Source organism: Chrysemys picta, chromosome 23 (assembly GCF_011386835.1).
Source record: "Chrysemys picta bellii isolate R12L10 chromosome 23, ASM1138683v2, whole genome shotgun sequence".
Taxonomy (NCBI): Eukaryota; Metazoa; Chordata; order Testudines; family Emydidae; genus Chrysemys; species Chrysemys picta.
Genome location: NC_088813.1, coordinates 10,570,133 through 10,710,739, shown reverse-complemented (window position 1 = coordinate 10,710,739; position 140,607 = coordinate 10,570,133). Strand labels below are relative to the sequence as shown.

The 140,607-nt window shown below is 54.1% G+C and overlaps 3 protein-coding genes and 1 long non-coding RNA gene across 7 annotated transcripts in view; 1 reads left to right on the top strand and 3 right to left on the bottom strand.

The window, feature by feature from the left end:
• The window catches only part of UBXN11 (UBX domain protein 11), a 20,495-nt gene extending 3,739 nt beyond the window's left edge, over positions 1 to 16,756 (bottom strand). The window contains exons 1-13 of one of the 3 annotated variants that reach the window (XM_024107649.3): positions 16,631 to 16,756; positions 15,243 to 15,334; positions 13,584 to 13,621; positions 12,747 to 12,857; positions 12,245 to 12,345; positions 11,309 to 11,363; positions 10,475 to 10,551; positions 8,865 to 8,970; positions 5,992 to 6,209; positions 5,617 to 5,694; positions 3,076 to 3,196; positions 1,935 to 2,038; positions 777 to 847 (exon numbers count right to left, since the gene is read on the bottom strand). In XM_024107649.3, coding sequence (XP_023963417.2) covers positions 777 to 847; positions 1,935 to 2,038; positions 3,076 to 3,196; positions 5,617 to 5,694; positions 5,992 to 6,209; positions 8,865 to 8,970; positions 10,475 to 10,551; positions 11,309 to 11,363; positions 12,245 to 12,345; positions 12,747 to 12,857; positions 13,584 to 13,621; positions 15,243 to 15,307 — 1,145 coding nt within the window. In that variant the 5' untranslated portion in view covers positions 15,308 to 15,334; positions 16,631 to 16,756. Of the gene's footprint in view, positions 1 to 776; positions 848 to 1,934; positions 2,039 to 3,075; positions 3,197 to 5,616; positions 5,695 to 5,991; positions 6,210 to 8,864; positions 8,971 to 10,474; positions 10,552 to 11,308; positions 11,364 to 12,244; positions 12,346 to 12,746; positions 12,858 to 13,583; positions 13,622 to 13,725; positions 13,744 to 15,242; positions 15,335 to 16,630 lie in introns of those variants that run through there. The other 2 variants (XM_024107651.3, XM_065576730.1) reach the window with 2 other exon arrangements.
• Positions 16,757 to 21,002: 4,246 nt separating this feature from the next.
• Positions 21,003 to 27,381, top strand: LOC101950522 (uncharacterized). The gene is made up of 2 exons (XR_256442.5): positions 21,003 to 21,142; positions 25,626 to 27,381. It is a non-coding gene; the product is annotated as an uncharacterized LOC101950522 (long non-coding RNA).
• A 5,669-nt stretch (positions 27,382 to 33,050) lies between these two features.
• On the bottom strand, positions 33,051 to 69,390 carry CRYBG2 (crystallin beta-gamma domain containing 2). 2 transcript variants are annotated; one of them, XM_065576862.1, is made up of 22 exons: positions 65,489 to 69,390; positions 64,185 to 64,272; positions 58,917 to 60,108; positions 49,492 to 51,848; positions 48,222 to 48,269; positions 48,008 to 48,126; positions 46,419 to 46,575; positions 45,673 to 45,812; positions 45,346 to 45,472; positions 44,127 to 44,162; positions 43,410 to 43,546; positions 43,025 to 43,151; positions 42,396 to 42,538; positions 41,950 to 42,076; positions 41,412 to 41,444; positions 40,985 to 41,097; positions 40,248 to 40,377; positions 39,944 to 40,083; positions 38,296 to 38,419; positions 37,331 to 37,489; positions 36,574 to 36,733; positions 33,051 to 36,115 (listed from the first exon to the last, which is right to left on the bottom strand). In XM_065576862.1, the coding sequence occupies exons 1-22, from the start codon at positions 65,719 to 65,721 to the stop codon at positions 36,027 to 36,029; spliced, it is 5,979 nt and encodes a 1,992-aa protein (XP_065432934.1). In that variant the 5' UTR covers positions 65,722 to 69,390; the 3' UTR covers positions 33,051 to 36,026. The 2 variants fall into 2 exon arrangements, with proteins under 2 accessions (XP_065432934.1, XP_023963415.3); XM_024107647.3 differs by lacking the exons at positions 58,917 to 60,108; positions 64,185 to 64,272; positions 65,489 to 69,390 and having other exon boundaries at positions 33,061 to 36,115; positions 49,519 to 51,853.
• Positions 69,391 to 76,470: 7,080 nt separating this feature from the next.
• Positions 76,471 to 98,473, bottom strand: ZNF683 (zinc finger protein 683). The gene is made up of 7 exons (XM_024107628.3): positions 98,233 to 98,473; positions 89,243 to 89,460; positions 85,529 to 85,648; positions 82,820 to 83,072; positions 80,751 to 81,763; positions 79,384 to 79,512; positions 76,471 to 78,921 (listed from the first exon to the last, which is right to left on the bottom strand). Exons 2-7 carry the CDS (start codon positions 89,411 to 89,413, stop codon positions 78,394 to 78,396), a joined length of 2,214 nt encoding a protein of 737 aa, XP_023963396.2. The 5' UTR covers positions 89,414 to 89,460; positions 98,233 to 98,473; the 3' UTR covers positions 76,471 to 78,393.
• Between the last annotated feature and the right edge of the window lie 42,134 nt (positions 98,474 to 140,607).

The window sequence follows — 140,607 nt, the reverse complement described above, 5'->3', positions numbered from 1 at the left end:
TGTGGCGTGTCCTCTTTTTTTATTTTTTAAATATGGTAACCCTAAAATAGCTGAATGTGGAAAGACAGCCTCAACCCGCCCCCTCCTTTGCGGGAGAGAGAAGTTGTGGCCTATCTGATCATGCAAGGCTGTGCTTTCACTTTCTGAGATAAGCTGGGGCCCTTTTTTGTTTCTTATTACGGATCAAGGCTGCCTGGTAGGGTTGTTTATTTGCTTTTTTAAATACAAAATTCTGCTTGATTTATGGTGACATTAGAAATTCAGGTCTTGTCTAGCCTGGAAGACTCTCTGACTACGGGAGAACTAGTGAAATGGTGACCCCATTTGCTCATCTCTTCTCTGGAGGCACTTTCCCATTCAGAGAGTGAAAATTGAAAGAAGAAGGAATTTATAGCCAGACTGGTTCAAACTCCTTGGGTTTGCTTGTTCTTGTGAACACCCCTTTAATACCAAGAACTAGCTAACATTTTGAATAAAGGAAGCCTTTGTTGAAGATGTCAGGATTCACCATAAACATCTCAGAGGCCTCCCAAAACTAGGAAAGATCAAACCTGGCCTTCCTGCTGTTTCTAAAGTAAAAACCAAGTGGAAAAAACTCTAGTGGTTTTGCTTTAAAACACACAAATGAACCCTCCCTTTCCAGGCCCTCTTTATCCATCAGAAAGCAGCAAAAATGGGCAAAACCATTAAACAAATCTTTGCAGGTTGCCTCTGATGGCTAGTGGACGGACAGGAGAGACTGACCGTGCATTGGCCAAGGGACCACTGCCCTTTACCTCTCCTTCATTGCTGCAAGGCTGGGCATCTCCACCAGGATCACTTCATTGCTACCTGTCCCATCAGAGCCCTGAAACCAAACAGGGAAACCTCAGATACCATCTGCCCAGCTTCCCTGGATTAATACCTGGGGGACAATCCCCCTGTTTTCTGGCCACAGGTGGAGAATGTGCCCTCCTCCTCAGCCCACCAGCTACAAGGCCAATGGCTTCTCCATCCTACCTCTCATTCCCATGCAGCATCACAAACCCTCTCATCTGCTGCTGCTCCCAGCAGGATGTGGCAGGCTTGGCACAGTGCCAGGCAGGCAGGTTTCTCCAGCAAATGGTAAATATGGCTTCTAAACTTTGTACTTAGTTAAACTATTTATTTAAAAAAAAAATCTGCCTACACTGGTCCTGGTGTTGGCTGTGGCTTCTTCTAATCTAACAACTGACTTCCACATTAATTGATTAGTTTGTTTTAAGCCAATAAAACTAGATTGGTCTATTTCCTTGTAAATGTTCTGTATGGGCACAAAGTTTAATTATCATAATTAAAACCTATCTGAGGAAAGTACTTGCTCCCCTTCAAGCAAAATGACAGGGTCTAGATCTAACACCCAAGACAGTAACTGAACTTAAATATTTACTCAATCATCAGATGGGTTAATAATGATTTTTTTCCCCCAGGGAGAAACCGTTCCAGAAAGGGGTGAAAGGGCCTGGTGAAAATACATCTGATGCTTTCTGCTGGAGTCTTTTCTGAATCCAGGAGGTTGAAGATTTTTGGAGTGAAAGGGCCCAATCTGATTTTATTTGCACCTACATAAGGTTGTTGGCTTCCATAGAGTTACTGCTGATTCACGCCAGTGTAGCTGCAGAGTCAGAAAATGTCTATACTACGAGCAACTCAACTACAGCACTGTAGGTATTCCGTTGTAGCATCATAGCGTAGACACTTCCTAGAGCGACGGAAAGAGTTTTTCACATCACTGTAGGTAATCCACCCCCCTGAGCTGTGTTCTTCCATCAACCAAACTGTGTCTACACCGGGGGTTAGATAAGCTTAACTACTGAGCTCAGAGGTGTTTTTCACACCCCTAAGAGATGTAGTTAGATTGACCGAAATTTTAAGCATAGCCTAGCCGTTAGGCTTGCTCCGGGGCTCTGTCATACCTGCAGAGTTTCTTTGATTGGTCCTCGGATATCAATCACTTGTCCCTCCCGGATCAAGGATTTAGGAAGTTTGTTGAGAAACTGCTCCAGTGAGAGCTTGAGACCTGCCACGAGAGGGGGGGCGGGGAGGAGAGACAGGAACAGGGAGAAGCAGGAAGGGGAATCCTAGATGTATCACATCACACCAAGCAATTATATGAATACTAGAATGTTCCGCTTCTTGGGCTCATCAGAATTATACTTTGGGCAGTTCCCTTTTAGGAACGGGTTATTAGAATCACCCATAAGGCATGTGATCCGAAGTCCATAGTATAGGAGAAGCTCTTCACAGCTAAATAACAGGGTGATATACAATTGCTGATGGGAAATGCATATGCCTAGATTATTATATATTGCCATATATGGCTGTCCAGGAACATACATAACCATATATGACTACTCCCACTATACAACTACATGTCAGAACATATGTGACCAGACCTTCCAAGATCTAGTCAGAGCAGTTTAATTTTCAATCTGTGCGAGTAATTTTTGGCAACTATTGGAGCAGATTTCTGGACTGCAGAAGGAAAACAAGGAACCTGTGAGCTGGTCCTATATAACGTGTCTTTCCCTCATGGCTTGGAGATGTGCTGTGACATATCGGAGATGGAGAAGATGAGGCTGGCATCTTGAGGGGAAGATGTCCACTTACACAAGTAACTTGCAATAGAACAATTGTTTGTTTGAAGGCCCGGTCCCTGAAGGCCGTCACCCACACCATTCTTCTGAATGTCTCAAGTGGGCGATGTTGGAAAGACCTCTGCTGAGAATGAGCTCTGGGTTTCATGTGGAAAGTGGGTGGGTTTCATGCACATGCTGGGAAAACTGCCCAAACTGTGGTATTTTATGAATGGCGAGTCTCAGGACTGTTTGCTTCTGTGATCACCGTGAAACTGACTAGTGTGGCAGCTGGCTCTCAGCTACTGCAGCAGCACATGAAGCATAACACTCCTCTCAGAAATGTCACCAGGCAACTCTCAGAATTAACTCCTTGGTAACTGGATGACTGTTGCCAGGCTTCACTGGGGCTTTATTTATCCTCTATTTTGGAGCTAAGTAGGGGATCGCCAGGGATTAGCGGGAATGGCAAAAGACTCACCTGGGATCTCACTGGTTTCCTTTACCTCACTTGACCTCGAATGGCCAACTACCTGCCCCTGGCCAGGAAAGTTCTCTGGTAGCTGCCTCTCCCGAAAGAAAACGTCTCTCCTGTCAGTGACCTGTTAAATTAAAGCTAGCTGCCATTAGCAAGCTTGTCTGCCTCCAGGACCCAGATCTCACTGCATCAGCGCACACTAAAGGGTAAGCAACAAGAACAAAACAAGAACAAACAACTAATAGAGACACCCTCCTGAGGGTGATTCTAATCTAGAAACACCTATAAAGGAAGCTGTCTGAAGATCCTTTTAGACCCTCCAGAAAAATAAACCCACGCCTGTGTCCCTTCAAGTCTAAAACCCTTCTAGTTAGCAGTTCAATGTCCCATCCAGATCCTAAGATAAGACAGATGATCACTCCAGCCTTGCACACATTAGTACAGTGCTTCGATCCTGCTTTGTGCCTCAGTTTCCCCATCTATGAAAACTGATCCTCAGATGAGAGGTGATGTGAAATTGCAAAGTATTATTTTGTAATCGATAGGCACACCTAGGGTTTGCCTTGATCTGTGCTAACAGAACAAGGGATGCGCAAGCAGCCAGGACCACCAGATGTCTCTCTGAAACCAAAGAAGCAAAAGCACCAGATTCAGCCCCCCACAGTCCCCAGTCCCACCCAGCTCAGCAAAACACAATTGTCAGAGAAGCACATGGCCACTGTGGTACGTCCACACTGCAATAAAACCCCTGTGGCTCATGGACCTCAGGCTGTGGGGCTATACAATTGCTGTGTAGATGTTTGGACTTGGGCCTGGGGCCCAGGGTCTAGGACCCTGTGAGGGGGGAGGGTCCCAGAGCCCAGGCTTCAGCCCGAGCCTGAACATCTGCACCATAACCTGAGGCCTGTGAGCCCAAGTGAGCGGACACAGACCAGCTGCAGGTGTTTTACGGCAGTGTAGATGTATTCTAAGTCCTGACTGGGTGTCTTCCATTCCCCCATGACTCTCTAACCCCCACAGCGATAGGCCCAACATTTTCAAATCGTGTGCCTACAGGCAGGCACCTACACGGAAGTGGCCTGATTTCCAAGGGGGGCTGAGGACATACAACTCCATGGGATTTGTGTGCCTAATTTTAGGCACCTATATTTGAAGATCTGGATTATAATAGCCTCTGCAGCTGCCTCCTGTGATGTATCATTCCATATTCTTTATGAAAATATGCTTATGATCTGAATATGACATAACAGAGATATACTTTATGCAAGACAGCTCATGTGAGGGATCACTGGAAAGGTTATGATTTACTGAATGCGATTATCCTATTTGTATGCCTGCCTCATTGCTGTATCTGAAATTAGGAATATTGACTATGTATCTGTATTTCAACTACGCTACTTTGGGTGACACCCGCTGCTAACACTCCAGGTACAACAATGGAAAAGGTAGACAGTGCTGATGGCCCATCAGCAAGGACAATGGACTGTAAAAGAGTTTAGTCTTCCTGTGAACCTGTGGGTCAGCCTGTGAAGAATGGCTACAAGGGCCCTATAGAGGCATGTGACCATGTCACCTGATACTGGAACCCATCTTGAATTCTGTGGTGGGGTGGGGGAGGAGTGTCAAACAAGGAAACAAAGGACTCCCGCCTTATGCAAATCCTATTTAAGGGTGGGGAGTGAGATAATCCAGGTCCTCAGTTCTCCCCTGCTATCCCACCCAAGATGACTGCTGGAAACAACTAAGATTGAACTGGGGGAAAAGAACTGGACCCAGGCTGGAAGGGCGTCTGGCCTGTGAAGAAGATTATTAGAACCACATTTAAGGTGAGAACTTACATGTAACCAGTTTCTTTAGCGTTTTAAGCTTAGTTTGCGTGCTCTGTTTTATTTTCTTGGTAATCTGCCTTATTCTGTCTGCTACCTCCTTAACTACTTAAAATACACCCGTTATAGTTAATACATTTATTTCTGGTTTATAATATAGCCCAGTTGATGTGATTTCTAATGGGAGGAGGGAGAAGTTGCACACACCCTCCTCCACCCACATGGAGGGAAGAGGTGAATTTCATAGAATTTGGGGTTTGTACTCAAGGGAGGGTGGACAGGTGGGTGCTGTGGCAAGCCCCTTAAGCTGACCAGGTAAAAAGAGGCCCAGGCTGGCAGAATAATCTGACTCAGTGGTGTCCCAGCCCACCAAGTGACACCCCAGGGGGTTCAACCCATCACACCCCCTTTGACTGCTTTCTAGTGACGCAGAAATTTTGCCCTCACTGTCTCTTTCTAACCCAAGATTCATTGAATCAGAGAAACCGTTCAGTTCTAGTGCACCAAAGACCAAGGCATTTCCTGTAACGGCTGTAGCAGGTGCGTGCCCCACCTCAAAAGTCTAGCTGCACATGGGCTGGGTTTAGAAACATCAAACCAGATTTCGCGTCGAGAAAGGCCTGCAGAGTGGTGACTGCAAACAATAAGACAGAAGCAGTTTGCATGGAGAGAGGGATTTCTCCTAAAAGGAAGATGGCAGGGGCTTTGCATTGCTTACCTGAAAAGGAACGCCATCCGGATAGCGCGTCTGTAGCTCTGAGGGAAAATAGCCATCCATGATATCCTGAAGACATTGCTGAAACAAAGCATGAATGCTTAAAAACCAGGCCTCGGGCTCCATAGTACCTCGCTGCTGATACATTCCATTCCACCCGCATCAGACCTGGAGACCTACAAAGGCACCACAGGATCTCTGACGGAGAGAGACTGGCAGATCCTCTAACAACCATCATTCCTCACGAAGCCCTGTGGGGGGCAGATGGGACTAGAGTCACCCCCCAAACCTCAGCCTTTCCCCATTCCCACCCTCGGCCTTTGCTGAGGGAATAGTTAGATGGCAATAACTTGACTTCCTCCAGGAATTGGTCCATACCTGCGTGGACGGCTCCTCGTACGACCGGAAAGGTCCATTGAACATGACTATCCCATTCTGATAAAAAGTGAGGGCTATCGATTGGGGCTGCCTCAGTCTAGCACCTCCTGCTGTGCGCTCGATTTGAGACACACCTTCCCCAGCCAACACGTTTAAATCTTTCAGGTTTTCCAAAATTAAATCAAAATCGATCAGATGCTTGGAAACAGTTGAGTCGCCTGCAGCAAGGAAAGCAGAGTTATCGAGGGGGAGGAGCCTGCAGCCAGGAGTGTTGAATCCACACATACGTCTCCCTGCATGGGCATGTTAAAGGTGCTGCCCAAACCCTACCATTTTGGGCCTGGCTCCCACCTGCCTCCACGTTGTGTCATTTACTCCTTTGGGAAGGGAGCGTGAAATGCTATCACGTCAGAATGGCAGTGCTTCGCTTCCGCACTGCAGAGGCATATATAACACCACAGTGGAGAACCCGTCCCCTTGTTACCAACTTATGAAACTGCATCATCAGCCAATGCCACAGCCTGCACTCCTTGGAGGCCCTGATTATTTTGATGGTTATAATGTACTTCGCATCGTTCCTTGCTTGGTACTGCACAATACAAAGAGGGAGGTGAGGTGCTGTCCCAAAAAGCTTACAACCTAGGTTAGACCAGCAGCTGACTTCAGGACAGGCTCCTGCAGGGAACTCAGATGGGACACCAGCTGACTGACTGATCTCAGAGCCAGGCAGATTGCTCTTTCTAAATAAGCCTTTCGCCTGCTGGGGGATTATTGGTGAGAGGGAGGTCTTTTGGGTGCTTGAGAAAGGGATGTCAGGTTTATGGGGTAGAGCAGGAGAGATGTGTAGATGACAGTGGGAGAAGTATATGAGGAGAGGAAGTGCGTGCAGAGATGTTGACCGGGATGAGGCCTTTGATATTTTCAATTCTGCTTTTGACAGATCCTTCAAAGGATAAAAATAGCATCAATAAGCAGAAATAATCTCTGTAAATGCATCAATCAGCAAATAAGGCCAAGTGAACTGACACTAACCTCTGTGCCTTACGCCCACTGCTATTCAGAGATCATCTCCCTTACCTACTTCAAGGGGCTGTGAAAGTTAATCAGCTGGTGTTTTTCACAGCACTTTGAAGGTGAGGCTGCTACAAGTCCCAAGTATATTCTTCTCTCTTACCACTTACCAGGAGGCCATCACTAAATACTATAGGATTCAACACAATGCAACTAGCTCCCAACTCACGTGGCTGCTGGAGGAAGGGAACAATAGTGTGTTTTGATGGGGTCAGGCAATAGGGGCAAATAAATGCACATGATACATACCGAAAGGGCCGGATTTTGATCTCACACACATTTTATGCCTGAGTTGGGAATCAGGCTCCAAACATTCAAAGTATGGGGACTGCTTCTGAAGATTTTCCTCCTGATAGCTGGCCCATCAGCTCCCCAAAAGAAATGGGCTTTATAAAATATATGCAGTTACTAAACTATGTTCCTGGTGCCACTTGTGTTACATTACAAGTCTCCTTTCTACTGAAATGGGTTAGGATGTAGACCCCAGGATCACCATGAGGAAATCATAACAGGGAAGGACCTTAACATTTGAAAGTCTGCAGGACCTATCATGCCCACCCCACATCCAAAGCTATCTGTAAAACATTCGACCCTTTCATCCCCGCATCAAGTAGTACTAATTTTCACTGGGTATCTTCACCCCTGCTGTAAGCTGCTTCCACACTGTGCTCTGGCCATACAAAATCCTCCCCCCCTCACTGCATTTTCTATAATTTAAAGATAGGGTTTTCAAGTCCCACTGATTTGCAATGATACCTGTGCATCTACGACACTTATGAGCTTTGGAAAATCCCACACTACAGTTTTTTGTCTTTCCCTAAAGCAAAGAGGTTGATGTAGGGGTTCAGATCCCAGAAGCCAACATCCCTAACAGCCCCCCTTCCATGGGCAGCGTGTGAACCGCTGGCTGGGGTAGGCTAGCCCCCAGCTCTGCCCCTTCCACCTGAAGCCCCACCCCTTCTGCCCCCCCACTGCAGCCTCCGGCCCAGGCTAGTGTCCCTAGCCCCAGAGCACTGTGCAGGCGGCACAGCCCCGCTCCCAGCCCCAACCTGAGCCGGGGCCACAGCACAGGGATGGGAAACTGGCAGGAGGGAGCCTGGGGGCAGAGCATGGGTGGGGACACGCCTGGCTGTTTGGGGAAGCCATGCCCCCTTCTCAGTCTCAGCAGAGAGGCCAAGGGCTTGATGTCATTGACACCAAACTCCTCTCTTAGCCCTAGGGGAGGTCTCGCCAGGTCAGAGTTGAAGCACATTGGGAGGGGAGTGCAGCATGGGGGAAGCCTGACGTGCTACTGCCCACGCAGTGCCTGTTCTACAGATAACAGCGGGGAGGTTTTCAAAGGGCAGTTAGGTGACTGAAGTCAAAGGGTGTTAGATGCCTATCTCCCATTAGCGCCTTTGAAAATCTCCTCCGTTACGTCCAGAGATGTCAATAAAGTTTATGTAAAGGGCACTAAAAATTCACCTCTAAACACAAACTAAAACAGCCAAACACGTGAACCAAACAGGTTTTTGGACCAGGCATTTCAGTTGGAAAGGTGCATCTTTCCAGGGTCACACCCAGCTAAGATGTTATGTAAATAATAAGAACTGAATGAATGACCTACGGGCTAGGAGCTCTCTGCACAAGTCCTGGCACGATGGAGCAGTTCAAGAAGAGTCACAAAGGCCTATCGTGCCATGAATCTGATTGATTAATAAATCCCTAATTATCTGTTTTTCCAATCTGGAGAATATTATGCCTTTTTTAAATACCCCTGAGGGGCAGGCTATCTGCCTCAGCAAAGGGCATTGCTGCTTTACCTGGTTTCCAGAGACCCCTTGATGGCTGATTTTCCTGCTTCTTCAATGATTTCAGCTGTTCATTGCTCTCTCCAACCCAAATCAATCCATAATCATTCAGAAACCGCTGCATGGGGAAGGGGAGAAGAGGATGAACTAGCTTGAGAAGCATGGGAGCATAAAAGGCCAGGAATGGGAGCTGTACAATGTGTGTTGCCTTGGACAAGTCTGACCTTGTTACAAGGTACGGGGGTGAGAAAACTCACTGAGCAGGAAGAGTAGCATGTCATGGACTCCAAAAGTTGTATGAACCTATCCACAGTGATCAATCATTCAGTACTCAGTCTATCATGTCTTTGATCACTGCAAAGACTTGAATTCTACTGAGTCAGCCAGTTAATTGGAACAGCAACAGGAGGGACTGAAACAAAACTAAAGCCATACAGATCAAAAGGAGGAGACATAAGTGTTTGTGTATAAGAGCTATTAAAAATGCATGCAATCTAGCCAGGTGTCAATAATAATGATATGCTATATTTACTTAGCACCTTTCTCCCACGAATCTCAAAATACATCACCAACATTAATTTATTAAGCCCCACAACTAAATGTGAGTTAAGTCAGGACAACTACCTGCATTTTACGCACTGGAAAACAGAATAACAGAGAGGTTAGAAAACTTGTTCAAGGCCACATTTTACCCAGCACTGGGAGGGGTAACCCAGAAGTCCTGACGCCCAGTTCCCTGCTCTAATTACCAGGTTAAAGTTTCAGTCAGACATCAATTTTGCATTATAGAGGAAAGTGGTGTGGTTTCATATCAAACAGCTGAGCATGTATCAAGAGCCACTGATTCTGGGCTTGGGCAGGTCACTTAACCTTTCTGTGACACAGCTTTCCCGACTGTAAAATGGGGATAGTAACAGAGCAGCTTTGGGATCCTTGGAGGAAATATCTTAAATTGCAAAGTAATAGTATTAATAAATGTTCCCCACACTGCAATTTGGATAAATAATTCTTCACTTCCTGTCCTACAATCTTGTGTAGTGTTGCTGTGAGCTGTTCAAAGGCTACCGTATTCCGCCCTAGAGATGACTGCATATCACAGGTGAGTGACGTGGTCCCCAGAGTGATGGATTCTCCAACACTTGAGGTCTTCAGATCAAGACTAGATATCTTTTGGGAAGATATGCTTTAGCCAAACAAATTATTGAGCTCCTTACAGGAATAGCTGGGTAAAATGTAATCGCTGATGGTATACAGGAGGTCAGAAAGACTAGATGATCTAATAGTCCCTTCTGGCCTTACAATCTAAGAATCTATGTACAATTCCCTGGCTTTCTTCAAAATGAGCAGTGATATGATTAGCAAGCTGCTAATTATAATTGAGTGTTACATCATATATCAAAACTGATTCAAAAGGGGAGAAAGGAAAAGGAGTGGGAAGGGGATTAGGGAATGTCCCTCATCTGCCATTTAACCTGTTCCTTCTGTACTGAAGCTGTAATAATAGGCAGCGATATTGAAACTGTCAGCTTAGTAAGAACCAAACATTTATGGACTGAATGAACAGGAAGCCAATCCCAGGAGAGCGTAGGGTGAGGCCAAGGGGGTCCATCCATGAATCTCACCTCCATTTCCCAGACCTGATTCTGCAGCTGAAGACACTTCACCTCCAGTTCCTCTATTCTGCTTGACTCTGGGGAATCTGCAGAGGAAAGACAGAGACATGAAGTGTTTTATTTTTGCTCTAAAAAGCTTCAGACAAGAGCTGAGATAACAGTGTCAGGGAGTACTGAGTGTGTCTGGGCTCAGCTTGAGGAAACTATTGCTCTCCTCCCAGTCTTGCTTCTTCTAACCACTCCTAAGAACCACGTGGTTATGTGGCCATCTTCTGCTCGGGTTTTCAGTCTTGTGGGAACACTTTAGCACAGTGAAAGCAGGTCAGAAGTGTGGCAGTTGAGTGCTGCACCAGAAACCAGCAGCTTAAAAGTCTGCATCTGCGGCAAGTGAAGCAGTGAGTGTGTAATTCACAGTTGTCCTTGGGGGAGTACTGGAACTGGGCTTCCCCAAGGAAAGGACTGTGCTGAAGTCCCCAGCAGCACCTCCCAGTACTGGAAAAGAGCACAGTCTGAGATTAAGGCTGTGTCTACACTGCCATTTTCAGCACTAAAACTTTAGTCGTTCAGGGGTGTGAAAAAACACCACCCTGAGCGACAAAAGTTTTAGCGTTGAAAAGTGTCAGTATAGACAGCGCTTTATCACCAGGAGCCGCACTCCCGGCGACAAAACTACCCCCCCTCATTTGGGGTGGGGGGGTTTAATCGCCGGGAGAGCTCTCCGCCGCGATAAAACGTGACTACACTGCCCACGCCACAGCGCTGCCACGGCCGCACTATAACGTGGGTAGTATAGACATACCCACACACAGGAAGCAGAAGGGTGCCAAGGACAGAACAACTTACCTTTTCCTTTCTGAAGGATCTGGACCTGCTTCTCAAGTTCAGCAACCTTTCTAGCCTGAAGATCCCAGAAAAAAGGCAAAATAATGATTCCACTTGGTTCCTTTCCTCCGAGGATCTCAAAGCACTTTCCACATACCGAAGATTTAGCCATTCTGCTCCCAGAAGCCAGGTAGGCTTCTACACACCCATTTTATGGATGGGCAAAGTAAGGTCTAGAAAGGGTGTGACCTGTCCCAAAATCACATAGGGCTAGACTGTGGAGTTACCACAGGCCCTGACATAACTGCGCAGTCCCAGGAGTAGGCCAGGACCAAGTCACCCTGCCTGCCCATCCATTTCCCACCTGCATGAGATGGGGAGTAGTGACCCCACGATGGCTGCTCCTCCTCTCGCACACAGTCCAGTTATGCAGGTTGCGCTCATGCTCTCCTACCCCGCTTTGAGGGTGCAGCTCAAAGTTAAGCCAATGGTGAGTACATGGCAAATCTGGGGTTAGAACTCAGGAGTCCTGATCTACTAGCCACTAGAAACACTATTTACCCTAAAGTGTCTATAACACCAACAGGGTACTATCCATCCCCATTTCTATCGGGTGTGTCTGCTTCAGAGAGACCTCTGGCCTTCTAATCAACTCAAACATTATAAAATGGAAGGAAGAAAAGAAACATGCAAAGCAGAAGAGTCAATGACATTAGATGTTAGGGCTCATCTTTCCCTAGGATCACTGCAGTCTCGGGACTGTCCCTTACTGCAGTGCGGTAACAGCAGCTGGGCCTCTACAGTGAGTGGTCTCTGTAATTAGTAAGATACAGGCCTAGTAGTTGCCTTGTCTAAAGAACAATTACACGGTTTTAGCCCAAACTAGGTGTGATCGTGGTTCTGGCTAACGTGGCCAGAACTGTTCAGAAAGGGCCCAAATGAGGCTGGCATTTTTACCTTCAGCTGGATTTCCTGTGCTTGGCTCTTTGCTTTTTGTTCCAACAAAGCAATTTTTTGCATCATGGAGGACATGAGCTCCATGTCAGTCGGAGCTGCCCCTATAAGCACAAGTACAACACATCACCCAAAAAAGCACCTTCAGCATTGCAAGCTTAATTTGACCAAAGGGAACGCTTATGATCATCCAGTGCCATATTACATGGGCGGAAGGCATCGTGCGGGAATCCTGGATTAGCCATCGCGGACAGCAGGAATGGATGCCCTGAGGGCAGCGTGTATAAATACTGCAGGTCCCGGGCCGAAGTAACTGGGGTCGATATGGACCTTGCAGCAGACGCGGTGTATGCATCCCTGGATCACCAACAGGCACACTGTGTAAGTGTTCAGGGATGTGAAATGAGCACCAGACTCTGTAGCTGGATTCACTAATCAAGCCCCATCTGTGGATCATTACGGTTATAGTCCCAGATGCCGGCACTGTGTCTGAGTGAGACATTACCATGGGTACTTGGTTTTGTTGCTGTTCCCTTTGAGCAGGAAGGGGAAATGTCTTGCACTGGAAGCTTTGTTCTAGGAGACAGGATGTCATTCAGCAGCGCAGCTTCATCCTCTGTGAATCCAAGAGGCAAAAAAGCATTAGAGGCGGGGCCAGGTCCACTTTTTAGATGATGCCTCACGAAAATCTTGTGACGAAGATGCTGGGTGTATCATTAGGGAAGGAGCGGGTTGGGGAAAGAGGTGTGACACAATCCCACTTGCCCACCCAAAGGCTTCCAAAGTGATGATTATTAAGCATCAAGAGTGTGCTCGGCACAATACGATACTCAAAGGACAATACAGTCCATACCCTGAGGAGCTTACACTTTAAACAGACAGACAAAGATTGGACACCAAACTGTACTGGGAGACAGAGAGCATGGTACTAATTTAGAGCATCTTTTTCTGGGGGTGAGAGAGGTGAGTGGTGGGATTGAGTTTGCTTTAGAAAAAGGTGACGACAGCATAATACTGTCTAGGATTAGTGTTTGTGAGCCTCACAGAAGAAGGGAGTTTCCAAGAGGGATTTGGAAGAAGCAGTTTGCTCTGCGATAGAGAGGGTGTTCTGAGCATAGGTGACAGCATGGAAGAATGAGGGAACCAGCTTGATTTGGAACTGTAAATCATTTTAGAGAGTCTAACATGTTCTAATGAACCCTGGGGATGGGAAAACGACTTCCTACTAATCTGATATCAGACACATGTGGAAAGGAGAGAGAAACCAAGGACAAGAAAATGAACTAAGCACATAACACTTCAACGCAAAAACACATAAAGGGAAGAGAAAGGCCTTACTCACCATCGTAGGCACTCAGTTTAAATGGCACTGTCCTTTTTCTGCACATAAGAATAGGGAATACAGAAAACAAACAGCAGAGAGATTAATTATCTGCTGGCTGGCCTGGGTAAATTTTTTTAGGGATAATAGACTTGTAAATTACATCAAAAATCTTCTTAAAATACAACCACCTCTACTTTCTTGCTAGTTCACCACACAGATATAAACCAAACAAGCCCCCTCTTGCTTTGTAAGCTGAGTGAGTTCACACACAAACAACAAATTTAGAACAGCCTAACAGCAATTAAGATCACAGGAAGCCACAACTAGTGTTAGCTGCTTCACACTAGGGAAAAGCAAAAGAAAGACAAACAACAAACCTGGCCAACTGTGCTATGCAGAATTGTACAATATTCCTCCTGGCCCCAGCTGGGGATCAGCTTGCACCGCAAGGCTATAGAACAGGGGTGGGCAAACTTTTTGGCCCGAGGGCCACATCTGGGTGGGAAATTGCATGCAGGGCCATGAATGTAAGGCTGGGTCAGAGGGTTGGGGTACGGGGGGGCGGTGCCGGGTGCAGGAGGGGCTCAGGACAGGGCATTGGGGTGCAGGAGGGGGTGCAGAGTGCAGGAGGGGGCTCAGGGCAGGGGATTGGGGTGCAGGGAGGGGTGCAGAGTGCGGGAGGGGGTTCAGGGCAGGGAGTTGGGGTGCAGAGTGTGAGAGAGGGCTCAGGGCAGGGGGTTGGGGTGCGGGAGGGAGTGCGGGGCGTGGGAGGGGTGCAGGGTGCTGGAGGGGTCTCAGGGCAGAGGGTTGGGGTGCGGGGTGCAGGAAGGGTTCTGAGTGCAGGCTCCAGCCCGGCGCCGCTTACCTTGAGCAGCTCCGGGGTGGCAGCGGTGCGCAGCAGGGCTAAGGCAGGCTCCCTGCCTGCCCTGGCCCCGCTCCTGGAAGCGGCCAGCACCACGTCCCATGCTGCCCTCCACCTGCAGGTACCTCCCCCGAAGCTCCCACTGGCCGTGGTTCCCCATTCCCGGTCAATGGGAGCTGCGGGGGACAGTGCCTGCAGGCGAGGGCAGTGTGGGGAGCCCTCTGCCCCCGACCAGGGGCCGCAGGGACATGATGCCCACCGCTTCCAGGTGCAGCGCAGGGAGCCTGCCTTAGTCCTGCTGGGCCACAGGGCTGGCAATCCCACTGGCCAGGTCCGGCCCTCAGGCTGTAGTTTGCCCACCCCTGCCAAAGAACCAAGAGCCCCAGCAAGGTTATTCTTGCTAGTATAACTGCACAGACTGTTCTGATTCATATAGGGCCCCACCATGGAATGGTGGCTCACAGCTGGATTTGGGATGGCACAATACTGGATTTTAGGGCCCAATTCTGCAAGGTGCTGAGTGACTGCAGAGTGTGGTTCTGACCACCCTTAAATCCTACTGACTTCAATGGGAGCTGAAGGGACCAAGCACCTTGAAAGATCAAGACCAAAGAAGGACCCTCCCAGTTTACATCAGGCAGCACACACAGCTGTGAAGTATATAGTGTGGGGTGAGAGTTTGCTGGTCTTGAGGCATTTGTCATTTATGCCTTGATTATAGTGTTCGGAAGGAGAAGCAGCTGGTATCAAAATTTCACAAATAAGCAAGGATGGCAACAAGACAAAGCAAGGAAGAGCCCTCATGGCTCATTTACCCTGGACTGCGTAGCTGCAGTGGGAGTCTGCGGTGCTTTCCCAGGGAGGAAAGAGGAGAACTCATGGTTTATACCTTAGACAGCTCTAGATCCTAGGGAACAAAGATAGCGTTACAATTCCAGGCTGCAGGATGAAAGTGCGTGAAATGCCTTGGAACACAAGATTGAGGCACACCGTGAAAAGCAGATGACCCAGGATGTATTTTATCATCACACACTGTAGAGGTTTCCCTCAGAGCAGGTTGGTCTTAGGGCAGACCACAAAGTTAAAAGCATGACCCTTCATCTTTCATACAGAGCAGGGAGCCTCGCAGGGAATTCGGGTCCAGCCATGCTGCTTGGAGCAAAGGGTGCATTTCATGCTGGAGTCTCTTTTGCCCATGGGGTCCCAGAGGATATGTTTATATAGCATATTAAAAAACACCGCTGGCCTGTACCAGTTGACTCGGGCTCATGAGGGTCAGGCTGTGGGGCTTTTTCATTGCTGTGTAGACTTCTGACCTCAGGCTGGAGCCCGAGCTCTGGGACCCTCCCACCCTGCAGGGTCCTACAGCCCAGGCTCCAGCCCAAGCCCAGAAATCTACACAGCAATGAAACAGCCCCGCAGCCCCAGCCCCGCAAGCCCAAGTTGGCTGGCACAGGCCAGCGGCAGGTTTTTCTTTGCTGCTTAGACAGACCCATAGAAATGACGTCAAGCACTTCATTGTGGGCCCTGTGGTCTCCACACAGGCTGCAGCCTCCAGGTGACAAACCACAATCTGCTCCATTTCATGCCAGTTGGGTGCAGCCCTCAGGCGAAGGCTGCCACGTTCCTTGGGTTGCTCTGGTGGGACAAACTCCTGCATCACGCGTGCCCTTCTGTCACTGCACCAGCGCAGCACAAAGGGACACGCTGATTTTGCCTCAAGAAGTCAGCTCACCGTGTCACGCCACCCTCATGTCATAACGGAAAGTGATGTCACGAGGCACCACTGTGCACCGCGATAACATCGCAAGTCACCACAGTGCAATGCAATGATGCCCGGAGGCATCCTCATGCAATGCTGGGACATCACAACACATCCTTGTGGAAGCACCATGACAGCACAAACGGCCAAGGTGCAATGCGATGACGTCAGGAGGCGTCCCCGTGCAACGGGGTGACCTCACAAGGTGCTACCGAATGACCCCAGTGACCTCATAAGGCGTCACCACGCAACCCAACGGCTTTGGGCGCCCTGGGCAAGGCGACACGTAACGAGGCAAGAGGCCCGACGTCGCGCCCCCGCCGTGGTGGGCCCAGCCCGGCCTTACGGGGGCCCCTCAGGCTCCCAGCCCCCGCGGGCGAGAGGGGTCAAGGGCCGGCCCCGCCTGCGGGAGAGGCCGCCTCGGGGTTGCAACGGACTCACCCGCCCCCCGTCGGGCTCGGCTCACGCGACGCCATCTTGTTTGGAGCGGTTGCCCCGGTTACGGCCGAGCGAGATGATTGGCTCCGCGAAGGTCCCGTGGCTCGACCCCTTCTAAAAAGACTACTAGTCCCAGCATGCAACGCTCGGGTGTTCTGCACCCTCCCCCCCTCCCCCCATCCTCATGGATCTGAGCAAGAGCTGGGGAGAGAGGCAGGGAATTGACCCCTCCCAACCTGAAAGGGCCCCTCGTGGGACAAGGCAGGGGCTGGGGACTTGCCCCCCTTAAAGGGCAATAGCTGAGGGATCCCCGCCCCAGGAGAGAGGTGGGGGGCTTACTCCACTAAATGGGAATGCACCCCCCCCGGGGGACAGAAGAGGAGCTAGGGGGCCTTAACCCCCCTTAAAGGAGCAACCCCTGAGAGACCCCCTGATGGAATATAGGGGAATGGGTGAGGCATTAGGGGGGAGGGATAGTTCAGTGGTTTGAGCATTGGCCTGCTAAACCCAGGGTTGTGAGCTCAATCCTTGAGGGTGTTGGGGTTACTAGGCCTGCCTGAGCCAAAGTTTTTCCATGTTTAAACTCTGTCCTTCCATGTTTAACTCTAATCGGCCTCAAAAAACCAAGGACAGGAATTGGAATGTGTAAACAGCCAGTTAGCAATTACGACTTTGCTCAAACCAGGTACCAAACAATAATGATGAGGTTTGCATGTCCCTAGCTGAGGAAGGGGTAATAAACTAAGAGTAAACAGAACCAAATAACTGTTTAGAGGAGAGTTACTAACAAGCTAGATTTATAGCCCTAGAATTATTTAATTGCTTAAATGTATAAACATGCCTTTGGTAGAGAGGGAGAGTAGAGAGGGGGAGAGAGCGGGGGCTTAGTTGTAAAATGTATAAAGAAGAGAGAAACTGTTTTTGCTGGTGTGCTTGATTTGAGACTTGCCTGTCTCCTTGCACCACTTTGAGATCTCAAATAAACTGTGATTGTTTCTCCACCCCGGTATGTTTTTTGACGCGAAGCACTCCGGGCAACGAACCCCACTGTTGCTGTCCTTGAGCCTCTGTGCCGGCAACAAGGGGACCACTTGGGGATCTGGGGCAAAATCAGTACTTGGTCCTGCTAGTGAAGGCAGGGGGCTGGACTCGATGACCTTTCAAGGTCCCTTCCAGTTCTAGGAGATGGGATATCTCCATTAATTTATTTTATTTATTTTATTTATTAACCCCCCATGTTAATGGGGCCAAGCCCAGGGATCCCCATCCCCAAGGACTGTGGCAGGGTCCCCCTCTGGAAGCCCTCAGAGAGGGCCCCCACTTCTGAGCCTGTTGTGACTCCCCACAGCCAGCCCCGGGCTCCTGGCTAATTCCCTCGTCACCCTGTGGACTGCAGCCTGCAGCATGTGCTAGCCCAGGACACGCATTGCCCCACCAGGCATTCCTTCCCACCCGCTACACTCACCCCGTGCCCACACAATGGCTCATGGGACAGCTGTATGCTGTTCTGTGGTGAGGCTTTCCCTTACCGCGTAGTATCTGAGCCTCATGTATGTCAGAGGGTTAATCTTCACAACCCACCCTGAGGCAGGGAAGCAATACTATCCCCACTGTGCAGATGATGAAACCGAGGCACTGAGAGGGAAAGAAGCTTGCCCAAGGTCACGCCGCATGTCAGAACCCAGCTCACCTCTGGCCTGGTCCTGTGCTTAAACCACAACATTCAGAATTGTTAACTCTAGCAGTGTTCTTGGGAGTCTCACAACTCAGGTCTTGGAGTAATGTTATTACATGAGAGTCTCAACGTTCATTTAAACAAAATACAGAAATTCCAGACCTCGTGATTGTGGAGAAAAGGTGAACCCTAAAAAGCTACAAAACCAGAATGCAAATAAAAAGGTTGCGAAATTTATTGTTCTAAAACTCCCATGCTTTTTAAGTCAGTCTCATGATTTTGGGTGGCTTGACTCATGATTTATGAACGTAGGGGTTGACAATGCTTTTTTGTTGCTATTTCATGGTTGCTATTTTTCCGTTTCCCCACATCTCCCACCAGTAAGAGTCAGATTTTATTCATGAGCTTTAACTAAGAAATTATTCTTTTTAGAATCTGTTAAAAAAAAACACTGCTGAGAGTTTTCAACTTTATGAACTGATCATTCAAGGTTTATGTCAATGGATTTGCACCCCACCCTTATCCAAAAACAGATCTGTGAGGGTCATGAAGATATCTTTTTAGTTGTATTTTCACAGTTTTTTCCCCCTCACTTTTTTTTCTTTTCTTTTTTTTGACTGTTTCTCTCTTCCTTTGTCCCTTCTCTGATCTCCGGTACCATGCAGCTTGTTTTGTCTGTGTAACATTGGAAAAACTCTTTAAACAAAATGTTTGAAATATCCAAGATGGCTGTTTGGTTGTCATGCCATTTCTGGGGAACCCTTATGTATTTTTTAGGAAAAGATCTTCCATTGAAGCTATGCCAACAATTGACAACAGCTAAGGATCTGGCCTTCTGAATTTGAAATATGTGCTGAAAATTACCACACGCTCCTTTCATGGTCTGGTAGCCTCCACCAGCAAACTTTCATTTCTACTCTTCTGCTTACTGAAACTGTCAAGAAAGATCTAAAACAGCTAAAGCAGAAGCTTCCGCATTTTCTGTTTCTTTCAGATATTGTATGTTAAATCTTTCCCTTTCCGGAATCTGATACATTTCATCCCTCAAAGAAATTCAATGGGTCCATTTTATCTGAAATATTTTGGTCAATTACTTTTTTCAAGCTGCCTTAAAAAGGCACAAAATAGTGAAAGAAGAATTAGACCCAGCTTGACACCAGTGTGAATCGGGAGTAAATCCACTTAAGTCAGTGCAGTTACCCTGGTGTGAAACTGGTGTAAACTCAGGATGAAGCTCATCCGCTTTGACTAGATGTTACTCAAGTTTAAAAGGAAATATTACTATCCTCTGTCTAATCTAATCTATCATCTTTCTAGGTATGCTGCCCCCTCCTGTGGTATCTGTTGCTCAGTACAACATCCAAATTCATGACGTAGGAAATGCTTTTCATCATGAGCAAGCTTCAAAATATATTTTTTAATGTTTTTAAGAGAGATGGGGCTGAACTATCCCTCACCCCAGATCAAAGCACCACTGAACTTTGTGGGCTCACAATCTACACCTGAATGTTCCAGTTGAAGCTATTTCTAGTTTTCAGTTGAAAAATAAGAGGGCTAGTTAACAAACCTGAAATTCAGGCCAGCTTAGCTGAAAGTTTGGCTGATGTTTGCAAACATCCCAGTGAGCCTGAGCTGATTTATGATTTTGTCACCCAAGGCCTGGGAGATATGTGGCTGTTTTGAGGTTTCTAGAAAAACTTGAGCATGAGAGTGGGGGAACCAACACTTAAGTATAGATTCACCCCCGTCTTCTCCAAGCTATAATGGCTGAGTTGTCAGCCCCATGTGGCCCTGTGCTTTGGGGACCATGCACTTCCTGGAATGTAGGGAAAAGAGAAGACTGACAAGAGCCCTGTGATCTGGGATCCCTGCAGAACCCCCATCCCAGATGCCAAACTCCTCTGCTGCTCCTTCTTGCCGTATCACGAGAGCACAGTTGCCAACTTTAACACGATAAATAAGCACCCTGACTTTCACTATTAGCCAAAGATCAAGCTAATCCCATTTCAAAACAAGGCCAAAACAAGCCAATCCCTAAGAACCCCAACACTCTATGTGTCTAGATCCCCCCAGTGTGAAGTCTGGGACTGTGGTGGGCCCACTGTGCATCCCTGACTATCTCCCCAACTTGCCCCTGCTTGCCGGGAGTCGATCAAAAAAAAGAAGCAACAAGCTACAAGCCAAAAACTAGTCAACAAGCAATTCACAAGCCAATTAAGCCAAAAACAAGCCCAATTTCTGTGTTTTTTTCAAGGGTTTGACATGTCTGCAGGAGAGTCAACCCAAGCCCTCCAGATGCCAAAAGCCTCTTAACCACCCCCCTGATAAGCACCACCACCACGCTCCCCAGGAACAAACCCAGCTAGCCGTCAATCGCTTCTCCGAATCCAGATGTGCAAATTCGGAATGTCTGCTTGAGCCCCTGGTATATGAACCCCTGGCTAGTTTTGATTGTGGTTGATGAATTGCCCATGCTGAGAAGCTGTGATTTTATCAGTGCTACTGTCCTGGGTGTTTTGGGAACTAAAGGAGGGATCTTGGGGATGTTATGATCAGAATGAATGTTGTACATTTTTAGGGCTGCTTCACTAACAATAAATCCACTCTGACCAGCAACCCAAATAAGGTGTGGCATAGAGGCTGCGAGGGGTTTGATTGGTGAGAGCTCTCTGCATCTAAACAGGCAAAATTAAAGCTTCTGTTTCTGTTCTGGTGGGGGTAGAAGAGGACGCTTCCTTGCACAAGTTGCATCTCACTCACAGAGGTTTAACATGAAGACTGTCCTGCTTGTCACTGCTCTTCTCCTGATGAATTTGATGACTGAAACCTTTGCTACAACGGTAAGACCAGCCCAAATGATTCAGGTGGAGACCAAATTCCACCGAAACCACATTTGGGTCAGCTGAACCCTAATCAGCGAAATGGGACTGGGTTCTGGGGGAACTGATCAGGATCTATTTGTCTCTGTCTTCCTATTTTATTGTATCTTTCTAATGTATAATTTACCTTAATCTAATTCAATCTGTTTTTTATACCATGCTCACCCCCATCTGGGCCGGCTTTAGGAAGTGCGGGGCCCAATTCGAACAGTTTCGACGGGGCCCCGGCAGGGATGACTAAAAAAAAACCACGTAAAAAAAACAAGTGGGGCTTATACTCACCGGGCGGCGCTCCTAGTCTTCGGCGGTGGGTCCTTCACTCACTCCGGGTCTTCGGCGGCACTGAAGGACCTGCCGCCGAAGTGCTGCCGAAGACCCGGAGCGCCGCCGGGTGAGTAAAAATTAAAAAGGAGCCTCTAGCCAGGGAAGGGATTCTCGGCCACTTCTCCCCCTGCCACTGGGCGCAGGGCCATCTTAGGCGCGGGGCCCGATTCGGGGGAATTGGTGGAATTGGTCTAAAGCCGACCCTGACCCCCATAGTATCTGAGCATCACATGAATTTTAAAAAGACATTTTATTTACCAATATTGTTTATATCTTAATTTCTTTCCCTCCAGCTCCACCCATAGATGTTATTTATTATTTGTCTTACCATAGCACTTAATGCTATGCCCATTGTGCTAGGTGTGGTACAAACAATTATCTATCTATGGTATGTCTCTGTCCCTCATTACCGTAGCATCTCACCATCTTTAATGTATTTATCCTCACAACACCCCTGTGAGGGAGGGAGGTGCTATTATCCCCAGATTGATCCCCAATCTCTCCCTTCGCCGGTCCCCTGCATCTGTAAATTAAACAATCCCAGGCCTTTCAATCTCTCCTCATATGGAGGGAGGTCTTTCCAGCCATCTAAGTATTTTTTGTCTCCAGTCTCTAGACCCACTTTGTTCTAGAGACAGTGTGACCCACCCTGAATATCACCCACCAATTTTGCCACCTCCTTGCTCAACTCCCTCTCCAGATCATTAGTAACTATGTTAAACTGTGGCCTCCCAGAGCCTGGATCTAGTAATTTTTCAGGTAATTTTTCAGGCATGCTGCGAAGCCCATGTCTTCTTGTAGGCTGTTGAGGCGGTTGGGGCTGAGCAGGGTTTCATGTTACGGCTGAATAAAAGGATCGGTGTTTTTCTTTGGTGGGAGAGTTTCTCAATGGTATTTGAATTACTGGAAATTTCAAATGAAATACTGTATGGCTCCATGTGAGATATTTAACAATGAGTTTAAAATGCTGAGAGGTGCCTAGAGAGGTGACTAGGTGGTGAATAAACTGAATAAATCAACAGGCTGCGAGCACAAGTCCCTGTATTTGCAGGTGTAGACAGCGACTAATCAAAGATAATAATAAGGACTCAGGCTCAACTGCTCATTTTGTTTAAGACCCCCCCCCCCCAATCCTGTAGTTTTTGGCATGTTGACAGATCCCTGCAGCCTCCCAGAGCCCTGCTGACTTCAACGGTATCAGCGTAGGTAGAGGCTTTGGAGCCTTAGGGTATGGCTACACTACGAAATTAGGTCGATTTTATAGAAGGCAATTTTTTAGTGTCTATGCGTGTAGGTCAGGGGAGGGCAAACTACGGCCCACGGGCGGGATTCGGTCTGCGAGCCGTTTCAAGCCAGTCCATGAGCCACACCACACAGCTCGGCCCTGCTCCAGCACTCCAGCTGGGGCGCTGGGTCGGGGGCCGCACCACGCGGCTCGGCCCTGCTCCAGCACTCCAGCCGGGGCGCTGGGTCGGGGGCCGCACCACGCGGCTCGGTCCCACTCTGGCCGAGGCGCAGGGTCGGGGACTGCACCATGTGGTTCCCGGAAGCTGCGGCATGGCCCCGCTCCAGCTCCTATGCGCTCCAATGGGAGCCGGAGAAGGGACATGCCACTGCTTCCGGGACACGCTTAAGGTAAGTGCTGCTTGGAGCCTGCACCCCCCAAGCCTCTCCCCACGCCGCAACCCCTTACCACAGCCGTGATCCCCCTCCCACTCTCCAAACCCCTTGATCCCAGCCCAGAGCACCCTCCTGCACCTCAAATCTCTCATCCCTAGCCCCATCAAAGAGCCCGCACCCCCAGCTGGAACCTGCACCCCTTCCCGCACCCCTGATCTCCCTCCCATCCTCCAAACCCCTCAGTCCCAGCCCACAGCACCCTCCTACACCTCAAACTCCACATCCCCAGCCCCACCCCAGAGTCCTCACCCCCTCCCACACCCAACCCCAAATTTGTGAGCATTCGTGGCCTGCCATACAATTTCTATTCCCGGTTGTGGCCCTTGGGCCAAAACGTTTGCCCACCCCTGTGCTAGACACTCTGGTAATGGAACCAGATGAGTACCTAAGATAGACAGAATTCATTCTTCAGGACATACGTCAACCATTAACTAATGGGGGTTCAGAAGAAACTTTCTCTATGGACAGGTCATTCTATATCTGCCTACTGCAGGGTTTCTTGCACCTTCCTCTGAAGCAGCTGGGACTGGCCACTGTTAGAGACAGGAGCCTTGGCTAAATTGCCCCTAGTCTGATAGAGTCAGGTAGTTTTGATGTTCCTCTTTTGGCCCTTCCTTTTCCATTGTTTTCCCAGTGCTCGGGTTCTGCTCGGTGTGATTTTTTTCCCAACCATTTTTCTCTGCCGCTGAGCTCAGCGTTCCCAGCCTGCCTCAGTGGGGTGGGAGCAGGGGCGGCTGGACTAGATGGCCTCTTAAGGTCTCTTCCAGCCCTGCTTTTCTATGATCACTGGGTCCCCTCCCATGTCATGGTCTAGTTCCACAGCCACTGCTGTTCCCAGAGTCCCCACAGACCTCTGGGTGGCAGATAAATGGGTTCCTCGTCTCCCCCACACACACACTTTCCAAGGGTGTTTTGCTAGATGAAGTATGAGAATAAACAACACGTGACTAATGGTAATCATGTCACTTACTGCTGGGAGGTGCTCAGGCACACATGGAATAAGACCCTACAGAGAATAATAAATAAAAATAATGGGACAAAATGAAGAAAGAACTAAATTCTTTTCCAGTTGCACTGGTGCAAATCTAGAGTGGCCCCAGAGAGGATGTCCACTGACTTGCTCCAGGTTTGCACCAACGTAACCGAAAGGCAAAACTGGCTCAGAAAAGATAGGCGAAGCTCCCATAGAGTGGGCTGGTCTGACGGGGAAGTGGCAGAAGTTCCTACAACCGAGTTGATTGTGCAAAGCGCCTCTGTTAGTCTTTAAGGTGCCACCAGACTCCTTGTTGTTTTTGTAGATACAGACTAACACGGCTACCCCCTGATACTTGCCAGCAGGTCTCGTCCGTTTCTCCTTTCTATAGTTCGCTCTTCTCTGTCTCTCTGGATTTCCCCCTCAGTCAGTGCACTGGTCTGCAAAAGGAGACCTGCTACATAACAGGAAGCTGCTTTCAGGGCTGGAATTGTTTTGTTCACACAATGTCATGCATGCACTGGAAACAACAGCCTTGAGGTCTTGGCAGCACAGTGGCGGAGGCTTGCAAGTCCTCAGCATGATACCTGCTCCGCTGGTTGGAACAGAGGACCCTTCTCGAGCCAAACGGGCCCAACTAGGGACACGTTCTAGCCGCAGAGAGAGCAGGGTGGGTCTAGGCAGCACGGCTTAGTAGAGTGAGCACATGGCTAGGATGGGGGGAGGAGGTTCTGAGCCCCTCACAGCCATTTGGTAGCATTGAGAAAGTCACTTTCCCTGTGTGCCTTAATTCCCTCCTCTGGGAAACAGGGATAATGACACTTATGTACCTACGGTGAGGACTGACTGGTTACAGTTTGTAAAGCAGCAGAATGAGGAGAGGAAGATACTGAGGATTCTTTAACACTGTCCCTTAGGGCAGGGTGGGAGCTGAGAATGGTGGTACTCTGCCCGCAGCCTCAGACTACATCCCCCACCAAGGGAACTGCATGTCTCTGCTACATGACATTTAAAATTCCCGTCCCTCTTGGCTGGGCAGGGTTCTCTGCCCCAGGGGGTCCCAGAGTCACAACCTGGGGCTGGATTTTAAAATGGGACGGATGCTGTTATGTATCCTGTGCAAGCTGAGATCAGGATAAACGACCCTCATGCTTCAAGACGTAAGCTGATTGCCTGGTGGGGTCAGGAAGGAGCTCCCACCACTGCCTATGCAGCATTGCACAATTGCTCACGTTCATTAAGGTTCTTTATCCCTTCCTCTGAAGTATCAGGCACTGCTCAGGGCCAGAGGCAGGATACTGGGTTATATGGACCAATCGGTTAGAGCCATTATGGCAAATCCCACATTCATATCTTGATCTGAATGAGGAAGGTCCAAGTATCCTCACAGCTACTCAGCATGGGGCTGCCTGGGAATGACACAGAGCCACTGCCTTACTCGAATAACCTTTCTGATTGCTCTTCCAGCAAAAAACCACGGTGTCACCCCAAACAAGCCTGGGCACCCCCTGCTGCGTCCCAGCTTCTCTTTTGCTGGTGTTTGCCTTGGCAGCAATTTACCTCCTCCGAGCAAAATGAGCCCCCACACTTCACTCCCCAGAGAGATGCCAACGCTGCCTTCTGCCTGCCACCAGCTCAGCCTCTCCTGCCGGGCACCCCGCTGGAGCCTGCCAATCCGCGTAACCCAGCCAGCATAACCGCTCCAGTTCAAGTCTTCCCGCAACACACCCACTGCGCACTTCTCTTCGCAGCCATCGGCTTTTTTCCCATCAGAGCCATTCGTTCCACCACCTGCGATGGAATCCCGGCAGCAGAGTCCAGCTTCGCATGGAGATTCCCATTAGGATCACATTGGAGAGGCAGACGCATGTCTCACCACAGCACCTGAGGAGCCTTGCCATTGATTGACCAGCTCCTGTGCAGAATGGGCCTCCCCAAGGAAAAGAGACCGAGATTGCAGCAAGGGTGTGTTTTGTTGCATGCTTGTGTATGTTAGGGTTACCATATTTCAACAATCAAAAAAGAGGACGGGAGGAGCCCTGCCCTAGCCCCGCCCCCGTCCTGCCCTAGCCCCGCCCCTGCCCCTTCCACTCCCTCCCACTTACCACTCCCTCAGAATCCCCAACCCTCCCCCCACGCCTTGTCCTCTGACTGCCCCCTCCTGGGACCCCTGCCCCTAACTGCCCCCCAGGACTCCACCCCCTACCTAAGCCTTCCTGCTCCTTGTCGCCTGATTGCCCCCTCCTGAGACCTTCCCCACATCCTAACTGGCCCCCTAGGACCCTACCCCCTACCTGTCCCCTGACTGCCCCAACCCTTATCCACACCCCCACCCCCAGACAGCCCCCCCCTAGAACTCCTGACCCATCTAAACCCCTCTGCTCCCTGTCCCCTGACTGCCCCCTCCTGGGACCCCTGCTCCTAACTGCCCTCCAGAACCCCACCCCCTACTTAAGCCTCCCTGTGCCTTGTCCCCTAACTGCCCCCTCCTGAGACACTTTGATCTTAGCTCTAAGGAGCCGAGAAGACCCCCCACCTGTACTCTGACTGCCCAAAACCTTACACCCCCAACCCCCAGACAGCCCCCCCCGAACTCCTGACCCATCCAACCCTCCCCCTGCTCCCTGTCTCTTGACTACCCCTCCCAGAACCTCCCTGCTGCTTCTCTGACCCCCGGCCCCCTTACCGTGCTGCAGAGCAGCGCGCTCAGCAGCAGGGGGAGGGGAGCAGGGTCGGAGCTCCAGACTGCTGGAGGCCGAGGCGAATGGCCGGCCGGCGATCTGCGAATACCGGGGGGGGGGGGGAGGGAGAGAGAGGAGGGGAGTGGTCTCAAGTTGCAGGGGAGTGGAGGGGGGAAGTGGAGGAAGGGCTTTGGCTGCTGGAGCCCCGTGCGAGTGGCTCGATCCAGCCGGCTGCCCTGTAAGCCTCACACGCTCTGCATGGGGGGGAAATCCGGACATTGACAAATTCCCGCCAGACGCTATTTTTAACTCAAAAAAGCCGGACATGTCCGTGGGAATCCAGACGAATGGTAACCCTAGTGTATGTACTGCACTAATCTGAAGTTCCCCAGGCCTAGCCCTTGGAAGGCAGATCCCAATTCCATGAAAACATGTTCTGATGCTTTGAGAAATGAATGTGACTAGAAATGCTTTGGGGTCTTTCTGATCCCTGCAGAATGGCAGCCAGTTCAACCTAATAAAATGAAAGACAAGCTTCCTTACTGCCGCGTGTGTGTCATCATCTGCTTTTAGCTGAATCAAATTCCTCCAGCCCAGTGGGGGTTTCAAACTTTTACGCTGCGTTCCCCTTTCCAAATAATGTCGTCTCCCACATACCCCCATCTGAGATAGGGTCGTTCTGTTCCTATGGTTAGATTGCCAAGTCTTAGGCCTTGGCTACACTTGGCAATTCACAGTGCTGCCGCGGCAACGCTGTGAAGCGCGAGTGTAGTCGCGCCGCCAGCGCGGTGAGAGCTCTCTTGCAGCGCTGTAAGTACTCCACCTCGCCGAGGGGAGTAGCTTGCAGCGCTGTGAGCGAGCGTGCAGTCAGGACCGGCTCTAGGCACCAGCAAAACAAGCACCCGCTTGGGGCGGCACATTCCCAGGGGCGGCACAGCAGCTGGTAGCAGTTGTGGAGGTAGCTGGGCCCGCATGGCCTCAGCCGCACAGTGCAGGGCGCAGGGCATCTGCAGCACGCGGGCGCCGCTCACCACCTCGGCCAGGTTGTCATGGCGCACGTCGCCCATGCTGGCCATGTCATGAGCAGGCGCAGTCCCCAGTAGCTCACCCCCTTCACCCGCAGGATGTCTGGGGACTTGGCCGCCAGCACCGACTTGTGGGCTCGGATTCGCCGGCCGGTCACTTCGATCACCAGGTTCGGCTCCTCCGAGACCAGTTGCTGAGGGCTCCAGGGCTGCGCTCCAGCCTGTGGACAGTGTTAGAGCAAAGGTCAACTATTTGCCTATTTTCCCAGCTGCTCCCCACATCCACGAAGCTGCCTTCCGCCTATACGTATACAAAACAATCAATCAAGGAAGTCCAACAGATGTATCCTGTTTACCCCTAGAAAGGAATTTAAAAATTCCAGAGGTTAGCAGAACGTATGCACGCTAAGTTGTTTGTTACTGTGTACAAAAAAGCTTGCTCTGCGCTTCTAAGTTGTGCTTCTCCCTCTGGCATTAGTCGAGGGGGACACCCGCTCAGCTGACTGATCAATAAGGAACTTGAAGCCGTCTTCTAGACTCCCGTGCCTCCTTGGGGTCATTGGGCAGCTCCAGGGGGAAACGAGCCCATTTGGCTAACAACAGTAAGTGCCAGGGGGCGGCCGGGCGATGTCGCCTCCTTCGGACTCGGACACGCGCGTTGTTAATCTCCCACTGGCTCTTCCCCACCCGGCTTCAGGAGGCGGCTGCTCCGGGATCCTGCTGCGGGGCTTTGTCCCCCGCCCCGGGCGAAGTGAAGCACAAGGAGGAGCTGAAACCGCTGGGAACTTGCAAAGGGGGCCGCTTTCCCCACCCCCGCTCTCCTCTTCCCCAGCTGATGCGCTCCCTTCCATGGAGCCAGGCGGCTGCTGGTTGCCCTTGCTTCTCTCCGCGTCCCCCAGAGCTTTCCCGGTGGCCCTAGCTGCTGCCCTGCTCCTCTGCAGAGCCTTTCTGGATGGGTCTTTGCCTCCCTGATATTCCCGTCACCCGGACGAAGGACAGGACTGGGCTCTCAATGGCTCTAGCAGAGGCTGGACCTGGCTAATGTCCACACACACACACACACACACACACACACACACACACACACACACACACACACACACACACACACACACACACACACACACACACACACACACACACACACACACACACACACACACACACACACACACACACACACACACACTCTCTCTCTCTCTCTCTCTCTCTCTCTCTCTCTCTCCCAGCTCAACAGCACAGTCAGCCACCCCTTAGCCTTCCTCTTCTCCTCCCCCCCCCTTTGCCTTTTTTTCGTTTGCCGTTTAACGTTACTGTGGGTTTTCCTTGCTCAACTCTCCTTCTTGGCACAGCGTCAATTTCAGCCTTGTTTCCCAGCCCGGCCTCCTCTCACATGCCGACAGCAGAAAGAGGTGTGGGACAGCCGTCCCTGCAGCCACTCGCTGCTGAACTTTCCAACTCCACTAATTTCAACATTGGTTAGATCTCTGTAACCATCGTATGTTTGCTGCAGCTTGATTGCTCAGACTTTCCGTGAGTGGCATTGACAGATCAATGTATAGTAATAAAGTATCTCACTTCCTGTTCCTTGGGGGAGTTGGATTTTTTTTTCCTGGAGCAATTTAATTTTCTATAAGCCTTTTTCCTATTTTTTTTTTCTTCAGAGTAAGCGACACATGTTCTTTAACAAGTGAAAGATCACTGAGATTTAAGAGTTTGGATTTACCGGATGTTTGTATCAGCCTGCATGCAACTCCCAAGATCAGTTTGGCTAATTGCACTGTTTTATTTCAGCTCAAAGAGGAACTAAAGATTTTCCTTGTACTTTCTGCTCTGAAATTTGCAGCCACAGAGTCAACTAAACATGCTGATGTGTGATTATATTCTGCGATTATTTCCCCAGTATGCAAACATGTTTAAAAGCCAAAAAAAGGGGGGGAGGGGGCCACCAACAATTTTTTTGCTTCGGGCGGCAAAAACCCTAGAGCCGGCCCTGCGTGCAGCGCTGCCGGCGCTGATTACACTGGTGCTTTACAGCGCTGCGCTCGGGGGGGGGGGGGGGGGGGGGGCGTTTTCACACCCCTGAGCGCAGCAAGTTGCAGTGCTGTACAGCGCCAGTGTAGCCAAGGCCTTACTACATAAAATGCATTGTCCACCATTACAGGATGTTTCTCGCATACCCCCTGACGAGAGCTCGTGTACCCCTGGGAGTCTGCGTACCCCAGTTTGAAAACCACTGCTCTAGACACACGGGGCCTCACTCTGAGTTCAGTGAAATCACAGCAGGTATGAATTTGGCCTGAGCGTTCTTCAGTTGCCCATTTCCCCCTCACATAAATACTCTCTGGACATGGCGACAGTGCAGACCCAGCCAGAGAGGCTAAAACCTTATCTACACATAACCTTGCACCAATCTAGTTAAAACCAGTTTAAAACCTGAGCTAATCAAACACAGACAGCCACGCAGATCAGTTTAAAGCTGGCATCTGTACCTTTACTGATGCAAGCTAGAGCAATACAAGCCAGACTTAAATGAATTATCCACACAGGGCTTGTGCTCATGGAACTAAACGGGTTTAAAATCACACCTTTAGTTAAACTTGTGCCTGTGTGTGAAGACCAGGCTTGGCACAAACGCACGGTTGCTCCTCTCCTGGCTCTTTGGAATAGAGAACAGTGAAAAAGCAATCGTGAAGATCACACGAGAGGGGAAAGGGATGTTGGACCGGTGGGCTAAGAAAACACTCAAAGTTTGTCTACACACAGCCTGTGGCCTGCGTTGTGTAGGAGGTCAGACTAGATGATCATAATGGTCCCTTCTGACCTTAAAGTCTATCAGTCTATGAACTGGGACAGCCCCTGGGTGGACACGCTTCTTTCACCACATGAATATTCCCTAGCTCCTATGTCCAAGGCCCGGGCTTTAATCTGTTAGGCCACCCTGCCTAACGTTTAGTTCAGCTTCTTCCATCCATCCCCGGGTGTACCTCACTACATTGGTTTAAGAATGACTTATTGTGGTTTAGCTTAAATTTGATTCCTCATAAATGTACACTAAGCCAAAACAAGCCACTCTTCTCAGTGAAAGAAGCGTGTCCACCCAGGGGCTGTCCCAGTTCATAGAATCATAGACTTTAAGGTCAGAAGGGACCATTATGATCATCTAGTCTGACCTCCTGCACAACGCAGGCCACAGAATCTCATCCACCCACTCCTGTAACAAACCCCTGACCTATGTCTGATCTCAAATCGTGGTTTAAAGACCTCAAGGTGCAGAGAATCCTCCAGCAAGTGACCCGTGCGCCACACTGCAGAGGAAGGCGAAAACCCCCCAGGGCCTCTGCCAATCTGCCCTGGAGGAAAATTCCTTCCCGACCCCAAATATGGCGATCAGCTAAACCCTGAGCATGTGGGCAAGACTCACCAGCCAGCACCCAGGAAAGAATTCTCTGTAATAACTCAGATCCCATCTCATCTAACATCCCATCACAGACCATTGGGCATATTTACCTGCTAATAATCAAAGATCAATTAATTGCCAGAATTAGGCTATCCCATCATAGGGTGACCAGACAGCAAATGTGAAAATCGGGACAGGCGGTGGGGGGTAATAGGAACCTATATAAGAAAAAGACCCAAAGATCGGGACTGTCCCTATAAAATCAGGACATCTGGTCACCCTATCCCATCATACCATCCCCTCCATAAACTTATCAAGCTTAGTCTTGAAGCCAGATATGTCTTTTGCCTCCACTGCTCCCCTTGGAAGGCTGTTCCAGACCTTCACCCCTCCAATGGTTAGAAACCTTCGCCTAATTTCAAGTCTAAACTTCCTAATGTCCAGTTCAGCGAATTGGTTTAAACCCATCCCTTTAGGGAAACCAGCACAACTTTCTCCCCTAGACATGGCCAAAAGAGAGCTTTTCAAGGTGGGTTAGTTAAAGCAGTATAAGTTTTGTACGTAAATCCCAGCGTGGACTGCAGAAACATGGCCTGGAACGCTGCCTGCCTTACAGGCAGGCCCGAAACAAACCCAGCTCCAAACACCCCTGACTGAGGACAGTTCAGCCCTGGCTTCCCATCAGCCGTCTGCAGCATGGGCTTATCTTTAGTTTGAAACAGGATGGTGCTGACGCCCACTGCCCTCCTAAATATACCATTTCCTATGTAAGGACTGCATGCAGGCATGTGTGAAAAGTTGCAGCACCGCTTGAGTGGCCTCAGGCCACAAAAATAGAGCAAAAAGGACAGGCAGGATTTCCTGGTTGCAAAGTGTAACAATGGCTCTCATCCCAGGGCTCAGCACACTGGGAGTGTGTGTGTGTGTGTGGGGGGGGGGGTCATGTGTGATGTTCTCAAGCCATTCATCAAAGCCAACTTTACCCCACACCAACCATGGCCATTTTAAAAGTATTTCCTCCCCTGGTTTAGTTGCTGAGGGTTTGGGTGCACAAGAAGCTATATCTGCCTAGGTGCACAAGCTGTATCTGCCTAGGTCCTCCTATCACGTGGATCCCCCTGGTATCTGCACATGGCGTGTGGTTAGGAGAGGCCCCCGCCATATGGCAGGGGCGCCGTGTTTGCATTTGCAGAGGATGGGCTGAGCCCTGCACACCCGACAGAAACTTGATGCTCTGTTGAGTTTCCAAACTATTCAAATCAATTCGCAGCTCACTCGAAATCTAGCATGAGCTAAGGACTGAACAGTGACCCAGGATCACCTCACTGACTGTTGAGAGTCCCAGCTCCTCGCAAGACGGGGCCACCCATCTACAGTGAAACAGGCCTTTAGGAACCTGTTAGCTCCTCAGCTCAGGGATTGCAATGACTTCTGCTCAGCTGGGCTGTTCACTCAAGTGCATCCACACGCCTCAGAGTTTAGGGCCAGACCTTCAACTGGTGTAAACAGCACAGCTGTACTGAGCTACCCTGATTGACACCAGCTGAGGGTCTGGCTCGTAAGGCCTGCACATCAGACAAGGTGATTGGCCTTTCGAGCCTGACCCATGCAGTGACTAAGAACTGATGTTTCAGTGGATAATGTTTTCACCCATCAGCTCACAGAGAGCTGAGAAGCGAAACTGAACAAATAATGCACCCATCCAGTTACTGCAGTTGGGGAGAAATTGCTTCCTGACCCCAGCAGCAAACAGCTCGTGCCCTGGAGCATGAAGTTTGCTTCCATCTGGCTGAGCTCACAGAACTAAAATGCGTGCTAACCTTGGCCACAAAATTATCCAGCCCTTTTGTGTGTTTGACTCTATGGCCTCTGACAGGAGCAATAGTGCAGCTAACAAATGAAACTCCCTTCTCAGCTCTATTGCACCCACGCTGTGCTGTGCACACCTCTTTCCTTTTGCTCACCAGATCAACAGCACCATTGCACAACATGCTTAGTGAACAAAGAGTGGCCTCTAGGGGTCACGAGGGAGTACAGCAGCCATAAAGAAACTACCCATCAAGGCCTTGTCTCCATGAGAAAGGTGCCTTAACTTCAGATGTCATTTTAACCGGATACTGTGAAGCTGGTTCAAAAGGCTGTGTAGACACTCTTACTTCAGTTGGAAAGTCGCTTATTTTGATCTCACCCTGATCAATTTAAGCTAAACCAAAATAAGCCTGGTTAAAACGCAATGAGTGTCCACACAGCCTTTGAACTAAATCAGTTTAAAAATCACATCTTTAGTTAGACTGGTGCAACTCTGCATCTAGACATGTCCTAAAACAGGTTAGCTTGGAGAGCGATCAGGAAATGTAGGGGTGTAGCTGGAGCAGAATTCAGCCCTAAACTTCAGATCTGGGTCTAGATGTGGAACAGCCCAGAGCTCCGGCTCCAATAGGAGCCAGGAAGGGTGGATTTCGCTCACCTCTAGTGGTAATAAGGCTGATGATGGAGGTGAGAATTCTGCATTAATACAATAAAACAGGGCAGGAGAGGATTATTCCACAACCCAGCCCATCCAGGCTTGTAGACCTACACTTTGTCTTAAAAGCTGCCGCTTTCTTTTCGGTGTTCTTCTGACCCAAGAACGAGCGTTTATTTATTAACTCAACAAGCATCCATTACCCTCAGAATAAACTCTACCCACCTCTGGGGGCGGGGGGAAACATACTCATGTGACTGCATGTAATACTTTCACTTCCACCGGGTTTGTCTGCTCTGTTTCTGATCGTAAAGTAAAATGGGGCTACGGCTACTGACCTCCTTTATAAAATGCTTTGAGAACTACAGATGAAAAGCACTATATAAGAGCTAGGGATTAGTATTATTGTTATAGATAAAGTGAAATTTTATACACGCATAGAAATTAAAGGGGGAAAAGACCCTCCCCTCCCCCATGCAGCCCATCTCTCTCCTGGTTACTGCAGGATTGTGCCCTACAGGCCTTTTCTAGTGCTTTGTGTGGCCCGGAGCATGAATGTATATGAACGAGAGAGTGTGTGTTTGTATAATACAAGTGGAGTCTTGAGCAGCTGGGTCAGGAATCACACAGGTCAAGGGAGTCAGTGAAGGTTGCAGCGGTCAGGCTCAATGTCGAATGCTGTTGATGCAGGTTTGGGTGTAGACCTGCAGACCAGCTGAATGACGATGCTACTCCAATGACGGTGGAGGGGTCTGCACTGCAGTCTGCTGGGGGTCGGAGGTCGAAGCTTCATCGGAGATCTGCTGTGAGGTTCTACGACGTGACATGCTAGAGGGCGGGTCAATATCACCTGATATTGGGATGGCAACTGAACAAGTGCAGGGCAACAGCTAACTCTTTGAATAGACCAGGGTCACTCAAGGGGCTTCGCCAGAACTACTGAATGGGACAGACAGGCGTCACCCTCTGCAAAATCTGAGACCTCCTCCGTGCTTCATATGAGACAGACGCCTTAGTGAAGGTGAGTGCATTCTCTACACCTAATAAACAGTGTTCGGAGGAGAGCACATGCAGGATCATAAACAGCACACTGGAAGCACGGGTCAGTGCTCAGCATAGGAGCAGGAGAGCAGATATTTATTCCTAGCTCTGTCTGTTGTGGGACCTTGGGAAGACATTTCACCTCTGTACAACTCAATTGCCCCAAATGTAAACTGGGAGCTGCTAACCCCACAGAGGGGGGTGAGGCTTAATTTATTAATGTTTATAAAGTGCTTTAAGATGCTCATCTGGGAAGTACTCCCCAGCGATGGATGCTCCCTGGCAATGCAACCAACGATGTACCCTGCAATTGACGCTCTGGACACAAGAGGGCGCGCACGCGGTGGCTGCTCCCATGTTGTTCAGGTGTGCAGCTGGTTGTGTGTGCAATGACCCCTCCCTTGTGTGAAAGGCCCTAGTGCAGGGGTTCTCAAACTTGTGCATTGGTGACCCCTTTCACCCAGCAAGCATATGAGTGCGACCCCCCCCCTTATAAATTAAAAAACACGTTTTTTATATTTAACACTATTATAAATGCTGGAGGCGAAGCGGGGTTTGGGGTGGAGGCTGATAGCTCGCGACCCCCCCAAGGAATAACCTTGCGACCCCCTGAGGGGTCGCGACCCCCAGTTTGAGAACCCCTGCCCTAGTGTCTCACGTCCGGCATCTCAGAGACCAACTCAACGAAAGCGCGTGACTGGTGGTACAAACCGAGCACCCCGCCAGAGAGCTGGTGTTAGAAAAAGGATCGTATCCAATGCACACATAAATACAGGGGCTGAGGAAGCCATGACATGGCAGGAATCTGCATTTCAGTCTTTGCTGTACAGCCCAAATCAGTCGCACCATAAGCAGCTCGGAGCCTGAGGACTCCAGATGGCCCATTGCACGCACTCACAACATGTGTGCACACGGGTATCGCATGGCACTACACGGGTGATTCACTATAGTTCAGGTGGGTCCTGATGAGCCCCTCAATGCTGAAACAGGACAGGCAGTGCCACCTCCACTCCCAGGCAATCCCTGGAATTGACGAAGGGTTGAACTGGAGTAGTCACAACCCTAGAATGGCCAGCGGGCAGAGGAGAGGCTGCAGAGACATGCCTGTCCAGGCTTCATTCCAAGGCAGGGGATACTTTCTGGTAGGAGCACCTCTGAATCAGTTTGCAAGGAACCCTGATAACCCAGAAAGACCATGGGAAGAGCTGGGGGCACTTGGTGGCACCTCCAACAGGATCCAGGCCTGAATGTAAGCTCTTAGAGCACTTGTATGTCCCAGATCTGCGTGGGTCTTTCCTCAGCCACGTCCCAGAGGATGGCGTGATCTCGGTCATACAGTCTGCCCCCTGCACAGAGAGAGGGGAGAGTTTGATGGAGAAAAGATAGGAAGTATTTTCTCTCTCCCTCTTCCCCGCCCTCAACTCCACCCCCTTCTCCGTGTAGTCCTGCCAATCTCCCAACTAGGACCCAGTGCTTTTAGTCGCTATTTACAGGAGCTGAGTCATCGCCTCTCTGGTAGCTCAGTGCCCTTATTTTGCCCCTTGGGCTCTGCCACTCGGCCATGCAGCCTCTCCTCTGAGAAGTCTCCAGTGGGGAAGTAAAAAGCCTCAGGTTTTCCCCCTCTGCCCCACCTTTCGAAGAAACAGTTTTCCACCCAAAAACATTCATAGCAGTCAAACGATCCATCTCCAGTGGGCAGGGCTGTCTCTGCCACAGCCCGGAGATTTTGAGAGTGGATCTGAGGACCTGGGAAACTGCCCTCCCTGCCCCCCGAATTCAGAAAGTGGGCAGGCCCAAGCCTCACCTTTCACATCCAGGATCATGTCCTCGAACATCTGGCTACAGATCCGCCCGAAAGAATCGATTCTCCAGGTTTGCCGGGGAACTCGGCTCTCAGCCCACAGCACCACCTTGGCGCCTTTCCCGGCCAGACCAATCACCTGCAGGCTCATGGTGGGGGCAGCCTGAAACCAGCAACAGCCAAACCAGTCAGCCCCTCTGCAACCTCCCACGCCCGGCTCAGGCCTTCCAAGCTCAGACTTGCCGCAGTAAGGGACAGGCAGAGTCCAGTGCAAAGTGCCAGGGACATTCCTCCCTGCGATACCAAGTGCAGAACCGATGAAGGGGGACGTCAGTGCTGGGGGAGCCTTTTTCCAGGGGCACACACTGCTCTCTGCTGGCTGCCCCGCACCATAATGGGCTGGGGAGTAACCCCAGAAACTGAGTCCACAGGTGTGACGTCCCCCCTCGCAAGAGGAGAGCCATGGGTCCATTGCAATGCACCTCCCTGGGGAGCCAGCCCCAAACAATCCCTCCAGCTCTGGGGGTAGGGTAAGAACTGAGAGATTAACAAGGTTGCCATGGTAACCACTCACGGATGTATGCACATACGGACATCGTGACCATCAGCGGGGATTGAACCTGGGACGAGGGGTGTGGATCTGGGGTTCTGCTTTGGGCCCGTCTCAAGCCACCTACAACCCATGCAATCCAGGGCTCACAACATCCCCATGAATCCCCTCCAAGTCTCCAGTCACCCTCACGCACGGGCCAGGCCTAACCTGGTTTTTGATGAGCCCCTCTTCGTAGTACCAGATGGAGCTGCTCTGGTCACTCAGGTCCGAGACCACCACGCGTCCTGCTTTCATGTCCTCAATGTCGTCTGGGACAGAGAGGAAGAACTGCAGCTCCGCGTTTTTTATCCGGAAGTAGATCCGTCTCTGGAAGAGACAAACCATGAGCTTCTGCCGCCCCATTTCACAGCATCGCTCACCACGGCCACCCTCCTTCTGGTACAGAGCAGCAGTTACATGGCTTGGGTCTGTTCACAGGTGAGTGTAAAGAGCCAGCTAGTGTCCCTGTGCACCACTGCCCTCTACTGGATTGAATCAGAACTGCTCCAAAATGTGTCATAGGCTCTATACTGCTAACAGCTAATGGAGATCCTCTTTTAGCTCAAGGGGAAAAGTGCTGGGCTTTAGGCACAGGAAGAGCTGAGTTTTGTTCCTGCAGTTGATATGAAGTTCTGACCATGGCATAAACCATGTAGAATAAATGTATTGCCCTGTCCCTTCCTCTTGCCGCTCCAGATGTCCTAATGACCCTCCGCACCAGCTGAGCAAATCCCCAGACTAGTGCACATCCGTCTACTCCAGCTCGAGTGTAGATGTACCCTGGGCCAAACCTTCCTCTACCAGCTCCATCCACGGAGTGTGACTAGGAATCTCCAGCAAACCCCAGTGAATTCCTAGTAAATCCCAGGACATCTTCATGCACTCCCGGTAATCTCAGCACATCTTCTCAGTCCCCTGGGCTCCTGGCCTAGACAGAGAGGGAACAGCCCGCTGGCAAAGTGTCAGCTCAGTAGGAACAGCGTGGGCTGTGCTGGTGACACATGGCTGTCAGCATCACTTCTGTTCCTCCCCCGTTGAGAAGGTGGACTAGGAAAGAGCAGGGGACTCCCTCTCGGGTCTTCCCTGCCTCCAGCACACACAGCAGCGAGGGAAGTTTGGTGCCCAGCACTCACCTGCCGGATGGGGTAGAGGGAGCCTATGTGCTGAAGCCCGCTGTAGGTCAGCCAGTTGGTGATCTCCGTACAATCCAGCAGCCACTGGCGGCCTCGGAAGTTGCTGTGTTCACACAGCACCCATCTGGGGGGAGGGAGCAAAGACATTCTGGTACCTTCCCCATGCAGAAGAATGCTCCAAAGAGTGCACAGGCCAGGAGGGGTGTCGCCTTAGCGCAGGGGGTCTTAAACGTCATTGCACCACGACCCCCTTCTGACAACAGAAATTACTGCACCACCCCAGGAGGGGGGGCCGAAGCCTCAGCCCGCCCGAGCCCTGCCACCCTGAGCAGGGGTGCCAAAGACGAAGCCCAAGGGCTTCAGCTCCGGCCGGGGGACTGGGGGCTCAGACTTCAGCTTCGGCCCCAGAAAGTCTAAGCCAGCCCTGGCGACCCCACTAGAACAGAGTTGCGACCCATTCTGGGGTCCCGACCCACAGTTTGAGAACCGCTGCCCTAGAGACCCCACCAAGCTCTATGGTAGTTGCATGCTCGATTGGGTAGCAGCGTGGATAGCCAGGGACTGGGAGTCAGGACTCCTGGGTTTTCTCCCCAGCTCTTAGAGTGAGCACGGTCTAATGGCTACAGGAGGGGATTGGAAATCAGGGCTCCTGGTCCAGGGCTCCTGGGATCGGTGTGTGACCTGGGGCAAGAAGCTCAACTTCCCTCTTCCGAGCTATTTTTCTATAACTAAATGCACGGATTGACAGCAGCGAATCTGCTCTCAGCACCCGGCCTCGGGGAGCTAAGCCCGTCTGAAAAGGGGTCTCCAAGAATATTTCATCCCATCTTTAATTCAAGGCCAGCCTGCTCTGAGTTAACACCCAGAGGGTGTTACCTGGGGAAATTGCCAGGCCTGTGCGTTTCAGGTTATTCTTTAACCTTCACGTTCTTCCACAACTGGGGCAGGGCTCAGCCACCTGGGAGTGTTTGTCAACCTATTGTTTCGGCCTGGAAGCTGCACAGCCTGGCTTCCTGCCAACATGGGGGCGGAGCCAAAACACACCTGCGTAGCTGACGTGTGGGGCGGGGCCCTGGGTCAGATGGGGAGAAGCAAACAGAACGGGTCTGTCCTGGTTCTGTTCCTTAGCAGCGCCCGTCTCTGGGGAGGAGCCATAGAGGGGGCACTGAGCACATTGTGAAGGGGAGACCTGGGAGAGGCTTCCCCAGCCTGGCTGGCCTGGGGCAGCTGTGACCAGGCTCCTAGTGTCAGCTGTGGGCTGGGCTCTGGCACAGGCTGGGTCTGACTGTCCCAGGCTCAGGAACTGGTCACAGCCGTCAGGAGGCAGGCGGGGCTTTCCCCGCGGCTCTGAGCACGGTGTGGAGTGGTTCCCTCAGCGTCTGGACACTTCCCTCTGTGTGACCCGGCTCCGAAGAGAATCACTATCGGAGATCCGAGGTGGGTCACGACTGAGCAGTACCCAGGACGTGTGGTGGGGTACGGCACTGCTGGTCGTGATGGATGCGCACCCAGTGGGCGGAAGGTCACTGCTGGGCACTCTTCCTGGTTTATCCAGGCGGATCGCTATTTCTGGATGTCAGAGGGGGCCCCTGGGAGGACGCTGGCCCCTGTTCTTGATGTGTGCTGCTGGGGGAAGTTGTTCACTTACATCCCGCCTTTCACACGCACAGACAGCACATGGTTATTGAAGCCCTCGGCCTGCAGGCTCCGCACCTCGCTGGTTAGCTCTATCTCCTTCCCTTCAAAACACTCCAGCCCATGCAGGAAGATCCAGGGCTCCGAGAAAAACTGCAGGGAAAAGGGAAAGGGATGGAGGCAGCAAAGGGGCAGGATGGGGTAGGCAGGGAGAATACACATGGTGATACGCATCCAAACGGACAGACGCGCTGGGGGCAAAGCCAAGAAACTGCTAATGGGGAGGAAGAGGCAGCAGTGGGATTTGAAATACTTACAATTGGGACCTTCTGCAGTGACCGGATGGCCGTGGACGAGCCGCAGCCCATGGCGGTGAGCGACGGATACTCGCCGTCCGATAGAACGTGCTGTTCACCCTCGAACTCCCGGCCATCGTAGAGAATCCAGCTGGAAGTGAGATGCACCCACAGGCATGATTCTGTCCCCAGGGGCCTTCAGTGCAGGCAGGGGTCTGGGGTGCAGGCTCCCAGGGCTCTTCCCAAACCCTCTCCCTCTCCAGTGCCAGTGAGAGGAAACCCCTGCAGCCCCCTCCAAACACAGAGAACCTCACCCCCTCCTCCCCTCCTCTTCCCCAGCATGCCCTGCCACGCCTCTATCCAACCTGCAAGACACCCGCATTCCTCCGGAACCTACCAGCCCCAACGTCCTTCCCTCCTTGGAGCCAGCAGTCCCCTGCAACTCCCGTCCAGATCCTCCCCACCCCAACCCTCAAAAGCCCATGTGCTTCCCAGCCCCCTTGCCAAACACACAGGGCCCAACCCCCCAAATCTGGAACTGAGGACCCTACTCTTCAACTCCCCGAAGGGCCCGCTGGGGCAGAGCCCCCAGGCGTTCCTGGCATGATCTCCCACCTTCCCAATCACCCCGTCAGAGCTCTGGGAGGTTCGTGCAGCTGCCAGTGTTTCGACGCCAGCTCGGCAGCCCCTGCTTAGTAAATACGGCGTGCGGCTCAGAGCATGTGCGGCAGCTCTGGCAGGGCTGAAGGACGCATTACCTGCCTCCGTGGACCCTGCAGGACTGGGGAGCGAAGGCCTCCGGCAGGGACACCTGATTGTCCTCAAAGGAGATGTGATCACCAAGGTAATCGGGACCTGAGAACAGCTGGATCTGGAGAACCCAAAGAACAAAACTGAATGAACCGGGCCTGGGCCAGCAGGGTATGGGGTCGGGGGGGAATTTAATGGAATGGGACCCGGGGAGGGATACACGCGATTCCTCCAGCAGGCAGCTCATGGCACCTCGTGAGGCAGCATCTCCCAGCAGCTCAAGCTTGTGCGTCCAACCCAGCACCAAACCAGCGCCCGCTCCCACTGACATCCCCTTACCAGAGGCACCCAGACCCCAGGGGATGGGCACAGCAGAAAGGCCTAGACTGCAGAGAGACAGATTACACCCCCGCCCCCAAGGATCCCACCTCTTACCCTGGAGACAAAATGCAGACTGTGCTCCCCGACCTGGAAGAAAACAAGCCACACCGGTTACTATCTCACCCCGCCTGAGCCGGGGCACACGCCCCACAGCGGTGAGCACTGCGCTCAGATGGGGCCTCAGCAACCCCCGTTAACGTCTCCCCCCGCCTGTGCCAGGAGCACACGCCCCACACCAGCTCCCTTCACGCCCCGGGGGGCTTCCCATGATGTGCTGCAGAGCAAAGGGCCCCGATTCGGAGCAGCTCTGTCCCCACACCGAGCACGGGACGGGCGATACTCCCTTTGCTGGGAGTATTGCCCTGGGGCCATCTCCCGCCACTGGCAACTCCCTGTACAGCAGGAAGGTGGATGGCAACAGAGAATCAAGCCCAAAGAACATAGATTGAAGGACTTCTTTCCTTAACACCCGCTGGCCACAGGGCAAGGACAAGGCAGGGTGGGACACTTTTGCCCAGAGGGGCAGGCAATTGGGATGATGTGGGCTCCCTCACAGGGGGCGGGTGTATGGGGAGACACAGGGCTCCCTCACCTGGAGGACAGGTTGCACAGAGGAGATCCGGCCGGCACTGGCTCCCCAGTCCTCACAGTTCCGATACACTCCTTTCTCCAGGATGTACTGCTCGCCTGAGAAGTTTGTGTTCTCGTAGGCCACCCACCTGGCCAGAGAAATGGAACAGGGTGACTTAGGCACCCATCTGGCTCTCAATGCGCCCTGCCAATCATACAAGGGTTGCACGTGGGGGAGTATTACTTCCTGACCCCAATGGTGAACAGCCCTGAAGCATGTGGATTCCTACCCCCAGTCCTTAGCACAAATGTTCCTGCCTGTCACTAAGTTACCCAGCACTGGATTTGCCAAGACCCTAAACTCCTTTTCCCTCTTCTATACTGAAGCCGTCTCCCTTGTTCCCTGTTACAGCACTGTCCCAGCCCCCCACAGTCCAGCCTCACCCCGCCCTTCCCCAGGGTGCTCACACTCCACTCAGCACATGGATGGACTGGGTTGTGATTCCATAGCCGGCCAGCTCCACGTCGGGCAGCGCTTCGCTTAGCTCCACACTGGGCCCATCCTGGAAGTCCATTGCCTCGTAGAGCACCAGCGCCGGGTCCGAGAAGTCCTGTGGGAAGGGGGAACCCTCTCTCAGTCTGTCTGTCTGCCTGACTCCCTCCCCGGTGTGTCCCTGCTTGGCGGTGGGTGCCACTGGGGCACGGCGGGCTCCCTCCACAAACACAACCTGGGTCCCTAGTGGTGCTGGATGCTGCAGGTGATGGAGAATGGGATAACTGCTAGCTCACCCGGTTCAAATCCAGCCTGAACAGTTACCACCAGCCGGTGCCCTGTGTGTAATGAGTTTGGTGGGTCTTCTGAGTCCCAGCGGGACAGGTGTCACAGCACAAAAGCTACTGGCACTGACTGGCACCCTTCTGGACAGTGGCCTCAGAGCGGGCAAGGGCTGGCTAAAGGCGCTGAAGTCCCCTGGCGCTCTGACTTCAGCTAAGGCATGTGGGCGGGCAGCGTGGGAGAGCCTGCCCTGCCCAGGCTGGCGTGGGTAAAGGAGATGGCAATCCAGCCATCTGCCGGCCCCGCCGCTAGCTCCTCTCACCGTCCGGATCAGCCGTAAGGACATCAGCTCGTCGCTGTAGCCTCCCCACTGCGCCCAGTCATGGTATTCGCCTTCCTCCAGCAGATACTGGTGGCCCCGGAACCCCTCCTTCTCGTAGCCGACCCAGCTGAAGGAATGGAGACAGACAAGCAGTCAGTCCCGTCATGCACCTTCTGGACCCACACTCACCCCAGGCTATTGAGATGCTTTTCCTATTGCTAGGGGGACCCCTTTCCCCTTTGTGTATAGGGGGCGCTTCCCCCAGAACAGCTCCCGGGCTTGCAGACCCCTGGGCTCCTTCTTCACCTTGGACTTTGGCCACCAGGGCACTTTGCAATGACGACAATCTCACCCTCCGGTCCCTGCAGTTCCTCCAGACACTCACCAGCCCCCCAGGATGCGCAGAGACCCCACCGTGGACATCACAGGGCCCTGGCTGTTCTCCTGCTTCTTCAGAGCATAGATGTCTCGGTTCACTTCGCAGCTGTGGCCCTGGAACCATGCCTTCTCGTAGATCACTGCCTGGAGAGACACAGGAAACACAGGCGGGGGGGAGGGATAGCTCAGTGGTTTGAGCATTGACCTGCCAAACCCAGGGTTGTGAGTTCAATCCTTGAGGGGGCCTTTTAGGGAACTGGGATAAAGTTCTGTCTGGGGATTGGTCCTGCTTTGAGCAGGGGGTTGGACTAGATGACCTCCTGAGGTCCCTTCCAACCCTGATATTCTATGGCGATTGAGGAACCTCAGATCCAGACCTAGTGACTCCTGCTGGGACTGGAGTAGCTGGGAGCTCCCCCACAGCCTGTACTCCTGCCCCATTCCCTAAAGTGCCCCCTATTGGAAGAGGCTGGAGTAGCGGGAGCACTGCCACAGTCAATCTTCTGACACCGTTCTCTATAGTCACTCCTCCTAGCAACAGCTGGGAGTGGGTTGTGAGCAGTCCCCCAGCCCATCTCTTGGCGTGATCCCCAACAGCACCTCCCGGTGGGAGTGGCCGGTTCTGCAGCAGCTGTGAGCACTCTGGACACCCTTCCCTTTGGGAACGGACCCTTCACCTGATCAGTTTTAGGGCCCTGGCTCAGCAAGTCCCTTCCTCTCTTACCTTGGGCTCCCCAGGTTTCTCTACAGCAGGGCAGCCCTGAAACAAGAGGAAACCAGAATGAGAATTGCCTGGCAGAGAGAGAGAGTGAAGCAGAGCACAGATTCAAGGCTAGAACCAGACAAGACTAAGGGCGTGGGGCTCAAAAGCTACTAAAATCAGGCTGATTTATAGTAGGGTGACCAGACATCCCGATTTTATCGGGACAGTCCCGATATTTCCTTCTTTGTCCCGCGTCCCGACCGATGTTCGGTCGGGACGCGGGACAAAGAAGGAAATTTACCCTCTGCTCCGGCGCTCACGCCCCCCCAACCCCGACTCCGCCCCCTCCTTCCCCCATTGGATCTCTCAATGGAGGGAGGAGGTTAGGAGGAGGGTCGGGCAACTACCAGGAGCCTGGGAGGGGAAGGGAAAGTTGCCGCGGCCCCGCCGGGAAGGAGCCGCTGGAGCGCAGCCGAGCGGGAGAGGCGTTGGGCTCCCTGCCGGCGGCGGGACGCGCTGCATGTGCCCACGGCAGGCTGGGGGGCAGGAGGCTCTGCAGGGCTGGGAAAAGCCCTGGCTCCTGCCCGTTGCCCAGCCTGGAGCCCCACAGGTGACCGGCCGCTGCTGTGGCTCGGCTGTGCCAGCCCTGGCCCCTTGCACGCCCGCGCCGTGGCCAGCCCCGGACTTTGTTTCTTGTCCCCCCCCCTGCCCTCTTTATCCCTAGCCCCTTCTGCATCGGGGCCAGCTTTTGCCCTGGGGTGGGCAGCACGTGCGCCCGGCGCGGCTGGGGCCTGCTAATGCCCCCCCCGCCCCTGCGAAACTGCTTTTTTTTTTTGGCTCCGCCGCCATTTTTTTTTTGCTCCGCCCCCCCCCCGCGTCCCGATATTTCATCCCTGTGGTCTGGTCACCCTAATTTATAGTCTTGTCAGGAAGGAGGGGGCTGTGTGTGAGCTTCAGCTTGTCTTCTGCCCTGTGCAGCCCCGGGGATTCAGAGCGTTCCTACTTCGTTCCAGTCCCCACAGTGCACTGGCCATTTCACTAGGTCCCAGACACCTTTCCGAAAATGCAGCTCGGGACAAACCATCTCCATCAGGGGAGGTTCAAATGCCAACGGTGGTGGCCATCCCTTATCAGATATACTTGATCCTGATACAAGGCTGTCTATCTTAGAAGGGACGGAGAGATTAGCTGGTAGCATCTCCCAATGGGAGGGTGGGAGGCACCAAGGCAAAGCACTCACCAGTTTAATAGGATGCATAGAGCAGACGGACGGGTCCTTCGCACCCCAGGCTTTTAAATTGGGATACCCGCCAGGCTCCAAAACATAGGGGTCGTCATCAAAGAAAGGTTTGGAGTAAATCAGCCACCTGGAGGACAGCGAGAAAACAATTACATACGGACGAGCTTTGGGCCTGATCCATTGCTCTCTGAACTCAATGTGAGTCTTTCTACTGATTTCAAAGGGCTTTAGATCTGGCTCCTTCTCTGGTTTTCGTCGCACTGGGAAGCCAAAGCAGGAAGAGAGGAACCCCGCCCAGACCCCAGTGCCACAGTGCGCATGTCTTACAGGCCAGAGTGAACAATGATGGAAGAGGCCTTCAAGGGCTTGCCACGGACCCGGGTGTCTTCTGAGGAATCCATGAACCTGACTTTTGTGCCTTCTCCATTCTCCTCGGTAAACAAACTGATCTCGGGGATCCGGTAATCCTGAAACAGGAGACAGCAGCCTGCTAGCCAGCAGGGACCAAGGTACCCTTCATCTCTCCCCGAACTTGTGCTAAGAACCACCCCAGGGAAACCTACCCCGGCCTCCAATCAGGTGCCAGCTGCTTCACTCTCTAATTTAGATCCCAAAGGACAAGTTAAGATCAACGTCCATCAAGGGCTTTTTCTCAGGTTGCGGAAAAGGAGTTCAATGACACCTTAGATTCTCTTTCAAATGGACCTGAAAGCCCTAGAGATTCCAAGAATCTGCCTTGTAAAAAAAATCCACTGCTCCATCCCTGACATTACTCTTATTATTGGCCTCATTGTTGTCTATGTTGACCTCCTACAACAAATGCTTCCATGGACAACGATCTCATCATCACTCCATTGGCACTGCCCCACTGCATAGCCCTCCCTTGCACTCTGCTCCCACACCAGCTGCCATGCAGGCCCTTCCGCTGGGCTTGGGCCACAAAGTTCACGGGCATTGGGTCTAGGGCTTGGCCCCAACTCAACTGAACATCCCATTGCTTTGGAGGAGGAGAAGTGTTTTCTAAGAGGATCAAACCCACCCGGAGACCAGCCTCGATGGGGTCCTGCACTTACCCTCACCACCCTCTTGAAGGAGCCGATGAGGAAGGGCGCGTTCTCAGGCACCTCCCCGTCTTTCCCATAGGCTGTCCATGGATTGTTGATCTCCACATCCCCCTCGGCCAGCACACACTTCCGCCCATGGAACCGCGGCTTCTCGTACATCACCCAGCTGGAGGGAGCACAGCGCACGGGAGGGGGGCTTGCACCGAGAGCACTGCAGGGTAACCCTGCTGCCTGCCAGCACAGCCTCTGAGCCTGTGCCCATCTTGGGAGTCCAGCACCGCCTGCCTGCCCACTGGGACCCTGCCCGGGCAAAGGGAACCCTAGTGCTCATGTGGCGTCCCAGTGGTTCAGTGGGACTCTGTGTAGGAGAAAGGGTCTTACCTATGAGGATGACTTTGCAGCATCAGGGCCTTGGACAGCAACCCGGGGTCAACACACAGCAGGGAGCAAACCAGGGGAATAACCAGGGAACCCCAATTAAACAGTGAGCTGATAACTGAGAGACTGTTAAATTCCCAGCAGAATGGGAGAGCCTGGACGATAATCAGAGGGATGAGTACAAGTCCAAGCTGAGCCAAGTGGGGCACTGTTTAAAGCCCCCCGTCATGCGGTTCCCAGAGAGGGACCAGAGCCCTGGATTCAGTCTTTGGCTGAGGGCATGTTACCAGTGACCAGGGCACTAGTTTCTAACCACCAAGATTAGGGCCCCGGTGTGTTAGGTGCTGGGCACGCCCTGGAGCTCACAATCTAAATAGACCCGGTCGACAAAGGTAGGAGAAAGGAAAGATTATTCTCCCCGCTGGTAAAACGAGGCACAGAGATTTCTTGCCCGAGATCTCACTGGGAACAGTGGCGGAGCCCTCATCTCCTGAGTCCCAGCTCAGTGCCTTAGCCTCCCTCTCCAGCTTTGGAGAGTTGCCCGAATGTGGGGATTTGGGTTCTCATGCAAGCTGAGCTGGGCGGCTTCCTGCGGGTCACAGACTCATAGACTCTAAGGCCAGGGGCACCATCGGGATCATCTAATCTGACCTGCACATGGCAGGTGACAGAACCTCCCCCACCCATTCCTGTAGTAGGTCCCTCTGGTCGAGTTACTGAAGTCCTCAGGGCTTGATTCAAGTTACTGAGAATCCACCAGTTACTCGAGTTCAAACCAGCAAGCGAACCATGGCCCACACGGCAGAGGAAGGCGAAACCCCCAGGGGTCTCAACCAATCTGATCTGGGAGAAAATTCCTTCCTGATCCCAAATACGGTAACCAGTTAGATCCTGACCCACCACCAGCCAGACACCTGGGAAAGAATTCTGCGTAGTAACTCAGAGCCCTCCCCATCTAGTGTCCCATCTCTGGCCATTAGAGATATTTGCTACTAGCAGTTGCAGGTGGGCCATGTGCTATTGCAGGCAACCTTATTGTACCATCCCCTCCATAAACTCAGCGAGCTCAGTCTTAAAACGAGTTAGGTTTTTTGCCCCCACTGCTCCCTTTTCGGTGCTGTCATTCCCCCTGCAGCACTGCGCGGCTCTGTAGCCTCCATCCTTAGCCCTTGTGTCTGCACGAGCTCACGCTAGAGCAGAGCAGCCGGCGGCATGCTTACCCCCCTCGGACCACCCGGATGGAGATGGTGTGGGAGAGCTCCCAGGACGTAGCGTCGGCGATGTCGCCCCAGATCTCCCTCTTCTGGCCTGCGAAGCCTGACTCAGAGAACAGAATGATCTGGAGAGAAATGACACCACCGCTAACCTCACCTGCCTGCCCTGCCCCCGCGCATGGCCGACGCCCCACCCCAGCCCTGCCCATAGCATCAGTACCTTCCCAGGTCTCCCGTTGAGCTTCGTGGAGGGGTTCTTTGCCTCTTGCTGGAAAAAAAGGAAAGGAAAACTGGGTAAGAAGCAGAAGGAAATGGCACGTCCTCTGGAAAGAGCCCTGCACTTCGAGAAGGCTCCCTCGGTCCCTTCTCGTCTTCTCTGGTCTGCCCCAAGATTCCTTCCTTCCACACCCCTGGCATGCCATCATCTCTGTTCATCAATTACCTCACCCACTTCTCTCTATCTATCCAGCCCCTGTCCTACACAGACGTCTCTCTAGCTAGCCTCAGACACATCCAGCTAGCTAGCTCTCTCTTATACACAGCTTTCTAGCTATCGAACCCCATACACCTCTGTCGGTCTACCCCTTATACACAGCCCTTTATCTAAACATCTCCATTCTCATCTATCTAGTCCCTACATCTGCATTCCCTGTGCATAGCCATCTATCTACCTAATCCCAAACACACCCTTCGATCTCTCATTCAGCTCTCCAGCTTCAGCTCATCTCTCACTCCAGCTGCTCAGTGTCTCTCTCTGGGCCACTCCAGATTCCGTTACTCACCTTACTCCACGAGCAGAAGGCAATGGAGCTACTCGTGGAGTAAGCGCTGCACAGTTTGAGGAAGGGGTGTCAGAATCAGCCCTTCTGTCCGTCACAGAGCGGCTCATTCCCAGCTGGGCTACCCTGTGTGGGGCATGATGCCAGCATCAGTCCTGCCTACGCCTGAGAGCCTCGTCCTGATGGGCGTCTGCACTCCCGCCTCCTATTCTCCACGCTGCTCCGCATTCTCCCCAGGGCTCCAGAAGGATGCAGGTCCTGGGGCCTGCCGGAGTGGTACTCCCTCACGTCATCTCCCCCGCAACCAATACCGCAAAGCTTCCCCCCCTCCAAAGGCCGACCTCACAACAATCACAAATATTACAATGGCCAAACCCTGCTGTCCTTACTCACGGGGCGTTTTGCCTGAGTAAGGACCTCCTGAGTTGACCCATTATTGATGATCATTATGATTATCAACACTCTGCTTTGGGAATCCAGGTCCCACCAGCGCCATCAGTTTCCTCGTAGCTTTCCCCCCCCCCCATCAGCTGTGGAACGCAAGCTGCCGGGTCAGAGCCGCGCAATGGGACTGAGGGAGTTTCTAGGGCCTGGAACCCCTGGTGAGTTTTGATTCCCCTATCACCAGACGAGGCGCTCAGGGGCGTGGCATTATTGGGACTGGGGTGAGGACAAGCGGAGCCGGCTTCCTGCTCAGAGCTCGAGACTCACCTGACTGCGTAGTGTGGAGTTACTCACCCCAGCTGCAGGGTGATCCAGCAACGGGGGAGGAGTATTTTTCTGCTCAGCCTCCATGAAGAGCAGAGGATTCTGGCCAGTGCTTTTGTCTATGCCTGGTGCTTTCTGAGGGTCCAGAGAGAGGACTCTTGTCATCTCTTGGACTCCAGCGGGGGAAGGCTCAGAGGTCAGCTGTTCGCAGGGTTTCAACTGTGGCCCATTGGGTGGCGTCCAGCTCTGCCCGCTGGCATTTAGCAGAGCCGGGTCAATTGGCGTGGGTGAGCTCCTTCCTTCTCGCTCCTTCTCCAGAGCTTTGAGCGGGGGCGTCACAGAGGAGATGAACCGTCTGTAGAGGAGGCTGCTGTCCAAGCGGGAGTAGGGCTTGTCTTCTGTGGGGACTGCCTTCTGCTCCTGGAGATCTTTCAGCAGGGAGGTGCCTTTGAGGATGTTAGTGTTGAAAAGGATGCTTTGATTCCTGGAAGCCTTCTCATCCCCCGGGGGCTGCCTCAACTTCCCCAGGAGAGACAGCGTCTTCTCCTCTATTTCAGATGACATGTTTTCCCAGGGGTAAATTTTTCTGCGCTCCTCTTTGGCTTGTGGCTTCTCATCCTTACTGAGATATGGGTTCTCTATCTCCTCTTCCTCCTCCTCGGAAGGATCCACGTTCTCCTGTTTCAGTCCATTCTCCTCCAGATGCTTCCGTTCCGTCCGACCAAAGAGCTCGCTGAGGGCCTCCGGGAGGGGAACCTGGGACTTGGGAGCGACGTGATACTCGTCAATGGGCGGCAGGGTGGCGTATTTTCCACGCGAGGAAGAGCGCGACAGCCGGGGGATCTTGGGAGGCTTTCGGATTTCGGAGGGTTCCATGTTGCGGAGGGTGTCCACCAAAAGTTCCATGTCCACAGACATGTCGGGGTCCTCCTCTGCTGTCTCCTGGTGACTCAAGGCTTCAGGGGAGGCCTCGGTCTCTTCAGATGAAACGTTTGGCTCTTGTGCAGATCCCTCGGAGTTCCCAGATGGTTCATCCCCCTCTCCCCTGACTGTAGCCTGGGAGACCGACAGCTGCACTCCAGCTAAAGGCTCTGGATTGTCACGTTCTCCTTGGGCGCTATTTCCAGGCGCGCCGGCAGCATTAGATGTACTCTTTGTCCCAGGTGCAGCTAAAACGGCACCCCCTGTGCTTGGCACGCTGCTCTCCGTTTCTGACCCAGTTGTGGCTGCGCCGCCGGGATCTGGCAGGCTGCCGTTGGTTTCAGGCGTGCCCCTGTCTCCTTGGGATTCACTCACAGCAGCACCGCCGGCTTGCGCCGTGCGGCTTTCTCCCGGCGATCCAGCGGCACAGCTGCCAGCAGCCTCACCAAGGGCCATCAGGCTTCCACCAGCACATTGCCAGCAGCTTTCGCTTGGGGATCCAGGGGTAGACGTGCTGCTCCTTCGTGCCAATTCGCTTACACTGGTGCTCTCAACGGTGGGCACAATGACTTCTCTTCCGGATCTAAACCCAACAGTGCTGCCGGCTTTGAGCATGAGGATTTCCCTTTCGGATCTAAATACAGTAATGCTGCCAGCATTTGGGACGGGCCATTGGCTTTGGGAACTGGTTACAGTAGTGATGCCGACAGCACTGGGGCCGTGGCTTTTTCTTGGGGAACAAATGGGCGTATTGGTGCCAATTGCACTGGGCACATGGTTTGCTTTTGGGGACCCAACAGGTGTAGTGATGCCGACAGCACTGGGGCCGTGGCTTTCTCTTGGGGACCCAGTGGGTGTAGTGGTGCTACCAGCACTGAGCAGGTGACTTTCTCCGGGGGATCCAGTGGATATAGCGGTGCTGGCCGCGCCGGGCTGGCAGCCATCCTTCTGGGATTCAGTGACCGTAGTGCTATCAGCAGCCTGCTTTCCCCTTTCAGTCGGCCTTGTCTCCTTTCGAACGGGAGAATAGACTTGTGAGAACACGGGCGTGTGTTCAGAGAAATCCTTCTGCAGGCCGGGAGATCGGGAGCAGCTGCTGTCTGTTGGAGAAAGCAAGTCCCCAGATTCCCTGCCTATTGTCCCCTTCTCCCAGGCCTCCAGCAGTATCGACACCCGGGAGGGGCTGGCGGCGGCCTCTAATCTCCGTGTCAGCAGGGAGACCTTGCGGGAGCAGGGCTTGGCTTCTTCCTTGGGCTGATCAGCGGGCGCTTTCTTCCAGCTGAACCAGGTGCTCTGGGTCGACTTTCCTGGCTTGGGGTGATGGGCGCGGGAGCTACCGCCGACCTTCTTCATCTCGTCTAGCCCCGTCCCAGCGTCACGGGCTCTCTTGGATTGGGCCTCCTCGCCGTCTCTGCACGGCCCGAAGGAGCTGGGGGAGCCACAGAGGGAGGAGAGAAGAGACAAGAGAAGCTGTCAGTGCTTGGGCAAGGCCCAGAGCTCCCTGCTTTGGCTCTGTTCTCACTCACCAGCACTGAGAGCCCGTCATACACCCTGGGCCGCCCAGAGGGGGGGCAGGTGTGGCAATTTGCCCCAGGCCCCGCAGGGGCCCCCACGAGAATATAGTATTCTATAGTATTGCAACTTTTTTTTAATGGAAGGGGCCCCCGAAATTGCTTTGCCCCAGGTCCCCTGAATCCTCTGGGCGGCCCTGGATACACCAACACTGAGCAGCTACCGTCTTGTAGAAGTCACAACCCGCACTGAGTTCCTCCCCCTTTCATTAACTAACCTCAGATCAGCCCAGCCCGGCCCCCTATGCCCTGGACTTTCTACCCGGCTCGTCCTTGTGACTCGTTTTCTTGGGAGTCCTGATAGGAGGTGGTTATAGTGCAAGGCAGGCTTGGCTTAATAGTTGGTGTCACATAGAAACTGCTCTAGAGGGCCCGGACCCGTACCTATAGAGGTTATTGCCGCTTCCCCCTCCCCCCACCCCGGCTCTGAGGAATGGATCACACCCCAGAATCTGGGTCATTGGCCTGTTATGCAGTGAGAGTTTGTACATCAGGGTGGGCCCCAGTGGAAATCACGTGGAGTGCATTCGACGTCGCTGCCTCCCACTGGAGGAGCAGTCGCCCTAGGAGCCAGCCAAACATCAGAACCAAGGTGCTGAGCGACACCTGTAAAAACCAGCTGGAAAATGTTCAACTGGCGTTTCCTGTGGGAGGGTGGAACACAGCCAGCCCAGCCTGCCCTACCTGGCAGAGCAAAGTGTCCATAATCTTCAGGGTGAGTCACCTGGGTGTCTGGGCCAAGCCAAGCCAGCGACTCTGCAAACATAGGAGCCAGAAACCAACCAGCCAGGATACTCCCCTCCCTCTGAGGAAGCAGGAGTGGAGCTGCCTTTCCTCTGTTCTCTTCCCTCCCCTGGGAAAGGACTGGCTCGCTGGGAGTTCCAGCTGTAGACTCCTCAAGAGGAAGGGAAGCACTTTTATTAATATTGGGCCAAACGCCGCGTTTACTCGTGCCGAACGTCTGAGGAAGTCAACGGATGAGTCCCTTTGTTAGTATTTCTTGGCAGCAGAGGTGCGGCTCTTTACACAGGGATCACCAGACTGGAGGTCCATCTAGCCCTTGGTCCTGTCTCTGACAGTGGTGGCACCAGATGTTTCAGAGAACCCCACAGTAACACACACACATTCTGTCGAATCCTGTTCTCTAATACTCAGAGATTGGTGTAAGCCCATCTCTTCCAAAACATTGCTGTCATTTATTAGGATGTCTTATATATAAATATATCATTTTTCATTATATAAGCATATATAAATAGCCAATCCCACATTGAATCTTGCTAAGCTCTTGGCCCTGTTAAGTCTGTGGTTCTTTATGGACGTGCGGGAAGAGTGAACGACAGGATTAGACGTTCCTCCCACCTGCCCACTGCAAAGACAACGTCCTCCTAGCTAAGCGCTATCTTCTGTTGGGGAGACTCTGTTATTATGGAGCGTGGCTTCCCCAGAATAGTTTTATTATGCTCTTCGGTTTACATCTAAGCAGCTGACAAGGCATCACGATCAGGCACCTCCTGCATGACTGAGCCGGAAGCATTTAGCATCCTTGGCTTCTCATCGTGTCTCTCCATAATGAGTTTGTTCAATGTCACTGGGTCAGACCAGGGGTCGGAGGTATCCTGCGACTTCCTTGGTTGTACAGAAATGGGGCCAATGGATCCGGGGGCAGAGAGAGGAGAAGGGGATGCTGCTCAAAGGAAATCTTTGAACCAAGAAGGCCAGCAGGAGGTAGCCCTTCAGACCCCCTGCCACAAGAGGAGAGCACTACCCTGAAGTCTATGGGCTGAGGCCCTGTCTACACAGGAATTTCAGCCAATGCCGACCCCTTGTGCAGACATGATTTGCCCTGTTCCAGTTTTCCCCGGGGTAAGACAAGGTCCAGATTCAGGCTCCCCCATGCTTGAAGGCATTTGGTTCTGAGTGTTTGAGTCCACCCTGTATCGACGGGTCCTCCTGTGCCCACCACCCTCGGTGCTCCACCTGATCACAGCCAGCATCCTGGCACCACTTCTTCGGGGTGGGCTTCCCATGCCAAACTGCCTTTGCCTGAGCACCCAGACCGGTCCCTCCCTCTCTACCTACATCCCTCGGTGCATTCCTCCTCTCCGAGAGCCGCTCTCAGCCCTTCCCCCAAAGCAGCAGCCAGGGAGTCTTCGATTTCACTGCGAGAATCAAAGGGGCAGAGGGTATAAGCCTAGCTCGGGTGCAGTCTGCCATGCTGCCCCCCACCCCTCCATGAACCCCCAAAGCCCTGGACGCTATTCAATCCCTTTCCTCATTCCGATCGCTCTCCAGAAGTCCCACTCCCTTCATGCGATGGGGTGGGATTTTCAGAGCTGCCTAAATGCTTTCGGAGCACAGGTCCCACCTACGTTAATAACAAGGGAAACGTCGTGTCTCGCCTTGGGAGAGACAAGGTGCCCTTTTTAGTGTAACCCGCCTCCCACCTTGCCTAGCATCATCCTGACCTGCCTCACAGCTCATCATAATTAACCTAGATTGCAAGCAGCTCGGGGCAGGGACCATACAGCAAAGTCCTACTTTCTGAGAATCGGTATGTGCCTGTCCCTGTCCCCCTTCTGACAGCCACCACTCCTCCTCATTAGAATCTCAGATTCTGCGGCTCTCTGATCAGCTGTGGCTTACTCCCCCTTTGGTTTACCTTCTAGGCAGGTTTCCTTTTCATAGTCACCCCTCCAGGAGCGCCGCCGGCTTTTCTGTCGCCCTAGGCGGCGGAAGGTCCCAGCCCGAAATACCACCTTGGTCGCCACCCCCCAAATTGTAGCGCCCTAGGCGACCGCCTAGGTCGCCTAATGGGTTGCGCCGGCCCTGCACCCCTCTCTAAGGCCCCACAGTTGCGCTAATTTAACTAAGTCGCTTTAGAATCTGATGCCGTCAAATCGGTGCAGCCCTTTGAAATCGGTCGAAGAGGCCCTAATATCTGTTTAGTTTAAGTCAGAACGGCCTTGTCTACACATACAAATGGTACTGCTTTAGCAACACTGGGATCGTTAAAGAGGTACAACTGCCTTCTAGACTGGATACAGTTATACTGATATAAAGGGGCTTACACTGGTATAACTAGGACAATTATATCAGTAAAAATTCACCCCCGTAACCATACAAAACCTGTCTGTAGAGCAGGCCTAAGCAATCAATTTAAGCTAAATTGATATGGGAGTCTGACTGAGTTTCACTAGCTAATCAGGTTCAACCAAATGAACATCAGTTTCTAAAATGATTCAATTTTGTGTGTAAAAATAACTCATAATAAAACCCTAGCTCTTATCTAGCACTTTTCATCTGTAGATCTCAAAGCACTTAGCAAAGGAGGTCAGTGTCACTATCCTCATTTTACAGATGGGGAAACTGAGGCATGGGGCAGCAAAGTGACTTGCCCAAGGTCATCCAAGTTAGTTGGTGGCAGAGTGCCATTCCAGTGCTCTGTCCACTGGGTCATACTAACATGTAGCACCTCCCCCAGCCTCCTCTTTTGGAGGGGGTAATTTGTATAGGCACAAGTCCAGCATTCAGACAGACACATACTGGAGTGTGGGCATGAGTCACGTCCCGAGAAGCCCGAGTGCTTGAATGTGCTGCTGCCATTAGGCTTTTAATAAAGATTCTTAACGAAGTTCCTGTGATTCACATAGGAGGTCCCAGGCCATTAACATCTGAATTCTGACATTACAGTAACCTGACCAAATGCAGCTTGGGTGACCCCATAACTACGCAGGACCTGCATGTTGGTAGGTGACTTCAAGGTGTTCCTTCCCTGCTCTAAGCAAACACTGATTTTGCCTGAGCTCTTTAACTATTTGGATGGCTTTTCAACCCAGAACAATCCTTGTCTGCTACAGACAAACCTCAGTTCCCTGCACCAGATTTCCAAAAGATCTCAGGGCCAGATTGCCACCCACAACCTGCAGCTGAGCCTGACATCATCAGATTCTTTGGACCCTGGCCAATCAGGCTCCAGACCAGACTAAGGCATGGGAATGGGGTTAATCTCCTCAGAGCAATGGACAGAAACCACGTGTCCTGGCTCATACCAGGAGAGCAGTGGCCTTCCACCACATCGCCCATGAGGTGCTGCTAACTCTGTCTAAGGTAGCTATATGGCCCCTATTCTTCTAGTATCTGAGGACCTCACAATCTTTAATGTATTTATCCTCACTTACCCCTGTGAAGCAGGGCAGTGCTATTATCCCCGGTGTACAGGTGGGGAACTGAGGCACACAGAGGCTAAGTGACTTGCCCATGGTCACCCAGGAAGATTGTGGCTGAGAACTGAACACTGGTTTCCCAAGCCCTACACTAGTGCCTTAACCACTAGACCATCCTTCCACTTCTGAAGACTCCAGTAGGGGACCCGGCAGGTCTGGACAGTATCACTTTAAACCAGTTCCATTCACTCCTGTCAACAGGTACCCAAAGTGCAGCACCGCCAGATTGTCCCATCTCACGGGGACTCCCAGCTCTGGAGCCCTGCAGTCTTTGTTTAGTGGCTACGGGAAACTGCTTGGGGCAATCGCGAGGCAGTATGGGCTACAGAGCCATCAGATGGCACTCCGGTCTCCATCTGGCCCCAGACGGAGCTCTCTCTCTGCTCCCCCAGTGTCTGGCAGAGATGAGTGCCTGGAGGGAAGCATCAATCAGATAAGATGGAGCTAACGCTGGCTGGCAAAGGAAGCACTGAGCAGCTGGTTAAGCCTGTGACCACTCCCTCAGCTGCAGGCATCTCCCTCTCTATTGCTGAGGTGGCTCCCAATCTCTGGGGTTTGGCAGGTGTCTGCCACTGCTCCTAGATGCCCAGATTGCTTCAGTGGCCAGAGACACTTTCTTTCCCTCTCAGCTGGTCAAGGGCTGACACATTCCTTCCTTGGGGATGCAGGCCTCATCGTGGTCCCCTTCAGAACGGACCCCCAGCTCTACCTCAAAGGCCACCTGGAAGCTTTGGCTACTGCAGAAAGCGTCTGGCCACCTGCCGAGCAAAACGAGCCGGCAAGAGCGCATCACAGCGGCGCGCCACTTCCTGGTGAAAGTGAAGGTGCTGGTCACAAGGCCCAAAATGACACAGGCCCAAGTTACCTAAGAAACTGACTCTCCCCCCTGACTCACCCCACCATCGGAAAGCTCGGGCTGTCTGTCCCAGGAAGGAGTCACAGGCTGGGAATTCTCAGCAGCAGCCTCCTAGCTTCTGGAATTCATTCCCGCCAGAAAAATGGCTCATCCTGGACCTGGTGACATTTAGAAGAGGTTGCAAGATGCAGCTTTGCGTCCAGCCCTCCTGCTGACTGTGATCACAAAGAACCCTGGTAGGGGAGGGAATAGCTTTTATTGGACCAACTGAGAGCCCTGGCATTTCACCGACTGACTTAGTTTCTCCGGGTCTGTCCTTTACAACTGCAGTACCATGAGATGCATTTACTGACCTCCTTCGTAAAGGGCTTTGAGATCCACTGATGAAAAGTGCTACGTACGAGCTAGGTATCGAAGTCTTTAAACCACGATTTGAGGACTTTGGTAAGTCAGTCAGAGGTTAGGGGTCTATTATAGGAGTGGGTGGGTGAGGTTCTGTGGCCTGCGTTGTGCAGGAGGTGAGACTATGACCATGATGGTCCCTTCTGGCCTTAAAGTCTAGCAATATTGCTATTATTGTTATGATTCCCAACGTGGATAGTTAAATGCTCCTAATCCAAACTGTGTAAAGGGCCCCGAAATACCATGCGCCCTAGAGACACACACAGGGGTGCTGGGGTACAGCACACCCCCTGGCTTGAAGTGGTTTCCATCACATACAGGGTTTACAGTTTTGGTCAGTGGTTCTCAGCACCCCCACTATAAAAACGGTTCCAAAGCCACTGGACACCCACAACAATAAATTGCAACTTCCGCCGTGCCAATCAGCATCAGCCGAAATGGAGGCTTTTGTGATGTGGATACTTGAACCTTAGGCACTAGATGGAGACCTGCAGACTCATGGCACCCAGGCCACCGGACAGGCATCAGATGGTAACAAGTTCCAGCCACCACTTACTGGGGCTGGCTTTGAACCGGCGACCTCGAGGAAGAGCCCCAGCTGCCTTCTGCCTGTTTCTGCTCAGCTGACATTTCATGACATTGTCGTCTACATTTGGGGGCTTCCCCTGGCCCGAACCCCAACAGTCCGTCGATGGAGCCATATTTTCAACAACAGCAAACTCCGGTGACTACCTTGCTCCTACAAAATACACATCTGGACGCACAAAAGACCGAGCTGCCCAGGTAACACCACCAGACAGCTGGACACACAATGATGGGCTGGCTGCCCAGTGGGGCCTATTGGAAATCCTGTCTGCAGCCAGCGCCCTGTGGTCTCTAGGTCATGATCCGTTGGATACACGGGTTGGAATGTAGCCATATTTTTGTGTGTGATCCAGGTTGTTTCTTTATGCCTCTGGCAGGCTGAATTCTGCTCTCCGGTCCCAGGAGTAAATCCAGAGTAACTCCACTGCTATCAGTGCGCTCGCTCTGCATTGACATCCATGCAACTGGGAGCTGAATCTGGCCTTGCAATTTTAGAGCGGAGACCCCAGATCCAACCCCCACCCCACCAGGATTTATACAAGCCCAGAACTCAGGGAGCCCCTTTCACTGTTTTTATGAATGGCTGAGTCCCCATTCCCCCCCCCCATGACATCAATGGGCACAGGGGCCCTCTGCGATTCCGGCCAGAGGTTCCCCTTCTCGGGTCCCTTCCCAGCTGCTCAGGGACAATGAGTCAGGCAGAGGGAGAGAGAGCTCAGGTGCCAGGGAGGCTGAATGGATACAGCTCCCAGGGTGGGGAGCAGAGACATTCTGGCTCCGGTCTCTGCTGAGACATGCCTCCCTCCCCAGTTCTTGCCGACCGGCCTGGGCTGGCCCAGGTTCCTTTCAAAACCTGTTTCCTCACGTACCTGCTGGCCGGGTCTCCTGCCGCGTGGACGGCTCTCCCCTCCACTGCCGAGAGGTCCCTGCAGTGGGCCAGGCTCTGTTCCTGCCAGTCCTGTCTCCACCTGGGGTTGGGCTCTGATCCTTGCAGCGGTGTCACCAGGCACCCTGGGACTGGGCGGACCTGCCCGGTCACCCCAGCAGTACCCTCCCTTTGCAGTGTGAAGTTTTGGAATTCCTTGCGTGCTGCCAGCTGGGGAGCCGGTCTGTCTGGTTCCCCATGACATTGCTCATCCATTTTCTGCAACTCAGCAACCCCCTGAGAAACTCCTGCCTCCCCAGCTGGCTTCGCATCTCCGTGGGAACCCCGTCCATTCCCACGTACCCTAGGCAGATCCTCTGCTCTGCTCTTCGCACCCTCGTCCTGCTCCTTGGTCAGAATGATCGTTACCTCGTAGCGGATCTTCGCAGGCCTGTTGGCAGGGGCGGGTTCAACCCCCGGGATGGTCTCCAGAGGCCGTTCCGGGCTTTCCCTGCCTATTGCAGGTTCCTCCATCCTGCTGATCCGATTATAGGAAGGACTGGCGAACAGACAGGTCTCCGGTTCAGAGGTGGATTCCCCATGGCCATGGCTCACATGGTCTGGCTGTCCCGCTGCCTTAGGGCGGAAGGTCCCCGAGTCTAAATACTCTTGGAAAAGGCTTTCAGCCCAATCTGTCAGAGGCTCCGGGGCTCTGCTGGGTTCCTCCTGGGCGGCTGGGAGCTTGTAGTCTTCCCCCTGCGTCTCGGGGCTGGCAGGGAAGTCCAGGGAGGTGCTGCCGATGGAGACAGATTCTCCCCAGGAGCTCCCATCTTCTTTGTCCAGCAGAGAGTCAAAGGATGCAAAGATTTCCACCTGGCTGGGTGCGGCTGGCTTCGAATTCCCCGTGTCCATGGGCCAAGCAGATGGCTCTGGAGTCTCCTGCTCTCCGGCCAGGTTCCCAGCAGAGCACAGGTCACGCCGGTCTGCCATATCCAAATCACTGCCGACCGCAGGTCTCCGTAGCCGCCCGCAAGGCCAGGGCTGGCCCAGCGAGCTCCCCAGCTGACCCGTACCACCGGCGCCGGTGCCTGAGAGCTCCAGATGGCTGTTTTGCCGCCTCCGCCAAGGCAGGGTCCCAAACGTCCGCAGGAGGCCGTTCCTCCAGAGGTCGGACTCCGAGTAGCTGAGAGCATGCGGCTGTGGGGGGAAGGAGAGGGAATCATGAGCGGGTGCACGGGCAGGAGGCAGTGGAGGCCGGTAAGCAGCCACTTGAGCTCTCCCTCCCCACACAGCAGCACATCGGTGCTGGCTAGCAGGAGCATCAGCGAGAGCCCCTGCCCTGAGCGCCAGGGCTCGCAAGGGCGGGATCCTGCACCTGACTGGCTGAGAGGCTGGAATTCTGCCCCCCCCCCCCCCCCGCCACTCCCCCCAACGCTTGGTGTCACCCGGGCTCCCCTGGTTCTAGAATTGATTCACGTCCACACTGCTGGGTTCGATCAGAGCAATAGGGGAAACTTCAGATACGCTCAGTGTCCTAGTGCTGGTATCTCAGCCCTGCTGAGCGCCTATCCGCCGGACAGGGGCAGCACGGCCACCCTCGCTAGTTGTGATGTAGCTTCTTCACACAGCACGGGACTCACCGCCCCTCTCCCCTCCCGCCCCCCCCCATTTGCTTCATACTGATGGGGATGAGATTTGGTTTCTGGCAAGTGAGAAAAGATCCAGAACCCAGAATCCGTTTCCTGAGCCACCCACTCCCCGATAACTGCATTTCCACAGTGCCTGGGGCCTGCCAGCTCCTGCCTGTGGGTCTTCTTCAACTGTGCATTGTGATCCCTATGCAGACAGCTCCCACATGGGGATCTCTGTTCACAGGGGCAGGCGGGCAGACCTGGGTCTCAGCCAGATTCTCTGGCTGGTGAAGGAGGGAAGTAGAAAGCGTGAGCCCAGGAGAGAGCTGGTCCAGCAGTGGCAGGATCAGAGTGTCCTTCCCTTGCTCCCGCAGCATCAAGGCAACACCAAGAAATGAACGAGAACTCAGGCCCGGCAGGGGAGGGGATCCAGGAGGCTGGCCAGCGCCCGTCACTTTGTCTCTGACTGGCAGTTTCACGCAGCTGCTCTGGGAACGGCAGTGCCCGTGCAGATCAGCGGGGCCGCGTCATCGCAGCAAGAGGAGGGAGGGCCTGGTTCCAGGGACATAAGAGAAAGCCCTTCTCCCAATTGCTGGGGGAGTGGAGGAGACCCCACGCGCTAGGAGATCTTGGTGCTCCTGTCACTCAATAAGGCCTGTCCCACTGGGTTAGGTCTGGGACTCCATGTCCCTGGGCTATGGGAGTTCCTGGTCACTGAACGAGATCCCACTCCAGCTGTCGGGGAAAGTCCTAACCTCTGACTCAGCAACTCAGGCGCTGGTCCCTGCGTCACTGGATCAGGTCCAAGTCTCTGTTATAGTAAATCCTGCTCACTAGAGGAGATCCGAGTCCCTGGGCCAATGCGGGCGGCTCCTGATCCAACAGATAGGAGGTGGCCCCCGTGTCCCTGTCTCTGGGGACGTACAGGCTGGCAGCCGCAGGGATCTGACATGTAGCAGCAGAGCGAGCGCCAGCCTTACATAATCCCCATTGGCCCCTACACCGTGGTTTCACTTGCCCCAGCTGAGCCAGGCTCCAGCCTTTCCCTGGGGCAAGGCGCTGGCTTCCGCGCAAACAGCCAGAGGGGTTCCACCCTCAGGAGTCACTGGTGCAGCAGGAAGGAGCTAAAGCTATTAGACACAGGCCAGCAGAGCACACGTGTTCCACAGGCACCTGGGGAGATTAGATTCACCACCTTCGCACGTTCCCTCACCCACCCGATGGGCAGCTTCCCACGAGAACTGCGCTAATACCGGGGGTGACTCACGCGGCCCAGAGCAGGGACCCGGGGGGCAGGTTTCTCTCCTTTAATAGGCACTGGGTTGTTTTCTGTCCTGTAACGTTCGTAGGTGTTCACTGAGCTGATGGGCTAGAGCCAGGCTCTGCGCAAGCCCCTCTGCCCTGATGAACGGGCCGGCGTAGCAGTGTCTCTGCTGAAGTCTGGGGATCCCTGCACCGTCCCTGAGCAAATTCTTCTCTGGAGTCGCAGACCCCTGCTCTGACGGAACGCAGGGAACAGAGGAGAGACACGCAGGAACCCCAGAGCGGGTGTGTTTCTAGCGGAGGCCTCAGGCTGTTTGCCATGGGAACAGGCCAGGTTGTAGATACAATCAGTGACTGCCATAGAGTGTTGCCCACTCTCACGATTTTATCACGAAGCTTGTGACATTTGGTGGTTTTCTTAAAGCCCCAGCTCCTGGAGTCAGGTGATCACCCGAGACACTCAGCTTCCATTAAAACGAAAGTAAGTTCCTAGCCCTCATGATTGCTGAGAAAAGCCCTTAAGCATGGACAGAGGGCCCATAAAAAGAACCCATCATTTACTGTTTTTTAAAAATCTCATGAGAGTTTAAGCCCATCTCATGATTCTGGGGGGCTTCTGCTCATCTGCTTGCACTGGCATCACAAACACACACAGAAGGAACATCATGGTGGGGGATTTGGGGGCCCCATTCAATGATGGGGAAAATCCCTTCCTCTTACAGCTGTGTCCCTGCAAAGCACAGCCTATCATAGAAGATTAGAGTTGGACGAGACCTCAGGAGGTCATCTAGTCCAATCCCCTGCTCAAAGCAGGACCAACCCCAACTAAATCATCCCAGCCAGGGCTTTGTCAAGCTGGGCCTTAAAAACCTCTAAGGATGGAGATTCCACCACCTCCCTAGGTAACCCATTCCAGTGCTCAGTTCCTGCCGCAGGGCCAGACGAGGTGTCTTGCAGATATTATCACTATGATGGATGGGCAGACAGGTGAGAGACAGAGGGAAACAGACAGAGAGCTGGAGAAAATATATAGATGTGCATATGCTTTCCCCAGGAGAGCTCGTCCCTCCCCAAAGCTGTCAGTGGGGTTTAGTGATGGGCCCATGCGTTTCCCCCCAGGCCTCCCTGTTTATGGCTTTCAAACGCCAGCAGGATCAAAGCGCGGACAGAATTACATGGGAAACAGGACATTCCAAGGTATTGCTCTTATTGTCATGCAGTACTCCCGAGCTCCCAAGAGGGGGCACCCTCACCCCACAGCCTGCTGCTTCTGCAGAAGTCAGTGAAATCAGCAGGAAGGAAGAAAGGCACCAAGAGCAAAGCTACAGTGAATCCCAAGGGGGTCTGGTAACCAGAGTAAGGGATGGATGGGGAGCCAGGACTGCTGGGTTCTGTTCCTGATTCTCCCCTGCCTTGCGCCTTGTGTCACCAGTTTGTTCCTGTGGAGAGCGAGTGTCAAACACAACCCGGTAACAATGGTGTACATGACACCACGCAGCTCGGGAGAATCTGGCCCCCAGGGTCACTGACCCTGGCAAGTCATTTCCCTTCCCCGTGCCTTAGTTTCCCCATCTGTCACTGGGGAAATGAGACTGCCCCACTTCCATGGGGACAGGCCTGGGGCATCACTCATTAACTTTGAGAGCCTGGAGCATGTGTCTCTCTTGAAGGGCAAAATATCATTCATCAGTGATGCCCCATGCCCACATGCCTCACTGCACCAACCCTTGCCCGCGGAAAGCAGACAGACAAGCCTCTGGGATATTCCCCTCCCTGGATGGAGGAGGCCTCTGACGGGAGAGGCACAGAAGGCTGCAGTTCTGAAAGCAGGGTCCCGCCTCTGGGGATTTCAAGCACTATTATCCCCATTTACAGGGGCGGAAACTGAGGCACACAATGATTCAGCGACTTGTCCAAAGTCCTAGAGCAGGTGAGTGGCAGAGCCAGGAAAAGAACCCAAGTCCCTGGATCCCCGCTTTAACCACTAGACCACACTCCAGCCCAGCTGGAGAACCTGTCTCCTTAACCCTCACACGTGCCAGGGCGGCCGGCCCCAACAGCAGGGCCAGCCTCAGGCACGTTCAGTGGAGCAGACTGGCCATGGCCTTGCGCTCTGAGAGGCCCTGTGCCCGGGGTCCCTGCTGCCAGCAGCACAAAGGGCCGAGTGACCCCATGGTTACGTGTTGGAGAATCGGGCAGGCCTCTGGGTATCAGTTACCAAAGGAAGGAGAATGCTACAGCGACTGACCCGCTGGCTCTGCACAGGGGATGCTCACAGGCCGCTCCACAGCTCCTTCTGTCCCAGGAGTTGAGCAAGCCCGCATGCCCCAGGCCAGACCCAGGTCCTTTCCACAGCCATTCACGCCACAGAGGCCTCACCTTCGAAGATGCCTTCTGGGGCCTTCTGGGATGGGGGGGCTCCTCGCTGCAGCTTCCCCCAGCTGAGATCTTGTCCTCCACGGCCATCCTAGAGTGAAGCGCAAAGTCCATGGCAGACATTGATGCTAGTGACGGGCCCAGAGCCCGGTCTGCCTGATCTTGGGGAAAGCTCTGAATCCAAACTGCCTGGCTCAGACCCCTCTCCAGGTGGAAGGAGGGGAGTACCTGGGCTTTTCAGTTGTCTCCCAATGATCTCAGCCCATCATGAGAAGAACCATCTCAGAAGGCAGAACCCTCCAGTCTATGCGCACAGGCTCCCTCGACTCTATCTTGAGGGACTTTGCCTCCCAGTTCCCCATCCCGTAGGGTAGGACAGGAATGCATCTTGTTTGGACTGGGTGTGCTAGGGTAGGGAGTTGGCCTCCTGAATCTACAGCCCATTTTGAAGGGTACAGGCTGGACACCTTGACTTTGAGGGTCACATGAACCGAGCACCATGGATTCAAGCTATGTACAGACCAGATACTGCAAACACAGATCATGCTGACTATAAGGTGTCTATGGACCAGGCAGTGGGACGGGGTCCCTTGTGTATGGACCAGATACTCTGACTGTGAGATGCACGTGGACAGGATGTATTGATTGCCGGGTGTATATTGACTGGATGTGCACTGATTAGATTCTGAAACCACCAGGTTGTATGTGGTCTGGACATAGTGACTACAAGCTTGGATCCATTAGTGACCCGTTCACACAAAGGAGACACAGGCAAGAATTCAGCCCCCGTCCTCAAGCGCGCCAGCCTAGGGGTTGCTCCCGCTTCCTTATGGGCTGGGAATGAAAGACAGACCCAGATCCTAGTCGCCTATCAAACCTCCCCAGGCTGACTCAGCAGCGGGCCTGCTTCCTGAAAGGGCTCCTGTAAACACACCAAGAGCAAAAGAGGCACAAGTTGTATAGCCACCGCTCAGCACATCCCTGGGTGGGGAGCGTGTGAGGGGGATAAACATTCACAGCTGAACGCGGAACATGCCCCTGGCGCACACACACGCAAACACACACCTGTGCTCGTCACAATCACAACATGCACATGGACAAACGGGCCCACCACTTGTCAGGCACATGCGAAAACACAGCGGCCTGTCACGGTCACTCACGTGCATGCACAGATCCACCCGTCGCGCTGATGGGCAAACCCCCGCCCCCACCCCACGTGTGCAGACGTCTCCAGGTCCAAGCTAGCAGACCCCTTCCCCGCAGCCAGAAGTTCCAGCTCACCCACTGCCCGCCTCCGGGGAGCTCACCTCTGCAAGGACCCCCGCAACTTGCTCCTCTTCTCTTTCCCTTTCCCATCCTGGTGGGCTGCAGCTCTAGGGGCGCTGGGGCCATCCCTGATGCCCTCCTTCCTCTGCAGCTCCGTCAGGCTGATCTCACTTCGGGAGAAGAGCTGGGCGAGCCGCCTCCTGATGCCCCCTTTCTTGGCTCGGGGGGGGTCCCGCTGGGGGGAGCCTGCCTGGTCTTCGGCCCTGAGAGACATTAGCAACCAGAGGGCTAGAGGCCAGTGGAGGGGCGAGCCGGGAGCACCGCTCCCCACTCACCCAGCCGGCTTTTCTTAGCCAGGAGCCGGCGTTGGCGTCCGACCCACCTGGGAGAATCCGGGTGTGTGTGCTGGGGAGGGAGCGGGGAGTAACACCTGCTGCGGCAATGCTGACAGATCCAGCCGTGCCCAGCTGGGAGCACGGCCAGAGCGGTCCCCAGAGGACTGTGGGGCCCAGGCAGAGGGCCTGGTTACCGGGGCTGTTACCTGGCACTGGGAACTCGAGCCCGGTCACGTGAGCGTGACCGCAGCCTGGAGACAGGTGTGCAACGTGACCGCCCAGGGAAAGCGCCCAGCCAAGGCCTCGGACGGGGGGAAAGGGGGGCTGGGATTTGAGACTCAGTGGCTCCGGGAAAGAATCCGACCTGCTGCATGTTTGTTTAGAGAACAAACAAGGCAGATCTCAGCAGCCTGAGTCCTTGGGGAAAGTCTCACCCCGGCACTGTCAACAACAAACAGTGAGACAGCAAGGGACTGAGGGCCCAGGGGAACTGCAGCCTGGCCCATAGATTCACCGTTGACACAGCCCCCAGTTCCACCTTTCGGAGGCTGATCCAGGCCCCTCCAAAGCTGGGGGGCTGGATCAAGCCCATCTCTACTAAGCAGGCCAGGGGAGATCAAGTGGGTGGTCTCATGGATCTTTTACATCCCTTACTTGGGTAGAGGAGCCCCCTCTAAGAAGCCCCCCCCTCGTTATCAGGAGGGGAAGGGGGGTAAATCTGATCATTGCCCCCATTTTCCAGATTTTGGGGTGACTTCCCAAGTCTAGTCTGAGATGCAGTACCTGAGAGGGGGCAAGGGAACCCTGGCTCCCAGCCCCACTCTCATTCCACTAGCCCGGTTTTCCAAACAGCCTAGCTGTTATGAAGTGGCAGAGCCTTATAATAAATCTTCAGTCCGCTGCTTCTCCATATTCCCCCTGATGGGGCGGGGGGGTGTTGTGCCCTAGATAAAGTCTGAGGAGGGACATTTTGGGCATTGTTAATAACAAATAACTTATATTTATATATTTACCTGAAGGAGCCTAAAGCACTTTATATATTGATCACTTCATCCAACGTTAGAATGCAGCCACCTCTGGGGTGGAGCACAGCAGCTGTTTAGCAATACTGCACAGCAGTTTAGGACAGGAAGTGAGGAGGAATACTGTATCTTTTCCAAACCCTAGGGAGATTTCGGGCAGCAGATGGCAGTTCCCTGAGTTGGAATTTAGCCATAACAATGGGGTTAACATCTCCACACAGGCAAAAGGTGCCTGGGATCTTTAATGACCATAGCTATGCAAACGATGGCTCCTCCCACAGCATGGCACCCGCTCATGGAGGAGGAGGCACTGACTCACAGGAAACAGACTCACCAACTTCAGTGTCTGCTGCCAGGTGGGTCTCCCATCCAGGGGCTGAAACCCAGCCCAAGCCTCCTTAGCACATGGCACCCGAGAGGGTCACACCCCAAGCTGATGCTGTTGCACACTCACTGTATGGAACGACTATGTGGAAATTACCCCATGGGTCCAAACCATTGGATCTCAAAAATGGGGCAGGGGACTGGCAGCACGGGAGCCCCAGAAAATGAGAGCTAACAGGCCCAGGTTAAGGCAATCCAGCTCCCTCGGGCCCCTCTAGTGGACCCCACCCCTTTGCCATAGCTCGGCCCCAGTTGGAGTGGGAGCAAGGCCCTGGGAAGCCTGTGGAGCCCAGGCAGAGGGACCAGTTACCAGGGCTGTTACCTTGAGCCCTATCACATAGGTCCCCTAGGGACACCCCACATGAGAGCCATTGGCCGAGCTGGTGGGGAGGTTACTACCACTCCACTGTGGGTAGGCTGGGCGTTCCCACCCCTGCACTCTTGCTCCCGGCATTCAGGCAGGCTGGGGTCTGCCCTAAAGGTGGAGGATTTATCTCCCACCCACCTGAGCAGAGGACTCTGCATAGCATACCGGGGCCCTGCCAACTTCACCCCTGCAGGTGACAGCAGTGAGGGCCCCCTCCCAGAGCAGTGGGTCTGGTAGCAAACAGCCCATTGAGATGACTGGTGCAGCTCAGCCTTCTCAGAGCTCTTGGTTCAGGCTCTCTGCAGACTCAGGAAGCCGCCTCTGCGCTGGTTATATTCATGTCACAGCTTCAAGTTTTTCTTCGCCCCCGTGAGGGCTGGAAACATCATTCTTTTACAAATGAAAGCTGAGCTTTGGGCATCAGCACTGCCTCTAGTCCCAGGCACAGGCCTATGGGGCCCATGGCTTAATCCGGCCCCGAGTGCTGGGCATGTCTTTCATGCCAAAGCATCCCAACATCCCCTTGCAAAGGCAGCACCAGGGAATGAATGCACCAGACTGAGAGTCCTAGAAACCTGAATCCTCAGGTAGTATTATTATTATGCATGACGTGTACTGCAGTCGTGCCAAGAGCCCCGCTCCTGCCCCAGGACTCCATTGTGCAAGGTGCTGTACAAACACAGAACCAAGAGACACATGCTCCCTGCACCAAAAAGCTGCCCCCTCTCTGCCTGGCCAGCGTGCTTCAGCCCTGCATTAGGGGGACCCCATCTCGGACCTAGAGGGGAGTTCAGTCTCCGAGACCCGCTCAGTCCTTAGCCTCTCTGCTGGGTCTGCCCACGAGGGGGCCAGGCAGTGCCAGTTGAGGGTGGGGATTTGAGATGTGGACACACCAAACATTTCACACAGGCCATTGGCCTGTCACCGCAGCCACCAGACTGGCCTGGCACTACTGACCGAGTCGCCTTCAGCAACCCAGATGGGAAGGACCCTATAGGTCAGTGCCGGTCCTCTGACCCACCCAGAGCCTTGCTAACCTCTCTGGACTCGTCCCTGCTGCAAGTCTTGGGGTGGGGCTTGTGAGCCGCGGCCTCAGTCTGTCACCAGGTCCCTGAATTCTGGCCCGGCAGCCTGAAAAGAGGGTCTGAGAGTCCAGCTGAGAGATGGAGGGAGCAAGGAAACATCAGGAGGCCAGGCTGGGGCTGGGGTGGAGGCCAGGCTTCATACACCCCAAAGGCAGGACTCAACAGGGGCTGAATTAGGCTGGGGACGGGCTCCTGAGGGAGGCGCTGGGAGCGCTACTGCTTGGGACTTTCGGCTGCCTCCTGCCCCTCAGAGCCAGCTCACGCCAGGGCTCTGCTGTACACGTGGGCAATACAAGGGCATCACAGTGCCTGCAGTCGGGTCACTAGAGCCGCATGAGACAAGGGCAACAGGCAGCGTTTGCTAAATCACTGACAATCCCCGGCGCTCCTGCGACTGAGTGACCACGGCGCTTTAGAAAACCCTTCGCAGCGCCAGCCCAAAGCTCCCAGAGCTGGGCTGAGGGTGAGCGTGAAGGACCAGCTGGGGGTCGCCTTCCCCTGAGCCGGGGAAAATAAGGCGCGAGAAGTCCCTGGAGATGGGGCAGGCCAGCAGGGTGCGGACACCCACAGCCCAGTGAAATAATGGGAACCAGTGCAGGGATTGTAAAATGGAGATGACCCCAGCCTCGCTGCAGCTGCTGGTGTGTTCTAAGGTGAGACCCGCAGCTAGCACAAAGTAAAGGCAGGGTGTGGCTGTGAAACCCGCCTCGCTCAACATACTGTGCCTGGGGGGCAGCTGTGACTCCCACCAGGCCGAGCACTGGGCACTTTTCTAAAGGGACTGAGCAAAGACACTCACAGGACTGCAGGCTGGGAACTCGCCGCTGCTCTGGACTACAACCCAACAGAGCGTGGGAGTGGGAAACCCCACTAACCAAACAGGAAGTAACAGCAAGGCAGAGCATGGCTCCAACCCATAATACTGTGATTAACCCAGTTAACCCCGTGATGACCACTTGACTTCAGGCAGATTGCCATGGGCTATCAGCAATGCGGGCTGGGCTCTGAAGTGAGCTTTGTCCTGTGGACTCACTTTATTCTGGTGGCTCTACCTGGAGGCTGGCAATCTCTCTCTCTCCAGACCAGGGGTTCTCAGCCAGAGGTCCAGGGCACCCAGGGGGGCTGCAAGCAGGGCCAGTATTAGACTCGCTGGGGCCCAGGGCAGGAAGCTCTGACACCTAGGCTTGCAAGCTTTCTAATGGCACAAAACTGAACACCCCTGCCCCGCCCCTTCTCTGAAGCCCCGCCCCTGCTCGCTCCATCCCCCCTCCCTCCATCTCTCGCTCTACCCCACCCCCACCCTCACTCACTGTCACTGGGCTGGGGCAGGGGGTTGGGGTGTGGGAGGAGGAGTGAGGACTCTGGCTGGGGGGTGTGGGCTCTGGGGTGGGGCTGGGGATGAGGGGTTTGGGGTGCAGGAGGGGACTGGGGGTTGGGGTGCAGGGGGGGTGAGGGCTCTGGCTGGGGGGTGTCGACTCTGGGGTGGGGCTGGGGATGAGGGGTTTGGGGTGCAGGAGGGGACTGGGGGTTGGGGTGCAGGGGGGGTGAGGGCTCTGGCTGGGGGGTGTCGACTCTGGGGTGGGGCTGGGGATGAGGGGTTTGGGGTGCAGGAGGGGACTGGGGGTTGGGGTGCAGGGGGGGTGAGGGCTCCAGCTGGGGGTATGGGCTCTGGGGTGGGGCTGGGGATGAGGGGTTTGGGGTGCAGGAGGGGACTGGGGGTTGGGGTGCAGGGGGGGTGAGGGCTCCAGCTGGGGGTATGGGCTCTGGGGTGGGGCTGGGGATGAGGGGTTTGGGGTGCATGAGGGGACTGGGGGTTGGGGTGCAGGGGGGGTGAGGGCTCCAGCTGGGGGTATGGGCTCTGGGGTGGGGCTGGGGATGAGGGGTTTGGGGTACAGGAGGGGACTGGGGGTTGGAGTGCAGGGGGGGTGAGGGCTCCATCTGGGGGTGTGGGCTCTGGGGTGGGGCTGGGGATGAGGGGTTTGGGGTGCAGGAAGGGGCTTGGTGCTGGGGCAGGGGGTTGGGGGGGTGCAGGCTCTGGGAGGGAGTTTGGGTACAGAAGGGGACTCCGGGCTGGCGCAGAGGGTTGGGGTGTGGGAGGGGGTGCAGGGTCCCGATGGCCCCTAGGCACATGGGCGGCCAGGGAAGCTCCATGCACTGCCCTCGCACCAGCAGGTGCCGCTCCCGCAGCTCCCATTGGCCGTGGTTCCCAGCCAATGGGAGCTGCGGAGCTGGCACTGGGCCCCCAGCCCTGGGTCCCCGCTGCACCGCTGACCAGACTGACCTGACAGGAGCCACCAGGGTCCCTTTTCCACCAGGCATTCCGGTCGAAAACCAGATACCTGGCAACTCTGACACCCCCGGGGCTGCAGCCAAAGCCTGAGCAATGTAGCTTTGCGGGGGTCCCTGTGGCGTGGGGCCCCAGGCAATTGCCCCGCTTGCTACCCCCTAACGCCGGCCCTGGCTTTTGTATGCAGACAACCAGTACTTGTGGCACTGGTGGGCAATGGAGTTTTTATAGCGTGCTGGGGGGCTCCGAAAGAAAAAGGTTGAGAACTCCTGCTCCAGACCACGGCAGGGAGCTCTGTACCGCACCAGACCAGGCCGGCTACAGCAGATCCACCCTCCTTGTGACAGATTGAGCAGATGCCAATCTCAGAGACGACTTCTTCTCCATGCCCCTCCGCGCTGCCCTGGCCTTCCCGGTTGGCTTGCGTCTGCCCTGGTGCTGGCCGCCTTCCCAGCACTGATGTATTCAGTAGTCGCTCCGCCACCGTCTCCTCCCCGCTCCCTTCTGCGCTGGCTCTGAATCTGAACGCACCGCCTCCAGGTCGCAAGCGGTGCGGATACAACCCCAACAGTTCTCACATGAACCACAAGGAGGCACCAGGGGAATGTCCTTCAAGCCCCGTCTTGTAGCGAAATGCTAAACAATGAGTGAGGTGCTGACCGTGGGCTCCCTGTTTCAATCCCCATGCTGCCCCCCTGACTAACCCAGGGGACCTGGGAACTCAAACCTGAACTCTGCTCCACCAGATCATGTCTGAAGTTCGCCCACCAGGGGGCACTCCAGCTGCAGGCTGAAGGCAGGGGAGCTGCAGGATGATGTATTAATTTAGATGAACTAAACGGGCTAAAGCTGTCAATCTCACCCAGTCACTGTCCAACCTTACACGTTAAACAAGGTCCGGGGCTCGGTAGTCAGAGCCCTCCGCCTGCTCAGCCCCACGGCAGACACGGCATTAACAATCCTTCCAACCTTTGATTAAAGATACCGAAAAAGAGGGAAAAACAGTTCAAGCCTTTGGAAGGCAAAACGTTCAACTGAAGTAAGGCGTCCATTTCAGCCCCATAGGCAACCCCCCTGGTGTCTGACAGTCTCAGATGCTAGGTCCCCTGGGCAGACACATCTCAGCTGCTGCAGAGGCGGAACTGAAGACGCATGGAGCCCGGCCAGGTGCCTTTCCCTTCTCCCAGCCTCGCTGGTTTCTTCTTCCTCTCAGGAGGAAGCTTGTTCCTCGAAACGCTCTGCTCAGCTCTCTGCAGAGTTTTCGCGTCGGCAGCGGGCGGGCAGCCGTCCGAGCAGGCAGAGCTCTCAGCGCGCTGCACCCGGGCAGGAGGGGGGATCAGAGGCCTTTCCCCACTGAACAGGCAGCTCGGAGGAGCCTGCTCCATGACTCAGCTAGGGAAGGAGGCCCACCCGCCTGGCCTGCAGTCCCCACGTCCAGCCCCAGCTCTGTGACCCAGGGAGGGATGTATCTGGTGGGGAAGTCACACACTTCTTAACCTGAGAGGACAGACCAATCCCTCCAGCCCAGCCCCTGGCTAGACCAAGGGAAATAAATAGCTTGTCTACCTCTCACTAGCCCCATTTTAGAGGTGGGGAAACCAAGGCATGGAGCAGTGCCATGACTTGCCCAAGGCGACACAGGAACTGAGCCCAGATGCCCTGGCTCTGAGGCCTCTGGCTTAACCACAAGACCATGCTTCCTTTGGGCAGGGCCGCCCAGAGGATTCAGGGGGTCTGGGGCAAAGCAATTTCGGGGGCCCCTTCCATAAAAAAAGTTGCAATACTATAGAATACTATATTCTCGTGGGGGCCCCTGCGGGGTCCGGGGCAAAGTGCCCCACTTGCCCCTCCCCCCGGGTGGCCCTGCCGCTGGGCCTGATCCTGAAAGGTGCTGAGCCACCTCAGCTCCCAAGGAAATCTGAGGGGACCGCAGCACCTTCCCGAAAAGGCTCTTCACCCCACAGGACTGGGCCACAAGAGAGGACACAGGCCCTGCTCCTGCTCCCGTCGAAGTCCATGGCAAAACTCCTGTCGGTTTCAAAAGAGCAGGATCAGGCCCATAATATGGTCACTACCCTGAGCGCTTCGTACTGTGTCACTGGGGAATGATGGGTTAATTCCCCCCACCCCCAGCCTGCAGCCTTGAGTGAGTTCTTGGAAGGCCCCAGGCCCTGTCCTTAGACAGCTGGGTACCTGCCTGCCTGCCCCCCCATGCGCCATGCGGTGGGGATTAGTCACCCGGCCTGCTGGTAAATGAGGGGATTTCTCAGAGCGCAGCAAAGACGAGAGCTCGAGGCTGCTGCTTCCTTCAGCTCTTCCTGTTGAAGTGACAAGCAGAGGGGCTGAGAGGCCAGCCCAGCCCTGCACACAGTATCTTCCCCCTCAGCCGGGGCTGGGGTGGGCCATGGGGGGGAAGTCAGCGAAACATGAGTCACACACCCGCAAGACTCTTTAAACCGCAGCTGCTGGATGGCGAGAGCTGCCTCTGGGGGAGAGATGCTGGTGGGGGTTATACAAAGGGGTGGCACAGCCCGCATACAGCACGGGGAGCCTGTGAGCCAGGGAGACGCCTCCACTTCACAGGGGGACCCATGGAAAAAACATTTCATCCAGGGCCGCCCGGGGGGCGGGGGGGCAAGTGGGGCAATTTGCCCCAAGCCCCGCAGGGGCCCCCATGAGAATATAGTATTTTATAGTATTGCAACTTTTTTTTTCTGGAAGGGGCCCCCAAAATTGCTTTGCCCCAGGCCCCCTGAATCCTCTGGGCAGCACTGGTTTCATCCCCCATTAGGAACCTCCTGCTTCGGTTGGAGTCTGAGGCTGGGACTGGAATAGGTGTGAGTTCCCGCACAGCCACTGCTCCTGCCCCATTCCCTACAGCGCCCCCTGCTGGGCGAGGCTGGGACTGGACTAGGTGTGAGTCCCCCCACAGCCACTGTTCCTGCCCCATTCCCTACAGCGCCCCCTGCTGGGAGAGGCTGGGACTGGAGTAGCTGTGAGTCCCCCCACAGCCACTGCTCCTGCCCCATTCCCTACAGCGCCCCCTGCTGGGAGAGGCTGGGACTGGAATAGGTGTGAGTTCCCACACAGCCACTGCTCCTGCCCCATTCCCTACAGCGCCCCCTGCTGGGCGAGGCTGGGACTGGACTAGGTGTGAGTTCCCACACAGCCACTGCTCCTGCCCCATTCCCTACAGCACCCCCTGCTGGGAGAGGCTGGGACTGGAGTAGCTGTGAGTTCCCCCACAGCCACTGTTCCTGCCCCATTCCCTACAGCGCCCCCTGCTGGGAGAGGCTGGGACTGGAGTAGCTGTGAGTCCCCCCACAGCCACTGCTCCTGCCCCATTCCCTACAGCGCCCCCTGCTGGGAGAGGCTGGGACTGGAATAGGTGTGAGTTCCCGCACAGCCACTGCTCCTGCCCCATTCCCTACAGCGCCCCCTGCTGGGAGAGGCTGGGACTGGAATAGGTGTGAGTTCCCACACAGCCACTGCTCCTGCCCCATTCCCTACAGCGCCCCCTGCTGGGAGAGGCTGGGACTGGAATAGGTGTGAGTTCCCACACAGCCACTGCTCCTGCCCCATTCCCTACAGCACCCCCTGCTGGGAGAGGCTGGGACTGGAATAGGTGTGAGTTCCCACACAGCCACTGCTCCTGCCCCATTCCCTACAGCGCCCCCTGCTGGGAGAGGCTGGGACTGGAATAGGTGTGAGTTCCCGCACAGCCACTGCTCCTGCCCCATTCCCTACAGCGCCCCCTGCTGGGAGAGGCTGGGACTGGAGTAGCTGTGAGTTCCCCCGCAGCCACTGCTCCTGCCCCATTCCCTACACCACCCCCTGCTGGGAGAGGCTGGGACTGGAATAGGTGTGAGTTCCCGCACAGCCACTGCTCCTGCCCCATTCCCTACAGCGCCCCCTGCTGGGAGAGGCTGGGACTGGAATAGGTGTGAGTTCCCACACAGCCACTGCTCCTGCCCCATTCCCTACAGCGCCCCCTGCTGGGAGAGGCTGGGACTGGAATAGGTGTGAGTTCCCGCACAGCCACTGCTCCTGCCCCATTCCCTACAGCGCCCCCTGCTGGGAGAGGCTGGGACTGGAGTAGCTGTGAGTTCCCCCACAGCCACTGCTCCTGCCCCATTCCCTACAGCGCCCCCTGCTGGGACTGAAGTAGCTGGGACACTCCCCCCACACAACCAGAGCTTTTGCCCTGCTCCCTAGAGAGCCCCCTGGTATAGGCAAGTATGTGGGAGCTAGTGTCATGGTGACACCTTTGTTGCAGCTCCTAGGGGTGAGCACGAGGCTTGTCACTGGGGTTCACAGCCTGCTCCCTGCACAGCCCTGGAGCAGCCAGTCACGTGACAGATTCCTTGTCACCATCTCGCGGGTGATGTGCTCGTACCAGCTGGGCAGGAAGAACTCCCTTCCCTGGGCCGCAATGGGGAACCCTGCTGTTTCCCAGGCTTGATGAGGAAACAGGAAGCCAGGTCATGAGCAGAGCACTTCCCCTTGGACTGGAGTGGCAACCTCCCTCGTCACCTACTGCACGCAAGACCCCTCACCTCCCCACTTGGTTTGCTCAGTGGTTCTGGAAACACTTCCGAGAGTTGCTCACAGGGCCTCCCATCTGAGACCCCCAAAACCCTTCACAAACAGATACCCATTGATTAACCCCACCCCTCTGATGCAGGTGAGCATTGTAACTAATCCCTGGGCAACCAGGAAATTCACATCAGCTTTGAGGTCAGAACCGAGATCCCCCTCCTGCTCTAAAAGCACAAGGCCCAGTCATTTGAGCTAAAGAAGAATCCCCAGAGTTGTCAGCAGTATAGGGTCTATGATACACAGTTGAGCAGGTTTGATCCCAGCCAGCAGAGGGCAGTGGTGCACAGGGACACTAACCAGTCTATTACATTATGCCCATATTACTGGTGGAAAAATCAAGGCACAGAGCGGTAAAGTGACTGGCCCAAGGTCACTCAACGGCATAACCAAGAAAGGAACCCAGGAGATCTGGGTCCCAACCCAGTTCCCTCTTCCAACCTCTCCATCATGGACTATTGCTATAGCAGATCAGAACATTGGTCCACCTTAACCAGTATCCTGTCCGTGGCAGCAGCCACTCTCTAGTTCTTTAGAGGAAGGGGGTGGAATACAAACCAGAATGCACCTGGTAACCACGACGCAACGCTGTATGCCAGCTAAAAGTAGATTCCTTCCTGACCCTTGCAGCAAACAGCTGGTCCTCTGAAGTATGTCTGATTGCTGTTGGCCTGCCATGCAACGTGGCATGCTGGAGGCGGTCATCCATGCAGGCCAAACGTCTGTATTGAAGTTGAAGAGCTGTATTATTGCCCGGTGGCCATGCCTTGACCACCCGTGGCTGTGAAGAATCTATTGGTCAGTGGTTGGGGATGTTGGAGGAGGGGACCGCTGGCCTGAAGAGAGCTCAGGCATCTCCGTGGAAATACCGCTCCCCAAAACCTGCTCCTTGGGTGGCTGAGGCCTCTACACAGACCCATGGAAACCAAAAGGCCCCAGAAAACAGGTTATTCCTCAGAGAAATTTGTAAAAGTACAAAGGCAGAAAGTTTTATTGACTAGAAACATTGGAATCACAACCCCCGGCCCTGGCCCCTTCCACGTTACCAGGCGTTTCCGATCAGCAGACGTTTCTGCTGTGGCACCTGAGGTGGGGGTTGGTGGGGGTCTGTCTGCCGGCTCCAGAGTGGTATGTGACTCGCCCTGGCTTGTAGGCTGTGAAGGGAGCTCAGTGGGTACCAGGGGCCAGGGAGTGGAGAGCCGGGCCTGCAGCTAGGAGGAATATAGAGGACAACGGGTGCCAGGAGGTGCAGAGGCAGGGGGCAGAACGCAAGGGGGATAGAGGAGTGAAGAGTAGTGGGTCTAACGTGAAGCACGCAGGCAGGCTGCTGGCCATGGAGGGTGCTGGGGAAAAGACGCGAAGGAGCTATGGGGTGAGGGGACAGACCGGTGAGTGGGGAGCAGGAAAGTAGTGGGGTGTCCCATGGGGCTGGGCAGATGTCCCAGGGCGCTGCACCAGACAGAAATCTAGCCGCTAATGGGCGCAGAATGTTGGGCGTGGGCTAAATGTCCCCCCGCCCCAGGTGCCACCTTCCTGCCCCCAGGATCAGGCCCCCGCTGGCCCCACTTTCTCACCCCCTCCATTTCAGCACTCTACACCAGCAAACGGCCCAAGAAATACACAAAGGCTCCGTCCAGGGCTGCAGCCAGCCGAGAAATAAATAAAAAAACAAGGGCACAGTCAAATGTGAGGGTGGCGGCCCCATCGGGGATACCTGAGGGGGTCACAGACCAGGGAGGGCGTCACAGCCCGAGATCGGGGAGGGGAGGGGGGCACATGAGAAGTTAAAGCTCTTTCCATAGGCCAGGCAGGGTCCCTGGCTTGTACTGAGTGCAGCTCCCTGCCCCCACAAGAGGGGCACTGGAGAGATTAAAGCTTTCTATAGACAGGGGCAAAGTCTTGCTCTTATACACCCCCCACCCCACAGGCAGGGCGGGGGACCTGAGAGGTTGAAGCTCATTCCATAGATCAGAGAGAGGAGCCCCTTGGTTTTGTACCTTCATGTCGCTTTGATTGTGCCCTCAGGCGCTGTGGGCACGACCAGACATGTGGCACTTTGAGGATTCATCACAGATTCCCAGGCTGTGACCCCGGAGAGGAGACTGCAGGAGCCCCCTTCGGGCACTGAGGTGCTTTGGAGTTGGGATGGGCTTGGCGGATCCCAGTTTTTGGTATCTCTATACAAGGCCTGGGGCCCGGAAGCCGCTGTGGTGCTGAAGGAAATCAGGTCCCACTGGGACGGCAGAGCTGACCGGAGCTGGTTCCTGGCCAGCCCGGGGTTCCTGCCACCCTAACCTCCTGGTGAGCATGGTGGCATCACGTTTAAAGGGGAGGTTTGGGCCATTCACAGAGATAACCCAGACCGGGCAGCTCCCGGAGTTCTGGGACAGTGAGTCTTGACCTGCACTGGAGAGAGATCCCAGGAAGCCAGGGAAGGGCTGGGCTGGGCTGTACAGGGCACCCTACAGGCCCCTAGGCTGAGGGCACTGCTACGGGGCCGGAGCTCATTTAAAGCCCAGGTGTCAGCCCCCCGGGCAGTGCTGAGACTGGGGAGGCCAGTGCAAGAAACAAAGCCCCCTCCCAGCACTGCCTGCAGAGCAGGAGGCGATACCCACAGCTCCCTGGCACCCGCTTCACCCTGCAGATACGTCCATGGCCGCTATCAAAATCCCAGGCTGCTGTACCCCATTCCAGGCCCTGGTACCCAGGGCTGGTCCGTGGGACCCAGAGGGGAAGATACAGAGCCCATAGGAGGCTGTAAGGGCTTAGTCTGTTGCCTAGCCCTGGCCCAGAGGAAGCCAAGGGACCACAGCTAGCCAAAGCCAACCAGTGGGCATGGGGTCCAGTCCAGTCCCAGCAGAGCGAGCGGCTCAGGCCAGCTTCAATGGGAAGTCTTCCTGCTTGACAGAGACACTGTAGTGGGGCAGGGGCAGGAGCGGAAGCTGTTTGTGGAGGCCAGGCAAGCAGGGGCCCTTGTCCCTGGGGAGCTGCCCACGGCTGCCTGACCCCAGCTCCCTCAGGATGAGATTCTCCAGGAGCCCGGGAGCCCGGGCGGGGTCGGCCCCTTCCCCTTCCAGGCGCTCGGCGTCCAGACTGAAGTCGAAGTGGTCGATCAGGGCGTTGAAGTGGCCGAGCTGGGCGGGGGGGCCGGCGGCGCCAGGGGCCAGCGGGCAGTAGCCGCGGCGGTGCAGCGCCAGGCTGAAGGGGTGGATGTAGGTCTTGGGGCAGCTGGGGCAGCGGTGTGGGCGCTTGCACTCGTGCAGCCGCTTGTGCAGCTTGAGGTGGACGTACTGGGTGAAGCGGCAGCGGCAGAGGCGGCACTGGTACGGCCGCTCGCCCGAGTGCAGCCGCAGGTGGGTCTTGAGGTTGCTGGTGCTGCTGAAGCGCTTGTGGCAGACCTGCGGAGGGGCGGACGGACTCGTGTCAGACCCACAGCTGGCCGCCTGCCAGCCACCACAGCCCCCGGGCTCAGCCCCTGGCCTGTCCCCCAGGCACGGGCCTGCTGCGAGGATCAGCTTTGCTGGGGGTGACTCCAGCCCAGGCAATGGAGCTGGCCTCACTCAGCCCAGGGCAGAACTTGGGTCCTGTGCCTTAGGCTCCGTGTCCAGCTGAGCCCTCGTCCCCCCGACAACCATTATCCACCCTCCCCCTGCCCAGGCCCCGCTGGGTCTCTGCCCACCACGCTGATGCCATTGCCCCTCCTTCGATACCACTCCATCAGGCTGCCCCAAGGGACAGTGCCCCGCGCTCTCAGACCTCGGAGTCAACCGCCCCCACGCCGTCACGGGCTCCAATGGGCCCGGGGGCCCCTTTCCCAGCGCCGGGGCCTTTAGCAGGAGGAAGGAGGGAGCGTCACCTACCAGGCATTCATGAGGCTTCTCGCCCGTATGCACCAGGTGGTGCTTCTGCAGGTGAGCTAGCTGCGTGAAGCACTTCTTGCAGATATGGCACTGGAAGGGTCTCTCGCCGCTGTGCACCCTCAGATGGACCTGCAGGGGGCGCAGGGGGCGGGGCAGGCGTGGGGAGGGAGGGAAAGAAAGAAAGAAAGGTGGGAAAGTGCAGGAGTAAGCGCATGGGAGGAGCCCAGGGGGTTGAGAAAAGCGAGGGATTGAAGGAGAGACGCGAGAGACATTTCCATTAGACGATGGAGCCTCTTGCTCGAGAGGCGACTGTCCCTCTGCGTTGGGCTCTCCTCATCTGGGGGATGGATGAGCAGGGGTAATGGGGGCCCCTGCCTGTCCCTTGCTGACCAGGAGGGGGGGCCCTTTCCTGGGCTGGCTCTTCCCTCCTGCCTGGAACTTTTGGGGCAAGACGGGGAACATCCGGGTTGTGCTGTGCTAATGAGAGAGAGAGCCTGGGGAAATTCTCCTGCAATGTGATCCAGGTGCCAGATCCCAGACAGGGGACCTGCCCCGAGCTGCTGAGATAACACAGAGGAAGGGCAAAGACATCTGAGGGGACTCTAGTGACGTCCTCCCAGACCCCACCCCTATTCATCAGGGGCACCCTGATCAGCTTGAGACTGAAGCCCACCCACGAAGCACGATCCCGGGTAGCCCAGTGTCCGGCTATTAACAATGGAACATCTTCAGCCGTAATGATTTGTGACTGGGAGATCTAGGAGGTGGGTGAGACGTGACTCTAAAGCAGTGGGTTTCAAACGTTGGTACTGGTGCCCCCTTTCACATAGCAAGCCTCTGAGTGCCACCCCCCTTATAAATTAAAACCACTTTTTAATATATTAAACACCATTATAAATGCTGGAGGCAAAGCAGGGTTTGAGGTGGAGGCTGACAGCTCGCGGCCCCCCCATGTAATAACCTTGTGACTCCCTGAGGGGTCCCAACCCCCAGTTTGAGACCCCCTGCTCTAAAGGCTGCTGAGAGGGTTGGAGATTGACTGATTAAGGAAGAGGCCCAGGGGGTATTTACCAAATGAGGAGGTACTTTTCCTCCATAGTGCGCAAAGCAGAGGTGAGTCAGTATCATTATACCCATTTGACAGATGGGGAAACTGAGGCACGGAGCAGGGACGTGACCGGCCCAAGGTCGCGCAGCAGGTAGAGTCAGGAATACAACCTGGGTCTCCAGACTCTCAGCCTAGTGCCCTAGCCACTAGACCATGCTGCCTTTGAAGAGGCTAGCAGGAGCATACTGATGTGGGTCGGGAGGGGCGAGGCTGCGGACAGAGGAGGGTGGGAGAGTGTCCCGAGGTGGCCCTTTGGTACCTTGAGGTTGGAGAGCTGCCCGAAGCTCTTGGCGCAGATGTTGCACTCGTATTTGATCTTGCCGTTCTGCTTCTTCAGAGGGTAGGGCACGGGCGTGGTGCCCAAGCGGCCGGCCGGCGGGCAGCACTTTGGTGTGCTGAGATTGATGGCCTCCGGTGGCTGGGCAAGCAGGGAGGTAGGTTTCTGTTGCTGAACTTCAGAGGTATATGAGGTGCCCCCGGCAGGGGACGAATACTGCTTTGGTCCATAGTCCAAGCCCGGAGAGGAGAAAGCGCCACTTTGGAGGGAGATTAAAACATCCTGTGGCTTCCGGAGCTCGTGGGCTCCCTGTTTTCCATGAGGCAAGACAGTTGCGTAGAGGCCTGGGGATGGAGATGTCCCGTCTCCCCGGGCACGGGCGTATACCTGCGGCTCCGGCGAAGGCAACCCCAAGGGAGGGACTTCCCCCACCCTGCTCATGGGCGGCGCTGGCAGGAAGGGCGCGGCGGGGGGGGGCAGCACAAACCGGGGGTAGTGGGTAGGGATGGGGCTGCAGGCATAAAGATATGGCTGGGGCAGGTGGCCCATTGGCAAATACAGAGGGGAGGAAGGGTAGAGGTTGCTGAGACAGCGCTGCAGCTCCTTGCACAGAGAGGTAGTTGGGCCGTACGGGCAGCAGTTGAGGACTGGCTGGTTCCTGGGGCTCGCGGCTCTTTGGCATGGAGGGCTGGATTTCTCAGGCGCCCCTTCCTTGCCAGGGGCATTGGGGAAAGGGCTAAACCCCAGGGGCCACTGCTTGACGTCCTGGGGGAGCTGCCCACGCAACGCCACACGTCGGCATCCTGATGGGCTCGGTGGCAGGCCCCTGTCCAGCGCTTCCAGGTCAACGCTCTCATCTTCATCGCCCTCTTCCTCCTCCTTTTTCTTTGTGAGCTTAGCTGTGAGGTTTGGGTTGGCGGCCGAGCCCCCCTGTGGTGGCTGAGGCCCCGGTGTGGTGGGGGCTTCTGCGGTGGATTTCCGGATACCATCGTGCTCTGGAGAGAAAGAAGCAAGCACACATGTTACCACACATGTCTGGGTACTGGCTTTGCCAGGAAGTGTCATGGGCAGGGGAATCCCACCCCCACCCCCTCCATCCAGGCACTGTGAGTGACTATTGATTTACCTGGCTGTTTATTCATATCCTATCCAAGGCTCCCATCCCAGGTTCCAAGCGCCTGAGACACTTTAAATGCAGACAAGTCCCCAGGGCCCTGCAGCTGGGCCTGACGTATAGACAGAACCCAGCTTCTGTCCTGAGGCGGTTGGGTCCATCTGGTGGAAATCCCATCATCGCCAATGGTGATCTTCCAAGACCACGGGTTGTGGGTGAGATTTCCACCCTTGTGAGACCAGCTGCACCCCCCACGTCTTTCACCAGCGCTAAATTCACTTTTCGGGATAGCTCCTCAGTTGGCCTGGAGCGAGGCCGATGACTAGAGATGGACAGAGATTACTAGAGTACTAGAGATGGACAGGTCAGTTTGGGTGAAATAAGGATGGAACTGGCCCAGACTCAGGCTGAACCCTGATTGGAAGATCAACATTGGTTCAGCGAAGGTTGTCCGTTTCCTTGGAAGCAGCCGTGGGGAGAGGAAGCCGAGCTGGGAGCCTGCGCCCTTCAACCTTGCCTGCTCCCCTGTCACTCCATCACCTGCCCCTACTCCTCCCCCCCCTTGCAAGAAACTCACCTGTACTTGATGTCTCTCCCCTATTTCACCTGGAGCTCACCTCCACACCCACCCACAATCAAGGTTCAGGGCTGGGCTGGGGATGGGCCAGCCAGACTGTGATCAGCTGAGCCCCAGAGCAGAGTATCCACTATCCATGGGCCTGGCTTAACTGGCAGGAGTTCTGTGCAAACCCAGACACGTGCAGGATGCCAGACACACATGCACAACCCCACACGCCACCCCCTCCTTCGGGGCACAGCCCCCTGGCATGACTCCCCCTGCCCCTCATTACAGCCAGACTCTCTCTGGGGCCGCAGTACATCTCAGATACGGAGGCACACCAGCCACCCCAAGACCCCGCCCCCAGACACTCCTCACCGAGCTCCTCGGCCAGCTCCCTCGGCAGTGGGCACTGCAAGCGCTCAGCAAACTCGTAATTGTACCACACCAGGAGCTCGGCACCCGTCACGATGGGCTTCAGGGTGTAGAAGTAAATCTCCAGGCCGTTCTGGCAGGCCACCAGGTTCTGGGCCGGGGCGTCAGGGGTGGGGTTGACGTAGCGCATCCAGTTACTGCGGCGGGGGTCCCGGGCGTCGATGAAATGGTGAAGCTCGCCCCCCGGGGAGTAAATCTGTAGGAGGCAGAAGGGAAGAGACAGTCCGGTTAGCCACAGAGCTGGGGGCGCTTAGCGATGCCGGTGCATCTGTCAGGAGGTTTATGCTGCCTCTGGGGCCTCCTGGGTCGTGCCCACTAGGTTTGTCACTGATGGTGATGGGCACATGGTCACCCAGTTTTGTTATCCCCTTTTAACAGATGCGGGATGCTGAGGTAAAGAGGAGGGAAGTGACTTGCCCCGTGTCAGGTCCACGTGGAACAGAACCCAGGAGTCCTGGCTCCTAGCTGCAAGTTCAGTCCACTGGAGCGAGCTCTCTCCCAGAGGCAGGAATAGAACCCAGGAGTCCTGACTGTCCCCAGCCAGGAGTTCCATCCACCGGAGCACAGGTGCTCCTTTCGCCAACCGCTCGCTGCCGGGGGTCAGCCCCAGAGGACCCTCCGCAAAAACGGATCCCGCTCCAAAAGGTTGTAAGAACCAATGTTCTGAGCACCTCGGCTGTGGAGCGTCTGCGCCGTGACCAGCTGCTGAGAGTGATGAGGTCCCAAGTACATGCGACACCTACAGCCCGTCTGTGATCTCTCGCTCTCCCTGTGGGGCTCTCATGAGTCACTCCCAGAGAACTGGGCGCAGGAGGAGTTTTATCCCAGCCCCTGCTGACATCACCCCACGTGGGGAGAGGTTTGGTTTCAAACTCAGCCGCCTCGACCTTCGCCTCTGTGGCTTTTCTGGGCACCAGACTCGGTTCTGCCTCCCGGCAGGAGGGACTGGGCAGGCCCCCAGAAAGGGCTGGTCTGTTCCCCTTGTCGCTCTGGGAGGCAAACAGCTGAGAGCCGCCTGGTGCTTTGAAGGGCAGGAAGAGATGACAAAGGCCAGAGGGCTAAGTACTGGCTGGCTCGCAGCCATGGGATTATTTCCTTTTAAGAAACAAGAAAAACGAACCAAGGCAAAAAAAAAAAACACTCCCCAGCAAGCACTGGGGCATGCTGACGCCCACCCGAAATTCCCAGCACAGAGGGGAATGCAGAAAGGGGCTTTTGCTTGCAGTTTGACCAGCAAAAGTTCCCCTCTTCTGGGCATGGGGAGGAGTTACTCTGTGTAAATAAGCTAGGGCAGGGTTGTCTAATGGTGAGAGCACAGGACAGGGAGCGGGGGGGGGGGCTCCTTTCCTGAGTTCTGTTGCTGTGCCTCCCAGAGTGGCATCACTTTCCTGCCCCGTGCCTCAGTTTCCACATCTGTAAAGGAGGGGTAGCCATACTGATCCACCTTGCACAGGGGATTGAGAGACTTAATTCCCTGAGGTATGTAAAGTGCTTTGAAGGAAGATGCAATAAAAGAGAAATGATCACTCAGAGTACGTCGGTATTGCGGGCACAGGGCGTGACCACAGCTTGGGCAGACGTTCCCGAGCTAGCTTTAACCTCAGGCCCTGGAGCAGTGAAGCCGTGGCAGCATGCACTTCAGCACAGGCTGGCCCTGCAAGCAATGACCCGGGGTTTGTACTGCCGCTGAAGCACATCCAGCCGCGGCTTCGTGGCTCCGGAACCAGAGGTAGCTAGATTCAAGCTAGCTCGGGTGTGGTGGCTGGAGCTGCAGACACATCCTTAACCAGCAGCCCCAGGATGGACTCCAGACCCTGGCCAGGTGAGGGGCTCTGGTCAGGACACATGATGGCACCCAGACGTGACGCATTCTCCCATTAGGACTCTGTCCTCAGCCACACTGTCTGCCCAACAGCATGCTGGGGCATCGATACAACACCCGCTCGAGGAGACACTGCTTCCGGCAATGCTGTAGAGCGTTCCCTGGCCTCTTCCCTGGCAGCCATGAGATCCCAGCCACCCAAGCCCTATATGGCTACATGAGTGGAAGACAGTGCCCCCAAAGGTCCAGCTATGGCGCTGGGGGACCAGACTGGGGATGGAGGCAAAGTGCTCTGGAGACAGCAAAACCTTCCCGCAAGGAAGTTCCCTGATTCGAGTGTCTTCCAAAGACTGCACCAGAGGCAGGCCCACGCTGTGCCCGGCTCTGGAAAGATGCCAGTGACTCTCTCTCCCAGGCACTGGCCCCCATGCTGAGCCAGCCTGCCCCCAGAGAACCTGGCAGGTGACTGGCGGAGGCATGGAGTCCCGGGTCAATAGGGCAGGTTGGGGCCAGTGGAGCTGAGCAGGGCTCGGAAGGAGCAGAGGGCCTGGCAGAAGCCGGCTGTCTCATAGTGCTGGTGACCCAAGCCTTCTAGGGAAGGTGCTGCTTGTCTCCGCCCCGGGCACCCTTGGTAGCTGACTGTTAGAGGAGCCTTCCACCCCCGCAGGAAGCCGCCCGCTCTGGCTGGCTGCCAGGAGCAGAGACATGTCTGGGAGGAAGGCTGCGCAGATAGCCCTGAGCAGTGGATGAAAGCTCTCGGAGGGGCCGGCCTTGGGGCTGGGAAGAACACACCGACTCCGTCACCCTCCTAGGAGGGAGCCATTACTCACTCTCCAGAAGTGCTTCCTGTCGGCGTTTTTTGGCACGTTCTCTTTGGTGTAGACCTCCCCGACCAGCGGCCCGAAGCGCGTGCCCGATGGGATGTACTCTCGGCTCAGCACTGCCACCACCTGCAGGGGCACCAGCATGCAGTCAGCACCGGCCAGCCCTCCTCCCACGCCTGGGAACGGGCTCCAGGGAACATCCCAGCAGCCTCCTTGGATCGTGAATCTTTACAGCACTCCTGACACACACATATACCCCCAAACTACCCACCCACACACAGCCATCCCCCTTACCCCGTGCCATACACTCCGTGCACCCTCCCACAACTGCATCACAGCTACGGCCCAAGGCCACCTGCCACCTCCCCGCTCCCCTGGGGCAGGTCTCGCCGGCACCTCCAGTGCAACCCAGCTGGGGAGACCAGATTTTGGTGTCGATGCAAACAGGTGATGGACAGCACGGCCCTGGGATCGGTCTGGTGTTAATTAGCCCAGGCCCCTGACACGCTAATCCCTAAACGGGATTAGGCAGACGCTTCACTGGGGGGGATCAGCACAGATGAGCTGCGTTAGACTGTGAATGAAAGTTCTTCCGATTCCCGATTCCCGTCAGAGTGTCAGAAACTGGCTCCCGCAACCCCTTCCTGGGGCCAGAGCCTCCCAAAGAACCCCGGAGTTCCCCCCCCAAACACTCCAGCCTTGCTACACCCAGAGACACCTTCAGTCCTGCCACGAGGGGAGACGGCTGCACACGGGGCAGCGTGTCTCTTCTGGCAGGCCCAGAGACGGGCCTGGGCTGGACCAAGCCGGGTCTGGCCTCCCCTTGGCCCCAAGGCTGGTGACATGCAGGGCTGGATGCAAACGCTGCCTGTGCGAGGGGGCGAGGAGGAATTCCAGCTGCCAGCAGGCCCACGCTGCGATGGGATCTGGCCGCTCGCGCCTGTGGCTGGCTCATCGCACGAACGCACCCTTCTCTGCCTCCTCCCGCTGGGCGAGGGCAGGCGCTTGTGGCCTCAGCATCGGCTGCCGGCAAACGCAGTGTCCGTGCAAGCGGGCGTGGGGAAAGCTGCCCCTCCAGCCTAGCAAACGGGCAGCACGGGAGTCGGAACCCCCTCCCGTTGCCGCACCCTCCCTCTGGCTCATTCCCGACCGGCACCCCGCTCCTCAGCCCTATTCCCTTCGCCCTTGGGTGCACAGAGCGGGGGATTTCCTCCATGCTCGAGGGAGATTGTACAGGAGGGAAGTTTGTCTTCTGCTCTGCATCCCTATCCCCCATCTCTCCCCTTCCTCCTCCTCCTCCTGATCCAGCAATGCTCTACCCCCACCCCAACCACCCAGCACATGAGAGCTGGGAAGAGGAGCAGGCATATGTGTTAATCAGAGTGCTCCCCTGGTGGGTTCCCAGCTGCAGGTCCATGGAGCAGGCAGCGGGGCTGGGGGCAGGGGAGGAGTGGGGGCAGGCTCAGGGGTGGGGGACCAGCAGGGGTCTGGCTAATATCTCTCCCCCGCTTGTCACCATGGCTCATTGCCCCTTCTTTCCCTCCCCACCCCTCAGCTCCCTCCTCCTCCCCCACCAGCCACGTGCTCTCTGCACAATGGGACCCAAGCTTGGTCAGTCACCTCCTTTTAGCCTGGGAACCAGCAGCGCCCACAGCCCATGTGGGCTCTGCTCATCTGCACAGGGTGAGCACGGCTGCCAGGCAGGGGGAGGGTCCCAGAAGAAGCTGATGGGGGACCTGCCCCAGTTCACTCCATGGTAATTTTTCCCTTGACTTGGTTGGGCCCAAGCTGCGTGAGGCTCCCATAGGCTTGGCTTGGCATGCCCAGGGCTATCACCAGGTCGCAGAGGAACTCCGGCCCACGGGAGTCTCCCACCGGAACCTATCCCAGCCGGGCATATCAATGCACCTCCTGCCCCAACTGCATCAGCAAGTCTGGTGTAATACACCGGGGCCTTTCTACCGCGGGGAATGCAGGAAAACCCCAGCCTTTCCTTGCTCGGATCCCAGGGCAGGCCTGGTTAGCTCACCCCTCCCACCCGGGACAGCCTGCCACAGCAGGAAAACCCCAGCCTTTCCTTGCTCGGATCCCAGGGCAGGCCTGGTTAGCTCACCCCTCCCACCCGGGACAGCCTGCCACAGCAGGAAAACCCCAGTCTTTCCTTGCTCGGATCCCAGTGCAGGCCTGGTTAGCTCACCCCTTCCACCCGGGACAGCCTGCCACAGCAGGAAAACCCCAGCCTGACCCAGCTGCTGGGAATGTCCCTGATTCCTCACTTTCACTTCCTCTGCTCTCTGCCTTTCCCAGCTCCTTGGAACCCTTCACTGCCCCCTCGACTCACACTGTTCCTCCTCTGCATTTCCTTCCTTCCTGGCAGCAGCCCCCCGCCTCTCCACACACACCCACCCCCACGAGAGCAGCCACCCGGCCCATGTTCCCACCAGCACACGTGTCAGGAGATGCCCCTCCCCACCCCAACCCCCTACTCTGCCTGTCCCTAGCTCCAGGCGTGGCCTATGCCCTGGGCTGGCGCTAGGCACCTGGAAATCTGCCCCCTCCGACTCCCTGGGAATGGCAGCAGGGTCTAGTGCTCACACCCCGGTGGCGGGGGATGCACTCAGCTCCCCGCCCTCCCCCCCCCCCGGTTGATAGCTGCCAGGGCCCCCACAGGCCCCTGGGCCTTTGTGGGGACAGAGAAAGACAAGGTGGCAAGTTCTCAGGGCACTTCCTGGGTGCAGGCAGAGGATTAACACTGAGGGCCCGGGAGAGTCAGAGTCAGGGAGCCTGTGAGACATAACCAGGCTGCCCACCGTCATGGCATGCCACCCCACCACCACATGGGCACACTGCCAGCGGCGACAGGGCCTAGGGGTCTGAGCACCGGCCGAGGCCAGGCAGGGCTCACTGTCGGAAGGGAATGACCCCCCCGCGCACACACCACCAGCTGGGCACCTGCCCCTAGAAGGCCAGGCTGCAGGGAGGAGAGGGCTGGGAGGGAGGGGAAGGTTAATGCCTTGGTGGCTGCGTCTCGCTCTCCTGCTTTGATGGGAGGAAGCTGAGCCCAGAGGCTGTCACTTGGTGAATACCACAGGCAGATACAGCCCTCGCGGGGCCTGCCTGGGAGCTTCCTCCCTCGCACTCACACCCAGGAGGCTCAGGCGCCTTCGGCTCTCACCGCACCCGCCCAGCCCCTGCTGCTTTCATCTCTCCCCGCAGGAAGCAGAGAGACGGGAGCCGGCCGGTCTGTGTGCAGGCCTGCTGGTGTGCCCCCGCTGATGGTGTGCGATAGGCACGCGTGGCAGCTTGCAAGGGATGAGCATGTTCGAGCCTGCCGACGACTGTGGTCTGTCGGTGTTACGTGTGCACACAGGTATGTGCGTGCGTGTGAGCAGGAGCACGGGGATGGATGCAGGTGAGCATGCACACGCTTGTGTCTGCACGTTAGCATGTGCAGGGGTGTGCGCGTGTTAGTATGTTCACATGCATGCGTATGAGCACGAGCAGGTGTGTATCCACAGTCGCATGTTCACTAGCAGGTTCACAATGTGTGTGTACGTATGTGAGAATGTGCACAAGTGTCTTGCAAGTGTGCAGTTTATCTGCCTAGAGGAATGGTGAGGGGGCACAAAGGATACCTCGGAGCACCTCTTCTTGTCCCATTGCCTCTTGCCTGGGCCGGGGCTCCCAGGAACAGCCAAACCCTTGGTGCCTGCGACTCACCTTGTGGCTGCTGTTGCACCGGAAGGCCAAGTTTCGGGGTAAGGAGGCTTGTGCGCGAGGGACGTCGGGGCGCGTGAGCATTTCGCACGGCTGGTCCTTCACGATGTAGGTGCATCGTTCTTGGAAATCCGCCTCCCGCCATTGCAGCATGGCACGGAGCTCCCCTCGCATCGCCGCTCGCTCGCTTCCCTCTCAGTCTGGCCACAGCATGGGGGAGCCTGGCACAAGGAGGACAAGAGCAAACTGCTCACTCACAGTACCAGGGGCTGGGGCCACGCAGTCACTGGCCGGGGGGTGGGGGGGGGTTACTGTCCCTGGGGGCTCGGATCAGACTCATCAGAACGCTAGACAGGGGGCTCACATGTCACACCCTACAGGACCCGAATGCAAAGAGCCGGAATCTCCAGGTGTAAATCAGGAATAACTTTACTGACAGCAAAGGAGTTACACTGGTATAAATCTAGTGGAGGTCAGATCAGAATCAAGTTCTCCAGCCGAATTACACACTTGGTGTTTCTCTCTCTTGCCCCTGCCCCGCCCTGCAATTAACCAGCCTCACCTGCGAGTGACTCAGTCATCTCCAAGGAACCAAGCTCCCAGGGACCACACTGGGGTCGGCGATGGAGAATCTGAGCTATGCAGCATCCTCACCCACTAGGGTGACCAGATGTCCTGATTTTATAGGGACAGTCCCGATATTTGGGACTTTTTCTTATATAGGCTCCTATTACCCCCCATCCAAGTCCTGATTTTTCACATTTGCTGTCTGGTCATCCTATCACCCACTGCTAAATTAACCGGGGTGGGTCCCTGCGGCTCAGATCAAGCGTGGTCGCTTAATAGCAGATGCACCCGAAGGGAACCAGCTCTGTGATCTGTGGTAACATGGGATGGATTTTTTCCACCTCTAACATCCCTGCCCCTAAGGCGCTCTACACCCCTGTGAGTTTGCTTCTTTTTAGATCTTCCCCTTCACTCCTAGGGCCAATGGTCATTGGGATCTCTGGCCAGGGGCTCGTTAGCGCCAGCTAGGGGTGGTCTGCGGTAGTGGCTGGAACTTAAGGGCAGTTTGTGCTGTGCAGCAGGAAGAAAACACAAAAGGCCTGATCCCACTCTGAGCTGGCAGCCTTTTTCCGGCCCCTCTGCGCTCATTTTGCCCCTGGGGAATGACTGCATAGGCCACACGGCAATGGAGAATCTGCAACCTGCAGTGTCAGAACTTGGGCACAGTCCGTCATCCATCCCTCTCTCTAGCCCGTGTCCATCCCTGTAGACAAATTCACTTGGACTGATGATTTTGTCCCCTGCACTCTTACAAGTATTGGCTTAGAAAGGCTGCAAAGGACACTTGAAAGTACCCCAATGCCAGCGGGTTGCTGACCCCCCATGACATCTCACAGTTGACGGCCTGCATGGCTAACGCACACCATGACATGCAGACGCTGGGCAGGAGCATTAGCCCCCGGGACTAGGGGGTCTGAAAACAGGCGCCGTAGCTGCAATGGATGGAAAGTGCTTGTGGGAACAGAATGTAGGCAGGGAGCACCAATGACAATTGAACCGCCGACGGGCGCAGAACCCGTCCCAGGGCCAGCATGACACAGCTGCCATCTCTGCCTTTCCAGCTGTCCAGCTTACACCAAGCGCGTGGATCATTGTCAGCTCTGCACTGGGCAAATAAGAATTTTTTTTTTTTAAGGGAGCGGGGCCAGGGGAGTGGAGTCTCCGCCAGAACAGAAGGGAGGGGGAGTATTTGCTCCTAAAAACGAACTCCTCAGATCCATCCGTCCAGCCAGGGCAGGACTGGTCCATACAGTGAACATTTTCTTCTGCTGTATCCAGTCGGATTATAATTGTCAGCAGCTCTGGGGCTTCCCCCTGCCCTTGGGTGGCTATTCCACACTCTATCGGGAAGTCCTGTCTGACAGTCCACCTCAGTTCTCCTAGTTACACCCCCTTGTTCTCCGGTCTCAGATCCGAGACGGTGATTGTCTCTCATGCTCATGCACACGGAAGGGCCAGATTTAGGCATCAAAATAAGGCCCATTGACGCTGGGCTCTTCTGAAAATCCGGCCCAGGCATCAGTGTTGAGAACTGAGAGCTAGCTCTGAGCTTTCCAGGAAATCTGTCCTCTTGCCAGGCCTTTGAAATAACCACGGCGGGAATAGAACTGATTTTGTTATTTTGGAGTGAGTTTGGGAGCGGACGCTCTTATTGCAGGTAAAAGCATCTCACGTCAATTCAGGCAATGCCAAGTGACCAACTTGAGCCCCTTCTAGGCCAAAATCAGTGGGTCCAGACTTGCTATACCAAGCTAAGTGGAGTACTCAGGAAAAGGGGCAGATGGGGAAAATTCCTAAGGAAAGTTGCTCCGGAATAGCCAGATCAGGATCGTATCTAACAGATCCTGGGGCTGCCAAAGTCAATTGATTGTAACAGGGAGCAGAACTGAGCCTTTAGCTCCTTTAATCTTTCCAGATAAATTAACCCCTCCGCCCCCTTTGTCATTTTTGTGTCTCTTCTCTGAAGCCGATTCATTTTACCTGCCTCTTCCCAGTTCCGACGTGCCCAGAGCTGGAGGTGGAATCCCAGCTGTGCTCTCTTACAATGATCCCAAATCTTTGTCCCCTGCAGGCTCCCCGGACATTGGGGAGTGTGGATGGGGCTAGCTGGGTCTCCTTTCACGTGGCCATCCTTGATGCACATACAACTTTGCTAGCCTGACACTGACTTCCCCGCCAGTGCCTGCGTCTCCCTGGGAACCCTCCACGCTGGCTGGAACGTGACGGAGTCCTGTCGAAGGAAGGAGGTGCAGTAGCCGGTTGGCAGGCCTCAACAACTGCATCTCATAGAGGAGGGCAGGGCGGGGGGTGGAACGGGCACTAGAGGGCTGCAGCCAAAGACAGATGGGCAGCAAGAGCTCCCGGGAAATGCCGCCAGAAAGTCAGGTTTAATTCATTTCTAGGACAGCCTCGAGGCACAGTCACAATCAAATCGACAACAGGATTCGTCTCTCAAACTGATGTGAACTCACAGCCCGGAGTGCCCCCGTCCCTTCCCCAGCAAACAGCCCCTTCCCAAGCAGCCTCCCTAGGAGCACGCCCTACAGCAGCAGAGTGCCTCTGTCAGACCGAGAGGCCGGCCCAGCCAAGGGCGCTCCTCCCAGCATCTCCCGGCCTTCCATGCATGCCAAGGACTGTCCGATCCAGCAGATCCCAGCAGGAAGGCAGAGATGGGAACCCAGGAGCTGCTCACTTGGCTGGGATGCCTGACTGCAGAGCTGGCTCCAAGTCTCGCTGGAAAGTGGCACTTACCTGGGATCACCTCCTCCTCCACCCAGCACAGCTGCGGGCAGCCCTCGCCGGCCCTGCCATGCCCCCCAGCCTCCCGCCTCAGAGGTCCTTCCCCATCTCTTCTGGCCCCGGCTGGTGCGCTCTGCTCTCAGGTCCCCAGCATTGGGGTGAGCCGCTCCTGCAGCAGGATGACAGGCAGCAGCCCTCATTCTGACAACCTGTTTGTGGAACACAAGCTCTCCCGGGGGCGTCACGTGTCGGGGATTACAGGGGATTAGCCAATGGCATGCAGGGAGATGGCCCCTCTTTCACCCCTGCCAGAAAAAGAGAGTCCAGATGGAGGATTTGGTAGCCCTCCTGTTAGGATGCAAAAAGTACCAGGAGGAGTCCCAAAGGGAGGGGAGGGGGCGCAAGTGGCCTTGACCCCTGCATAAACTGGTTTAGTGGGTGAGGGCAGCACAGGGAGGGGATCAAGAGAGATCCGTGCTGGGGGGCACCTGGCCTGCTTTGTGGGACCTCAGATTTGGCCTTTCCTATCAATGAACTGGCTCCAAGCTGGGAAAGATGCAAGGCTTTTCCCGGGCCATGGGGGGGAGTTTGTGGGTGTGAGGGAGGTCTTCATGATTCCCTATTATCACGGCAAAAGAGACTCTACCTGGCCGGATCTCCCTCTAGATACAACACAGTGGGGTCTCACACAGCTGCCAAGGTGAAAGGCTGGGGTTTATGAGGTTTCCTTGGTTTGATTGATTGATTTAATTAACGGTCACTTTTAATGATCTAGGCTTGGTTCTGCAGCGAAATTTTCCAAAGTGCAGCCCAGCAATATGACAGTACTCAGCAGGCATGCACCTCCAGGGCACGCGAAGTGCAGAGATCCGGGTACCCCAGCCTGTGTGAGCCCCACAGCAGTTCAGCTGCTCAGATCCAGACCTGGGCTACCCCTGCCTACATACAGCTCCAGAACCGTCTGAGTGCAGAGATCCAGGTAACCCAGGAGGCAAGCACCTCCATGACAATGTGACCACAGAGATCTAGACCGGGGATATTCCAGTAGGCAAACACCTCCACTGAAAGCTGCAAACAGCAACCCAGAACTGGAGCGCGGACGTGTACAAAGAAATTCCATTGATTTGCTTGGCAGGCAGTTTCCTGTCACAGATCTTCACGCAACCACAAACGGGCAGCCCACCCCTGGCGCTCACCCACTAAGGAGAGCAGGTCACTCACACTCCTGCAAACAGCCTTTGTAACAACTATAGACCATCGCTGTTCTCTGCATGCGAGAGAGAGAGAGAGACCTCACCCCAGGACTTCAGCAAACCGCCAGCGACCCCACTCCTTTGATGTGGCAAAAACCAGAAAACTGCGCAGCACCAGAGTCATTCAGCGCCTTTCTGTTGTTTGACGTCGCTAGGGTATTGCCTTTGTTTTTGTGCATTTAACAAACACTACAAATATGGGCCAGGTTTTGGTGGGTGTAACTTACACCGTGTAAATCAACAGAGTAACTTCTGTGCTGCTTTACACACACCGGGGCTCTGGCCCTGTGTGGGGTGCAGGAACAACCGCTGTTTGGAAGCTCAAAGGAAGTGTAATTCTAGTCTTTGCCAGCAGGAGTCACTGCAGGGACTGGGACAGGCGCACGGGCCAGAGGGCAGTTCGCAGCTTGTGCAAACCCAGCCTCTCCCAGCAGGGGTCACTGAAGGCTGTGTGTTAGGAGCACAAGCCATGAGGAAGCGTCCGGCTATTTGCAATGCATAGATGAGCCCTGGTATAATGCAAAGTACATGGCAGAATTTCATTCAATGGCCTTTTGTTCCTCATGGCCGGTGAACAAGGGCTGGAGCGTGCAAAGGGCTGAGGACCTCACCATCCTGGGGAAGGTTGGGATGGGACCCTGGGTGTCTTTCCTCTTCTCCTCCAGCGCCTCCAGTGACAAGTAGCAGGGAGCTGGGAAGTTTGCCTTCTATGGAGAGATTAGAGACGCTAAATGGGTGTTGCTCTGGTAGAAGACGGCCGAGGATACCCACATGATCGCAGCCCACATGTATCTGAAGGGTCTAAATGTCGAGGACGGAGAGGAGTCCACCAGGGCCAGCATCCAAGGAGGTGCATCCGAGGGTCTCAATCCAAATGGACTCCAGTGAAGTCAGTGGGAGTCGTGGGTGCTCAGCACCTCTTCAGATCAAGCCACTGGTGCCTAATTGAAGCACCCACTTTTGAACAGGTTGGCAGAGGTGTCTCCTCCCAGTTCCCCCACCCCACCAACAGCTACTGCTACAGAACAGGAAACTCACTCCGCCATGGGGCAGTCGCTGAAGTTCAGAGCATCACTTTGAAAGAACAGTTTCCTCTGAGCTGCCAGCTGTAGCAAGAGGCCTCAGAAGCTGTGACGTCCGTTAGAGCTCTTTGGAGCTCATTGGTTTGTCAGCTCTGCTCCTATTTGGGCTTGGTTCCTCCTGGGTCAGGAAGGTGGAGAGTCTCACCTGTGATACCACGGGCAAAGGGAACCAGTCCCAGGTGAGGCCAAGGGGCAGGATCACATGCCCTGATGTTCATGCCACACAGAGCTACAAGATGGAAAATGCATTAGGAAAACTAGGCCACAGATGGATGTGAGCCCAGAGTTCCTGCACAGTGGCTGTGACAGTGAATAAAAGCAACGCTGGGCTGCTTCCATCTAAGCATCCCAAAGCACTTTACCTAGTTGGTTAAGCTTCACGTCAACACTGCAAGCTAGGAAAGGGTCGTTAGAGCCATTTCACTGATGGGTCAACTGAGGCACAGAGAGGTGACGTGACATATCCAAGGCCACATAGTGAGTTGTTGGGACACTGTGGTGATGAGGGGCAAATAAATGCTCTCTTAGATATATAGATTGGATTAGACTAGATCCAGGAATAGAGTCCAGGAATCCTTGTAATTCCCCAAACCCAGAAATTCCTTCAGCCTTGCGAACAGCGAGGGTTCAGATTCATGGGAACTACAATGTTTTCTGAATTTTTCTACACATTTGGCTAATAATTTTTGGACAAAACGACTTGGAATGGCCCTTCATTGAAGGTGGTGACCGATGTTTTCTCGTGTCCCTCGATCTGCCCAATGCCAGGCGTCATGACACTCAAAACATGGGTAGAGGTTGGCTTTGACTGGTGCAAGCAGCGCTTTGGGACGGCAGGAACAGGAAAGCGTTTACAGAATCGCCATTGTCGGAAAACTAGAGACAATGCAGCAATGCTGCGTCCTAGAAGGTGAAGGAGACAAAACCAGGGTGACAGAGAATATGTTTGTCAGAGACATCTGGACTAGACAGGGCTACTTCACAAAAGTGAAAGGAAACTCTAGGACCTGGTAAAATTATCCCTCCTCTTCCAAACGCCCCTGGGCCTAGGGAGGGGGTGAGCATGGGTCCATGTGGGGTATTTGATGAACAGAGAGTAAGCGACTTCCTAAAGGTCACACAGAGAGCGTACAGCAAACCTGGGAGCAGAACCCTGGTCCTGCAGGCAGCAGCGCTGATGTTATCTACTCACGCACAGTATGAAAGCACCAGGGCCGTGCACAGCATTCTTAATGGCCACGCTTCTCAGCTTGCTGAGAAGCATTGAAGCCTGGTGAGATGGCTGCAGAATATGGGGTCTAGGCTTGAGTTGGAGCTGAATTTGCTGTGACAGGTGAGCACATCTTTACAACAGGCCTGGTCTACACTAGAAAGTGTTTGCCAGTATAGTTATACTGATACCATTATACTGACAAATCCTCCTAGTGGAGACACAGCTTATCCTGGCAAAAGCAACTCTTTTGGTGAAATTGTGTCTACACAGGGGCTTTTGTCAGTATAAAAAAATCACCCCCCTAACTGACATCACTGGACCGGTGTTTTAATGTAGGACCTAGCCTGGGAGCGAAGGCAGGTTGTGCTCAATACGTATCTGTGATTGCGTTAGGTCCCGATCTTGCAACAAGTTCTTCTGCACCCACGTAGGGCCCCACTGAAGTCAATCAGAGGGTCTGCCTGCATGGGATTCAGCACAGGATTAGGGCCATAGCTATGCAGGGAATGTGCGTATTGTATCAAGCGTGCACGGGATGATCCAGGTGGGAGCCATTCTTAACTCAGCAAGGACCACTCCCTCCCTTTAATCTGGTGAACCCTCAATGCTATTAATTACAAATGTTTTAAATTGTGTCTTCATTCACCTCCATGCCCACCAAAAATAGAAGATGTCGGGGGGAAAATTGAAAAACTTAAGAAATTCCAAAACCAAAAACTTTGTTTCAAAATCCAGGCCAGGTTGCCAAGTGACAGCAATGTCATTACCAATCCCATCGGTGCACATTTACAAAATCCAAGCGTTTAAAGGGAAAGGAAATGAATAGTCAGGGGCATAAGAAATCTTCCCCCGCCCATGTAACAAACAAAACAAATATAAACTAATGCATATTGCATCACAACCCACGAGTTTCAACTCTGGTCCAGCATAAATACGTCTCTTTCACAAGTAATCCCAAACTATAACACATCACACAAAACATTTCTGAAAACGAAATGTCAAAGCGACATCCCAATACGGATACATTAACGATACATATTGATCAGCCCCAGATGCAAGCCCACAAATATCCAAAATGGATAATGTTCTATACTTTCCTATTACCCTATGTTCCTACAATGAGTGCACTTAAAAAGCTCATTCTGGGTTTAACTATATTCTCAGTTCCAGCAATATTCCCTGTGCTGAACATGGGGAACACAGATAGAAATGGTAACATCTCTAGAACTGGAATGAACATGTTTAAGAGCATCTATTGGATAACTATAGTCTCAAGAGCCATCAATTTTATGGAATTGACCAAAACATTCTCCTGTCAGCTAATACACTTACGAGTTGACAATATTTCCCATATAACAGTATCTTGTAAAAGAAAACACTTATTTACTGAACTCTAGATAACAAGAATAATACTTATAAAACCCACAAACAATTCACAGATTAGAGATAAGGCTGTTGTATTGCAATGAAATACGCATGTCTTTATACGTGATAAAATGATCATAGAATCATAGAATATCAGGGCTGGAAGGGACCTCAGGAGGTCATCTAGTCCAACCCCCTGCTCAAAGCAGGACCAATCCCCAACTAAATCATCCCAGCCAGGGCTTGATCGTGTTTTCAGCTATTCTGAGGCAAGAGTTAAGATTTATGATGTCCTTAGCTGTTTGTTTCCTTGCATTGAAGAACTTGAGTTTTTAAGTGATATGCTGGGAAATCACGCGGGTGTCTCTTAGCAACCTTCGCTGGTTTCTAGGAGAAAGGTATTTAGGCTTCGTATAGAGATGGGTCTGAACGAACAGCCAGAGGGATTCCGACTTCGAGGCAGCTCCGATCCAGGACTGAATTTTGCACCTGATCCTTCTTTTTTTTTTTTTTTTTTTTTAACTGGCCAGTTCAAAAACCTGGATCTGCGCAGCCCCTGGGCTTTGGGAAAGTTCTGATCCAGATCTGAACTTTGCATCCCTAACAATCAATGCCCAAGGTGAGCGGTTTGGACAAGAGGCAGGTAACAGCATCAGGAGAGGAGGCTTTCAACAGAGGATTTGGCAAGGGAGACAGAGGCAGAGAGTGAAGGAAGGAAAGCAAAGGAGGCAGAGAAAAGAGCAAGAGAGACCCCAGGAGAAGGGCATTGCCTACCTGGCCTGGGCAGCTGCTCCTTAACCCTGATGCCAGAGGATGACAGAAGGAGAGAGCGCCCCAGCCTCTGGGAAGTCTCTTTAATGTTATGATTCAGCGGCTGGGCTTGAAGTGAGTTCATTGACAGGAAGCGTCTCTCGTTCAGGGGCTCTTGCTAAATTTGGAGAGGCGAGTCAAAGCAACCTCTGCATCAGCTGCACCACAAGGGAGGAGGAGGTGACAGCTGGGTTCTCTGATAAATAAAGTCTCCGCTCCTGTCTCCTACTGCACCCGCAATCTCTCCTGCCCTTGGGAGCCTTCCTCACCCAGTGGGGGAAAGGACCACCAGCTAGGAATCACTTCTCCCTAGTCCATTCTGTGCTGGGCTCCTCTCCCTAATGCCACCAGCCTGTCAGCCACTCGAGTGCTCTGCCAGCCCTCTCTTTGCCTTGCAGGTGAGCAAGAGGAGCACCCCAAGTCCCTTAGAAGCACGCCCCTGTGACATCCAGCCCCTGACACTGGCTACTCACAGAAATCCCAGCCCCCAAAGGAGCCGGGTACCCCCGTTTTACTTTAACCCCCTGTTCCTGCCTCACACACAGCACAGGTGAGCCTTTATAACAAACCAGTAACAGGTTTATTTAAGAATAAAGATTTAACTAGAAACAGGAGAGATACAAAATAAAATGGTGCAACCCGAATTAAGGCTGACGTTGATCAATGGTTCCCTTTCCTAGCTAATAAGGTGGGATTTTTCTCCCCCTCCGCCCCCCGGCAGCATTCAGTCTGTTGCAAAGCTGGCTGGCTTCACAGGAACCAGGATCCAAACTGTCATGAAAACAGCCCCACTCCAGGAGACGTCTCCTCGGGAAATGGCTGCAGAGGGCCGCTCCCCACTATGTGTTCTACTGAAGCAGTCTTTACCCATAGACTGGGGGACCCTGTCTGTTGTAATAGTTCCACCTCCACTTGGTTTCTATCGTTTGCAGTTGTTGGTTTTGCACTGACTTTTCTGCAACGGGGCAACGGTAAACACTTGAACCTTGCATGACATCACGGGCTAACCAGGGAGAGGTGGCCACTCCCTCCTGCATGAATAGGCCGTCACCGAGCTGTATTTCTCCCTGGTGATGCCTCTTAACTTGAAGAGCATAAGGGCGTCAACTTCAGTATAGTCACTTAATGTCTTAACATCACGCCATGATTAGGAACCTTGATAAGTTGCCAGCTTTCAATAGAGACCTTACATGTTACCCTTTATGGCTAAACAGTCTGGGAGCAATGTTTTTGATGAAGTGAGTTTGTCAGGTCTGAGACGAAAAGTTGTTTGCAAAGAACAGGGGACCTTTGCCAAGGGTCTTGGTGTCACACCTGGCTGGCCTGAACATCACAGACCTTAAGCAGCTGTAGTTCCCATTGGCTTCAGTGGGAATAGCGGGTGCTCAGCTTCTCTGGACATCACTTATTTTGGTACCTGAAAGTGGATTTATGGGCCTAGCTTTAGAAACCCAACTTGGACATTTGTAGGCCTCAACCTCTCCTTGCTTCAGCACCCCCATCTGTAAAATGGGTCCAATAACTCTCGCCAGCCCCTGGCGTTGTGAGACTCAGTCCATTGGTGCTTTGAAATCCCAGGAGAGGAAGTGGTAGAGAAGGGCAGAATGCAGCACTGGGTAAAGTCAAAGGACTGGGATAAAGCAGGTGACAGAGCATGAGACGCCAACACTCCATCACAGCATAAAGGAGACTGGGACCCAGGGATTAGCACCCAAGGGATCCGTGTCGAACCCCATTCTTAACTCCACTTCCTCCAAGCTGCCTACCAGTCTGGACTCCTGCAGCCAGATGCAGGGGAGGGCAGGTTAGGTTGGACATAAGGAAAAACTTCCTAACTATCAGGGTGGTTAAGCACTGGAATAAATTGCCTAGGGAGGTTGTGAAATCTCCATCATTGGGGATATTTAAGAGTAGGTTAGATAAACACCTGTTAGGGATGATCTAATACTTAGTCCTGCCTTGAGTGCAGGGGACTGGACTAGATGACCTCTCGAGGTCCCGTCCAGTCCTACGAGTCTATGCCTCCACATTAAGGACCGGATCCTCAACTGGTGTAAATCAGCACTGAAGCCAATGGTGCGTGCCTGATTTACACCCGCTGAGGACTTGGCCCCGAATAACATCACCGGTTTGGCTTGTCCAACGCCCAGAGCCATTGAGAAAGGAAAAACTTGCCCCTCGGCTATCATCGTCCCGTGAGAAGCCTCAGAAGACCCAGACTTGTACCAACGAGTGAGTCACATTCTCTGGGGAAGGCTGTTCCCGGAGGCCAGGGAACCTTGGGCAGATGGGCAAAAGTCCCGGTTCCAAGGAACTCTGAGCAGAAACTAAAGAAGCTGCTGCCTAGAACACAGAGGGTGCGGCTGATTCTGGGCAACTACCCCAGGGCGGGGAGGGAGGGCTCAGGGGAGGAGAGGCTGCAGTGTGGTTCAGGAAATGACTCCAGAGACTTCAGGAGAAGAGAGGATGTGGCACTAGTTCTGGGCATCAGCAACTTATGGGGCTTGTTGGCTGTTCTTGGAAAGTCCCTTCACCTCTTCACAATGTGCCAGCCCATCCATGGGTCGCGGTGGGGCTCTTAGCCCTGATAGTCAGAGAGGTGGGATTCGGGGGATTCAGTGCAGTGAGTTTGACTGTGTGTTTCCCCAGCGCAGCTCTCTCTCCGGTGTCCTGTCTCCAAATGTGCCAGTCCCGGCAGCTCTACAGCGGGCAGTTCTGAAGAATGAGCCCCCGAGGGCAGGTTCCTTTGATGAAAGGTCCCTTGTCTGAAGGAGGGTTTATTTCAAGGCGTGGTGTTAGATCCTGTTAAAAACTGCCAAGCCCCTAGGCAAGGCAAGGCAAGTTTTGCTTGAGGGGGGGCTAAGGGTATGGCTAAAGCCTAAGCGTTAGGAAGGGTTGGCTCAAAACCCTAGCCAAGGCCAGGCCTAACTCTTGGGGGCCAGGAGGAAATACTGCCTGGGAGCAATACGGACTCTGGCCTCTGGCTCTGAGTCAGTCTGGCAGTTCCCCTGGTCCTATACCCCTCATTTTGTGAGAGCCCCCTTTCACTCCTTCCCTCTCTGCCTCCAGCCCCATGGGCCCCTCCTAGCCCCAGACAAACTGGAAGAGAAACAGGGGCAAATGAAGGCTGTTCATGGCCTGTCTTAACCAAAGCGCTCGGCACTTTGGCCAGGGAGGATGGTGGAGCGATTTTCCCCCTTGATGCGTCAGAGCACTGGGACAGCGAGTGAATCAGAGAGCTCCGGGCCCAGCGGCCTGGGTCCAAATACGATGGAAGGGGGCGGGGTGGAGTGGTCATTCTACACCTCAGGAGTCTGTGCCAGCACACAGTTAACAATGCTCCACTTAGACCTCACCCTGAGCTGCCCAGAATCACCGGGACAGGCAGGAAATTCCCAGCGGGAAAGATGAGTAAAGCCGCAGCTCGTCCACACCTGCATTACACACTCATCCCATCACAATCACACTCCCCACTTTACCTGCACAGGATCACATGCACACTCACCCCCCACACACACACCCCCACCCGTCACCTGCTCTGCGTGCGCAGCAGCGAGCAGAAACGTTCTGATTCGTCCCAGAGCCGTTGTACCCCCTGCCCTGCCCTTGGGAGTTGAGGTTTGTATTTTCCCATCGCTAGACACACTCAGCGTCCAGTGACAGAGCGGTTGTGATGGGAAATGCAGAGCTGGGCAGCAGCTCACATGGACCCGTGGTTAATTTCGGAAGGTGACTAACACCAGCTGCCTCAGTGACACAGTAACTGGCTGGTTCTTCTTTCCAGCTGGGCAAAATGCAGAAGTCACTGGAGATCCACATAGCCTCTGCCAGCAGCAGCCCTGGACTTACCTTCTGCCAGGCCCAGATCCATAGAACATGTGGCCAAATCTCGTGATGTGATCGTAAGTCTCATGAGATTTGGTGTTTTTCTTAGAGCCCCAGCGCCTGGAGTCACGTGAATTCATGAGAATAGATCAGTAGGTTTTCAGGGACCATTATGACCCTCTGGTCTGACCTCCAGTGTAACAAGGGCCAGAGCATCTCAGGTTTCATTTTAAAGTATTTCTTCTCCAATAGCTCCTGTCACCCCTTCCCCACAAGAGTTTGTCTGGGCTCTGCCCCCAATTCGTCCAAGAGATCCACTCCCAATAGCTCCTGGTTCCGTCTTCCCCCACAATAGCCCCACCCCACCCCAGCTGGGGCACTGACCTCCGCCTCGCTGCTGCTCCATATGGCAAGGAACCACTCGGGGAGCAGAGAGCAGCCCCGGGCAGCAGCCAAACGGAGTGACAGCCCAAACTCTCCTGCTTGCCCGGAGCGTGCGATGTTCTGGCTGGCCGGCGGGAGTGTGTGAGGCCCAGCCTGTGCGTGTGAGTGTCACACGACATGCCTGACGCTCGGCCGAGCTGGGATCTTGGAGCAGGGGCTCATCCGTGTGGTTTCCACCCAAAGCCACCACTCTATTTATTCAGCTTACGCTACAGATGGCAGTGGGAAGCACCGCGGTACCAGAGGGCACATGGGAATGACTAGGGCAGAGACACAGCATCAGAGCAGCTTGTGCTTGCACCTCCTGCTTCTCCTGGCAGGAGCCATGCAGCCCAGGGCGAGAGAGGGAGAGGCCGGGGCGTGTTCCCCGGCCTGGCTGCTGCGTCTCTCTCCTGTTGCTGAAAGCACCCGTCACTCCCAAAGCCCATGGCTAGGGGTGCATGAAAGCGGCTGGCAGGAGCCTCTTGAGAGCTGGGATTAGAGGAAACTGATTTTGTTTTTCTGGGGGAAGACGTTTGGAATCTCTCCTGCATTCGCCTGGCTCCTCGGAGTGGGGTAGCGTGGGGGTGCACCCTTCTCCTTTCCCCTTCTATCTGTGTTGCTCCCTTCCCCCTCTCACCCCCTCCTCCTCCTGGGGACCTGCAGATTAGATTTTTCACCTATAAATTTTACCCTCGGTCCACTGACCTTAATCCTCGATAATCCATAACCCAATCCTTCCCCTGTAATCACCTTCCATTTATGCCATCAGGCACTAATCTTGCTCTCGCTCCCAGCTGGAGTTCACCCCCTTCCTGCCCCCAATGAAACAGAAGCCCCCGGAGAAGGAGACTTCAGTATCTCTGCTAATGCCACGTTAAGACCAATTAGCCACTTTGTATCAGGAACAAAGAGGGAGTCAATCCGGGCAGCAGGACAAGGGGGGCAGCCACACAGACGTGCTCTTCCCCCCTGCTGGGGCTGCTTCTCTAGCATAATTCCTCCACAAAACAGAGCAAGTGAGAGCGCGGAGGCTTGACGGCTCCAGGGAGGAGATGCACCCATGGGGCGAGACGCAGAGAGCCCAGGGTGAGTCACTGGGAACGCAGGAAGTGTGGGCACAGGCTGAGCCAGAGCGGGTTGCCCCGTCCCATGTTGGACCCTGCAGCCCAGCCAGATCGCTGCTCCCCACTATAGCTGCTATCTTTCCCTTACCCCAAACACTGCCTTCTCCGAGTACATGTCCCATAAAAAGAGAGGGACAAGAGGAGATGACTGGGCATAAAGACTCCTGGGATCTATTCCCATCTCTGCTGACTCACTGTGTGGCCGTGGCCGAGTCATTTTGCCCCTCTCTGCCTCAGTTTCCCCCTAATACTTAATCCCCTTTCCCAAGGCGGTTGTGAGGCTTAATGGCACTTGCTTTGTATATATATAGTGCATCTCATCCCAGGGTTTGCAGACTTTATTTCCAGTTGTAGGGAATGTGGAGAGAGAGAGAGGGGTATCTACAAGGAGGGTGGCAGTGAGACTTTTGGGAGCCTCTAAGTCACCCTTTCTCACTCCCTCACAACATCAGAGGGTGCATGCGCACCGTGGAAGGGAATTCGGGCAGTATGCCAGGTACATGCCATTTGAGGGTGCAGGTAGAGTTAACCCGAGACTTGCTGTGGCAGCCACCCCTGGGGACACGACTGCGCTCCAGAAACTCAGCTTTCACGTCAAGAAAAATGATGTTTCTGGCCCAGATGCTTGTAAAGATAACCTGAAAAACATGACCTGGCTGCACAAGTCTGTTGACAGCCTGAAACAATAGGTCTGCTATGAAGTGCCCCATTCAGATCAATGGAATGTTAACTCTGAAACCTAAAGATGGCCATTGAAATGGCAATATGGTTAACTGTTTCACTGCTGGCTATTTTGACAGAAAGATCCAGCTAATGTGTCTATCCTACAATCCCAAACTGCCTTCCATGCCTTTCCTGATGCAAACCACCACCCCCCTATTCCATACCGAGCTTCCCTCACTGACAGCTGCAATTCAGTTAAACCCTGTCAATGAAAAATATGCAGCAAATGGAAAATGTGGGAACAGCATAAAGGAAGGCCTTGTTCTATGCTGGAATAGTTAAAGCAAAACATCCCCTTAAGTGTGGAAGTAGTTAACTGAGCTAGACTAAGTTGTACCACTGTGACGCAGTTGGACTGTTCTTAATGTTTCCTCTGAATACTGTTTGGGTGCCTCAGTTTCCCCTATGCATTTCGTAAGTCTCCAGTGTGCATAAATGGCCAACAATCTGTCTCCTAGCAACAAATGGCCAGGGCCCTTACCCCCTTGCAATGGGATAGCTAAAGGTGAACAAAGAGATCAGGTGACCTCCTGCCCGGGAAAGAGACAAAGGCCAGAAAGGAGAGGCTGGAGGGGGTTTCAGTTTGGGGCTGGCTGGGGACGAGGAGTGAGTGCAGACGGGGTTGTGTGGCTCACTGAGTCCCAGAATGGACCCAGCTGAGGGGTCCCGTTCGCTGTACCTACAAGTTCTGTTTTAGACCGTGTTCCTGTCATCTAATAAACCTCTGTTTTACTGGCTGGCTGAGAGTCACGTCTGACTGCAAAGCGGGGGTGCGGGACCCTCTGGCTTCCCCAGGACCCCGCCTGGGCGGACTCACTGTGGGAAGCACACAGAGGGGCATATGCTGAATGCTCCAAGGAAGCAGGAAGGTGAAGCCGTGTGAGCTTCTTGCCCTGAAGACAGTCTGCTCCAAGGGAGAGGAGGCTCCCCAGAGTCCTGACTGGCTTTGTGGGGAGCAGTTCCAGAGCATCGCCCGGGGACTCCGTGACAACCATTACAAGGCACCTTCCTACCAGTAAATCTATGTGTGTGGCTCAGGCCAGAATAAACAACAGGGAGCTGCTGTGTTGTTCGGATTACTCTTTCTGACCCTGAATTCCAGAAAAAACTCCCAATTTTAATGGAAATGCAGCTGGTGCCGGACGAGGGAGCCTTGCTGCAGAGCTGAGCATCTCCTATGTGTCTGCACATTAGCGTGCCCCTGGTACATGGCATGGCTTAGATCCCGTGCTGCTGGGCACAGGAGATTAAACAGGCAGCCTCAGAGACGCCGCACACAGAGATGTGGAAGGATTCGGCTTAGTTTTTCCATTCAGGAATTTCCCCTGTCAGCTAAGGGCCTTCGCCAGATGAGCCCGGATTCAAAATGACCACATGGGCCAAGCCCAGAGGGATGGAAATATGAAGCCGCTGCAGCTGGCACCAGGGTCACAGCCGCCTGGCTGAGCTGGGAGAGGGACTGGGCATTTACACACATTCCTCGCGGGTTCTAATCCACGTCTTGGCCTGCTGGCAGGTGCGACCCTGCTGGGAGAGGCCCCACCACCGCACTCTTATTAGGGCTGGTTATGCTAACAGGTCTAATTGCACTGCACGAGCGAAGGGGTGGAACGAACAATCGAAAAGGGATCGTGGGGAGGAGTTCCTGGGAGGGAGCATTTTCCAGGTGGATTTGGGCCCGGCAGAGTAGAATAATAATAAAGGGAGATCCGCTTCTCGTTCCAGGTCCCCAAGGCTTTCGAATGCTTGGGGGAATTCCTTGCATCTGCTCCCCTGGCAAAATTTCCCTTGACTTTAATGGGAGCTGAGAGTGCGCATTACTTTACAGGATCAGTCCCTCTAGATCGAGGCTAGAGATGGTGACTCTTTTATATCCCAGGACCAGTCTCGCCCACCAAGGGCTCTCCTGTGTAATCCTCACTCCAGCAACTCACCCCCCAGAATGAATGGGGCTGTCCTTCCCTGGGAAGAGGGAGATGAGGGGAGAGGGCATTGTGTGGTCTTGGGAAAGGGGGTCATTTGGCTAGCACTTTAGGGGGGGGTGTTTAAAGATAAATAAAGCCATATGGGTTTAGGGACAAGGTCTGGGTCAATGTTAAAACCCAGTCAATAGCGGAGAGCTACAGAAGGATCTTCTCTTTTTTCATATTACCATTTATTCTATATATTATGGTAGCAACACCCACGGGCCCCACTCAGGATCGGGGCCCCATTGCACTAGGCGCTGTAGAAACACACAGGGAGCAGGGGGAGGAGGGGGACAACCCTCGCTTTCAAGAGCACTGACAACTGGAAACGGGGTAGGGACGTGCGGTTTAAACGGCAAGTTCTCATTCCCCAGGTGCCTGCACAGCTGATCCACCAGATCACAGGATCTTGGCACGATGGGATTTCCAAAGCATCCTAAGGGAGCCAGATGTGCCTGTCCGACCCAATGGCAGCTGAGCAACTTCCTCCCCGAGGCTCCTTGGAAATCCTCTTCCTCTCCTTCCCCCTCTGATTTGTCGCACTCGCCAACTGCGGCTTGTCCTATACTTCCCCGGCAAGCTCTTGGGATCAGGATCTGGGAGGCACCTCAGATGCTGTGAGATCATCATCATTGTACTATACCCGGCAGTGGGGGCGACGGGGGGGAATTCTCCAAGCACACATGGCAGGATCCAGCCCCAGACATTTACCTGCTGCTCCCAGAGGAGCCGGGAGCAGGAGCATTTAGTAACTGGCACCTGCATGAGACGGACACGTTGGGATTTGGCCTCTAGCCCTGGATAAATCTCCCACACGGCCCATTCGTTAAGCAGCTGGCTCGTTATGCTTTACAGAGCAGCCCCCTTAAGCAGGGATTTCAATCAGCGACGGGGCTTATCCCATATAAAAAACGATTTCTTAAGTATTCTGACCATCTTAGAATGCCCTGCCCCTTTAATCCCATGGAAGCCCCTCACCCTGCAGCCCCTCTGGGATCAGAATGACTGACACCCGCCCATGCTGGGGAGACGGGGGAGAACCCTCTCAAGCCTGACACTGCAGATCCTCCACACTCCCTCTGCCCCGGAGCCAGAGGTGTGGTGATGGGGGGGGGTCCCCCTAGCTGGGGGGGCCTCCAGGCATGAGAACAGGATCCTCCCAGGGTGTCCCAAGGCAGGGGGCTTCTGGCCCCGTCAGCTACAGTGGCATCAAACCAGGATCGACCTCTCCCCACCCCAGAAGCAGCTGCATTTCAGTGATGGGAAGGGAATAAGAGTGCGAGAGAGAGGGCCAGAGCCAACGCCTCACTGAATTCAGGGGGCATCTTTTCATTGACTTCAGTGGGCTGTGGAGGGAACCGGAGAGAAAGTGCATAGCAGCTTAGTATACATTTGCTAGATATCACTGGGTGTCACCCCATGGTCTTAGCTGGGGTTGTCCAGTCACCTCAGCCCAGTCCCTCAGCCAGAGCTTGGGCACTGAGGCTCAGCGGTGGGGAAAGGAAATATTAATGCCCGGCGCGGCTTGCTGCCCGCGCCTTGGGCTAAGCCCAGGCGATTACATGCCCATCATTGCCTGGGCAGAACAGCAGCCCTGGCCCATCTAGCTGGGGGCACGGCCGCACTTGCATTTTTCCGAGGCAGCCAGTAGTTTCTCACCTAAACCAGAGGGCCCCAAAGCCAAGACGAGCCCCTGGAGAGCACAATTGCATTGTCAACCCAGCCCAGCATGCCTGCTGTGCAAAGCCGCGCTTACACACCACATTCACATGCCTAACTGACTCTGATTCACGGAAGAGCAACAAGCCAGGCTCTGGTTTCCTCCTGCTTGCAGACTGGAGCACTGAAGGGCCGAGGTTTGGAAATCATCCTGCGAAAGTTCTCCTCAACGTCAGAGAAAGAGGAAGCCGGGTTTATTTTTATTCTGCTCAAAGGCTGCTGCCCCCTCACACACACAGAACCCCCCCGCCCCCGTCCACGTTGTAAAGGGACCCATTCTAGCAGATTGGGTTGAAAAAGCAGGGCCAGACGCCAAGTTGGTGGCATCCACACAGCTCCATGGAGCTCACCAGCTGAGCAACAGGACCAGGAGATTCCATGTTTCCTCGATTTGCAGCTGGGATTTTAAAAGGAATCGAGGGGGGTTGAATGTCAATGGGGGTTGGGTGCCTAGGACTCCAATTCTCAAAGGTATTTAGGCACCTAAGTCCCATTGATTTCAATGGAAGGTACAAGCCTAAACACCTCTGAGGCTCTGGGCCTACGTCCATTAGACATTTCTGAAAATCCCGGGTGCTGCGTGGGCCACAGAGCAGGCAGCCCCACGCCCTGCCCCACCAGCGCGTCCCACTTCTGCACACCTCTACGAGAGAAAGTCGTTTTTCTTCCACGGCCCCGGCAGCCCTTGGCCGCCCTGCTGAGACCGCCAGGAGGGGGCGGCAACGCGGCATTGCGACGCAAGCACCTATCCAGCGGGAACTGTGCGGAGACCATTTCACACAGGCCTCCCACGAGGATTGCTGGTTCAAGTCACTCACCTGCGCTAGATTTGCACCATTCACCTTGCTTGGCAGCTGCATGGAGCTTCAAATGGGATTTCAACACCAATTAAAGCGATTTGGCAGTGGGGCTGGTTTCTCACCGACCCCATGTGATGCTGACAACCCCAGGACGGGGCCAGTCGACCCAGAGAGGGAATCTGACTCCGAGCTAGACCAGCGTCACTAGGGGATTTGCACAGCTCCAGCAATACAAAGCAGCCACAAACCCAACTGAAACGGGTCTAGTTCCACTCTCCGAGCCAAGTGAAGAGCACAATGCAGATAAACAGAAGAGATGGTGAAAAGTGCATTGACACTTCGAAACTCTCTCCCTTCCCATGATCCCAGGTGTCACTAGAATGGCAGGGAAGGGCATTTAAAATGAACCAATAGGACTTTGGGCTGTCGGGTGGCCCTCGAATTCTTCCACTGGAGCAAGTACCTCCCAGGTGTAAACCTGACAAATGACCCCGGGCCTCATTCTGATCCCAGGCATAACTCCATGAATTCCAAGGCCAGACAGGACGATTAGTCTGACCCCCCTGTGTAACGCGGGCCATAGACCTGCCCCACAAGAATTCCTAGAGCAGCGCTTTTAGAAAAAACATCCAATCTGGATTTTAAAATGGTTGGTTATAGAGAATCCCCCCATGACCTTGGGTGAGTTGTTCCAATGGTTAATTACTCTCATCGTTAAAAACTTATGCCACATTTCCAGTCTGGATTTGTCTAGCGTCAACTTCCAGCCATTGGATCTTGTTAGACGTTTCTCTGCTAGACTGACGAGCCCATTGTCAAATATTTGTTCCCCGGGCAGGTACTTTGTGATCAAGTCACTCCTGAACCTTCCCTTGGTTAAGCTAAATAGATTGAGCTCCTTGATAAAATCACCTCTCCAAACCTGTTCAAGATTCCTCAGTTTATGGATCCAGACTCCATTAGCCCTTTTGACACAGCGCACACTGGGAACTCATGGTCAGCTGACCCCCAAATCTTATTCAGTCCCTGCTTCCCAGGATACAGTCCCCCATTCTGTACATATGGCCTACATCTGTTCCTCGATGTATACATTTACCTGTATTAAAGCGCATATTGTTTTCTTGTACCCAGTTCACCAAGCGATCCTGCTCGCTCAGTACCAGAGACCAGTCCTCTTCAGTATTTACCACTCCCCCAATCTGTGTGTCATCCAAGACACAAAACACCAGGTCTAATCACTACCTGCCTTTCGCCCTGCATTGTTAGTTATGCCTGTGCAAAGGGTGTGCAAAGTGCTGGTCACAAGGGCAGCATCGTGCACCCCCTTTGCAGAGGTGTGAAGTGCAGGGCAAGGGAGGGGGTTGGTTCTTTTACACCATTGCAACCTCAGTGACTCTAGTAGTGTTACTCCTGATTCATACCAGCATATATGAGATCAGAGTCAGGCCCACTGTTCTTAACAGCTGTGAGGAGTTAAACGGGGGGGGGGGAGGGGGGAGAATCTGGAGGTGGGGGAAACTGTTTCTCTCACTGTAATTAACATTTTGGCCTCAGCATCAGTGCAACGAGGGCTTTTGCCTGCTATTGATTTTCTTCTTAGGTACAGCAGCTGCCAGACGCTGTTAAATAGCACAAACAGAGAAGGGAGTATTGCTGGTCTACATTCAACTGCATGTGCAAAAACCACCCCTACATCCATGAGAGGCTGTGTTATTTTGCACATGCAAATGAGGCGGGTTCAAAGGCCTATTTTGCAATTGCGCATCCAGTTAGACACACAACTGAGCTTGCAAAAAAAAAAAAAAAATCCCCCTTTCTAAGGGGACTACTCACAAAAGGGAAAATTCTGCCACACAAGATGCAGGGGGGGGGGGGGGAAGAGAGCGCAAGATGCCAGCTTCCAGGAAAAAGTCAACAGCTCACTGAACTGACCCAACTCAACCCCGGCCTATGTTGCAGCACATCGGTGCTTTGAGATCCTCGCAGTGGAACGCACCGCAGAGGTGCCTAGGACCACCCCGCCAAAAACGAATCAGAAGCTGAAACGGATCACTTGGCGATTCGTCCACGGACATTAGTCAAACATTTCACTCTGACGCAGCCTTGCAGCCGTTATTGTCGAGTCAGCTACTGCGTGGGGAGCGTCGAGACTCTCTCTCCGTAATCAGAAATCAACGGGCTGTTTATGAACTCTCTGTGAATGCCGGGGAGTCCGCATATATAGGGGATCAGGGCCCTAGAGACATCTCTTTGGACAGATAGATTTGTGCCATAACACTATCCCCCACATTTCTCAATTGCCACTTACCCGTCCTAGAGTGCCCTGCGCACCTGGAAGGTCCTTTTCCTCCAAAACCGGAAGAACAACTTGGGGCTTAAGTTCCAGCCCCTGCTGAGGCAGGAACTTGGTTCTGATGTCACAAGGACACCGGCTTTGTACCACTGCGCAACCCTTGAGAGACCAACAGAGGGATGCCAAAGGGCGCGTGGGATGTCCCTTTAGAAGGGGTGGACAGAGCTCACCACCCCAGCTCCCTACCTCAGCCTGACACTTCCTGCTCCAAATGTAAATTCACCGAAGGAGCAAGTGGCCCCCGCTGCTGTTACCCTGTGGTCAACTTTCTAACCTACTCCCTCCTGGCTATTTTTAATCAGCTGCTTTTGATGTGAGGCAACTTCCTTTCTCTGAATGGGGTTCAAGCTAAATGTGGGGCTTTGACGAACTGGCCTGCCAGGGCTGCAAGAGGAAAACCCAGCAAGTAGCAAGAAATCAGCCCTTGTTGGAAGCCAGCTCTCTGCTGGAGATGGACAAACTGATTTGCATCAAATAGGAACCAACCCGGCACTTCGCCCCAGACTGTGAACGAAATGCAAATTGAGCTTTGTTTAAGGTTTGAATCAGTTCTTTCTGCCTAGCTCTGGTACTCATCTGGCCTCCATCACCATAGTCTCTCACTGTCTCTTAGTCCTTGATATATTTATTCTCTCAACACCCCGGGCGGTAGGGCAATGCTGTTATCCCTCTGGGGGGTGCAAGGTTCAAGGGGAGATGGGCGGGTGGGGGGAATCCAAGGCCGGGAGGTGCAGAGACAGACTCCATTAGCATGGGCGAATGTATGATACTTTGCCCTTATCCAGGCTCTCCCAGCAATAAGCCAACAGAGATCCTGTCTGATCTTGGCTTCCTATGCACTGAGCAATGTCCAAGGAATGATGGGCAGGGAGGCAGGTCTGGACAATCTGAAGGCCGATGAGGCCAGAGTTTGACTCACCCGCTGTCTTGCTTTCCCCGCTTTTGGGGTGACATCTGACAGGCCTTTCTGATTCTCTGCAGGACACGTTCCCAGTTCTGACATGGGGGTGCGGGGAGGGGCTTTTTATCTGGATTTTTTAAAAAATACATCATTAAAACATTTGGCACCCGCTGAACTGCCCCTCCCCACGGAGTGGGGCCGATGGACAGCAGAGCGCTCTGACAATGAACAGGAGAGGGTCAACGGGGAGTGAGCGGAGCTTGGAGTCAGCTTGGCTCTGGCCTAAAGGTTACATAAACCCTCCGAGTTGAAAACAACAGCTGCCGATTTCACGGTTGAGCAGGTTTCTGGGTTATCCAGGCAAGTGGGGTCCTTGCAGATCTCGTTAGGGCCCCCGTTTCATTATCCAAATCCCCAGCGAAGGCAGCGTGCTCCACGCGTCCATGAGAGGCCAGCGCCCTGCTCTTTGCGTTCTGATTAGGCCAAGTTAAGCTGCAGCAGGAACTCGAACTGGGAAGCCAGGCTCCATGGAGAGCAATTTTGATAGCCGCCACCGTGTTCCTGCCGGCTGCAAAGCCCATCACCGCCAAAGCAAAAGAATCTAGGATGTCTGAAGATGGGAGGCATTGTCTGCTGTAATCCCCTTGCGCTTGGAAATGACACCCTGCTCAGCTGGGTGACACCTTGTCAGCAAACTTTAGCCTCAGCCCAAACGTTTGTTAACCTCAGAGTTGCTTTGATTCAGGGTCAGTGTTAGGCAAAAGTGAATCGGGAGGCACGTTGAACCAGCTGATTTAAATTGGCACTGCTCTATGTCTACACTGATTTACCCCAGCTGATAAATCGCAGCTATGATACCCAAACGGATACATCCAGCCCTAGTTTTTACCCGCAACTCATCCTTAAAGGGGATCTGCACAGGAAAACAAACAAGAGTTGTGCCCTTTTCTCCTCTGAAAGGTTCCCCCTTCCTCCCCCCCCGCTTGTTTTTTACCTTAACCATTCAAGTCTTGTCTGCCATGGTTTTTGTGGAAGACTCTCTCGAGGACTGGTAATATTCTGAAATCACAAACAGAAAAACCCAGACAGCTGAGAACCTGAGAGGGAGGGGATTTTCAGACAGACCATTTCAAAACCCTTTGTTTTCATTGGTTTGGTTATGACCTATCTTAACTCAAGACACCTGCCAAAGAGCTGAGAGAAAAATTCTCCTTGTGACAACTTGAGGACACCCGCGTCTACAATTAAGAAGAGTGCAAGTTCCCAGTCTACTTCTCAGGTCTGCCAGTGGAGACTGTTCACAAAAACAGAGAAGGCAAAATGCCTGGTACTTTTTTTAAGGTAAAAGACAAACAGGAGAAAAAAACCCTGTCCGGTTTCTTTATCCATCATAGCAAAAAACAACCAAACAAAAAAGGACACAAGCCCAATTTCCTCGGCAGGCCCTCAGGAAAGGAAGAGAGTATGGTTTACACTGGTCTCCTCAGGGCTCATTCATAACTAGAAGTGGGCCCAAGTCACAGCAGTGGCATCTGGACTTCAAACACCGCCAGATCCTAGAGCGATTGGACTCAGGGTTTCCAGGCTGCTCACTGCGCACCTAGAAGCCAGAGAAAATGTTCCGTTTGGATCCAAACTTCCCCAAAGGGTGAGTCACGCCCCTGAGTTTATAGCCCCACGGTCGCATGAGCAGAGATTCATAGATCAGACCGCCCGACGGGGCCACGCGGTTCATCGCCTGCACAACGTGGGCCACAGACCTGCACTAAGGAGGAACTCCTGCAGCACAGGGCTGGGGCTTTCCTTCTACAGAAGGAACACTAGCCGACCCAGTAACCTGCGGCTCAGCTAGAACTTGTCTTTTGGAAAGACGTCCACTTAGACTCCGAGCGACGATCCATTTCCCGCTTCCCTTGGGACGCTCTGCTTGGACATTAACCACTTGTGTCTTATTTCCAAGTGGATTGCTGATGACTTCGACTGGAGGGCGCCGGATTGAAGAACTCTCCCATGGCTGACCTGGTCACGTCCTCCTCCAGAGCAACACAGGATATTCCCGGCAGGGTTGTCAGGGGGACCGAGTCTTTGGTCGAATGATGGTAAACATCTTCTGTTGCCCTGAACCGAGACAGTGCCTTCAGCAAGCCGGCCAGGCTCCGGGATTATTACTGTTTGCATTCTGGGAACACCTAGAAGGCCCCATTGCGTTAGGGGCTCGACACGTGGGATGGCTGCTGTTTTGCCCAGTGCTCCAGGGACTGAATCAGGGACCTCCAGAGCTCCCGCTTGCGCTAACGAGGCAGGCTCAGCAGCTGGGGCTGTAACGGACCGGGGACATAGGACATGCACCGAGTGGGCCAGACACAGCGAGAGCCCATCCCTGCCGCCAAGCGCTCATAGACAAAGGCAGGATTATTAGCCCCATTTCACAGACAGGACCCGGAGGGAGAGGAAGTGAATTGCCTGAGGTCACACAGGGAGCGAGTGGAAATGCCAGGAGCTGAACCTAGATCTCATGAGCCACAGTTTAGTGCCAGAATCGTAAGGACCAGCCTTCCTCACTAAGGCTACGTCTACACCGGACACCCCTGGCAGCACCACGCCGCCGTGAAAAACGGGCTGCTGCGTCCACACTGCGGCGTGTTAGCTACGCTCAGCGGGGAAAGGTTCTGGCCGGGGCGAGGCAGCAGGACGCTACGTTGATAAAAACCGCAGGGTAGACAGGGTAGGCACTGCTTGGGCACGTAGAGAGCGGTGTAGGGTACATACCCCAGGGTTCGGGTATGTCTTTACCCAACTCACCTAAGCAGTGCCTCCCCGGCTACACTGCTGGGGTGTGTGCAGTGAATGCACCCGACACACCGCCCAAAGGGGTGTACAGTGGAGACACACTCTAAATGAGGCTGTGCCAGCATGCACTGACTACAGCGTCCACTGGACATCGTGCCCAAGGGCCTGAGGCAAAGCCCATTGAAGTCAGCGGGAGGACTCCCATATGGGCTTTGGATCAGGGACACAGCACCGCCTTCAATCTCAGGGAACGGACAGATGTTTTTGAGAGCTCCTCCACGCTCCAGCCACCGGGCACTGTCCCAGGCCATGGCCATCTGAGCTGGGAGTTAATCCATCCCTGCTTTGGTCCCGTGAGCCGCAGTGCACCCAAGGGGGTGGTAAGGGTGCAGGTGCCTGTGACACTGGCAAAGAGAGAGAGAAATAAAGGGATGGAGGGAGAGAAAGGGGCAGGCGGAGCGGGGGAGCAATCTGCCCGGGCCGAGGGGTGAGACAGGCGCTGTTCCCTCTTTCATGTTCCTCTTCCATTCTCCTGCACACAGAAACAGGGCAGCACCTGGAGCCAAGCCCATCACTCTGCTGCAGACCCAACGCATGGAGCTAGTGCTGCAGAGCACGCTAGGCCAGGGCTCCAGACTGCCACCCCCATTCCGCAGCAAGATCCACCCAGCCAGGACACCCACCTCCCGCCCCAGCTAGCGGGGACCCAGCCAGGATCCCCTCCCAGTAAGCAGTATGGGGAGGGCAGGGTGGCTAGTTCAGAGCCCCTACTCTCGTCTAGGTTTAATAAGGGCACCTCCTAATTCCCCCTTGTGTCACCACCGGCAATCGAGGTCCCACCGTAGGGACGTCACTGGGAGCTGCTGACGCACAAGGCAGAATAGACTCCTGGAGAGATGCCAGTTCTGCGGGGTTAACAGGAGCATGGGTGCTGGAAACTAGGGGCATGGGGGCTGCTGCAGCACCCCCTGATTTGAAGTGGTTTCCATGATATACAGGATTTGCAGTTCGGTTCAACGGCTCATAGCACTTGTACCGTAAAGACTGTTCCAGCCCCCGTGAACAGGAACGAGGACTTGTTTGTGTCAGGGAAGCTGAGGGCCGGTGACTCAAACACACCCAGGAAACAGACCTGTGGAGGACCGAGGTGCCACTTTCTTACCCACTCACTTTTCTGACCATCGCTGCCTTGTCCGGGGTGATGAAACCAGCCCCTGGCCAAATACGACGTGTGCAGCCCAAAATAAACAGAAAGGGGCTTTTCGATGCATGTCAGCTCGGTGACCAAGCCCTTCACTTTTTCCCTCCCCGTCAGCAGCACGACACTGAATCTGCTCGAGGGGGAGGCTGAGGCCGTGGCGGGAGCCCAGCTCTGCATGGCTGTTTGTGCATGCATGTGAAACCGGTAGGGTAAACTCAGTGCTTCTGCTTCAGGGAACCGAGAGCTCCCCTGCCGCGTCCCTCGCTCTCGATTGTCACTATTGTTTGCGATTTAGTCAGCACTGGGCAGAGACGCCGGGGGCCAGATCCTCAGCTGGTGTAGTCGCTTGGAATCAATGCAGCTCCCCCCGGCTGAGGAGCCAGCCCAGAGCCATGGACTTTGTGCCCTCCTGGGCCCAGTGAGCATTAATTGTTACCAGCTCAGGTAACATTAGCACAGGTGTGAATCACAACACAAGGTGCCAAGCAAGGGAGAATCAGCTCCTCTCAGTGGCTGGGATGGCTTCTCAGGGCCACAGGCAGCTGGGTACAAATTAGGGCAGCCCCAGGACCTCTCTACACTGATCCAGGGACCAAAGCCGCCCACTCATCAGTCCCAGAATAGGGAACGCCCCTCTCCAGTCCTGCGTGGAGCTCATCCAGGGCCGGCTCCAGGCACCAGCTTCTCAAGCAGGTGCTTGGGGCGGCCGCTCCGGAGAGGACCTCCCGCCGAATTGCCACCGCAGATCGCGATCGCGGCTTTTTTTAGATCGCGGCTTTTGTTTTGTTTTGGCTGCTTGGGGTGGCCAAAACCCTGGAGCCGGCCCTGAGCTCATCTCAGGTACAGCGACGACTCCCACCCACTGCTTCCTTCAGAACAGCGTCCTAGCTGCTGGCAGTGGATTTGCGGGTTCCCTGATGTAGCCCATATATTCTGGGCGTGTGTATCTGTGCTCCTTCCCCGAGTACAACAGAGGCCTCCAGGGTCGCTCCAGCCAGGGCTGGCTCCAGGGTTTTGGCCGCCCCAAGCAGCCAAAACAAAAACAAACAAAAAAAGCCATGATCGCGATCTGCGGCGGCAATTCGGCGGGAGGTCCTTCGCTCCCAGACGGAGTGAGGGACCGTCCGCCGAATTGCCGCCGAATAGCTGGACGTGCCGCCCCTCTCCGGAGCGGCTGCCCCAAGCACCTGCTTGAGAAGCTGGTGCCTGCAGCCGGCCCTGGCTCCAGCACCTTCTGCCAGCACTACACAGCATTCAACCCTTGAAATAAATAGTTACCAAGAGTCTCCCTCTTCTAGGAGCTGCTAGGAGAGCCTGGGCTGCAGGAGGGACAACTCCTCAGGAACGGGGGAGGGGGGGAGGGGGGGACGGGTAGCGGAAGATAAAGTAGCGCCAAGTCTCAGAGCTCCTGTCAGTAAATGACTGATTTAAGCCAGGCTAAATGTGTCTCCACCTGGGGTTTGCATCAGTTTCAAATCTATCTAAACCGGACACAACTCTTCTCCTACAGACAAGGCCAGCGGCACCAAGTTTGGATCTAAGTTCGGCCCAGACCCACGGCTATTTGGAGTGGGCCTCAACCCACAATGGACACAAGCGCCAGATGCAACGAGATCCAAAGCAGGGGGGACGTTCAGAGCCGGGATTTTCGCTCCCAAAGACAGTGGTTGAGGGAAGCAGGGACGTTGGTCAGTGCCGAAGTTCGACTCCAGCTCCCCGGATCGAACTGGGCTCTGTCTCTGCCATCAACGGAACGATAAGAAAAGGAAGGAAGGGGAACATTTGAAGAGAAAGGAAACTACTGCAAGAGAGAACATGAGCTAGCAGAGGCAACCGGGGGTGGGGAGGGGTGAGAGGCAGGTTGGACAGTGAAGAGCTCCAGGCATCTCATCAAAACTGCCTGGCACTTCTGCAGCCTTTGTCTTCTCATGCGCCTTTTCTTTTGTTATCCGCCCGAAACAGGAACAGGACCGGCCGTGCCTCCTGGGAAACTGTTCACTTAGACACTGCTAAGTCAACAACAGGGCTTGTTCTTCCCCTTTTTTCTTGGATAGGACTCACACTGTTGTCATGCAGGGGCCTGGGTAATGCTGAAGTGCCTTTTTCACCTTGAAGTCGCTGGTTCAAATCCAGCACGGGTTGGTAGGGCCTGAAAACGGTCACTATCTGAAAGCATTCAATGTCCCCCACCAACACCCCCTTCCCCTTTGTGGCACGGCCTTAGGGTGACCAGACAGCAAGTGTGAAAAATCAGGAGGGTGTGTGTGTGTGTGTGTGTGTAATAGGAGCCTATATAAGAAAAAGACCCAAAAATCGGGACTGTCCCTATAAAATCGGGACATCTGGTCACCCTACACGGCCTTCTGGGTGCCAGTTGCACAGCTCCCCGAAGCAGTGGCTGGTGGGAGACTTAGCAAGGCCTTCTGGAAGCCCAGGTGAATTGTGGGAGAAGTGACGGCCGCCCTGGGGGAGCAGTAATTGAAGGCTGGGGCCTTTATGCCAGCGCTTTCTGCCTGTGTGGGCTCTGGGCTGGGGAGCGCTATGCTCTGAGGAGTGCATGCACGCCATGGGAACAGTTCTCTGCACGGAGGCGAGGGGCTGCAGAGGCTGGTTGTCGCACCAGTGCAGACAAAGCCTACATGAGAAGAGCACGGGGCTCCCCACTGAAGGGAGCAGACCTCGAGAGGGCACGGAGAAAGCTGGGGAGCTAATGGGGAACGCAAGAGTTGGAGGCAGAGAGAGGGATGGATGGGGTGGGGGGAGCAGGGCAGAGGAGATCAGTGAGAAAGGCAAGCGCACAGAACCGCAGTGGGAACTCACCACTTCCTCCACTTCAAAAGGAGAGCGGCGGGTGTGCTTCCCCCGCCTGCGCTCCCCGCGCGGCCAGAGAGCAGACTCAGCGCTTTGCTCAAGCACCGGAAGGATGGCTCGCATCTGACTTGGGGCAGCAGTCCCATCAGAAGCCTTTAGGCAGCTGCAAGGAGTCTGCTGGAGCCTTTGGCAGGGCCAGGCGTTCCTATTGCACCCGCTGGCTGTGTGGGGTCCTATATTGGCAACGGGCCGGGGGTTGGGCTGGAATCCTGCATGCTCCTCTCCACTCCCCCTCGGCCTGGCTCCCCCAGGACTGTCCCTTTCACACTTAAGGACCAACCACAGAGCTCCAACGCACTGACCCTGGCCACTACTAATTTTCAGAGGCCTCGTCCAGCTCTTGCCCACGTTCGCACCCAAGGCATATGGTGCGTGTCTCTGAAATAAAGGCCTGCTGGGCCCTGGCCAAGTGGCTGTGTCCTTCAGATGTTCCCTTGCCTTCCGCAATGCAGGAGGATCCCCAAGTCTTACTGTGCAGGCATCCAGCGGTGAAGGGGTTACACCCCTGGCCTGCACAGTTCTTGCTCCCCAGTGAGTCTCAGAGAGCTGGAGCAGCTGCAGAAACAGCTCCCAGCCCAACCTGCACAGAGCCCTGCAGCACTACCTGGTCTGTGGTTCACACCTTCAGTGCAACCTGCATTCACTCTCTTATCTCCCCTCCTGCCCCCTGTCAGGCTGCAAGAGGTGATAGAGAAGAGAAACCAAAGTCAGAAGGTAAAGGAGATGCTTTCTCCAGAGAGACAAACCAAGTGGCAGAGAGCCTCAGCATCTCCTCTCCAAAATTTCACACCTACCCTACCAGAACGAGATGGCTCAAGATAGGCGGATGCCCTCAGCAGCAGCTCAAGAGCTTCATCGGGTGCAAGCTGCAAAAGAACACAGGGCGAGAAGCACCAAAGAGAAATGGTGTCAAGTAACGTCGCTGGATCTAAAACGCTACAGAGAAATTTAGGACCAAGCTGTAACCCCTTGCCAAAGGATGTGGTGGATTCCCCATTATCTGACATCTTTAAATCGAACGGAGTTCTCTTCCGATCTGCTCTAATTTAACCACAAGTTATTGGGCTCAATGCAGGAAGCGCTGACTGAAATTCTTTGGCCTGCGCGATGCAGGAGGTCAGACTAGGATCACCACGGTCCCTTAAAAAAATCAATAGGACCATTTGTAGTTCCACATGCTAAGGCCAAGCCACGCTCATGCTTCAGGGTGTATCTCGAGCATCTGCGACGGTCAGGAAGGAATTTGCCCCCATATGTTTATCACTGTACAATTGGTTAATGGCCTGATTTTCAGGGGGGCTGAGCAAGCACAGTTCTTGTGTTGGCCACTGTCAGAGGCAGGATAAAAGGCTGGGTGGGCGAGGGTTCTGGTCTAGCAGGTGTTCCTAAACAGAGCAATGTCACAGTTTGACAGTAGAGTCCACCCAATAAAACCAAGAAGATGCTGGAAAGCACAGGCAGAGGGGCCCAGCTCAGTGGGGATCAGCTGGTGTTTGTTAATATTCAGAGTGGCATTACTTGCCACCACCAGCCTATTGGGGAGCAAGCGGACAGGAACATGCCTCCCCCCAGAGGAGGAGTGTGCTGCCTTTTGGCCTAAGTGCATCATTAGTTACTCTCTAATGTGAGCAAGTCATAAGGACATAAGAGCAGCCAGACTGGGTCAGACCAAAGGTCCATCTAGCCCAGTATCCTGTCTTCCGACAGTGGCCAATGCCAGGTGCCCCAGAGGGATTGAACAGAACAGGGAATCATCAAGTGATCCACCCCCTGTTGCCCATTCCCAGCTTCTGGCAAACAGAGGCTAGGGGCACCATCCTTGCCCAGCCTGGCTAATAGCCATTGATGGATCTACCCTCCATGAACGTATCTAGTTCTTTTTTGAACCCTCTTATAGTCTTGGCCTTCACAACATCCTCTGGCAAGGAGTTCCACAGGTTGACTGTATGTTGTGTGAAGAAATGCTTCCTTTTGTTGTTTTAAACCTGCTGCCTATTAATTTCATTGGGTGACCCCTAGTTCTTGTGTTATGAAAAGGAGTAAATAACATTTCCTTATCTACTTTCTTCACACCAGTCATGATTTTATAGACCTCAATCATATCCCCCCTTAGCCGTCTCTTTTCCAAGCTGAAAAGTCCCAGTCTTATTAATCTCTGCTCATAGGGCAGCTGTTCCATCCCCCGAATCATTTTTGTTGCCCTTTGCTGAACCTTTTCCAATTCCACTGTATCTTTTTTGAGAGGGGCGACCACATCTGCACGCAGTATTCAAGAGGTGGGCGTACCAGGGATTTATATAGAGGCAACATGATATTTTCTATCTTCTTATCGATCCCTTTCTTAATGATTCCCAACATTCCGTTCGTTTTTTTGACCTGCCGCTGCACATTGAGTCGACGTCTTCAGAAAAGTCAGGCCAGAGGCCGCTGAGATCAGACCATGGCAAGGCCTGATGGGTCAATACAAACTCTCGATAGTTTCCAGAGTGTGCTCACGTATGAGATGGAGAGCCCCAGCCGCAGCCTGGAAGGTCCCCCCTCCTAGGAGGAAGGAACTCCGAACCCAAGCAGTTCATTCCTAGGCCAGCAGGGCCTAGGAACAGTTGCAGAGGCAACGTGCATTGTGCTGGGGGAGGTGTGACCTCACTCTGTAGCGATGCTTGTCGGGCCAACGCATGGGGTGGGGCAGGTGCAGAGTCCTGCCACCCATCTCCTGCCCTGGTCGGTTCTTTCAAGGGTCTGGAGAAGATGTGTCAATTCTGACACAGGGGCCACCCCCACCCCATTCATACTGGGCTTCCAGCTCGAGCTTTGCCCCTTTTCCAGCCCTGCTCTTTGGGCCAGCAGAGAGCAGATACGGTCAGGGCGCCAGACAGAGATTCCTTACAGGCCGTCTCTCCCTACCTCTCAGAACTTGGCCTCCGAGTCTCGTTCCAGCCCATAAGAGACATGGGATCCACTCACAACGTTGGGATGTGGCTCCAGGCCGGCGGTGGAACCTCCTGCTGCGTGGAAGAGCGTGCAGGGCTGGGGTCTGGGCCGTTACCCATCCGTAGCCAGGGCTCCTGGCTTCCCAAGAGGGAAAGCCACGCAACGGAGCCCTGCACAATGAGCTGGGAGGGGGAGGGGGTACTGCTTCCTCAGAAGCACCAGCGCTGGTTGCCGTGGTGGGCAGGCCGCCAAACCAGCTGGAGCGCTTAAGCGGGGGCTTACATTAAGCAGGTGCTGAAGTCAGGTCAAGGGGGAGCCTGTGCAGCGGCGCTTCGATGAATTGGGGTCTCAGGCTCCCCGCCAGGGGCCATGTAACTGGTTAATCAAAATGCTTAATCAGAAAAGCCGGAGCCTTTTGTGCTTTCACGAGCCCCCGAGACTTTTGCTGTCCTACCACGCAAAGAGCTGTGTGTGGAGGAGGCTGCATGCCTGGCTTTGCACACAGCCTCAACTTTCACTTCAGGCCCAGCGCACCCTGAGGTCGTGTGGTTTCTCTCACCGGGGTTTCTCTTGCTGACACAAGCGCATCACCGGTGACTGCAGGGCAGGGCGAAGGAGGCTGGGGTGGTGGGGGAGGATAGGAAAAGAACATGTGACCTTTGAAAATGAGCCTGTCTCTGCAGCCAGCGAGGTGAGTGGCCACGTGCGAGGGCGCCTTTCAGAAACGCCCCCAGCCCTTCCCTAAGCTTTCTCAATTCTCTCTTTCTCGGGGTTTCCAGGAAGGGCCCCAGCAGTTTAAAATAAAACCATGGGGTTTCTAAGAAATGGCTCCAGGGCCCAGACGCTCATCAGCCACGTGGACAAGAGAGAAATGCCAGTGACCCTGACATTTCTCCCTGTGGTGCTGCTGGGAGATCAGCCCACGGGACAGGCCTTCTCTGGGGGCACAGACACCCCCCATGTCCCCAGACGCTCTCTCCATGGGGGTGGCAGGATTATTATTATTAAGTGCAAACCAAACTCAGAACTGATCTCAGCAGCAGCTCCCACCCACCCCCCGGGCGCCGTCAGTTACACGGATGGAAATCTGGAACGTCCATTGGGCTTACACCAGAGTAGTTGAGAGCAGAGTTTGCCTAGGGAGGCTACATTTACTTAGCTCATAAGCTCTTTGGCACTGGGACCATCTTTTCATTCTGTTTGTACAGGGCCTAGCACAGTGGGGTTGTGGTCTGTGACTGGGTGCTACTGCAATACACACAATCGGCAGTAATGCTCCACCAATAGATCTAAAGCACTTTACAAAGCATGTCAGCATCACTATCCTCATTTTACATATGGGAAGACTGAGGCACAGAGCGGGGAAGTGACTTGCCCAAGGCCACCCAGCAGGTCAGTTGCAGAGTTGGGAATAGACACGTGATCTCCCGACTTGAGTCCCATTCTAGTGCACTATCCACCAGGCCGTGCCGCCTCCCTTACTGCCAGTAGCTCTGTCAATATAAAAGCTCACAAGAACGACTGCGCTGATAAGATTTCTGGCATTGTGAGGCCAACATTTCGGGGGAGTTTGTCTCCATCTAATCTGGACCCAGCTCTGAACAGTATCCCCTCAACCTGCCTCTACTCTCATAGCCTGGCCCGCCCCAAGCAGCACCTGGCCGCCCACTCTTGGGGGGCATCAGGAGTAGCTGCCGGGCTCGATCCTCCTGCCTGTAGGACGGTCAGTACAAGGCAGGGAACCATCCCGCACTGGTGGAGAGATGGTTTAGAGATGACCAAAATGGATCTTTCCCACCTAGCAGAAGGGATTTGGCTACCGTGGGAGCAGCCCAGGACAAAAGCCAAAAAGGTTGAAACACTTACACTGCCTTGAGAGAGGACCTTTGGTTGGAGACAGTGGGTGCATTGTGAAATTACAGGGGAGCAGTGCCCCCTGCTGGTAAAAATCCAAGCGCACAGTCAAACCCAACCGAGAGCCCAAACTCCCAGCCGTGTTGCACTAGCTGCCGATTCCAGTGTTAAAAGAGCCTCCCAAAACAAACACATAAAACTGTTTGGAAGCCCCTCAGAGCCGCGAGAAATATAAATACAAGTAACCGAACAATAGGCCACACTACAGAAGGAAAATCCCCGAGCTTTAACCTGAGCCCTTGCATAGCCGTACCCTGCTGTAGCGACACTGGACAACAGTCCAGGGTATTGAGTTTCCAAGTCTCAGCCCTCTCACCCCATTGAATATGCCTAAGGATTCCACTCCCCAGACAACAGCATTAGAGAGTCATGTGGGGGAATCAAGAGACTCAGCTGGACATAGGCATGCCTGCAGGTTTGTCGTCCTTTCCCCAGGAAAGCTCAGCAAAACGGCATCCTCTGGTTTCCATAGAGGGGCTGGTCTTGCAGATATTCAAGTGGCTACAGTCACCTGAGGCCGCAGGACTCACATACGGCTCAGGAGGCGCTGAAACCCTGCACAAAAAGGCACGAGTCACCTTTGGAGACACACGCAAACCAACCCGACGATGCACAGCAGATGTGCCTTTAAAAAAGAAATCAAAACCTCATACAAAGCCAAAGGCCCAGGTGTGACCCTCTGAGGAACTGGTGTGAGTCCAGACTAAGTCCTTTGACTACAGTGCAAGTGAGAACACAATCTGACGCTAGCCCACGGATAGTGCATAGGGACAGCTGGATAGCAGGCTGGTTGCAATGGGAGTAGGACAACAATAGGCAGGCAAGGGGAGAGCAAACATTTCAAAGCTTCTGGCATCCAGCGATCGGCTCCCAAGTGAGGCACAAAAATATATACAAGGTATGTGAGGACTGTAAGGGTCATGTGTTTTAAATATTGGACTGATAAGAGTTAATATATCACTTCATATGGATGTAAGAGACCCTCTTGTGTATTACAGTCCACACCTCCATGACATGCTGTCTAGGTATCTGAAACACACGTGCCCTTTGAGCATGGGACCACACCCCCTTCACCACGTACCGATGGACTCTGAAATCTTTGGACAACGGGGCCAGTCCTGCACCCTGGCCGTCAATGGGAGCGTTGGCACTGACTACAGTGGGGGCAGGACCAGACCCAAGCCCATTTTCTGCTGGGCCAAGGAGCATCGCTGATGAATACAAGGGGCCTAAATTAGATGCAACTTGCAACGTTTCATCTTCAGCAGGTTACAGGGCACCGTGGGCCAGACTCAGCCATTTCCGAAGCTCCTCTCGCCGGCCTGTGCCCCCTTCAGGCTGTTGGCAGCTCTTACAAGCTGTAGCATTCAAAAGCTGGAATGCCCCCATGCAATGCTGGGCAGGCTCAGGCAGCATTTACAGCACTGCCTGGTGCCGCAGGGCCACAGGTGCATTGTGGCCTATGACAAGTCTATGGCTCAGTCCAAATTAGAGCTAGAATCCTACTGGCTCCCAGAGCTTAAGCCATGAGTCCTCACTGCATGCTCTGGTATAGTTTTCCCATCCCAACTCACAGAAGGATCATGAGGGTCCTTGTAAGGGAGTGGACACACCCCTGCGGCACCTCCTGCTGGTCATCCATGGGAATTAGCTCTTCCAGCATCCTGGAGCACTCCCTGCAGGCTGGTGAGCCACCTTACCACTGCCCCCCCGTGTCCCTCCCAGGACCCCGGTGCCCCTTTCTCTGGGTTGCTGACCCCCGGCAGTACCCCCACATTCTGGGTCTCCCCACCCAGTAACCCCACCTCACCCCAGTGTAAGGCTACTGCCAGTCACCATCTAGCCCCACTCCCTGGCACAGACTGCAGTGTCAGACACTCCTGACAGGCAAGGTTGGGTTGGACCTGCTGCCTCTCTCTATAGCTGGGCTGCCCCAGTACTGGTCTTAGGCCCTCAGCTAGGCCCACAGCCTGGGGGTTTTCCAGGCTGGAGCTCCCCAGTTCCTCTAGCATTCCCCCAGCCCGGCTTCACTCCTAGTACCGTGCTCAGCTCCCTAGCAGCCAGGCCCTTCTCTCTAGAAGCAGAGAGAGACTCCTGAGCGTCTGCCTGCCCTGGCCTTCTTATAAGGCCCAGTTAGTCCATTTGGGGTGTGGCCCCAGCTGCAGCCACTTCCCCCAGTCAGCCAGGGTTTTGCTTCCTTCCCCAGCCCCAGGCCTCTGCAGGGCTTTTCCAACCCCTTCAGGGCTGGAGCAGGTGCTCACCCCGCTACAGTCCCTTAAACCTTTCCTTAATCCAAGGCTCCCAAGGCAGCTCATCCAACCCCTCGCTCCCCAGTTCCTCAGCTCAAGAGAGCAGCTGCACAGCCTGGGAGCTGTAACAAGCAAGCTAGCCATTAAGACACAGGTGTGGGACTCCGGAGACCAAGGGTTTCTTCCCGGCTCTGCTACTGACCTGCTGTGTGACCTTGGGTAAGACACTTCCCCTTTCCCGTGCCTCTGGTTCCTCAGCTGTATAATGGGGGTTAGTGGTGCCAACCCACCTGCCAGGGGCGCTGCAGGAACGTACTAATGCTTCTGACTTGGTTTGGGAGACAACACAGACGAGCCACCTCGTTGTCGTTATTGTTACTAAAAAGAGGGTGGCTGCAGGCAGGCTCCCTCCCTGCAGCTACATAGGGTGTGAGGAAAGCAGAATCCCAAGGAGGTGACGGACCTTGTCCCAGACACTTGCCCATGTCAGCAGCTGGAATGCCATGGGGAGGGTTGGCTTTGAATCCAGCTAGTTAATAGGAGGCAGGGGATATTTAGCATCTCATTGGCAGGCATCAGCCGGTCAAGAGGAAATATTTCAATCCCCTCCAGGGGCCAGAGCGACTGCTGGACAAACACGCACATGAACAAAACTCCACCCTGGCCCTTTCGCTGTCTCCTTAAAGTGCCGCTTGGAAGTCACGGTGGGGGAGGGAACATCGTTTACCGGACCAGCTACTCTTGGTGAGAGAGATGAGCTGTTGAGCTTACACAGAGTTCTCACGCTCGTCTCTCTCACCAACAGAAGTTGGCCCGATAGAAGATATTCCCTCCCCCACCAGGTCTCTCTAATATCCTGGGACCGACACAGCTCCAGCAACACTGCCTGCATGGAAGGCCATCACCAAGCAGCAAAGGGCTAATTCTCCTCCTCCAAAGGGGCCACACACCCACTTTCCCACTGCTTCTGCAGCCGTCAGCCAGGGCAGTTTTAAGGTCTTGTGTTCCTCTAAGTTAAGGCATATCAACTTTGCTCCACCGAGCCAAGGGAAACTGTACAGAGGGCGAAGGGAGACAGCAGCTCACTAGAGAGGGACGTTGCATGGAGAGAGAACTGGTCACCAGCTGGCTGTACAGGGAGGGGGCTATAAAGTACTAGGCCCGGGGAAGTATACTGCATAGCGGAACATGCAGAGGGGGTTATATCTGGCTCAAGAAGGGGGTGCATACATGGAAGCTGAATAGATGAGCCCACATGTCACAGTTCAGGGCAACTGCGCCTGTCTTCCCCCTCCAGGGTCCACCAAGGGCACCTACTTAAAAGTTTCTAGCTCCCAGCCATCACCTCTCTTGGGCGGAGACCCGCCTCTCGCTCCCACCAGACCAAGGTTTTTTTAGGCTACACCGTTCCCTGCCTACACTGTAATATCCCCAACAAGCCAGACTGCATTAGAGACTGGTGTCTGCACTTTGCTTTCTCTCCAGAGGCTATGCCCATTGTAATGCCCCAGGTATAGGATACCACACAGCTCTAAGCAAGCACCTTTATTCTTAAGGTGAAAGCATTACAGAGAGAACAGCTTTCAAACAATAAAAGAACTCACACACACGCTAGAAAGCTCCGGTTCAGTGCAGAGGGATAGGCCTAGTGTGCAGCCTGACTCACACCGTCCCCTAGCCTCAGCTCAGATAACAGCCCTGTGCTCCCTGTACAAGCACAAAGACTTGCAGATCCAGACTGGAAGGACAGAAGAGGGAATTCCGTTCAAAACACGGTCTGCATCCTCCAGTTCATTCTGTTCCCTCTTCCTCTCCTTTTTACTTCACCCTCCCACCGCTATTCTTCCTCCCTATTTCTTCTCCTTGCAGACCTTTCCTTGCCTCGCTCCTTCTCTTTCTCTTGTCAAAAAGGTATTGTCTGTTCTAGGGTGATGTATTAAGCATCTGCCTTTGATCTCAGGCCGGACAGAGTAGATTCATGTGAGCAGGTGGCCTTCTCCCTCTGCTCCAAGCATGATCACCAGATAATAGCAGGTCAGAATGTATCCCTTCTTAGGGTTTGGGCTTACTCATAAAAGGAGCTTAAAATAAAGTAATGCACAGCTTCTCTCCAGGCTGGGTTGATCCTCCCTCAGGACTGCTCAGCCCACACCCTAGATCCTCTCTTCCCAGAGAAACCTTCTTATAGCCAAGTGGGGCAATGAGCCACCTGCAATGGTGAGTCAGAAGAATACATGTAACAATTTTCAGCAGGATCATCCTGTGCGGACAAGGTAGGGTCTTCAGGCAGCCTGTTACAGATGGAGTAGCCCCATGATTGTTTGGTGACAGCAAGTCTAGACTGTAAGGTCTTCCGGGTAAGGTCTGTCTCTTTGATATGTGTTTGTACAGCGCCTAGCATAATGGGGCCCTGATTCCTGATTGGGGCCTCTTGTCACTGCTGTAGTACAAATAAAATCATCATAATAAAAGTCAAATGAATGGGAACCTGCAAGGACTGGTTGGGGTCATGAATGGTCCTAATAGACCTTCTCCACCAACTTCCCCACTAATTCCTCATCCGGATTTGTCAGCCAGCTAATCCCCCTCCTCACAGGGCTGTGCCGAGTGGGGCAGTAAAACAGAGGGCAGTCACCTTGCATGAGATGACACTCGTGTTCAAGAGGCTGGGGGTAAAGAGTGCAGCCGGAGGGGTGGTGGATGGGCTCCAGCCCACCCATGTCAAGTTAAGTGAACCTCCCCAGGTGGGGAGGATGAATGATAACAGGTCATGTCTCAAGACAGGTGGGTCATGTGCCTAAATTGGGCCTTCTGGGGCAGAGCTAAGGACAGAGGCCTGTGGGAGGAACCAGGGGAGGCCAGACTCCAGGCAGGGAGCCTGGGAGTTGCAGCTGGACAGAGAGCAGGAAGACAAAACTTCAGGGAGGAGGGGCTGGGCCAGGCCAGGCCGGAGACTGGGCCGAGGACTCTTTGTTTGATATTTTGTTTTGGATCCGGCTGCCCCCCAACGCAGGGATGGACCTTTTGTTAGCCAGAGGGCCAAGCCCCAGCCGCAGCCCAACTCGGCTGGGGACATTCTTGGGAAGCCCTTAGAAGGGGGGAAAGTGAGGCAGGGGCACCGGCAGGGACGTCCCATGCCAGAAGGGCTCGTCCGGAGGCTGATCCTGCTACACTCAGCACCTGGAACAAAGGCGGCGCTTGCTGCGTGGCATGATTCAAGCATGGATGGGCGTGTACCCAGCAGGGCTGGTCTCAGTCTGCACCAGCTAAGGAGCTTGATTCTGAATCGATAATACAAGGAGGAATGGGGATTATTCATATGCTCCATCACTGCTGGGCTTTCCCAGCTAGATATAGGGTGGCCCAATGACCTGTTCTGGCAGGGACAGTCCCTTTCTTAAGCCCTGTCCCGGCCGTCCCAACTTTTTTGGCAACAGTGGGCATGAGCAAGAGCAAACAGGACAAATGCCCAGTTTTGTCAAAAAAGTGGGGTGCGGAGGAACGTGCAGGGGGGCCAGCAGCAATGCCTGCCCTGCGCAGGGCAGGAGGCAGGGCTTGGGGGAACAGCCAGCCCCAGCCCCACATGGGGGAGCAGGCAGGGTTCAGGGAGAGGGGGTTGGGCACGAGCCAGCCCTGTGCGGGGAAGCTCGGCCTAGCCCCACACAGTGTCCCGTTTTCCTTTGGGAAATATGGCCACCCTACCTTGGTACCCGCAGTGCCTCTGCCCCTCCCCTCCCTCCAGGGGAAGGATATCCGCCCCCAAGGGCTAGAATCGCCATTTTGCTGACCATCGAGCTGACACAGGCGGCCATGTTGAGTGTTACTCCAGCTTCGGCGCCAGAAATCCTACGGCTCCAACATGGCTTCCCCCACCAAGCCTCCTGTAAGCAATTTTCTCTCCGGTGCTGTCTAGATTTCATGGTCACTGGGAGGGGAACTGGGGTTGGAGTATGGGGGTGGGGGGAGGTGAAGGAAAGATGGCGAGCCACGCTTGCGAGCGGCCTGGGTAAATGGCAGGGAATTTGCAGGCAGGCTCTGGGACGGCTGCAGCCAACGCAGAGGTTGTGCTGCAAGGAATCCCTCCTCCAGCTATTGATTGCCTTTATCAGTTAGCCGGGATACGTTTGGGACAGAAATCTTGATCAATCCCTGCTTGCCTCCCAATCAATCAGCCTTCGCTGGCCAAGAGGCGTGGGATTCAACGGGCGTGCACAGCCATCAGGAGCAGGGTGGGCGGTTTATTCCTCCCCAGCCTGTCCTACCTAGGAAGAAGTTGTATGAAGAAAGAGAAAAGAGGTTATGTTTCTATGCCACGTTGCCAGCTTCCCGGCCCTACTTGGGACCACTGCCCCACCCCCAGCCACCAACACCGCCTTCGATCACAATGAGTCCATCTCCTAGGAAGGGTCATTGGTGAGCACGGCGGGATAGGATGCGCCTGGCTGGTCAGCCGGGGCCGGGGGTTGAGCTGTAGAATCTCCCAAACCAAATGAATGAGGGAAAATTCATAACAGCCGCATGAAGCCGCCGTCTAGGTCAGGGGTTCTCAAAATTCATTGCACGGCGACCCCCTTCTGACAACCAAAATTACTACACAACCCCAGAAGCGGGGACCGAAGCCTGAGCCCTGCCCAGGGCTGAAAGCAACTTACAGGACTTACCGGTACGCCAGAGTCCTGAGACGGGGGCATGGCCTCAACCAGAAGAGGTGTGGCCTTTAAATACCCCTTTAAATCAAGATTTAAAGGCCCAGGGGTTCCAGCTGCAGCTGGGAGCCCCAGGGCCTTTAAATCACCCCTGGAGCTCCCAGCTGCCCGAGAGGCCATTTAAAGCACTGCCCGAGAGGCAATTTAAAGGCCCAGGGGCTCTGGCTGCTGCAGGGAGCCCTGGGCCCTTTAAATCACCAGCCTGGGGAAGCCGGTCTGGTCCGGCATGGAGTACTGGACCGTACCAGCTTACTTTCACCTCTGGCCCTGCCATCCCAGGCGGGGTGGGGGTGAGTGGGGGGGGGAAGGAGCAAAACCAAAGCCCAAGGGCTTCAGCCCCAGGCAGGGGGCCTGTAACCTAACCCTGCTGTGATGGGGCTCGGGCTTGGCTTTGGCTCCAGGCCCCAGCAACTCTAAGCCAGCCCTGGCGACCCTATTAAAATGGGGTCCTGCCCCATGGTTTGAGAACCGCTGGTCTAGGTGAATCAGCAGAGTGGGAGCAGGTCCTTGGGCCAACCAGAAGAGAAAGGGAGTGTTTGCAAGGTGGCGGAAGGGGAATTTGAGTTGGGAGCCAGTGGGTGTGGGGGGTAAAGCGACTGGCTCCTGACTGAGTGCCAGGTCCAGAGGACCGTATGGGGACACACCTGTGTCTCTGGCGGATCGATACATCAACTCCAAACCATTTCCCCTGATGGTGGGAGGAGGTGTCCACCTGACAGTTCCTCAATCACTGCCGAGGCTCATTAGAGACACTGACCGGTGCCCTGGTCACTCAGGGGCTCCCATGGGATAGGGGGAGTGAGACCATGGCCTCCGATATTGATCTCCTTGCAGCCAAAGGTCATCAGTGGGCATGCAAAGATCAGGGGAGGTGGTGAGGGGAGCGACGTCAGGAAGTACCTGGCGGGGGGAGCAATCCAGAGTCGGTGCACGCAGCACAGCATTGAATGCACAGCTTTTGAGGGCAGGGCTGGTTGGAATATGGATGAATTAACCAGTGCAGCTCTTCCGAGAAACCAGGACAAGCCCCTCCCTGTCAGCCTCCCCCCGCAGCTTCCCTCCCCAGCTTTTTCAGCTTAGACCCCTGCCTACGCCAGGCAGCTGCGTATTAGGGCGGCAGCATGGGCCAGTGCACTCGACTGGGAGTCCGGAGCTCTGCCGCTCACATGCGGGGTGACCTTGGGCAAGCCACGTCCCTACCTGGTGCCTCAGTTTCCCCATCTGTAAAATGCAGCTAATGATACAGACCTGCACTTTGAGATCTGTGTGGATAAAAAGCGTGCTCTAAGCACCACATATTATTCTGACTCATGTGTGAGCCTGAAGGGGAGCACGCCGTTGTTTATAGTACCCTGCTTGATCTTATATATGGATTGAGAGAGGTCTATGTTTTTGTGGACGTACCATTGTGTTTGTGAGTGCATTTTTGTGGGTGTTTTCCACTGGCCATCGCAGAGGAAGACGTTAAAGGCACCAAATAGCATTTTTGACCTATGAACCTTTCAGGGAAAGTAACGTTAGTCACAATTTGGGCAAAACCCATGATTTTTCACCAGCCACATACGCTATTGTTACACACTGCTGGACAACAGCCTTGCCACTGATCCTGCTGGGATCCAGCCCCCACTCCTTGCCACTTTTCAGTACCTGCCGTGCTGTTAGCTACAGATAGATATCTGTCCGAGTCAGACATGACCCCCTGTCAGCCACTGTTAAGTGAAAGCTGGTGAAAGAAACCAAATGGCTCATCATGGGCACTGGCGATACAAACTTCCCTCTCTAGCCGTCTAATCTATCTATGTTCTTCTACCGCGCTCATCAAGGCCACCCGGGGAGGGGAGCCCAGGGGACAGTTTGCCCTGGGCCCCCCATTTGAGAGAGCCCCCAAACCTGAGCAGCACTGCGACACCACGCACTGGGTCGCAACACCACTCAATGAAATTTGTCCCTCAGCCCCTCCATCCGAGCCTGACGGGGCGGGCAGCAGGGCCAAACCTGAGTGACACTGAAATCCTGCACACCAGGCTGCAACGCCTGCGGCGGGGAGCGAGGCCTAGCTGTGTGGGACAGGAGCCACTGCTGTTTCCTCCCACACACACGCACGCACACACACGCCCTTCCCTCAGTGATCAGTTTTTTGGAAGAGTGGGGGACTCAGTTTCAGATTTACCCTGGTCCCCCCCAAAACCTCTGGGAAGCCCTGCCCATCACTGGCCAAGATACCCCTACCCAGGTGCTGCCTCTCAGAGGTGAGGGATATCTCAGGCCTTAGGCCGGCTGCTAAGAAAGCCAACAGAGGCGCCAGTGAAACGCCAGCAGCAGTAGTGAGTTTTGTGATACGGACACACTCTCCCGCCAGGAATTGGGCTGAGACCCACCAGCTCGTTGGTGATGGGGCGCTGAACAGTCCATCAAATGGCAACAATCTCTGGTCAAGGGTGAGATTTAAACCGAAAAGCTAATGATGAAAGGCTCCAACTAGCACCTTCAAGTCCCTAGAATTCCCTCCAGCCCGTTAGCTGCCGTTACCCACCAGAGAGGGTAGCTGTAGCTGTGGCAATAGCTCCGTGCCACTCCAGCTGCCAGACACCACCCTCACTGGTGGCTGCGGACTGGCACCAGGAATGTCCTTAGACCCAGCTAGACACTGAACCCTGCAGTGGTTACACGGGAGTGGCGAGTCCGAGGCAGAAGATTTAGAGGCTGTCAGGGTGAGGGCTAAAGGTCAGCTGGGGTCAGAAAGTCCATTTCAAAGAGGTCACTGTCCACTTCTTTCAATCTAATGAAGCCATTATTTGTGCAAGTGACCGCTTTGCTTCCCGGCCCCTTGAAGCCAGGCAGCGCGCAGTGACCAGCGCTGAAAGAACAGGAAGGAGCCCCCTTCCCTTTACATTTGCCATTCACCAGCCCAAGAAAACAACTACCCCACACACGAAAGTCTTACTTGGGGCCGGGCTTAATTCTATTAACCCAGGGCTGTGTCCAAAGCTCCTAGGGCTTCATAGCTGGCTATTAAAAGGAAAGCTGCAGTGGGCTATAAAGAGACCCTCATCACTCTGTCAAATTAAGAAGATGGAGATGCTAAGGCCTTGTCTACACAACGGCATAGGCGCCAACTCTGTGGGTGCTCTGGGGCTGGAGCACCCACGGGGAAAAATCAGTGGGTGCTTAGCACCCACCGGCAGCTCCCCGCCGCTCCCCCACCCGCCCCAGCTCACCTCCACCTCCGCCTCTGCCTCCTCCCCTGAGCACGCCGCCGGGTCCTGCTTCTCCCCCCGCCCCCAGAGCTTGCGCTGCGAAACAGCTGGGAACAGCGGCGTGCTTGGGGGAGGAGGCGGAGCCGGGGCGGGGATTTGGGGAGGAGTACAATAGGGACAGGGAGGGGGCGGAGTCGGGGCGGGGCCGGGAGCGCAAGCACCCACTGGCGCCAACCAAAGTTGGCGCCTGTGCACGACAGAGTTAGGTCAACGCAAGGCAGCTTATGTCCACCTAGCTATGGATGTGTCTACCCTAAAATTTCGCTCCGGCTGACGTAACCACCCTGCTATGGCAACTTAATAATAACCCCACCTCCATGAGCGACATCGAGTCCATGTCGACGTAGTTAGGTCGATGCAGTGTCAGTGCAGCCCCCGCGTGGCTTACATCGACTGTTACTGGCTTTCAGGAGCCATCCCACAATGCCCCACACTGACAATACAATCAGTACAAGCGTGCCTGGTGCGGGTGGGCCCCGCCGACACAAGGAACAAAGCGTTGACTCGCACAAGCAATGTAAGTACTGCGGCAGCTTTATGCCGATGTACGTTAGGTCGACTTAATTTCGAAGTGTAGATGTACCCTGAGATCATGCCCGGATGGTGGGGGCAATTCTGTCCCCACTGAAGCCAATGAGAATTTTGCCATTGACTTCACCCCGGCAGGATTTCAGTCCTTGCACATAGTTACAAGAAGAAATCCCCAGGCTGACAGCCCGCTAACGAAGTCTGAGACACAGGAAATGTGTCTGAAGGCAGGAAAGCGTGAACAGGCTTCCCCATCCGTGCAATGGCTGGTGCTATTTTGTGGGGAGAGTGGAGTGATATATTTGATGCCTCCCTCACAAATTTTCTGAACGTACCTTACTGAATCTTTGGAAATCTCCTGCTATCCCTGCACTGTCAAGGGATACCCTGTATATCTCGAGTCTCAGAATCCATCAGCAGGCTGGATTCCTTGCTGGGATGTAGCGTTCATACATCAGTTCCCACACCGAGAGACGCCAGCCCCACTTACAGCAATGGAGCTGACAAAACAGTGACAGGCACTTTGGAGGACTGGTGTGAGAATTCTGATTTCGTAGATTCTGAGGGCCTAATACTGCAAGCAACTCGGAGATGAATTAACCAGTGGAGTTCTTCAGAGAGCCCCAGTGAATTCAGCTACGTACGTAAGTATGTGTTTCTGGGATCAGGGTTTGGAACCAGTGGCGACATTTTTCCTTTCCAACACTGGTAGAAAAAATGGAAGAAGAGAAGCTAAAGACACAGGTTCCACCACCCCAGCTGCACACCGTACTTTTAATTGTTTTAATGACTGTCACTCCTTGACAAGAAAAGGAGTGTGAAAAAAAGGGAGCTGGGAAAGGAGAGTAGGAAGGACAAGATGCACCGAGGTTTGAGACAGAGAAAGAGAGAAGGAAACAGAGAAAGAGAACTTCCTCCCCTGATGTTTTTCTTTCATTTGGAATATGACGCAACTCACAAAATAGCAGCAGAAAATAAATCCATGCTTCAGACATGTCTCCTGATGACCAGAAGAGGTCGCTGTGTCCAGCATAGCTCTCACGCAGTCATCTCCCTATGGGGAATGCAGGTTGTTAGAGTCCACTAGGTATTTACAGGGCCAGGCAAGCATGTTGGGGGGAGGGGGAGGCAAAGGAAATCAGTATGTTTGCACTCTTTCATGGCTGAGATGTGATGGCATTCCTCAAACAGTGAGTGTGCAAGAGAGCCTGGGTGGTAGTGCGAGTGGGTGTGAGTGTCAGCATCAGTGTGAGTGTGCGTATATGTGAATGTGGGTGGGTGTGAGAGAGAAATGAGTGTGTATATGAATGTGTGTGCATGAGAGTGTGAAAATGCACGTGTGTGGTTCCCTGGTCTATCGATTTCTTTCTCACCAGCGGACGTTTTCAGTCTCATGCAGCTTTCACGTGGGTTCTCCTGATCATGCGCTCTCAGTCTGAGACATGTAGGATTTTCCTGCACCAATAACTATCTCTGGCTGGGGCCTGAGCCTGTCCTCATTGAAGTCAATGGCAATGCTGATTACAATGGGAGCAGCATGGCCTTGCGGCTGGTGGGAGGGTGAGGTTCGGTTCCTAGTGTGCACCATCTCTGAATTTTAGCACAAATTCCTAAAGGAAAAGCCTAATTCCTTAAAGGTGCAAATCCCTCCCTTATGTCCTGCAGGATGTCACCAGAGCAATAGACTCTTGTGCACATCTCTGGAGAGACCCAGGCTCTAATGTCTACTTGCCAATCCTTGTTCTACATCATGGACTTGACTTTCTCATAATATTAGCCTGGGGTCCCACCATCCCCACCCTGAATTCAGACAATGGACATTTAACTGCTAACTCATTTTTTTCCCCCGGGAAATCCCGCACTGAGCTTTTATTAGCATGATTCAGACCATTGTACGTCCACTGTATAGCGGGCCTGTTACCGCAGCATCTGAGCACCTAACGTGTTTATCTGCACGATGCCCTGGTGAAGTAGGGCAGTGCTATTATCCCTGTTTTACAGATGGGGAACCACGGCCCACAGAGACCATGTGACTTGCCCAAGATCACACCGGAAGCCCATGGCCAAGCACAGAATCGAACTCCAGGGTCCCGAGTCCCAAGTTAGCGGCCTAGCACTGGGCCAGCCTTCCTCCCGTTGCACACCAGAGCACCACTGGCAAATCTGCAGACACAGCCATTGCCGTGGGGGCAGCCTGTAGCTTTTGCAAAGAATCTGCTTAGCTGGGGCTGCATATCGCTGAGCTGAGGTTGCCTGTTGCCTCAGGTTTAGGAGCCATGCGTATATTGCACACACATCTAGGGGCTGAGCACCCAGCGCCTGAAGTCGATGGGAGATGCCGGCATTCCGTACCTCACAATCAGGCCATCAATGGCTGTTCAACTGAGACAGGTCCAGGCCACAGCATTCAGATCCCTCTCTGGATTCTGATCAACCTCCAGTTTGGGGTGTTCCGATCCGGAGCCGTGGTTCTGCCTGTCTAGACAGAGAGGGACGATTTGCTAAATCTGGATTTCGATCTGAGTTTCATTCCCCGCCTGGTGCCAGGTTTTGGTTTGGGTCCCTCTCTGCTTTAACATAAGGGGAAGTTCTCACCAGAGCTCCCCAAACCCGTCCCACTGCATGTCTACAGTCCACTGAGTATGACTCTGCTCTGAGGTTAGTTACTTCCTGAAGAGAAACTGAACATGGCCCATGATGCAGAAGGGGAGGAGAACCATGGTCTTCATGATAATGCTTTGACTTTAGAGCTCAGTGAATGAAGCCGCACAACATCCCAGCAAAGGAGGCCTTCTCGGCCCTGTTTAACAGAGCTGGAAACTGAGGCACAGATTGGTTAAAAGCCTGGTTTCCAGAGGTGACGTGTCCAAGGCCACACAGTGAATAGCGTCAGAGACAATAGCAGAACCCGGGAACCCTGGCTCCCAAATGACCTCTCTAACCACTAAGCCACAGTCTCCTTTTAAGACTCTTGGGTGGGGGTGGGAGATGATCCAGAAAAGGACTTCCTGGCAGACACTGTACAGCAGCAGTAGAGAAGATACAGTGTCAGCTGTGGAGGTATCTCCTGGGCTCCGGGACCAGGGAAGGAGCTGGAGCAGGTGGAATCGGGTTACTCCAGGACACGGTTTGCAACTCCCAGCCCTGGGAAAGGCACTTGTCCAGTCTAGAGACATCTCTTACAGTTCCGCTGCGCGCTTCAGGCATTGCCTGGATGTTGCAGAAAAACAGGCGCTGCTGAAGTCTATTGTCTTCCCCTTTAACGAGGCCACAAGACTGGCCTGCAGGGCAGTGCGGTTTGACCACAGCAGCTGCTAAACAGGGCCTTGGCTGCCAGGCCAGATACCACATCCCTATCCCTGGCAGCTTGGGCCAATTGAGTTGTCAAGACCAGAAAAGATGCCAGGTGACGTTCGCCTGAGTCACACCGTGTGGCCTGTGCACATGGATTTAATTCCCGTCTCCAACTGCCTGAGATGCTGCAGGGCAACTAACCGCAGAGCTAGATGTGACAAAGGGAAGCGGCGGGTTCTCTAGTGGGATGCTCAAGCCAGCCTCCCCCGAGCAGATGCCAGCCTAATACAAGCCATTGTCCAAGGGGACAGGGCACTTCCTGCCTTCAGTAAGACACCTGCTGCTGAGAATGACACGGCCGTGAGATAGGAATGGGATTCAGGGAAATGGCTCAATTCTCCTCTTACCGTTGTTTCAATTCCATGTTAATTTGTTTGGCTCATGGGGTATAAATATGCCCAGGGCAGCAGTAGAGGGAAAGGGAAAGGGCTGAAGGGTGAGGCTTGTAGAGCAGCATCCTTTGTTTACTCTCAGTGTTCTGGCCTGTCTGGTCACCTAGGTAACTAGAGAAGGGAAAAGGCTGGGGTGCTGAAAAGGTAGATTACATTGGAGAGGCAGCATCACAATCCACCTTCATCTCAGTACCTCCATCCAGGCATTGCTGCGGCTGGGAGTACCAGAGGCCTTGACGAACATAGTGGACAAGGGGGCAGCAGAGAGAGATGTGCCACCGGGGCTCTTGTTAGGAGAATAGAGAGTCAGGGACCGAGGAAGGGAGGTCTTCGGAGGAAACTTTCCCCTCTGAGAAATCAGAGTAACCAGGGATAATAACCAAATCAGCCAAAGCTCTTCCATTTGGCTTCACCAGGACAAAGTACCTCCTGCGATAAGCCATAGCCTCGAGGCACTCTCCTGCCAGGGGAGTCAACCAGGCAAGAGTGAGACACTCAGATCTATAGACTCCCCTTTCTACAAGAGAAGGTCTAAGGAATGCAACTTTCCAGGTATTTCCTGATCTGAAATCAGTCAGAGCTGAACGAGAGATCCAGACATAAGGGAGCTTCCTGCCAAGGGGATCAGAAACATGCAAGGAAGGTAGCCCCAGACCAAGTAAGTCTCTTAACAATCACAAGCTGTCTGTGGTTCTCTACACACATAAGGCATTGTTTGGTATTCAGAGTCTAGGGTTTGCCGTGTGTCCCATAGAGGATTGGAGATGCAGGTAAGCACCTACTGGAGACGCCTCTCAATATGATGGAAGGAGAAATGGATTGTTCACTTCGAAGACAATAGGAAATGGCTCTCTCCCTTTGAACGCCTGACGGCATGACCAAACAGAGAGCTTGCAATGTTGCAGCTGGATTTGCTGAGCTGAGGTGTCCCGCTCCGGCAGAGGTAAGTGGCTGGCGGAGCACAATGACCTTGGGTCACCCAGATGCTTGGAGAGACTCTGATGAGAAGTGAAGCAGAACCGAAGAAAGTGAGCTCCAAGCTGTGTGTCCTCACTTCACCTTTAATCAGGATGCCCAGCTTAGCGACCCCAAAAACCATGTAACAGCAAGAGTGTGAGGACCACACAAATGGTATATCACATAAAAGCAACAGAGGGTCCTGTGGCATCTTTAAGACTAACAGAAGTATTGGGAGCATAAGCTTTCGTGGGTAAGAACCTCACTTCTTCAGATGGCAAACTAAATCCACATGGCTGTAGTATTTGCTTGTGCTTGTTTCACCTTGATGGATGCATAGAAATTCTCTGTCTACAGAGATTGCCAGTGGTGAGAATTTACAGGTGATCAGCTTTGTTCTCACCCCACAGTTACATGGAGAGAGCTGCAGTTTAGGGAGCAGTTTGTTCACATGGTTCTGCAAGGAATTCTCTTTCCAAATTCTGTTCTCAGGTATAAATCATGGGTGACTCCATTGAAGTCAGTGGACTTATTCTGAATTTACTCCAGTGTAACTAAGAGCAGAATTTAGGTCCCAGATGAGATCTGGTCTAATTGATTGTGCACCGGTCTAAGAGCTAGGAACTCTTGTGTTCTCTTTCCAGTTCTTCCACTGACTCACTGTGTGAACTTAAGCAAATAGTTTAACGTGTCTGTGCCCTGGTTCTCCCCAGCTATAAAATGAGGGAAATAATATTAACCTGCATTACAGGGATCACTTATGGTTACTGGTGAGATAATGTCCATACAGTGCTTTGAAGGAAAGAAGTGCTATATAGAGAGTCCTATTCCTCTCCCACTGAAGTAAATTATAAAATGCCGATTGAATTCAACAGCTGCAAGATCTGGCCCTAGGTGCTAAGTATACTTATTACCTTAGGTTATATATTGAGAAGGTCAGTAGTTGTTGAACGCATGTATCATTCCAGGTTTCAGAGTAGCAGCCATGTTAGTTTGTATCCGCAAAAAGAACAGGAGTACTTGTGGCACCTTAGAGACTAACAAATTTATTAGAGCACAAGCTTTCGTGGACTACAGCCCACTTCTTCGGATGCATCCGAAGAAGTGGGCTGTAGTCCACGAAAGCTTATGCTCTAATAAATTTGTTAGTCTCTAAGGTGCCACAAGTACTCCTGTTCTTTTTACGTATCATTCCAGTGGCTGAGGAGCTAAATTGAAGCTGTGGGGGGTGGCTTGATAATTAAACTGAAATTAATGAGAGGAAAGTAACTGATTCTATTGTTGTTGAGGTCTCTTACGGTTTTTATATTTTTAAAGGCAAATTGTTGGTATAGTTTATTCTACTGTCTCC

Coding starts and splice junctions, on each gene's coding strand:
- CRYBG2 (XM_065576862.1), bottom strand. CDS start 65,721: ATGTCTCTCAGGGCCGAAGACCAGGCAGGCTCCCCCCAGCGGGACCCC. Junction 51,849..58,916: donor GGCAGGAGACCCGGCCAGCA/GGTACGTGAGGA, acceptor CCTCCCTCTGTG/GCTCCCCCAGCTCCTTCGGG. Junction 43,152..43,409: donor CTGCGCATCCTGGGGGGCTG/GTGAGTGTCTGG, acceptor CCATTCCTTCAG/CTGGGTCGGCTACGAGAAGG.
- ZNF683 (XM_024107628.3), bottom strand. CDS start 89,413: ATGCGAGGGGAGCTCCGTGCCATGCTGCAATGGCGGGAGGCGGATTTC. Junction 81,764..82,819: donor GGAGCTGGCCGAGGAGCTCG/GTGAGGAGTGTC, acceptor CTTTCTCTCCAG/AGCACGATGGTATCCGGAAA. Junction 79,513..80,750: donor GGCAGCTCTCCAACCTCAAG/GTACCAAAGGGC, acceptor CGCCCCCTGCAG/GTCCATCTGAGGGTGCACAG.